At 50.4% G+C, this 142,811-nt stretch overlaps 1 protein-coding gene and 1 pseudogene across 4 annotated transcripts; one reads left to right on the top strand and one right to left on the bottom strand.

Moving 5' to 3' along the window:
* Positions 1-46,667: 46,667 nt before the first annotated feature.
* On the bottom strand, positions 46,668-136,030 carry LOC128833725 (E3 ubiquitin-protein ligase TRIM11-like; annotated as a pseudogene).
* Positions 49,072-92,757, top strand: LOC128834986 (butyrophilin subfamily 3 member A2-like). 4 transcript variants are annotated; one of them, XM_054024241.1, is made up of 15 exons: positions 49,072-49,219; positions 55,305-55,421; positions 58,296-58,455; positions 62,274-62,371; positions 62,901-63,011; positions 68,413-68,760; positions 72,542-72,823; positions 73,739-73,855; positions 75,719-75,739; positions 76,383-76,403; positions 84,334-84,354; positions 85,089-85,109; positions 85,443-85,463; positions 85,569-85,595; positions 88,615-92,757. In XM_054024241.1, exons 5-15 carry the CDS (start codon positions 62,906-62,908, stop codon positions 89,118-89,120), a joined length of 1,491 nt encoding a protein of 496 aa, XP_053880216.1. In that variant the 5' UTR covers positions 49,072-49,219; positions 55,305-55,421; positions 58,296-58,455; positions 62,274-62,371; positions 62,901-62,905; the 3' UTR covers positions 89,121-92,757. The 4 variants fall into 4 exon arrangements, with proteins under 4 accessions (XP_053880216.1, XP_053880219.1, XP_053880215.1 ...); XM_054024244.1 differs by lacking the exon at positions 58,296-58,455 and adding an exon at positions 85,814-85,859 and having other exon boundaries at positions 88,615-88,701; XM_054024240.1 differs by lacking the exon at positions 58,296-58,455.
* Positions 136,031-142,811: the final 6,781 nt, after the last annotated feature.

Here is a 142,811-nt window from a genome sequence, read left to right as displayed (position 1 = left end):
TATATATATCTCCTCAATATATGTTCCATTCTATATGCATCCGAAGAAGTGGGCTGTAGTCCACGAAAGCTTATGCTCTAATAAATTTGTTAGTCTCTAAGGTGCCACAAGTACTCCTGTTCTTTTTGTGGATACAGACTAACAAGGCTGCTACTCTGAAACCTGTCATTAGATATTAAGCTTATGAGGTGAAATCCTGCCCTAGTGAAGCCAATAGGAGTTTTCTCATTGATTTCAATGGAGCCAGGATTTCACCCAGATCTCTGCCTCTTATCATTTCCAGCTCCACAAGCTGGTTCTATACAGATTCCACAGCAATTCAAAAAGGGGGGGGGGGGCGAGAAACCTTTTTTCTCTTCTTTTTTTCTTCACAGCAAAGTAAAGCAAATAAGCTAGAAAACACACACACACAAATCCTAGATGTGATTTTATAAGTCACACAATAAAAAATAGTGAAGAAACCAAAGTTAAAAAATAATAATATATGAAAAAAACCTACTTCCTTAGGTAAAAATGGTTAAATAATTTTCTAAACCATACAAAGAAAATGAAAAAGATTATCACAGGCCTTTCTTTAGCATAGTAATTTAATTTATTTTGAATGTTCACATATAAGAGCAGTTGTATTTTAGGAGACATAATCCCTACAGAAAATTTTTATTCAGCCTGTACCGAGTAAAGTAAGATTGTGTTTTGTCATTCTCTATACATTGGTAAATGTAAGCAATATTGACAAATAAAGAAAATGTACATTTTAAAATATTCAGAATATAATAATAATGAATGTGGATGCACTCTGATATCCAAACAGATTTTTATTAACTGTGGCGGTGAAGTTTTATATTACAGCATGATACATTTTAAATTAATGAGGAACATTTTTTACTTTATTGATGGGTTTTCTTCCAAATGAGCGTTTTATGAATTTTCCTTGTCTTCTGTAACATATTTCTCTGAGGCAGTACATACAGCAGCACCTACTGGTAGTGACAAGAAATGATAGCTATTGAATCATTAAACAAGAGGACTGCCTTCATGTCAATGTGCCAACTTCCTTTTAAAATGTCCTTTTTAAAACCCTGTTCTTTCTCACCTCCTCCCCACATATTACTATTTTTCTTGCGTACTGGGCACTTCACTGCAATCATTGCTGGCTCTCTTCATTCCCTCTCGTCATATCTTCCCAGAGGTGAAGCAGATATATGAGCATATCTTCTAAAGCCAACACCCCAACCCCATGGATTAGCCACCAGGAGGAAGTAGTAAAAAAAAAAAAAAGGATTAAGTATTCAAGTTTCTAAAACACTAAGTATTTTATTTCCAATAAGCCTTGAATTTATCATCTTAATCCTGGACATAAAAATTCTGAGAACTTGAATCAGTGCCCCAAACGTGAGTCTCTTTTATAGCAGTTTGAAGTTCAGCATATCATACTAGTTCAGAAGCCGGCCAGACTACGCAAATCTTTTCCTCTGGATTTTGCTTCAAAAGAGTCAATAAAGATTTTGGAAGAAAAGTCTCTTGAATGGCGCTTAAGTTCTATGAAATCACTTCTCACCATGGTTGCAACCAACAATGGCAGACTCTGCACAGCAATCCTTCAGACAGGAATTAAAGCTTTACAGAATAAACCCTTTAGCATGTTAAGCCATCTCACCAGTAAAATGTGTCTGTTTATTCAATCAAAAGCAGGCAATTCAACAAGCAATGCCATCTGACTTGGCAAAGGGCTGAAGCAGCAGCGCTGGTCTCTAATGTCAAAACTGCCAATCATTATGCCCTTCTCCAAAACTAAAGACATTTCTGTGTCCCTGCAGAACTGTTCCTAAACTAGAAACTATTCTAATGTTTTTAAACAGCAAACTGTTTCCCAAGCTACTTCTTAATAATGTAATAATAAGAAAAAAATATCTTTTAGCTCCATATCTATCTGAAACTGGAATCCCATCTAAAGAAACACAGTACCAGCATTAATAAGGTCACACCCAGCTGGATGAATTGTGATCTGAGCTGGACACCCTGCCCCGGAAGATTTGCATTCAAATTTGTTTATTGTCAGCTAAGTTGAAGCCCTTTCCTCTCTCTTGTGTTTCCCTCTCACTCCAGACAAACCTGACATGAGATCCTCATCCAAACTGAGTCACTGGGAACTACCAGAGGCTGCTGGTGTGCAGCCATTAGAGCCGCCAGATTCTTAAACTACAAAAGGAGACATGAAACACGTAACCTAAAAAGTCATGTAATTTATGACTGTATTTTAGGCTCTTCCTTTGCACTCTTCAAGAAAATGAGAGAGCCAGAAAGAATCTGCTGAAACTGCTTTTACAGCTCTTGAAAGATGACGAGTTTTCCAGGCTGAATGAATGGGGGGGATGAAATGTAAAAGTTTGATTTACATCACTTTAACTGTTTCCGGACTTTTCAAGCATCGGCACAACAAGAGAGAGATAGGTTTTAGGTTGCTGAGAGTGGCACTAACCTGCCATGTGTTAACTGACTGCCTCTCTGCCTTGGGGGTTTTCTAGGGGACCGCACCAAACTGCAGGGACTGAAAGTGCAATCCCAGGTCCAGGTCCAGTGTGGTGGGCAGAGGCTACAGTGTGTGTCAGCTCGATTTGTATTTGCCAAAAGCGACCACGCAAGTCGGGATGGAATAAATGCCACAAAGGGTCCAGTCTCTGTTCGGGTAGGTCTGCTGACTGCAGCAGAGTTTGGCTTGCAGAGAATCTGGTCGCAAATCGATAGGGTCGTTGGCAGTATCGCCCGTGAGCTGGTAGCATGGGGGCTGGAACTAGGGGTGCTCCCGCACCCCATGGCTTGAAGTGGCTTCCATCACATACAGGGTTGACAGTTTGGTTCGATGGCTCTCAGTACCCCCAGTATGCAAATTGTTCCAGCGTCCCTGTCTGCTAGGCACCCTCCAAGGAGCAGCCTTGGCATAGAAGAGATCCCAGTTTAAAGACAGGCAGCCGGGTCACACCACACCAAACAGCGGGCTGAGGGGAAGGGGGCTGCTCACTTCAGAGCCCGCCAGGCTGGGCTCCTGCGGCCCCCAACCCGCTCACTCCTTCACCCCCCTTGCAGGGGTGGCTGCCGGCCAGGTCCCTGGTGATGCTGCTGATGTGGCTCATGTACTGGTTGAGCTTCACCTGGTACCTGAGCGCCATGAGCTGCACCTCGCTCTGCAGCGCCGCAAGCTGAGCCAGCAGCGACTTCTCCCTCTGGCGCCACTTCAGGGCCTGTCGCTTCAGCTCCTGCTCCAGGCTGGCCCTCGGGCCTTGCAAGCTGCTGGTCTGGCTGCACAGCGCCCGCAGGCAGCAGCGCCCCCCGCCAGGTCCCGTGGCAGGAGCACCAAGCCGCAGCCCTGCTGGCAGATGCCGGCCGGGCAGTGCTCGCAGCTCTCCTGCATGTGCACGGCCACATCCTTCAGGCTGAGCCCCGCTGGGCAGCCCTCATGGCGGCACCGGGCCGGGCTGGAGTCGCACATCTCCACGTGGACGGCCAGCTGGTGGAGCCGCACGGTCCGGCCGCAGCCCCGCGGGCTGGAGTCGCACTTGATCTCCAGCTTCTGGATGAGGCTCCTGAGCGGCAGCACCTGGTGCCGCTCCTCGGCCGAGCTGGGCTGGCCCTGCAGGGGGCACAGGCGCCGCTGCACCGCCCAGGGCAGGAGGCAGCCGGCGCAGAAGACGGGCTCGCCCAGCGTGGACAGCGGCTCCTCCCAGGGGCGGCTCTAGGCACGAGCAAAGCAAGCACATGCTTGGGGCAGCCCATTTGCAGGGGCGGCAGGAATCCAGCATGGCAATTGAGAACCAACAGGGGCCCCTGGGAGCTGTAGTTCATTGGTTAGCTCCCTGCCTATAGAGCCAGCCCTGGAGCAGGGAAAGAACTACATTTCCCAGCATTCCCTTGGCCACTACCAACAGGAAAGAGGGGGAGGGAGTGAGGAAGCTGAGACCTCATGCTGTAGCCTGCTGTGAATGGAGAGCTGCGCTGTGAGTAGGGATTCCATATTTTAACATTCAAAAAATAGGACACTCCACAGGGAGGGAGGGTAGCCCCACCCTGCCCCCATCCACTCCCTCCGACTGCCCCGCACAGAAACCCCAACCCATCCATCCCCCCTGCTCCCTGTCCCCTGATCACCCCCTCCCGGGACCCCTGCCCCAACTGCCCCCCAGGACCCCACCCCCATCTAAGCCCCACTGGTCCTTGTACCCAACTTCCCCCTTCCTGAGACCCCCCCCAACTTCCCCTCTAGGACCCCACCCCCTACCTGTCCCCTGACAAACCCCTGGGACTTCCATGCCTATCCAACTGCTGCCTGTCCCCTAACCCCCCCTGCTCCCTGTCCCTTTACTGCCCCCCTCCCGGAACCCCCTACCCCTTCTCCAACCCCCCAACCCCCTTACTGTGCCACTGAGACCAGCGTGTCTGGCTTCATGTAGCGCCAGACACGCTGCTGCATACATGCTGCCGTGCTCCCGTGCGGAGCCACAGGCTCCCCCTCCCGCCCAGCACCTGCCTTCCAGATTTGAACACCTCAAAATTCAGGAGTGCTCAAGCTCAGTTTGGGCAGCTGTTACTTCATTTCTCCCAAATCAAATATACTGATCCACTGTAACTTGCTGTAGAAAAAGTAGGATAAAATTGAGCAAGAAATGCTTCTCAGTGGTTATTAGGACTGGAATTGCTATTTTCAACAGCCATTGCCTTTTGTTTGTTTGTTTAAAAGGAAGACAGTGATATTGCATTGGCAAATTCCCCATAGAAAGAAAGAGTGGAACAAAAGAATAATAAAGGCACCTCAACTTTTCCTCATTTATGTAGGACAGTCTTATAATATGCATCCAGATATCCTCCAATCACACAAGCTGAAAATTGTTCTACTTTACTGCAGTTCTGTAACTATGTGGGAACCAATCCTGTCTGTGTCTGTGCACATCTAAAATTCCTGCTGAATCACCTGCCTTGGGAGCGAGTTACCAGTGACCCAGGGCTGCGGCGGAAGGACGGTGCAGGCGGGGTGAGCCCAGGGCTGGGGCGGCAGGAGGTGTGTGTCTGTGTGTGTGGCAATGGTGCGGGGGTAGGGGGAACCCAGAGCTGGGGCAGCAGGGTGTGTGTGTGGGAGAGGCCAGGGCTGGGGCGGCAGGGGGATGCGGGTCAAGGGGTGAGAGCCCAGGGCTGGGGCGGGGGGGCAGCCAAAATTTTTTTTGCTTGGGGCGGCAAAAAACCTAGAGCCGACCCTGGCTCCTCCAGCACCTTGCTGCACAGTTTGCACTTGAGATCCGGCTCCACAGGCTCGGCAAAGCGATCCAGGGCAAAGCCCATGGCTGGCGGGGGGAGGGGGGGGCAGAGCGGGCTGGGAGCACAGCGGGGGGAGCAACTTTCCAGGGGTGGCTGCGGCTGCGTCTCCTGCCAGCCCGGCTGCTGATACAGGCAGCTCAGCTCGAACTTCGAAGGAAGGGGGGGGGAGATGAAGAGGGGCAGCGCAGAGTTGGTTTGGTTTGAAGTTTTCAGCTGCTCACCCTGTCCCCTGACCCTCCTGTAATAACTCTAATAGGAGTTACAGCCCAATACCGCCCACCACTACCGCCCTTTCGTTGCATCCTCCTAGAAGGGAAATGCAGCAGGACGAGGAGGGAAGAAGCTGAGATCTGCCAGCCTCAGACTCACGCCTGCAGAGTGAGGGGAAAGCAACCATGCTAGCTCCCTTCCCTGAGCAGGAAGGGAGCCAGGAAAAGAGGTGGAGGGAGATGCATGAAAAGGGCAGAAGGGAGCTGCTGGCATGCCAGGCAGATGATAAGCCCCCACACAAATTTGGAATTGTTTCACACCCAGAGATCTTCTCCTTGGCCCTCTGGGGTGCTTGGCTGCTGGGACATTCCTCCCACCCACCACCACCAGTAGTTTAAAGTATTTTTTATTATGTCTCTTAGAAAAGGGAGTGAAAAACAATCCCCAATGAAGCGGCAGAAAACCACTGGAATTACAGGTTATTTGGGTAGCTAGTGTAGGGAGCACAGAGTAAGGGAAGGGCTAGTTGCCCAGCTGGAGATGTGGCCTCCTGGAGGGCTTTCCCCTGCAGCTATAGTGGCTCAGAAATCATGGGAGGAGGACTCATTATGGTCCCAAACTTATGCACAGCTCTTGGGACTGTTGCCCTCAGTGTATGTTATTTAAGGCTGGATTGTGAAAATGTGAGCAAGGAAGACTGTCTGGTTGCTGAAGAGAGGAAGCATTTTAAACTCCCTGCACTGATTACTTTCTTTCTTGAGTTTTTACTCTGTGCCTCCTTTTTGGGGCTGTTCCCCACCTTTGCAACTGAAAGCAGTGTAGATTGGTTGGATGGTAACACCGTAAATGGCACCAGGCCAAAAAAAATGCCATCAGTGAAGTGGAGAACATTGTTTGTAGATCTCCCTTTAACAACAACACGTATAAAGAATGCTGCCATTTTAAGAACAACTAAATATGTGAAAATCTGGAAATTCATCATTAAGAATCAGTCACCATCTGACTTCTGTCCCTGCATCGCTGCACACACCCAGCAAAATATATTGAAGTCTGAAACCCATAACATGTTCACCACAAGACTTTACTATGGAAAGCATAGGACCAGATTCAGCCTCCCAGGAGGGAGCAGAGAAAGATCTGAGAGGTTTCCTCAGTTAAGTGGATCAGGGTCAGGGTCAGCTCTAAGTTTTTTGCCACCCCAAGGAAAAAAAATTTTGGCTGCCCCCCCATCCCAGCCCTGGGCTCCTTGCCGCACCCCCCTGCCGCCCCAGCCCTGGACTCATCTCCCCCACCCGCATCCCCCTGCCACCCCAGCCCTGGGCTCTCACCCCTTGACCTGCACCCCTGTGCCGCCCCAGCCCTGGGTTCTCCCACACACACACCCTGCTGCTCCAGCTCTGGTTACCCCCTACCCCCTCACCATTGCCACACACACACCTCCTCCCGTCCCAGCCCTGGGCTCACCCCCCCACACCTGCACCATCCTTCCGCCGCAGCCCTGGGTCACTGGTAACTCGCTCCCACGGCAGGTCATTCAGCAGGAATTTTAGATGTGCACAGAACACAGACAGGATTGGTTCCCACATGGTTACAGAACTGCAGTAAAGTGATCAGGGGACAGGGAGCAGGGCGGTTGGATGGGTTGGGATTTCTGTGGGGGGCAGTCGGAGGGAGTGGATGGGGGCAGGGTGGGGCTACGGGGCTACCCTCCCTCCCCATGGAGTGTCCTATTTTTTGAATGTTAAAATATGGAATCCCTACTCACAGCGCAGCTCTCCATTCATAACAGGCTACAGCATGAGGTCTCAGCTTCCTCATTCCCTCCCCCTCTTTCCTGTTGGTAGTGGCCAAGGGAATGCTGGGAAATGTAGTTCTTTCCCTGCTCCAGGGCTGGCTGTATAGGCAGGGAGCTAACCAACGAACTACAGCTCCCAGGGGGCCCTGTTGGTTCTCAGTTGCCATGCTGGATCCCTGCCGCCCCTGCAAATGGGCAGCCCCAAGCACATCCTTGCTTTTCTGGTGCCTAGAGCCGCCCCTGGACACAGAGCAGGGGGTTGTGGATGGCCAGCACTGCCGTCCGGAGGAAGAGTCTTCTCTGCCCTTCCGAGAAGAACTTTCCGAAGACCTAAAACCAACAGGATGGGAGGCATTAGCAGATTGCCCAGAGCCAGGCTCCAACTCCTGGGGCGAGAAAGCATCTCCATCTAGTGGCCCCTGGAGGCAGCCACTTCAGTGGACCCAGCCACACCCACTGCCTGAGCGGTCTCATGCCCTGGCAGAGTGTCCTTACCTCCTCCACCCTGGCTGTGTCCTTATAGCCCAGGAGCCTGCTGTCCTGGTGCCAGTCCCAGCACCACAGGTCTTCGGCCTCATGGATGCTCAGCCCTGCGAAAGAGAGACACACACACACACATTTGTCATTCTGGTTGCAGTGCTTGTGTCCTTCCAATCCCATTGGTGGCTGCACAGTGGGCAGAGTCCTCGCTGCGTGCCTGGCCCAACAGAATTGCAGGGGAGGGATTAGAACAGAGAAAGAGACAGACAGAGACTCATCCTCCAGCCGGGGTCAGTCTGAGAGAAATTGGCTGGGGTCCCAGTCTCACTCTTCTATCGGGTGCCATTTCCCAGCTAGGTTCCTTACCTCTCTGGTGCAGCAGCAGCTGGTAGAGCCCGTAAACCCCCTCCCTGGCCTGCCGGCTGATGTCCTTGGCTGGGTCACTGATCAACAGAGTCAGCTGTGCCACGTGGTGACCCATCCTGGGGAATTCTGCTCAGTTCTAATGGAAGGGAGAGGGAGAGGGGACTCCATCAGCATTTTCCTGCCAATTCCCGGTGCCCCGTGGGCCACGACTCTTTTTCCCCTCAGCGCCTCTGCAGGAGACGCTAGAGAATAGAAGCTAGAGCTAGACCCTTAACTTCCTCTGTCCCCCAGGGAGCCTGGAGAACAGAGATATGAATCATAGAATAATAGAATATCAGAGTTGGAAGGGACCTCAAGAGGTCATCTAGTCCAACCCCCTGCTCAAAGCAGGACCAATTCCCAGCTAAATCATCCCAGCCAGGGCTTTGTCAAGCCGGGCCTTAAAAACCTCCAAGGAAGGAGACTCCACCACCTCCCTAGGTAACGCATTCCAGTGTTTCACCACCCTCCTAGTGAAATAGTTTTTCCTGATATCCAACCTGGACCTCCCCCACTGCAACTTGAGACCATTGCTCCTTGTTTTGTCATCTGCCACCACTGAGAACGGCTGAGCTCTATCCTCTTTGGAACCCCCCTTCAGGTAGTTGAAGGCTGCTATCAAATCCCCCCTCATTCTTCTCTTCTGGAGACTAAACAATCCCAGTTCCCTCAGCCTCTCCTCATAAGTCATGTGCTCCAGACCCCTAATCATTTTTGTTGCCCTCCGCTGGACTCTTTCCAATTTTTCCACATCCTTCTTGTAATGTGGGGCCCAAAACTGGACACAGTATTCCAGATGAGGCCTCACCAATGTCGAATAAAGGGGAACGATCACGTTCCTCGATCTGCTGGCAATGCCCCTACTTATACAGCCCAAAATGCCGTTAGCCTTCTTGGCAACAAGAGCACACTGTTGACTCATATCCAGCTTCTCGTCCACTGAGACCCCTAGGTCCTTTTCTGCAGAACTGCTACCTAGCCATTCGGTCCCTAGTCTGTAGCAGTGCATGGGATTCTTCCGTCCTAAGTGCAGGACTCTGCACTTGTCCTTGTTGAACCTCATCAGGTTTTTTTTGGCCCAATCCTCTAATTTGTCTAGGTCCCTCTGTATCCGATCCCTACCCTCTAGTGTATCTACCACGCCTCCTAGTTTAGTGTCATCTGCAAACTTGCTGAGAGTGCAGTCCACACCATCCTCCAGATCATTAATAGAGATATTAAACAAAACCGGCCCCAGGACCGACCCTTGGGGCACTCCACTTGAAACCGTCTGCCAACTAGACATGGAGCCATTGATCACTACCCGTTGAGCCCGACAATCTAGCCAGCTTTCTATCCACCTTACAGTCCATTCATCCAGCCCATACTTCTTTAACTTGGCGGCAAGAATACTGTGGGAGACCGTATCAAAAGCTTTGCTAAAGTCAAGGAATAACACATCCACTGCTTTCCCCTCATCCACAGAGCCAGTTATCTCATCATAGAAGGCAATTAGGTTAGTCAGGCACGACTTTCCCTTCGTGAATCCATGCTGACTGTTCCTGATCACTTTCCTCTCCTCTAAATGTTTCATAATTGATTCCTTGAGGACTTGCTCCATGATTTTTCCAGGGACTGAGGTGAGGCTGACTGGCCTGTAGTTCCCCGGATCCTCCTTCTTCCCTTTTTTAAAGATGGGCACTACATTAGCCTTTTTCCGGTCATCTGGGACCTCCCCCGATCGCCATGAGTTTTCAAAAATAATGGCTAATGGCTCTGCAATCTCACCCGTCAACTCCTTTAGCACCCTCGGATGCAGCGCATCCGGCCCCATGGACTTGTGCACGTCCAGTTTTTCTAAATAGTCCCGAACCACTTCTTTCTCCACAGAGGGCTGGTCACCTTCTCCCCATGGTGTACTGTCCAGTGCAGCAATCTGGGAGCTGACCTTGTGCGTGAAGACAGAGGCAAAAAAATCATTGAGTACATTAGCTTTTTCCACATCCTCGGTCACTAGGTTGCCTCCCTCATTCAGTAAGGGGCCCACACTTTCCTTGATTTTCTTCTTGTTGCTAACATACCTGAAGAAACCCTTCTTGTTACTCTTAACATCTCTTGCTAACTGCAACTCCAAGTGTGATTTGGCCTTCCTGATTTCACTCCTGCATGCCTGAGCAATATTTTTATTCTCCTCCCTGGTCATTTGTCCAATCTTCCACTTCTTGTAAGCTTCTTTTTTGCGTTTAAGATCAGTAAGGATTTCACTGTTTAGCCAAGCTGGTCGCCTGCCATATTTACTATTCTTTCTACACATCGGGATGGTTTGTTCCTGCAACCTCAATAAGGATTCTTTAAAATACAGCCAGCTCTCCTGGACTCCTTTGCCCTTCATGTTATTCTCCCAGGGGATCCTGCCCATCTGTTCCCTGAGGGAGTCAAAGTCTGCTTTTCTGAAGTCCAGGGTCCGTATTCTTTCTTCCTTGTGTCAGGATCCTCTCCTTTCGTCCTTGTGTCAGGATCCTGAACTCGACCATCTCATGGTCACTGCCTCCCAGGTTCCCATCCACTTTTGCTTCCCCTACTAGTTCTTCCCTGTTTGTGAGTAGCAGGTCAAGAAAAGCTCTGCCCCTAGTTGGTTCCTCCAGCACTTGCACCAGGAAATTGTCCCCTACACTTTCCAAAAATTTCCTGGATTGCCTGTGCACCGCTGTATTGCTCTCCCAGCAGATATCAGGGTGATTAAAGTCTCCCATGAGAACCAGGGCCTGCGATCTAACAACTTCTGCTAGTTGCCAGAAGAAAGCCTCGTCCACCTCATCCCCCTGGTCTGGTGGTCTATAGCAGACTCCAACCACGACATCACCCTTGTTGCTCACACTTCTCAACTTTATCCAGAGACTCTCAGGTTTTTCTGCAGTTTCATACCGGAGCTCTGAGCAGTCATACTCCTCTCTTACATATAACGCAACTCCCCCACCTTTTCTGCCCTGCCTGTCCTTCCTGAACAGTTTATATCCATCCATGACAGTACTCCAGTCATGTGAGTTATCCCACCAAGTCTCTGTTATTCCAATCACATCATAGTTCCCTGACTGTGCCAGGACTTCCAGTTCTCCCTGCTTGTTTCCCAGGCTTCTTGCATTTGTGTATAGGCACTTAAGATAACTCATCGATCGTCCCTCTTTCTCAGCATGAGACAGGAGTCCTCCCCTCTTGCGTGCTCCTGCTTGTGCTTCCTCCCAGGATCCCATTTCCCCACTTACCTCAGGGCTTTGGTCTCCTTCCCCCGGTGAACCTAGTTTAAAGCCCTCCTCACTAGGTTAGCCAGCCTGCTGGCGAAGATGCTCTTCCCTCTCTTCTTTAGGTGGAGCCCGTCTCTGCCTAGCACTCCTCCTTCTTGGAACACCATCCCATGGTCGAAGAATCCAAAGCCTTCTCTCCGACACCACCTGCGTAGCCATTCGTTGACTTCCACGATTTGACGGTCTCTACCCCGGCCTTTTCCTTGCACAGGGAGGATGGACGAGAACACCACTTGCGCCTCAAACTCCTTTATCCTTCTTCCCAGAGCCACGTAGTCTGCAGTGATCCGCTCAAGGTCATTCTTGGCAGTATCATTGGTGCCCACGTGGAGAAGCAGGAAGGGGTAGCGATCCGAGGGCTTGATGAGTCTCGGCAGTCTCTCTGTCACATCGTGTATCCTAGCTCCTGGCAAGCAGCAGACCTCTCGGTTTTCCCGGTCGGGGTGGCATATAGATGACTCAGTCCCCCTGAGGAGGGAGTCTCCGACCACCACCACCCACCTCCTCCTCTTGGGAGTGGTGGTCGTGGAACCCCCATCCCTAGGACAGTGCATCTTTTGCCTTCCAATCGGTGGAGTCTCCTTCTGCTCCCTTCCCTCAGATGGGTCATCTAGTCCACTCTCCGCATTAGTACCTGTAGAGAGAACATGGAAACAATTGCTCACCTGTATTTCCATTGCTGGTGCATGGACGCTCCTCTTTCTCCTTCTGGAGGTCACATGCTGCCAAACCTCCTCACAATCCTTCTGTCCCTGCTGCGCCTGCTCTGAATCTTCAAAACATTGCGGCCGTAGAAGCATCTCCTAACGTCTGTCCAGGAAATCTTCATTTTCCCTTATGCAACGCAGAGTCGATACTCGTTTCTCCAGCCCTCGAACCTTCTCTTCCAATATGGAAACCAGCTTGCACTTTGTACAGACAAAGTCGCTTCTGTCCTGTGGAAGAAAGACAAACATGGCACAACCTGTGCAGGTTACAACAGCTGATCACTCACCTTCCATATCACCGTCCTCTTAAGAACTTCCTCAACTGTTGCAGGAACTACTCGGAGAAACCTGCAGATGAAAGCCTCAGTGTGCTCTCCCTAGGCAAACTCCCGCTGTTAGCCTCTGCTGTTCGCCGCTCAGCTGGTTCGCTGCTGACTGCCCTTATTTACCAGTCAGGCCCACTCAAGGACCACCTGGAACAAAGCACTCCCAATTCACACTTTTCAAACAAACAATCAAGCAATCAAGCACACGGTCAAACTAACCAATTGTCCCAGCAGCAGACACTCAGATACTCACCAACACAGCCCCCCTAATGCAGCACTTAGCGTACCTCCTCTCGGACAGCTCCCAGGCAAACTCCCGCTGTTAGCCTCTGCTGTTCGCCGCTCCATGGCAGGACCCTCCATGAGGACTTGCTTCCCCAGCTGCTCCAGGATGACAGGAAGGCATGAACCTGGAGCATGGTCCCCTTAAAAGCCCAGTCACCACTTAACCAGGACAAGAAGAACTTGACTCCAGCCAAGCTCATTCTCTGCTCTGCCTCTGCCTCCCCAAGAAGAACACTCCTAACCCACAGCCCCTGCAGCAGCAGATCCTACAGCCAGTTAGAGCCAGTCCGCATCACCCCTCCTGGTGGTGGGAGGGAAACAAAAGAAAGGACGAAAGAAGGAAGAGATGAAGAGAAAGGAAGGAGGGATGGAGGAAAAGGTAAAATGAAAAGGACAAACACTAATGTCCCCAGTGATTGTATGGGACAAAATCCCAGGTGGGAAATAAAATTCTGCCACCTTAAACTAGTGTTTTCCATGCCTAGAATTCATCTGGCACCAGGTGGATGAGACTGAACAGGTTCCAAACCTCTCGGAGACTCTTACCTTCTAAACAGAGACATCTGTTTTCTAGTAAAATCAGTAAAAGGAAAGGAGAAAGCTGAAAAGAGGCTCCTCCTCGCACTCACGTACGTGAACCCTAATACTCTCTCAGTCCTCAAAGAGAGACCTCGAGAAGGAGACTTACTGAAGCAAAGCCACAGGGGTCTCTGAGGTTTCCCTGGCCCTGCTCCCGTATCCTGCCTGGCTGATGTCATCATCTCTTTGTGAGGTCACCACCTCCCCACCACCTTTGACCAATAGGCTGAAGTCCTGCAAAAGACCTTTGTGATGTCACTGCCACACACACCCCTCCCCTGAAGTGCAAATGTCCTGCTGCTGGCCAGACACTTTGAAGGTTTGAGCTACTCTCTGTGGATCACCCCACTCAATGCGCGTTCATTCTAGGAAGCAAGCCGGCTAGATAGTAAAACATAAGAGGCTGCTCCCAATGCTACACTCAGTTTTTCCAAAACTAGTAGACTTGATGGCCAGAAGAGACCTTTAGAGCATCTAATCTAACCCCCTGCATGATCACCGATTCAAACGCCCCGAGGAATCAGGGGGAATTAAGAGCACCTGGAACCAGCAGCATTTCCACACAGCACCTGCCCACCACTGAGGGATGGATTCACCTCCTGACCCCCAGAATGGAGTCTTGTTGTCCTTTCTAGTAACATCCAGTGCCAAACCCCCTCCTTGAAGGGTGAGCTCCTGCCACCTCTCCCTCAGTGCCCTTGACAGCTGATCCACCTCCATTCCGCAGCTCAAGTTCTCAGAACCCTCTCCTCCCACCCCCACCCAAGTTGGGCAGGAAGGGGCCTCTAGCAGGGGTGGGCAGGAGGGATTCTGGCAGCAGTGAAGTAGTTGCGGGGAGGTCGAGATCTTGCCCTAAATCATACCAGACACTAATGCTGAAGCCACAGGATGGCAGCCCTGGTTAATGGGGCTCAGGAGGTAAATCCATCCCTCAGTGGTAGGCAGGTGCTGTGTGGAAATGCTGCTGGTTCCAGGTGCTCTTAATTCCCCCTGATTTCTCGGGGCGTTTGAGTCTCTGACAGGTTCTCCTTCCCATGCAGCAGGAGGACGTCACAGCCAAAGTGATACACCAGCTCCGCATCATCCGGCACTTGCGCCAGGTGCCTGAGGCACTGCAGGGACTGTGCCTCTGAAGCCATCAGCAACTCCCGCTCCCTGCTGCAGGTACTGCTCTGGCTCACTGTAAATGGGGAGCTAGTGGAAGGGGAGATGGAGCCCCCTGGCGCTCACTAAAAGGGAAAGTGGTGGATTCTCCATCTCTTGATGTCATTGAATGAAGACTAGATGCCTTTCTGGAATGTGTGTGCCCAAAAAGTAACTATTGTACTATACAGGAAGCCCGTGATCATGCAGAGGGTTAGATTAGATGCTCTAAAGGTCTCTTCTGGCCATCAAGTCTACCAATTTTGGAAAAACTGAGTGTAGTATTGGGAGCGGCCTCTTATGTTTAGAAGGTAAGAGTCTCCGAGAGGTTTGGAACCTGTTCAGTCTGATCCACCTGCTGGCAGCTGAATTCTAGGCATGGAAAACACTAGTTTAAGGTGGCAGAATTTTATTCCCGACCTGGGATTTTGTCCCATACAATCACTGAGGACATTAGTGTTTGTCCTTTTCGTTTTACCTTTTCCTCCATCCCTCCTTCCTTTCTCTTCATCTTTTCCTTGTTTTGTCCTTTCTCCTGTTTCCCTCCCACCACCAGGAGGGGTGAGGCGGGCTGGCTCCAACTAGCTGTGGGATCTGCTGCTGCAGGGGCTGTGGGTTAGGAGTGTTCTTCTTGGGGAGGCAGAGGCAGAGCAGAGAATGAGCTTGGCTGGAGTCAAGTTCTTCTTGTCCTGGTTAAGTGGTGACTGGGCTTTTAAGGGGACCATGCTCCAGGTTCATGCCTTCCTGTCATCCTGGAGCAGCTGGGGAAGCAAGTCCTCATGGAGGGCCCTGCCCATATCCCTGTTCTCCAGGCTCCCTGGGGGACAGAGGAAATTAAGGGTCTAGCTCTAGCTTCTATCCTTTAGCATCTCCTGCAGAGCAGATGAGGGGAAAAAGAGAGTCCTGGCCCACAGGGCACTGGGAGCTGGCAGGAAAATGCTGATGGAGTCCCCTCTCCCTTCCATTAGAACTCAGCAGAATTCCCCAGGATGGGTCACCACGTTGCACAGCTGGCTCTGTTGATCAGTGACCCAGCCAAGGACATCAGCCGGCAGGCCAGGGAGGGGATTTACCGGCTCTACCAGCTGCTGCTGCACCAGAGGGGTAAGGAACCTAGCTGGGAAATGGCACCCGATAGAAGAGTGAGACTGGGACCCCAGCCAATTTCTCTCAGACTGACCCTGGCTGGAGGATGAGTCTGTGTCTGTCTCTTTCTCTGTTCTACACCCCTCCCCTGCAATTCTGTTGGGCCAGGCACGCAGCAAGGACTCTGCCCACTGTGCAGCCACCAATGGGATTGGAAGGACACAAGCACTGAAACCACAATGACAAATGTGTGTGTCTCTCTCTTTCCCAGGGCTGAGCATCCATGAGGCCGAAGACCTGTGGTGCTGGGACTGGCAACAGGACAGCAGGCTCCTGGGCTACAGGAACACAGCCAGGGTGGGAGAGGTAAGGACACTCTGCCAGGGCATGAGACAGCTCAGGGAGTGGGGGTGGCTGGGTCCGCTGCAGTGGCTGCCTCCAGGGGCCACTAGATGGAGATGCCGTTGTAGCCCCAGGAGTTGAAGCCTGGCTCTGGGCAATCTGCTAATGCCTCCCATGCTGTTGGTTTTAGGTCTTCGGAAAGTTCTTCTGGGAAGGGCAGAGAAGACTCTTCCTCCGGACGGCAGTGCTGGCCATCCACAACCCCCTGCTCTGTGTCCAGGGGCGGCTCTAGGCACCAGAAAAGCAAGGATGTGCTTGGGGCTGCCCATTTGCAGGGGCGGCAGGGATCCAGCATGGCAACTGAGAACCAACAGGGGCCCCTGGGAGCTGTAGTTCGTTGGTTAGCTCCCTGCCTATAGAGCCAGCCCTGGAGCAGGGAAAGAACTACATTTCCCAGCATTCCCTTGGCCACTACCAACAGGAAAAAGGGGGAGACAGGGAGGAAGCTGAGACCTCATGCTGTAGCCTGCTGTGAATGGAGAGCTGCGCTGTGAGTAGGGATTCCATATTTTAACATTCAAAAAATAGGACACTCCACGGGGAGGGAAGATAGCCCCACCCTGCCCCCATCCACTCCCTCTGACTGCCCCCACAGAAACCCCAACCCATCCAACCCCCTTGCTCCCTGTCCCCTGATCACCCCCTCCCGGGACCCCTGCCTCAACTGCCCCCCAGGACTCCACCCCCTATCTAAGCCCCACTAGTCCTTGTACCCAACTTCCCCTCTAGGACCCCCCTACCTGTCCCCTGACAAACCCCTGGGACTCCCATGCCTATCTAACCGCTGCCTGTCCCCTAACTGCCCCCCCAACCTCATCTAACCCCCCCTTCTCCCTGCCCCTGACTGCCCCCCCGAACCTCCGCCCCATCCAACCCCCCTGTACCCTGTCCCTTTACTGCCCCCACCCCGAAACCCCCTACCCCTTCTCCAACCCCCCAACCATGCCACTCAGACCATTGTGTCTGGCTTCGTGCAGTGCCAGACACGCTGCTGCATAGATGCTGCCGTGCTCCCCTGCGGAGCCACAGGCTCCCCCTCCCGCCCAGCACCTGCCTTCCAGATTTGAACACCTCAAAATTCAGGAGTGCTCAAGCTCAGTTTGGGCGGCTGTTACTTCATTTCTCCCAAATCAAATATACTGATCCACTGTAACTTGCTGTAGAAAAAGTAGGATAAAATTGAGCAAGAAATGCTTCTCAGTGGTTATTAGGACTGGAATTGCTATTTTCAACAGCCATTGCCTTTTGTTTGTTTGTTTGTTTAATATGAAGACAGTAATATTGCATTGGCAAATTCCCCATAGAAAGAAAGAGTGGAAGAAAAGAATAATAAAGGCACCTCAACTTTTCCTCATTTATGTAGGACAGTGTTATAATATGCATCCAGATATCCTCCAATCACACAAGCTGAAAATTGTTCCACTTTACTGCAGTTCTGTAACCATGTGGGAACCAATCCCATCTGTGTTCTGTGCACATCTAAAATTCCTGCTGAATGACCTGCCTTGGGAGCGAGTTACCAGTGACCCAGGGCTACGGCGGAAGGATGGTGCAGGTGCAGAGGGCGGGGTGAGCCCAGGGCTGGGGCGGCAGGAGGTGTGTGTGTGTGGAAATGGTGGGGGGGTAGGGAGAACCCAGAGCTGGGGCAGCAGGGGGATGCGGGTGGGGGAGGTAAGAGCCCAGGGCTGGGGCAGCAGGGGGGTGCGGCGAGGAGCCCAGGGCTGGCACAGGGAGCAGCCAAAAATTTTTTTGCTTGGGGCGGCAAAAAACCTACAGCTGACCCTGCCCAAGAAGGTACGGATCTATGTACACTAAAAAAAGTGGCATTTTTCAACCCATATAATGGTGATCTGATCGCCAATCTTACAGCTTCTTTCAATGGGGAGAAAATATTCCCCTTTTTCTGGGTCTGTTCCCACCTCACACTAACCAGCTGAGACACTTGGAGATCAGATGGGTGGGTGGGGGCGTGTAACTTGTTCCATTGGAGCCACAGCTCTGTCTCCAGCATTCGCTGTGGCACTGGGGCTCTACACTGGCCCCACAGCCACAGAAAGCAGGGAACAGCCCATGTCTCTGCTGCTTCTCTCTATCTCTGTGGGGCCTGCAGAGGCCCCAGGCCCAGGGAGTGAGCAATAATCATGCTGGCTGTGTGGGGCAGGGATGGTGCTAAGTAGTGGGAACTGGAGAGAGGAAATTGGGGAGAAGGTTGGGAATTATTCTTAACTCTGACCCGTGCTACAAACTATATGCTACAAACATACCAACAAGCTCTTTCAGTACAGATGCAGAACCACAACATTCTCAGCTCTGTCATTGGCAGAGCCTCCCCGTCAGAGTCACCAACGTGCTTAAGGTGGGGTCTGGTGATTCCTCACCATCTCACTCCCCTTTACTGCTGGGATCCAGTGATTGCTTATCATACTGCAGGGACTTGATCCCAATCCTAAAAGATGCTCTGTCTCGAAAAGATGTGAAGAGGGAACCAGATGACATTACCGCCTCCATGGCCATGTCCCGAGTTAATGCATGCTGTAGTCAAACCAGCAAAGTTGCCATTTGCACTGCAACCACTGAAGGACAGCAAAAAGAAGAACAGGAGTACTTGTGGCACCTTAGAGACTAACAAATTTATTAGAGCATAAGCTTTCATAGACTACAGCCCACTTCTTCGGATGCATGAAGGACAGCGTTTCTGCATGCTGACTTTATACTGTTATGCTGGAAGGTGTTAGTGACTGCCATCGATCACAGATGAGGGTAATGTCCATGGGTGTGCTAAATACACTTATTTTTTAATGGAAGGCGTAATTAACCCCCTTTGTGGAGTAAGATAGCTGGAAACCATAGGAGACTAGTAACTGCTGATAGTAAGGGGTTTAAACATAAATTTAAAGTTTATGGTGGTTTCAAGGATTCAAGGCAGGTACTCATGAGACAAAGGAGTTTTGGTTTCTAGCGCTACTTTTCGTAGAATCATAGTGGAAGGGACCTCGAGAGGTCATCTAGTCCAGTGCCCTGCACTCAAGGCAGGGCTAAGTATTATCTAGACTATCCCTGACAGGTGTTTGTCCAACCTGCTCTTAAAAATCCCCAGTGATGGAGATTCCACAACCTCCCTAGGCAATTTATTCCAGTTCTTAACCACTCTGACAGTTAGGAAGTTTTTCCTAATGTTCAACCTAAACCGCCCTTGCTGCAATTTAAGCCCATTGCTTCTTGTCCTATCCTCAGAGGTTAAGAAGAACAATTTTTCTCCCTCCTCCTTGTAACAACCTTTTATGTACTTGAAAACTGTTATCCATGTTCCCTCTCAGTCTTCTCTTCTCCAGACTAAACAAACCCAGTTTTTTCAATCTTCCCTCACAGGTCATGTTTTCTAGACCTTTGATCATTTTTGTTGCTCTTCTCTGGACTTTCTCCAATTTGTCCACATCTTTCCTGAAATGTGGCACCCAGAACTGGACACAATACTCCAGTTGAGGCCTAATCAGCACGGAGTAGAGCCGAAGAATTACTTCTCATGTCTTGCTTACTGCTAAGACATCCCAGAATGATGTTTGCTTTTTTGGGCACAGTGTTACACTGTTCACTCATATTTAGCTTGTGATCCACTATGACCCCCAGATCCCTTTCCACAGTACTCCTTCCTAGGCAGTCATTTCCCATTTTGTAGGGTTACCATATTTCAGCAAGCAAAAAAGAGGACGGGAGGAGCCACGCCCTAGCCACGCCCCTGCCCCTCCCACTCCCCGCCCCCCTCAGAACCTCCAACCCTCCCCCCGTTCCTTGTCCCCTGACTGCCCCCTCCTGTGACCCCTGCCACTGACTGCCCCCTCCTGTGACCCCTGCCCCTAACTGCCCCCCAGGACTCCACCCCCTACCTAAGTCTCCCTGCCTCTTGTCCCCTGACTGCCCCCTCCTGAGACCCTCCCCCCATCCTAACTGGCCCCCTAGAACCCTACCTGTACCCTGATTGCCCCAACCCTTATCCACACCCCCACCCCCAGACAGACCCCTGGGACTCCCACGCCCCATCCAACCACTCCCCACCCCCTGACAGCCCCCCCCCCAGAACTCCCGACCCATCTAAACCCCTCTGCTCCCTGTCCCCTGACTGCTCCGATCCCTCTCCCCACTCCTGCCCCCTGACAGCCCCCCCCAGAACTCCCAACCCCCCCCCCGCGCTCCTTGTCCCCTGACTGCCCCCTCCTGGGACCCCTGCTCCTAACTGCCCTCCAGAACCCCACCCCCTACCTAAGCCTCCCTGTTCCTTGTCCCCTAACTGCCCCCTCCTAAGACCCCCAACCCTAACTGCCCCCCAGGACCCTACCCCCTACCTGTACCCTGAGTGCCCAAAACCTTCTTCACCCTCCCCAAAAAGCCCCCCCTGAACTCCCGACCCCCCCCCGTCTCTTGACTGCCCCCTCCAAAATCTCCTTGTCCCTTCTCCTGCACCCTGGCCCCCTTACCCTGCCGCTCATAACATGGTGTTGGTCTCTGTGCGGAGCCGGACATGTGGCTGCACTCCCCAGCGCAACACACAACCCGGTCCCTGCCGCCGCACAGTGCTGCCGGAGCGGGGCGCTGGGCAGCAGGGGAGGAGGAGCTGCCGAGGCCCGATGCAAAGGGCCCGGCAGGCCGGCCGACTCAGAATGCGGGGGGGGGGGGGGGGGGGGGGGGGGCGGGGAAGAGGAGCTCTACAGCTGCTCCGGAGTCCAGCCCGGCAAGCTGCGGGGGAAGGGCTCTGGCTGCCAGAGCCCCATGCGAGCGGCTGACTTTCCTGTAGCCCTCCCAGCTCTGCATGGGGGGGAAATCCCGGACATTTTTAGTGATTTACAAATTCCCCCCCGGACGCTATTTTTAACACAAAAAGGAGGACGTGTCCGGGTAGATCCGGACGAATGGTAACCCTACCATTTTGTATGTGTGCAACTGATGGTTCCTTCCTAAGTGGAGCACTTTGCATTTGTCCTTATTGAATTTCATCCTATTTACTTCAGACCATTTCTCTTTTTGATGTCATGTTTTACAATACTATGAAATAGCAGATGCAGACTGTTCTGAAAGAGAGCTACACATGAAGAAAACTGATTGTATGTTTTGTACATGCATTCAAAATCTTAAAGAAAGTTGTCCTAATAGATGGCTAGCATTTAGGCCGATTTGTATGTTGCTGGCTCTGACACTTGAGATTCTTTAAAAAAGAGCACTCACAGAAATTCTTATGCATTCTGTCATTTGCTTCTTTGGTGTGCTCACTGCTACCTTAGAATGAAGTGCCAGAATCAGTCTTGTGAATAATATATCCCCAACACAACGCCAACCCAACTGCAATACGGCTTTATAATTACAACCAACCCAAGTGAGGTTTTGATAGAAAAATAATAGTCCTATCCCTCGTTCACGTTCCCAAGCACTAAGATAACAAATGATTTATATTAGCGCACTAGATGCATATTAATTTCATAGGCCGTGTCAAGGAATTTTCCTGATTCTCGTGGCAAAGATGCAAGCAGATCGTTAAACAGCACGGAATACAAGCATTGCCATTGGGATGAAAGCTCTGAATAATAGTAGCAGCTTAGCCCTCCAACGAGTTTATATTTCCCGGAAAAATTCCTGCAGCTGCTCAGAGATATGGTCGTTCTGCACTTTGTGGTTTAGAGAAATTCAATGGAAGATGGCTGCCAAGAGACATACACTGTCTCGCAGCGTGCAAGCAGGCAGCGAAGTACACTGCTATGCAGAATTTGTCTGGGGGAGAGCGCCCAGCAAATTGGGCAATAGAAAGGGGACTTAGAAGCAGATTAGCAAGGTCTTGCTCAGACAGTGCGCAAAAATGTGTCATTGATTTGCTATCTAGCTGGCTTTGAACCCCTGCTAAAGTGAATGAGAATTGTATGCCCTTGAGTTGCTATATCCCCATAAAACCAATGAGACAGCTAATCCACCTTTACTTCTGTATTACTTATTTAAAAAGACCAGCCATGGGCTAAAAATGTAAGAGACTGCTTTCTTGTAAAAGCAGCTATGTAAATGGGGATACCAGGCCAAGACCCTTATTTCAGTGATCCATTACTCTGGTCTGTTTCAGAGATTTGGGCTTAATTCTCCACTGTGCCCAAGTGGAAAGCTCCCCCAAGGACCTTAAGCCAGCTGAGAACTGGGTATATCAGAGCCTAGCTTTGCCTCCTCCCCTTCCTTCACATGCTCGTGTCTTCTCCTTGCCTCTGAGAAGGCTTTGCTTTCCCTTATGCCTTTGTAAGGTGGTTTTGGTTCATGGTTATATTCTGTTAGGAATGTTGCTGCAATTCAAAATGGAGATTAGCAATTCAAGATGGTGCATATGTTAGGGAGGGTTTGAACTCCATCTTGGTGCCCTTCTTCATGGCATTTTCCTGCCAAAACTCTGTTTCCAGGCAGAACTTGAGGGACTGAGAACTGGCTGGAACCGGTTGGGGGCAGGGCCTGTCAGTGTGGGCCTGTCAGAGTGCGCCTCAGAAAGGCGCACCTCAGAGAGCGTATAAGGGACTGTTAGTGGTGACGCAGGGGCTGTGCAGCATCGAGGCAGCCACGTCCAGGTTCTTTGCATGGCATCAGATCAAGACTTCGGCTACTAATATCTGTCAAGGACTCTGATACTTATGTTGTCTGCCCAGAACTGGGCCCGAGATGGCAAACAGGGTTCGTCGCCCGGTGTGCTTGGCACCAATAAAGACACCGAGGGGAGAAAGCAAGCCAAGTTTATTTCAGAGCTCTGAAATGGCACTAGGAGACCAGCATGTCTTAAATCCAGTGCAACAAATACAAACAAATTTTACCTTTTATACTTCAAACTGTTTGCATACATCTCTTTGTCTGGCTGTTCCCCCTTACCCCTCCCTTCCAGACAACTGTTACAATAAGCTCTACATAAGCTTGTGAGAAAACTTTCTCAGTCTTTGCGACCTTGAGTTAGACGCCTGCAAACTAACTACCCCGCTTCTTATCTCTATTATTTCTGCTAGTGTGAATGAAACTGCAGCCATCTGCTAAAAAGCTGACATTACATTTCTGCTTCAGCCTACTTCAGAGCATGTAAGCAGTTAGCATAGAAGTAGGTGAGAGTTCCCAAGATGGAGTCACTGTGGTTCACAGACCCAGAGCAAAAGAGCTTCATCGGCACTTTTGGCCTTCCACTCTCCCGAGTTACCTGGTAGTTATGCCTAGTGGACCCCAACACTTACCTGACTCCTGTAATCCACCAAAGGATCCAGTGAAGGCTGTGCTGTCCGCTCAGATCTGTTGCTCTCCGGCTTGGGCAGTACAGAGCCAGATCCTCCGATGTTCCAGAGATCCTGAGACGGACCAGCCATTGCCGGTGTCCTCCTGCAGCTAGAAGAGAGACAGTAATTATTTTGGGGCATTTATTAGTTTAGCCAAGGGACAGTTTCAGGGCCTGGGCTTTATGCCCCCTTGCTGGAATCTATTTGTGGGTATTTGTAATGTTCCCCATAGTGACTCTTCCCCCAGTTGTATCTATCACTTAATAAATCTGCTTTCTGTTTAAGGTTATATTCTTTCTATCCTTTATTTCAATGCAACATGTGTGGGAGACACACAGATGTCTAATTCTCCCAGTTGATAGATGCTGGTAGGAGTCGAATCTGCGGTATATGTCACCTCCTTATTATTCCACACAGAGATTTGGGGTAACACCATGCAGTGGGTTCCAGCACAGTAGATGGCTGATGCAGAAGGAAGCAGAACCATCACTGCCACTGGGGAGATTCCTTTGGCTGTTTCAGGTTCACTCTGTGCGGCATAAGCAGAGAGCTGTCCCTTTGGGTCTGTAATACAAGGGACGGATAATGGTGAGATCATCTTCGACCAGGTTTACTTCTTCTATCACCACTGACTTGCTACTTTCCGTTTGGTTTTGAGAGCAGAGCAGATCGATTGCATCTCTCCACCAGACACCAGCTTCCCCTTACCAGCCCCACTTTTGGTAATTACAGTGCAATCTCGCTAATCCACACTTCACTCACTGCCATTGAAAAAAAACAATTTTCTCCCCGCTTTTAGCAGACATCTCACTGTTGCATGCTCTCATCTCACTGCTTTAAAGCATTTTACTATTCACACTACAAAACACTTACTACCATACTAGGAACTATGATTATACAGTAACTCCTCATTTAACGTTGTAGTTATGTTCCTGAAAAATGTCACTTTAAGTGAAACCATGTTAAGTGAAACCAATTTCCCCATAAGAATTAATGTAAATGCGGGGGTTAGATTCCAGGGAATTTTTTTTTTTTGCCAGACAAAAGGCATTATATACATTTTAAACAATTTTAAACAAGCAATTTAATACTACGCTGGGGGGGAGGAGTGTGCACGTGCTGTGTGTTTACAAACATACTGTACGTACAGTACAGTACTATAGTTGGGAGGTGCCCCTGCCTTACCCCACACAGGCTGAAGGTGCTGTAGGGTAGGAGAAGCAGGTTGCGCAGCAGCGGCAGCTAGGGTGACCAGATAGCAAATGTGAAAAATCGGGATGGGGGTGGGGGGTAATAGGAGCCTATATAGGAAAAAGCTTCAAATATCAGGACTGTCCCTATAAAATCTGGACATCTGGTCACCCTAGCGGCAGCTTCCCCTACTCTGCAAGCATCAGGGGCGGGGGGGGGAGGGGGTTTCAACCCTCAGCCCGCCCACTCACCCCTTCCCATAAGCCCCCATCCTTGACCTGCCTCTTCTCCCCACCAGCTCCTCCCCCTTTACTTTCCATGCTGCGTCCTCGCTCCTCCCTGCTCCCTCCCCTCCCTTCTAAACGCTGCAAGCCAGCTGATTGCAGCAGGCAGGAGGCAGGAGAGGGAGGGGGAGCCTGCACACCGAGTCCTCACTCCTCCCTCCTGCCTGGGGCAATCAGCTGGCTTGTGGTGTTTAGGGGGCAGGAGGGGGGGGAGGAGCGAGGACTGAGCGCGCAGGCTTCCCCTCCCTCCCCTGCCTCCTGCCCGCGGCAATCAGCTGGTTTGCGCCGTTCGGGAGGCAGGAGAGGGAGGGGGAGCCTGTGCGCCGAGTCCTCGCTCCTCCCCGCTCCTCCCCGCTCCCTCCTGCCCCCGAAACGCTGCAAGCCAGCTGATTGTCGCGGGCAGGAGGAGGGGGAAGGCGCTGATCTGCGGGGTCTGCCGGTGAGTGGGAGGCGCTGTGGGGAGGGGGGGCGTAGGGAGACTGCCAGCTGTGTAGAAAGCAGGCAGCCAAACAAGGTAAGAGTAGAGCAATGCACAACTTTAAATGAGCATGTTCCCTAATTGATCAGCAACATAACAACAAAACAACGTTAACCAGGACGACTTAAAGTAAGGAGTTCCTGTATCATGTTTTTCAATACAACCTATTTCCTAGTCTAGACAGGGTGGGTCAATGTCATATCCCCAATTCCATTCTTCCCTCAGGTGGGCTTTAAACAGGGGAAATTGCACTATTGTATAGTGAGCAGGACTGTGGGTGTTTTCCAGCAATGTGTCTTTTCACCCTCTCTCATAGCCTTGAGACAGAAGCAGTTGATGACCCTAGGCTCCTCAGAGAGCCACAAAGCCCTCTCCTGTTTTTGCTGGGAGTGTGAATTGTATCTAATGCTGGAAGAGCTGTACGGCATGGTTAGCTGATGGCCTCCTTTCACACTATGCCCTTAGCAGCACACTCCGAGGTGACCCCTCATTAGATTGGTTTGCTGTAGGACTACAGCATATGTGCCCTATTCCCAGAGTAGCATTTTGGTGGTCTTGCTATGTAACAAGAGTGCTACTTCCAGCTCACATTGGAAATACAGAAAATAGCATTGATGGCAATGTTTTCACTGCATAGAGTTTCCCACGAAAGGATAAGGACAAAGTGTTGTTAGCTGCTCTCTCCAACCAGCTGCAAAGTACACAACAGGTGTGCAGCGATCCTGAGTGTCACTTTACTGCACCCATCCCTGCAGTGGCTGAATGTTACATGGATACTTCAATAGTATTTCTTTACAATACATGGATACCTCACAGGGGCTTATAAATTACAAGCTCTGAAAATACTGTATACAAAGTGGGATATTAGAAGGTGTGCTGTATGGTATACAGTGGTGGATTGGAAGATATGGCATATTTGTGTACAGTGGGATATTGGAAGGTTTGCTATACTGTATTGTATACAGTGAGGTATTGAAAGGTATGGCATATTGTTGCACTTTGAATGCTAGGGGTATAACTAATCTGTTGTGATTCCACTGATTCCAGTGAAATTACACCAGGGGTAAAATTGGCCTAGTAAATTGAATTCTTTGTCTGTACTGCTGCAAAAATATCTTCTGGCTTACACTGTTCCAGAAATCCTCAGCAAACAGTTATTGTTTGTTCCCTGCACTTTAGTGTAACAAAAACTAAAATGAAAAGAGAAATTTAAGGCTTAAGCCATAAAGCAAGCAGGTCAAATGTATCATTGAAGTGACTGAGCAACGCAATCCAGGTCCTATTGGAACTGAGCACATGCTGTCCTAACCTTTCCAAAGCACATTTCGAATGTGTCTCTTGAGAAGGTAAAATACAAAGGTATATTTTAAAAATATATACCGGGTGTCATTTAATTACACCAAATAGTACCTGGCCGATAGTCAGCAATTGAGCAATCTATCATTGATGAGTGTTATGAAAAAACAATGCAAAAACCCTAATAAATAATCCTCATAATAAATAACATGGCACTTTAGCCATATAGCAGTTTATTCATAGGAGTGCAACAGGCAGCAGAAGCAGCGTTGGTAACAGACACTGAGTGGGACAGATCACTGAATGACTCCGTTTAGCAAATTAGCGAGTAAGTGAACCAACAGAATAATCATAATAAACAAGCATGACCAGTGCCTGACAAAATGTACTTTATTCATTTATTTGGCGTCATTTTAATTATAGTAACTCCTCACTTTAAGTCGTCCCGGATAACGTTGTTTCGTTGCTGATCAATTAGAGAACATACTCATTTAAAGTTGTGCATTGCTCCACTCTTATGCTGTTCGGCTGCCTGCTTTCTCCACAGCTGGCAGCCTCCCTATGCGCCCCCCCTCCCCACAGTGCCTCCCGCTCGCCGGCAGGCCCCGTGCATCAGCGCCTTCCCTCTCCTCCCCACCATCCTGCCTGGGGCAATCAGCTGGCTTGCGGTGTTTAGGGGGCAAGAGGGAGGAGGGAGGACTGGGCGCGCAGGCTCCCCGTCCCTCCCCTGCCTCCTGAACGCTGCAAGCCAGCTAATTGCTGCGGGCAGGAGGCGGGGGGGGGGGGAGGGAGGGGAAGCCTGCGTGCCCAGTCCTCACTCCTCCCCCCTACCTCCTGCCCCCTAAACACTGCAAGCCAGCTGATTGCCCCAGGCAGGAAGGTGGGGAGGAGGGGGAAGGCGCTGATCCGCGGCGGGAGGCACTGTGGGGATGGGGGGGGCATAGAGAGGCTGCCAGCTGTGGAGAAAGCAGGCAGCCAAACAACATAAGAGTAGAGCATTGCACAACTTTACATGCCCCACCTCTGATGTTTTACTGTCTAGCCGGCTTGCTTCCTAGAATGAACATGCATTGAGTGGGGTGATCCACAGAGAGTAGCTCAAATCTTCAAAGTATCTGGTCAGCGGCAGGACAATAGCACTTCAGGGGAGGGGGGTGTGTGGCAGTGACATCACAAAGGCCTTTTGCAGGACCTCAGCCTATTGGTCAAAGGTGTTGGGGAGGTGGTGACCTCATAGAGAGATGCTGACATAAGCCAGGCAGGATAGGGGCGCAGGGTCAGGGAAACCTCAGAGACCCCTGTGGCTTTGCTTTAGCAAATCTCCTTCTCAAGGTCTCTCTTTGAAGACTGAGCGAGTATTAGGGTTCACGTGCGTGCGTGCGAGGAGGAGCCTCTTTCGAGTTTTCTCCTTTCCTTTTACTGATTTTACTAGAAAACAGACGTCCCTGTTGAGAAGGTAAGAGCCTCCGAGAGGTTTTGGAACCTGTTCAGTCTGATCCATCTGGTGCCAGCTGCCTCTTTTCCCCACAGCACATAACTACTGGATGGTGTCCAGGGTGTCGCAGGAGAGAGCCAAGGCCATTAGGAGCAGCCTGACCCTGCTCAGATTCACCATCACCCTCCCTGAGTTTGACATAAGTGACCTCTGACCCCAGCTTCCTGACTCCAGGCGTAGGCGGGCTGGCTCCAACTGGCTGTAGGATCTGATGCTAAAGGGGCTGTGGGTTAGGAGTGTTCCTCTTGGGGAGGCAGAGGCAGAGCAGAGAATGAGCTTGGCTGGAGTCAAGTTCTTCTTGTCCTGGTTAAGTGGTGACTGGGCTTTTAAGGGGACCATGCTCCAGGTTCATGCCTTCCAGGCATCCTGGAGCAGCTGGGGAAGCAAGTCCTCATGGAGGGCCCTGCCCATATCCCTGTTCTCCAGGCTCCCTGGGGTACAGAGGAAATTAAGAGTCTAGCTCTAGCTTCTATCCTTTAGCATTTCCTGCAGAGCAGATGAGGGGAAAGAGAGTCCTGGCCCACGGGGCACTGGGAGCTGGCAGGAAAATGCTGATGGAGTCCCCTCTCCCTCTCCCTTCCATTAGAACTCAGCAGAATTCCCCAGGATGGGTCACCACGTGGCACTGCTGGCTCTGTTGATCAGTGACCCAGCCAAGGACATCAGCCGGCAGGCCAGGGAGGGGGTTTACCGGCTCTACCAGCTGCTGCTGCACCAGAGGGGTAAGGAACCCAGCTGGGAAATGGCACCCAATAGAAGAGTGAGACTGGGACCCCAGCCAATTTCTCTCAGACTGACCCCGGCTAGAGGATGTGTCTCTGTCTGTCTCTTTCTCTGTTCTACACCCCTCCCCTGCAATTCTGTTGGGCCAGGCATGCAGCGAGGACTCTGCCCACTGTGCAGCCACCAATGGGATTGGAAGGACACAAGCACTGCAACCAGAATGACAAATGTGTGTGTGTGTCTCTCTTTCCCAGGGCCGAGCATCCATGAGGCTGACGACCTGTGGTGCTGGGACTGGCACCAAGACAGCAGGCTCCTGGGCTACAGGAACACAGCCAGAGTGGGGGAGGTAAGGACACTCTGCCAGGGCATGAGACAGCTCAGGGAGTGGGGGTGGCTGGGTCCCCTGCAGTGGCTGCCTCCTGGGGCCACTGGATGGAGATGCCGTTCTAGCCCCAGGAGTTGGAGCCTGGCTCTGGGCAATCTCCTTAGGTCTCACATCCTGTTGGTTTTAGGTCTTGGAAAGCCCTTCTCGGAAGGGCAAAGAAGATTCTTCCTTCCTACGGCAGTGCTGACCATCCACAACCCCCTGCTACATGTCAGCCAGGCTGGGCTGCTCCTGGCCTACTCCCTCCTGGGGGAAGCCCAGCAGCTGACGGGGGACAAGGTAAGCAGCTGTGTTAGACTCAGGAGATTGGGGCGGGACCATGCCTCATTCCCATCCTATCGCCATTTGCTGGCCTGGCAGCAAGGAACCTGGTGGGAATGAGAACGAGAGCATGTGATACTAGGAAAGGAGTTGAATTCACCTCCATGAGCAGGAGGAAACCAGCTTGTCCCCGGAGCAGCTCCAACACAGTTCTTTAGCAAGGCTAATTAATGACCAGCATTACCTCATCATGGACTTCTGTTCCTAGGGAACTGTGCTTTCACTCTCGGGAAGAGCAGACGAGTCCCCTAAGAGCCATCTGTGAGCCTCTCCTGTCCCAGAGGGCCTCACCCAGTTGCCAGTGGCCTAGTGTCCATGTCACCCGAGCCACCAGCTAGAGGGAATGGGAGGATTCAGTCAGCAGGGGCTGCTGATCTGCCCCATTCATCAGGGCTGCCATCCTGTGGCTTCAGCATTAGTGTCTGGGATGACTTGGGGTACGATCTCGACCTCCCCACAACCCACTTCACTGCTGCCAGAATCCCCCCCCTGTAAAATCAGCATGGAAAATAACTTTACAGGGTAATCAAATGTAAAGAGTCCAGAGGAATCCCCTCTAGCCTTAGGTTCAAAGTTACAGCAAACAGAGAGAAACACGCTAGCAAAAAGGTACATTTACAAGTTGAGAAAACAAAGATAAAAACTAACACGCCTTGCCTGGCTGTTTACTTACAAGTTGGAAATAAATAAATGCCCATTCACCAGGGCTGCCATCCTGTGGCTTCAGCATTAGTGTCTGGGATGACTTGGGGTAAGATCTTGACCTCCCAACAACCCACTTCAGTGCTGCCAGAATCGCGCTTGACCCCCTTGCTAGAGGCCCCTCCCTGCCCAACCTGGGTGGGGGTGGGAGAAGAGGGTTCTGAGAACTTGAGCTGTGGTTTGGGGATGGAACAGCTGTCAAGGGCACTGACGGGGAGGTGGCAGGAGCTCACCCTACAAGGAGGAGGGTTGGCACTGGAGGTTACTAGAAAGGACAACAAAACTCCATTCTGGGGGTCAGGAGGTGAATCCATACCTCAGAGGTGGGCAGGTGCTGGGTGGAAATGCTTCTGGTTCCAGGTGCCCTTAATTCCCCCCAATTCCTCGGGGCGTTTGAGTCTCTGACAGGTTCTCGTTCCCTTGCAGCAGGAGGACATCACGGCCAAAGTGATGCACCAGCTCCGCGTCATCCGGCACTTGGGCCAGGTGCCTGAGACACTGCAGGGGCTGTGCCTCTGAAGCCATCAGCAACTCCCGCTCCCTGCTGCAGGTACTGCTCTGGCTCATTGTAAATGGGGAGCTAGTGGAAGGGGATATGGAGCCCCCTGGCACTCACTAAAAGGGAAAGTGGTGGATTCTCCATCTCTTGATGTCATTGAATGAAGACTAGATGCCTTTCTGGAATGTGTTTTCCCAAAAAGTAACTGTTGTGCTATACAGGAAGCCCGTGATATGCAGGGGGTTAGATTTGATGCTCTAAAGGTCTCTTCTGGCCATAAAGTCTACTAATTTCGGAAAAACTGAGTGTAGCATTGGGAGCAGCCTCTGATGTTTTACTGTCTAGGTGGCTTGCTTCCTAGAGTGAACACTATTTGAGTGGGGTGATCCACAAGGAGTAGCTCAAACCTTCAAAGTGTCTGGCCAGCAGCAGGACATTAACACTTCAGGGGATGGGTGTGTGTGGCAGTGACATCACAAAGGCCTTTTGCAGGACCTCCGCCTATTGGTCAAAGGTGGTGGGGAGGTGGTGACCTCACAGAGAGATGCTGACATCAGGCAGGCAGGACAGGGGCGCAGGGCCAGGGAAACCTTGGAGACCCCTGTGGCTTTGCTTCAGCAATTCTCCTTCTCGAGGTCTCTCTTTGAGAAAGTATTAGGGTTCACGTAGGTGAGTGCAAGGAGGAATCTCTTTCGAGTTTTCTCCTTTCCTTTTACTTATTTTACTAGAAAACAGACGTCACTGTTGAGAAGGTAAGAGCTTCGGAGAGGTTTTGAACCGGTTCAGTCTGATCCACGTGGTGCCAGCTGAATTCTAGGCATGGAAAACACTAGTTCAAGGTGGCAGAATTTTATAGCCCACCTGGGATTTTGTCCCGGGGAATCACTGGGGACATTAGGGTTTGTCCTTTTCGTTTTACCTTTTCCTCCATCCCTCCTTCCTTTCGCTTCATCTCTTACTTCTTTTGTCCTTTCTCCTGTTCCCCTCCCACCACCAGGAGGTGTGAGTGTGTGTGAGTGTGTGTGTTGCGTGTTGCGGGGGGTGCTCTGCATCTCCCATTGTGGGAGGTCCACCCAAGAAAATGGGGCTGAAATAGTCCTCGGACAGTGATCCCTACCGGTGACCTGGGCCTTCCTTTGGGCTCTCTGGTGAGAACTCTCAGCCTCCCATCCCTCAGTCTCTACCCTGATTGGCTGAGCAGGGGGTTATTGACAGGGAGGAGACTCAGGTCCTTTTTGTTCTCTTTTAAGAACAAGTAAATAAGTCATAACCAGTCATCTGTTTGACGAATTTTGCTGCTTCTCTGCATTAATTGTCTCTGTGCAGTTCATGAACTGTTGTTGGTCTGGAGCTCCTTTGAGAGCACTTTATTCAGGTTATTCAATGTATGAAATTCAAGATCCGATGGTCCTATTCCCAATCTGCCACTGACTGGCTGTGTGACCTAAAACAAGTCAATTCTCCTTTCGCAGCCTTAGCTTCTTCCCCTTTCAAGTAGGGATAACAATCCGCTTCTATCTACCTCAGCGTAGGTGGAGGATGGGGATCCATTGGAGAGTGTCACTAGGGGCACTGCATAATATGAGGTGTCCTATCCTGTTTATTCAGATCAGATTATGACAGAATAGAATAGCTGAAATATTTTATTTTGTTTTGTATTTTATTATTTTGAAATTGTTAAGTGCAGCAGGCTCCAGGAAGGTGTGTAAAGTGGTGGGATGTCAGGAGCTGGGAGGCGCTGTCACCCCCGCACTAGGGCAATGTTCTGCACCCCCTGCTGCTGGCTGAATTTCTCTGTCCCTTGGCAATAAGACAGACGCTTGTTTTCACAGCCAGTCGATCGCCCGGTGTCATCACCCTGCCTGCTGGCTGGGCAGGGTAACTCCTCAGGTCACCACACTCTGCAGCCTGCCTTGGGCTTGGAGAGTGAGGAGGAGGGCGAGGGACAGCTGGTGACCCTGAACATCCACCATCCATCGCTCCATCACCCAGAGCAAGTGAGTGGCATTAGGGTTCCTCTGTGACGTCCCCTGTCTGTCTGGGGAGAGGCAGAAAGAGGGGGAGAGAATCTCTCCCAAAGGAGATTGGATTTGCAATCCATGGAAGCAGATCATGTAATGAACTCCTGCCAGTGTGTGTAGATTGCACTCAATGCACCCCTGTGCGGGGAGAAGGAGCTGCTCTGTCTAGGGCAGGGATGAGGAGGGACCAAAAAGGCTGATTAGTGAGAGGCTGCCTTGACCCCAGCTTCACACCTGCTCCCCGCTCGGTTCCAGGCTGTCCAGGCTCCTGAGGAGGTTTAGGAAGAAGGCTCTGCAGGTGGCCACAGAGCCTGAGGGAAGCAGCTGCCATCTTCCCCAGGAGCAGAGCGGCCTCTCCGTCCCTGCTGGCGGGGAAGGAGCTCCCGGCCGAGCGAGGAGGTGGAAGTGCCCAGCCTTCTGGCAGAGGAAACCCGCTCCCGGCGCAGGCGCTGAGGTGAGAGAGCCACCAGCCAGGCCGAAATGGAGCTGGCCCAGGATGCAGCTGGGCAGGCAGGACCCAGCCCAGAAGGGGAGCTGAGCAGGGTGGCTCTGGGGCTTGTTGTGTGGGAAGCACCGGCCCCAAGAGCCCAGCCCTGATTCTCAGCAGGAGGCATCGTCCTGCCTGGTCCCTGAGGACCTTCCTGCCGTGGGGAGGCTGGAGGTGGAGGATCCCTGTCGCAGCACCAGCAGCTCAACCCGCTCCCCAGGGGACAGCAACAGCAGCTGGGACTCAGGCAGCAGTGAGGCCGATGGGCGCTGCTGCTTTGTTCCAGGTGAGGAGCCAGGCTGGGCTCAGGGAGGGGTGAGGAGGGGGCTGTGAACACCCTGGGCCATGCACTCGACCAGTACTATGGGGGCGGGTCCGCAGGCATGGTGTCTGGCCTTAGCTACGTGAACCCCACTGACACTAGATGCTGCAATCCTGTGGCTTAGCATTAGTGTCTGGGATGACTTGGGGCAAGATCTCAACCTCCCCACAATCCACTTCACTGCTGCCAGAATCCCTCCTGCCCCCCTTGCAAGAGCCCCTTCCCTGTCCAACCTGGGTGGGGGTGGGAGGAGAGGGTTCTGAGAAGTTGAGCTGTGGTTTGGAGGTGGATCAGCTGTCCAGGTTACCGAGGGGGGAGATGGCAGGAGCTCACTCTACAAGGAGGCGGTGTTACCAGATGTGCCCATTTCTTTGGGGTATGCTCATTTATTCAGGTTACTCTTCTGTAGGGTTACCATATTTTAATTTTTAAAAAGGAGGACACTCCATGGGGCCCCGGCCCCGCCCCAACTCCACCCCTTCCCTGCCCCCAGCCCTGCCCCAACTCTGCCCCATCCCCTGAACGCTTCGCCCCCTGCTCCTCCCCCACCCTGCTTCCCGCGAATCAAATGTTCGCGGGAAGCCTGAAACAGGGAGGCAGCAGGTAAGCTGGGGCGGGGTGCGGTGCGGCGCAGTCTGGCCCCCCTGGCCGAGCGGCTCCCTTTGGCGGCCGGCCCGCCCAGGCCAAGAGGCTCTGGCCCCAGCGTCTCCCGCCTGGCTTGGGCCCCGGCCAAGTGCCCGCACCCCCAGCCAAGCACCACGCCAGCCCCCGGCCAAGTGCCCGCTCCCTCAGCCCAGCACCGTGCCGGCCCCGTGCCCCCAGCCCCGGCTGAGCATTGCACCGACCCCGGTCCCGGCCCCGGCCCCAGCCCACGGCCGAGCACCGCGCCGGCCCCCGGCCAAGTGCCCGCGCTCCCGGCCAGGCACCCGGCCCAGCACCACTCCGGTCCCGCCCTGGCCAAGTGCCCGCGCCCCCAGCCCGGCCCTCGGCCAAATGCCCGCGCCCCCAGCCCAGCACCGCGCCGGCCCCGTGCCCCCGACCCCAGCCCCTGCCGAGCACCACGCCGACCCCGGTCCCGGTCCCTGCCCCCGGCCAAGTGCTCACGCCCCCGGCCTGGCCCAGCACCATGCTGGGACCCGCGCCCCTGGCCTCAGCCCCTGCCGAGCACCGCACCGGCCCCTGGTCCCGCATCACCGAGCCCTACCTTCCTATTTTCCCGGACATGTCCGGCTTTTGGGGATTTCCCCCCGGACGGGGATTTGAGGCCCAAAAAGCCGGACATGTCTGGGAAAATCCGGACGTATGGTAACCCTATCTTCTGGGGAAGGGGGTTCTGTAATTCTATCAATGTACTACTTGTGTCACTTGTGTTTTCATATGGAGCTCTACTTCTCCCTTCTGCAAGTCCCCTCCCAGTGGAGCTATCCTGCAGGACCTAGGCTCCCTAGGGCTGGGTTACTGCAGCCCCAGAACCGGATGAACACCCACACATACATTAACAGAGCAAGTCTGAGCGGACACGGTCAATCAGCACTGTCAAGCTGACCCCTTATATGTCTCTGGACTCACTGGGCTGGATGAAGCAGCACTTTCAAGCTACCTCTCCTTATATGCCCCTGGGCTCCATGGACTGGGTCAAGCAGCACTTTCAAGCTGTTACCCTTATGCGTCCCAGATTCAGCACGTCCCTGTCCCCACTCCCCCAACACAATTGTTCTGGCAGTAACCTACTTGATGAGCAAACCCCACAGTATTTTGGGCGCTGCAGGGATCTTTAGCTTAGGTAAAAGAAGCGTTGCTGTACAGTGAATGGGGGAAGCTAAAAACATAAGAGTCAAGTTCAGCAAGAGAGAGAGAAGCAACCAAGTTAACCATAAAAGTTATTTATTGAATAATAGTGATAACTACACAAGGAGAGCTAAACCAACAGAACATACATTATTAAAGGTTAATACCTAAGGTAGAAAGGAAAACACAGAGAGAGGAAGAGGGGGGATCTCACCCACTCCATGAGGCTTGAACTGGTCGGGGTTCCCAGGTGATGGTGGTCGCAGAGGGTCCTGAATGTAGGAGACAGGCAGAGCCGCCAGCACGATCAGTCAGGAGAAGATGGAGTTCCAGTGGAACTGATGCATAGTTTGGATCTAAGCATCAGAACTCTGACTAGAGGGTGAGTAGGGATTTTTGTAGAGAAATTGCAGTTGTTCAAGGGAGAACACTAGATTTGTTTATAGGTAAACTGATGACTCAAGGGTTTTCTTTAGACTAGACAATAGGAGCTGATGACTCTTGGATATGGGTGGTGTTTTCTTCCAGGGAGCTCACAATGCAACTAGGCTACTTCCGTATTTGGATATCAATTAAGGATTCATTACTAGAATTGGTCTGATAATTGCTGAGCCGGGTGTGTGCAGGCATAGGTTCATTAGCATCTGGAGCAGAGATTCCCATGATGCAATGCTTCCCTGCTTTTTCTGGTCCGAGAGTTCAGTGTGGTTCTCTGTTCTCCATTCTGTATGTAAATTGAGATGTCTTCCTGTCTCATTTTTCATGCAGATGAGGCTAGGGGAGTTGTCTCTGCTCTCCATTCTGTATGCTAATGGAGATGTCTTAATCTTGTCACCCTTGTCAGGAGGGGTCTAGGTGTGTCTCCCAATGTTCTTCACTGCTCTCTGCAAGTTTTTTCCTCTGATGGGTTTTAGTTTAAGCAGAGGTGGGGGGTGGGGGAGTGTCTTTCATGAGTCAGGCTGGAGACTGCACCCTGGTTCCCCAAGAACACAGAGGTGTCTGGTATCAGGGGGTTGGCACTGGAGGTTACTAGAAAGGACAACAAAACTCCATTCTGGGGGTCAGGAGGTGAATCCATCCCTCAGTGGTGGGCAGGTTCTGGATGGAAATACTGCTGGTTCCAGGTGCCCTTAATTCGCCCTCATTCCTCGGGGCGTTTGAGTCTCTGACAGGTTCTCATTCCCTTGCAGTAGGAGGACGTCACGGCCAAAGTGATGCACCAGCTCCGCATCATCCTGCCTGAGGCACTGCGGGGGCTGTGCCTCTGAGGCCACCAGCAACTCCCGTTCCCTGCTGCAGGTACTGCTCTGGCTCACTGTAAATGGGGAGCTAGTGGAAGGGGAAATGGAGCCCCCTGGCACTCACTAAAAGGGAAAGTGGTGGATTCTCCATCTCTTGATGTCATTTAATGAAGACTAGATGCCTTTCTGGAATGTGTATGCCCAAAAAGTAATTATTGTTTTACATAGGAAGCCTGTGATATGCAGGGGGTTAGATTAGATGCTCTAAAGGTCTCTTCTGGCCATAAAGTCTACTAATTTTGTTAAAACTGAGTGTAGCATTGGGAGCAGCCTCTGATGTTTTACTGTCTAGCCGGCTTGCTTCCTAGAATGAACACGCATTGAGTGGGGTGATCCACAGAGAGTAGCTCAAACCTTCAAAGTGTCAGGCCAGCAGCAGGACTTTAGCACTTCAGGGGATGGGTGGGTGTGGCAGTGACATCACAAAGGCCTTTTGTAGGACCTCAGCCTATTGGTCAAAGGTGTTAGGGAGGTGGTGACCTCACAGAGCGATGCTGACATCAGGCAGGCAGGACAGGGGCACAGGGCCAGGGAAACCTCAGCGATCCCTGTGGCTTAGCTTCAGCAATTCTCCTTCTCGAGGTCTCTCTTTGAGAGAGTATTAGGGTTCACGTAGGTGAGTGCGAGGAGGAACCTCTTTCGAGTTAAAAAGAACAGGAGTACTTGTGGCACCTTAGAGACTAACAAATTTATTAGAGCATAAGCTTTCGTGGACTACAGCCCACTTCTTCGGATGCATACAGAGTGGAATAAATATTGAGGAGATATATATACACACATACAGAGAGCATGAACAGGTGGGAGTTGTCTTACCAACTCTGAGAGGCCAATTAAGTAAGAGAAAAACACTTTTGAAGTGATAATCAAGATAGCCCAGTACAGACAGTTTGATAAGTGTGAGAATACTTAAAAGGGGAGATAGATTCAATGTTTGTAATGGCTCAGCCATTCCCAGTCCTTATTCAATCCTGAGTTGATTGTGTCTAGTTTGCATATCAATTCCAGCTCAGCAGTCTCTCGTTGGAGTCTGTTTTTGAAGTTTTTCTGTTGTAATATAGCCACCCGCAGGTCTGTCATTGAATGACCAGACAGGTTAAAGTGTTCTCCCACTGGTTTTTGAGTATTATGATTCTTGGTGTCAGATTTGTGTACATTAATTCTTTTGCGGAGAGACTGTCCGGTTTGGCCAATGTACATGGCAGAGGGGCATTGCTGGCACATGATGGCATATATCACATTGGTAGATGTGCAGGTGAACGAGCCCCTGATGGTATGGCTGATGTGATTAGGTCCTATGATGATGTCACTTGAATAGATATGTGGACAGAGTTGGCATCGGGCTTTGTTACAAGGATAGGTTCCTGGGTTAGTGGTTTTGTTCAGTGATGCGTGCTTGCTGGTGAGTATTTGCTTTAGGTTGGGGGGTTGTCTGTAAGCGAGGACAGGTCTGTCTCCCAAGATCTGTGAGAGTAAAGGATCATCTTTCAGGATAGGTTGTAGATCTCTGATGATGCGCTGGAGAGGTTTTAGTTGGGGGCTGAAGGTGACAGCTAGTGGTGTTCTGTTATTTTCTTTGTTGGGCCTGTCTTGTAGGAGGTGACTTCTGGGTACTCGTCTGGCTCTGTCAATCTGTTTTTTCACTTCAGCAGGTGGGTATTGTAGTTTTAAGAATGCTTGATAGAGATCTTGTAGGTGCTTGTCTCTATCTGAGGGATTGGAGCAAATGTGGTTATATCTTAGAGCTTGGCTGTAGAGAATGGATCGTGTGGTGTGTCCTGGATGGAAGCTGGAGGCATGTAGGTAAGTGTAGCGGTCAGTAGGTTTCCGGTATAGGGTGGTATTTATGTGACCATCGCTTATTAGCACAGTAGTGTCCAGGAAATGGACCGCTTGTGTGGATTGATCTAGGCTGAGGTTGATGGTGGGATGGAAATTATTGAAATCATGGTGAAATTCCTCAAGGGCTTCTTTTCCATGGGTCCAGATGATGAAGATGTCATCAATGTAGCGCAAGTAGAGTAGGGGCGTTAGGGGACGAAAGTTTTTTCCTTTCCTTTTACTGATTTTACTAGAAAACAGACATCACTGTTGAGAAGGTAAGAGCTTCGGAGAGGTTTGTAACCTGTTCAGTCTGATCCACCTGGTGCCAGCTGAATTCTAGGCATGGAAAACACTAGTTCAAGGTGGCAGAATTTTATAGCCCACCTGGGATTTTGTCCCATGGAATCACTGGGGACATTAGGGTTTGTCCTTTTCGTTTTACCTTTTCCTCCATCCCTCCTTCCTTTCGCTTCATCTCTTACTTCTTTTGTCCTTTCTCCTGTTCCCCTCCCACCACCAAGAGGTGTGAATGTGTGTGTTGCATGTTGCGGGGGGGTGCTCTGCATCTCCCATTGTGGGAGGTCCACCCAAGAAAGTGGGGCTGAAATAGTCCTCGGACAGTGATCCCTACTGGTGACCTGGGCCTTCCTTTGGGCTCTCTGGTGAGAACTCTCAGCCTCCCTCCCCTCAGTCTCTACCCTGATTGGCTGAGCAGGGGGTTATTGACAGGGAGGAGACTCAGGTCCTTTTTGTTCTCTTTTAAGAACAAGTAAATAAGTCATAACCAGTCATCTGTTTGACGAATTTTGCTGCTTCTCTGCATTAATTGTCTCTGCGCAGTTCATGAACTGTTGTTGGTCTGGAGCTCATTTGAGAGCACTTTATTCAGGCTCTGGCTTTGGCAGGGATGGGGTGGGACCAAAAAGGCTGGTTAGTGAGAGGCTGCCTTAACCCCAGACTCAGGCCTGCTCCCCGCTCGGTTCCAGGCTGTCCAGACTCCTGAGGAGGTTCAGGAAGAAGGCTCTGCAGGTGGCCACAGAGCCTGAGGGAAGCAGCTGCCATCTTCCCCAGGAGCAGAGCGGCCTCTCCATTCCTGCTGGCGGGGAAGGAGCTCCTGGCCGAGCGAGGAGGTGGAAGTGCCCAGCCTTCTGGCAGAGGAAACCCGCTCCCGGCGCAGGCGCTGAGGTGAGAGAGCCACCAGCCAGGTCGAAATGGAGCTGGCCCAGGATGCGGCTGGGCAGGCAGGACCCAGCCCAGAAGGGGAGCCAGCAGGGTGGCTCTGGGGCTTGTTGTGTGGGAAGCACCGGCCCAAGAGCCCAGCCCTGATTCTCAGCAGGAGGCATTGCCCTGCCTAGTCCCTGAAGACCTTCCAGCCTCCCCATGGCAGGAGGTGGAGAATCCCTGTCACAGCACCAGCAGCTCGGCCCGCTCCCCATGGGACAGCAGCAGCGCCTGGGACTCAGGCAGTAGTGAGGCTGATGGGCGCTACTGCTTTGTTCCAGGTGAGGAGCCAGGCTGGGCTCAGGGAGGGGTGAGGAGGGGGCTGTGAACACCCTGGCCACTCACTCGACCAGTGCTATGGGGGTGGGTCCCCAGGCAAGGTGTCTGGCCTTAGCTACGTGAACCCCACTGACACTAGATGCTGCCACTTTGTGGTTGATGTTCCAGTTGGGTGGCGGGAGGGGAAGGCATCCCAGGGAGTCCAGGAGAGTGTGGGGGACCTCTTTCCTATGGGCTCCTGACGGAGTTGGCGGCTGAAGGCATCACTGAGAGGGGGGAGTGTGGGGCACAATCTGCCCTGGGTCCCGGAGGTGGGAAGGGGTCACATTGCCCCACCATGCCCATGTCCTTCCACCGAGTGGCAGCAGGCGTCACCTTCTCCACTTCTCTCCCTGGTGCAGGGATCCCCAGGGACTCAGAGGACAAGAAGGAAGAATGGGTCGACGTGGCCACAGAGGAGGCTGCTCTCAAAAACATCTGAGAGAGAACCTCTTTTGAGTTTTCTCCTTTCTTTTACTGGTTTTACCAGAAAACATATGTCCCTGTTTAGAAGGTAATGGCCTCCGATAGGTTTGGAACCTATCCTTTTTGTTTTATCTTTCCTCCATCCCTCCTTCCTTTCTCTTCATCTCTTACTTCTTTTGTCCTTTCTCCTGTTCCCCTCCCACCACCAGGATGTGTGTGTGTGTGTGTGTGTGTGTGTGTTTTGCTGGGGGTACTCTTCATCTCCCATTGTGGGAGGTCCATCCAAAAATGTGGGGTTGAAATAATGCTTGGACCCCACTGACACTAGATGCTGCGATCCTGTGGCTTAGCATTAGTGTCTGGGATGACTTGGGACAAGATCTGAACCTCCCCACAACCCACTTCACTGCTGCCAGAATCCCTCCTGCCCCCCCTGCTAGAGCCGCCTCCCTGCCCAACCTGGGTGGGGGTGGGAGGAGAGGGTTCTGAAGACTCAAGCTGTGGTTTGGAGGTGGATCAGCTGTCAAGGGCACTGAGGCGGAGGTGGCAGGAGCTCACCATACAAGGAGAGGGGTTGCCACTGGAGGTTACTAGAAAGGAGAACAATCTCCTTCTGGGGTTCAGGAGCTGAATCCATCCCTCAGTGGTGGGCAGGTGCTGTGTGGAAATGCTGCTGGTTCCAGATGCCCTTAATTCCCCCTGATTCCTCAGGGCGTTTGAGTCTCTGACAGGGCGTTTGAGTCTCGTTCCCTTGCAGCAGGAGGACGTCACGGCCAAAGTGATGCACCAGCTCTGCATCATCCGGCACTTGCGCCAGGTGCCTGAGGCACTGCAGAGGCTGTGCCTCTGAGTTCACCAGCAACTCCCGCTCCCTGCTGCAGGTACTGCTCTGGCTCACTGTAAATGTCTGTACTGGGCTAGCTTGATTATCACTTCAAAAGTTTTTTTTCTCTTACTTAATTGGCCTCTCAGAGTTGGTAAGACAACTCCCACCTGTTCATGCTCTCTGTATGTGTGTATATATATGTCCTCAATATATGTTCCATTCTATATGCATCCGAAGAAGTGGGCTGTAGTCCACGAAAGCTTATGCTCTAATAAATTTGTTAGTCGCTAAGGTGCCACAAGTACTCCTGTTCTTCTTTTTGTAAATGGGGAGCTAGTGGAAGGGGAAATGGAGCCCCCTGGCACTCACTAAAAGGGAAATTGGTGGATTCTCCATCACATAATTTCATTGATGTTGTTTTATGAAGACTAGATGCGTTTCTAGAATGTGTTTGCCCAAAAAGTAACTATTGTTCTACATAGGAAGCCTGTGATATGCAGTGGGTTAGATTAGATGCTCTAAAGGTCTCTTCTGGCCATAAAGTCTACTAATTTCGGAAAACCTGTGTAGCATTGGGAGCAGCCTCTGATGTTTTACTATCTAGCCGGCTTGCTTCCTAGAATGAACACTCATTGAGTAGGGTGATCCACACGGAGTAGCTCAAATCTCCAAAATGTCTGGCCAGCGGCAGGACATTAGCACTTCAGGGGATGGGTGGTTGTGGCAGTGACATCACAAAGGCCTTTTGCAGGACCTGAGACTATTGGTGAAAGGTGGTGGGGTGGTGGTGACCTCACAGAGAGATGCTAACATCAGCCAGGCAGGATAGGGGGGCAGGGCCAGGGAAACCTCAGAGATCCCTGTGGCTTTGCTTCAGCAAGTCTCCTTCTCGAGGTCTTTCTTTGAGGACTGAGAGAGTATTAGGGTTCACGTACGTGAGCGCGAGAAGGAACCTCTTTCGACTTTTCTCCTTTCCTTTTACTGATTTTACTAGAAAACAGATGTCCCTATTGATAAGGTAAGAACTTCCGAGAGGTTTGGAACCTGTTCAGTCTGATCCATCCGGTGCCAGCTGAATTCTAGGCATGGAAAACACTAGTTTAAGGTGGCAGAATTCTATTCACCACCTGGGATTTTGTCCCTTATCACTGGGGACATTACAGTTTGTCCTTTTTGTTTTATGTTTTCCATTATCCCTCCTTCCTTTCTCTTCATCTCTTCCTTCTTTTGTCCTTTCTCCTGTTTCCCTCCCACCATCAGGAGGGGTGAGGCGGGCTGGCTCCAACTAGCTGTAGGATCTGCTGCTGCAGGCGTTTTGGGTTAGGGGTGTTCCTCTTGGGGAGGCAGAGGCAGAGCAGAGAATGAGCTTGGGTAGAGTCAAGTTCTTCTTGTCCTGGTTAAGTGGTGACTGGGCTTTTAAGGGGACCATGCTGACCCTCCACACACACACCCTGTCAGGTGCTGCAGGGAGGTGAAGGAGGAATCGGTTGGCACAGAGATGAAGCAGACTGAAGTAGGGACAAACACAAGGGTGGAGCATTCCTTGGTGGGTTCCTGTGCGCTGCCCTGAAGGGAGTATAGAGCATGCGCCTGGGGAAGGCCAAAACTCACATCCAGGTAGATCATCAACCTACTTCTCTGTCCCCAGGGCCAGGAAGGCCTCTGGTTTTTGCTCTCTTCGGTAGCTGGAGCTGCTCTGATTTGGGGGTGGGGGTGGGGGGCAGAGGTGGGAAGAGGCCATAGGATTTAATCAAGTGTCAGGGGGAGACTCCCTCTCTGCGGGAGATTATGTTGCCCCTCTGTGGGGAATCCCTTCCTTGCAGATGCTGGACTCTGCCAGGAAGCCCAGCTCCCATCCCTAGCAGCTTGGCTGTTCCCTACCTGCTGTGCACCAGGCCCTCTGCAGAGAGCTGCTCTGGGCAAGGACTGCAGAGCCAGCTGTCATCCTGGTAAGTGTAGCCCCAGGTTCCATAACCCTGACCCATGGTCTCCCTCCACTGACAGGCTTGAAGAATGAATGCCCAGAGACATGGATGCCGTGCTGAAGAGCTTGTTGACAGCAACCCCCACCACAGACAATCTGCAGCACATCTTGGAGGTGAGCATAATGGTCGGGGGAGCAGGAATTTTACCTTAGCCCTGGGGAGGCCTGGAAATGAGAGACTGGATGATTCACGTTTCCATTGTGTCCTGCTACCTGAGAGCCATCCGTGGTCAGGGCAGTGAGTGCAGGGCAATGTTGGGGCCCTTCCACCTTCAGGAATAGAGGGAAGGCGCTGGTGCTTGACAACAGGGCTCTGCCTGGTTCTGTTGAGCACTAACTCCAAGGCCCCAGGCAGGCTTGTGGAGTGAGAGCATCAGACCCCTGTGAGGTCCAGGAGAAGGCCCTCCGAGAAGAGCACTGGCTCCTTCCTAGGAAGCTGCTGAGATTCTCAAAGAGGGATTCATCCCTTCTCCCATTAGTAGCAGTATATGTTGCGGGCCTCCTTGCGTCCGTCCCCCCTGTCCTTCCTATGTCCAATCTCATCTCCCCAGCTATTTCTCCTCTCATTTTACTCACCTTTTCCATACTGGAATCTGGCGTGGAGATTAACTGTGCATCTCCCAACCATCTCCCCAAACTTCCTAGTTTAAAGCTCTTTTGATAAGATGAGCCAGCCTCCCTCCCAGAAGTCTATTTCCTTCCCTACTCAGGTGAAGCCCATCCCGCGAGAACAGGTGTCTGTCCCCGAAAGCCTCCCAGTGGCCATACATCCCAAAGCCCTCCTTATAGCACCACTCTCTTAGCCAACTATTTATTCTCACTATCCTATCAGGGTTCATGGAAGCAGCCACACTCCAACCCTCCACCTGGAAGCCTGCTGAAAATTGCTTACCTAGGACCCATGAAGTTCAGCCCCAGTTTGAGGCTCCACTCCTGAGGTCCTATTGGAGGAGTCCCAGAGAAGCTAATTGGCCCTCTGGCCCTGCTTAAGGCAGCAGCAGGAAAAGGAAGCTGACTGAACACCAGGGCTGTTCCCTGTTCTGGACCGTGTGCTGCCTGTTTCTGCCGCCGCTCCCCTGGCTTGATTTCCTGCCATCTGATTTGTGGTTGTGATTGCAAGTTTCTCTTGTGCTTCTGATCTTCCAGAATCCTGACCCAGCTGACTCTCAAGTCCTGTCATGTGAGTGTGGACTCTGGCTCTGACCAGTAGGTCTGGCTGCCCTTGACCCAGCCGTGACATTGTACAATTTCTCCAATGCTCTTTTTTTTTAAGTCCAGCAAGATACACCAGTACCTTGGCTCCCAAAGTCCTGGTTGCCTGCTATTCCAGGACTGAGGGGTAGTGCTTGTATTGCCCCCACCCCCACCCCAGCTGCTTTTCCTATGGGAATCTCCCTAGAGAAGAGGAGAAATCTCCTCTTTTCTTAGGATCAGTCCCAACAGTAATTCCACCCACCCTGGCCTCAGCTCAGCTACTTTGTTGACCTGGGATCAGGGACCACTTTTGAAGCCCTTAGCGTGTGGGTGGAGGTGGGAGCAAAGGCTGAAGCTCCAGCAGTTTCCACCAAAGAACACCACCGTTCTACGGTCTGACTAGGGCTCACCATCCATCTTGGAGCTAAACACCAGATGGGAGCTGAGAGATTGTCTTTGGTGGACCATGTTCTTGTGTGTGATGGAGCTGTGTGCCAGAGAGGGCCAGGAGTAGATGCACCACGCATGGCCAGGACTGGGCTAAATGGTCTGTAATGGTAGGTGAGTCAAACCATAGCCACATATAGATATCTTGGGCATCAATGGGGACTGAATCTTGGCCTTTCGCTGGCAAGAGCACAACTCACTCCAATTTAAGTCATTACGGTAGTGACCCCTACCAGCCCCTCTGAGGGGGTCAGTATTATCTCTGTTAGCTGGCGCACAGGGATGGAAAGCAACTGGCTGCAAGGTCAGGAGAAAGCCCTCTGAGAAGAGCACTGGCTCCTTCCTAGGAAGCTGCTGAGATTCTCAAGGAGGGATTCATCCCTTCTCTCCCATGGACACAGAGGATTGTAAGGAGCAGGGCGTTGTCCTTTACCCAACAGAGACCTGTCCTAGCTCTCACCCACAAACCTGGGAGAGAGCTGGGAACTTCACCGGATTCTACCCATGCATTTGCCCTGGTACACTTTCTTCTCCCCACCTGCCTTGGCTATTAGGCTATGGCTCTATGCACATGAAACAAACAGGAACTTCTTCTCTATCTCTAAGCCAAACTGGTTTATCAAGTCTGACCCCTCAACATATTTCAGGGGGCGTATTTCCAGTAGATGTATAGCTAACTCATTATACCCCACTCAGACCTGGTCACGTGGATTCGGCGGCGTTTCTGCGGGCGATCTGACGGTCCCGTGCCTTCGACGTACCTGCCACTGAATTGCCACTGAAGACTGCCTGCGCTTGCTGCGCTGGTGCCTGGAGCCGCCCCTGCAGGGCAGGCAGCCCTATGAAGTGGTGCACCAGCTGGCATACTCCCACTGCATGTGCTCTAACCCAACCAATATCCGCCGTCCTCCAGAGCTCTCTGCCCTGGCTTCTAATCAGAAAGGCCCTGACTGGTTCCCCGCTACAAGAGAGGGGACCAGCCCCTTCACCAGAGCCTAACAGGTCCTTCTTTATTTGATAGAGTTACAGGGAAGGGTTGAGGGTTGTTCCTGGGCGGCTAGCGGGGCTGTTTTGGAGCTTTGATTTATTGCCTTCTTTTAATGTTTTATCTAATCCAGAGTATCTGCAGAGACATTTCCCTCCGTGCTTTACATACAATTTTATTGTAAACCCTCAGTTGAAGAGTGTCATGTTCACGGTCATATTCAGGGAAGGGCAGAGACTGGTGGCTGAGGAAGGTCTCCCAACTTCAGAACGGCCAGGTCTGCTTTTCAAGTGAACGTATCAGTATTTACGACTGCGTTGCCCCCTAGGCACGTGTAATAAATGAAGGCAGGGGTATCTCCCTTTTATGGACACCCAGCCAGCCACTTAGCTATAAAATCCCTGTTTGTAGCTGTTCTCTACTTGCTTTATCTGTAAAGGGTTAAAAAGTCCCTAGGTTAAGGGAAGAGAGTGAGCACCTGACCAAAAGAGCCCATGGGAAGGCTAGAACTTTTTAAAATTGGGAAAAAATTTTCCCTTTGTCTGTCTGTGTTTCTTCTCCCGGAAAGCAGGGACAGGGCTGGAACTAGGCTGTAAAAGCTTGTGCCAGGAATGAAAATCATCAGATCATACCTAGAAACTGCTCTTTTGAAACCCCAGATAGTAGGGGCCTCTGTTCCTAGCTACAAGCAATGCCAGGTTCATCAGAGGCACTGGAGCTGCCGGCAGCTCCCCAACCCCCCAAAATGCTCTCCCCCCTCAGTCCTGCATGGCCCCGATGCACTAACCTGCTGGCCCTGTTTCTTCAGATGGGAGGGGAATGGTACAAGGGCTGGATGGGGCTAAATACAGGCTGGTGTACGGAGTGCTGGCCGCAGGTTACTCTGGATCTGGGGGAGCCGGCCTCAGCTTGTCTCTGGGACCCTACACTGCAAAGTAAAGAAAGATCTTCTTTGTGGCGAAGGAGGCCATGAAATTAAAGATGGGACCTTCATTCTCAGCATTGTAAAATGCCACCAGCGCTACCCTAACTCTGGGGTGGCTTACACATATGAACCCGAAACCTAACTCCAAGTGGCCTACCCATAGGTACCCTAACCCTAGGGCAGGGAGTCCTACCCACAAGAAACCTAACTATAGGGTGGGGAGTCCTACCCATATAAACCCTAACCCTGGGGTGGAGAGCCCTTTCAACAGGAACCCAAATTCTAGGCGGGGAGCCCAACTCATACCAACCCTAACCATATGGAGGGGAGCTCAACCCATAGGAACTCTACCCCTAACTCCAAGTAGCCTACTCATAGGAACCGTAATCCTAACTCCAAGTGACCTATCCATAGATACCCTAACCCTAAACTGGGGAACCGTACCCATAGGAACTCTAACCCAAGGATGGGGATCCCTACAGAAAAGAACCCTAAAACTAGGGTGGGGAGCCATACCCATTGGGGGTATGGCTCCCTGACCTAGGGTTAGGGTTCCTAGGGATAGGCCACTTGGAGTTTGGGTTAGGGTTCCTATGGGTATGGCTTCCCACACTAGGGTTAGGGTTTCTCTGGCTAGGGCTCCCCTCCCTAGTGTTAGGGTTCTTGTGTTTCAGACTCTCTGACCTAGGGTTAGGGTTCCTATGGCTAGGGCTCCCTGCCCTAGTTTTAGTATTCCTATGGGTATGGCTCCCTGACCTAGCATTAGGGTTCCTGTAGGTAGGCCAGTTGGAGTTATGATTAGGGTTGCTAAGTGTAAGGCACCCCACCCTGTTATGCTTATAAGAAGCACACGGGATCTGTTTCAGGGGAAAAGGCAATACGCCGCGTTTATTAAAGATACAACAATTAGCATATGTATTTAATCAAAACACACACACACACCCGCCAGGTGATGTTATAGTTACCAGTCCAGAGTCTGGATCAGTCTAGTGGCCAGCTAGGTTGGTCACGGGTAGGTAGGAGCCAGGTTCTGTTCGTCACGACATGATGCCCCAGGGAAGTCTTTGCAGGACAAACCGAAAGTTTCTTGGCAAGACACCCTATTTATACAGTGATTTTCCTTCATTGGGACCAGTGAGTTTTGTACCGTCATGCTGTAATCCAGGGGTCTCAAACACGCGAGCGTGGGCTGGGTATTTTCTGCGGCCTGCAAGCTCCTTGTGGCCGGAGGGAAATGTCTCTCCAGATACTCTGGATTAGATAAAACATTAAAAGAACGCAATAAATCAAAGCTCCAAAACAGCCGCCCAGGAACAACCCTCAACCCTCCCCTGTAACTCTATCAAATAAAGAAGGACCTGTTAGGCTCTGGTGAAGGGGCTGGTCCCTTCTCTTGTACTGGGGAACCAGACAGGGCCTTTCTGATTAGAAGCCAGGGCAGAGAGCTCTGGAGGACAGCGGATATTGGTTGGGTTAGAGCACATGAAGTGGGAGTATGCCAGCTGCTGCACCACTTCATAGGGCTGCCTGCCCTGCAGGGGCGGCTCCAGGCACCAGCGCAGCAAGCGCGTGCCTCGGGCGGCAAGCCGCGGGGGGCGCCCTGCCGGTCACTGTGAGGGTGGCAGACAGGCAGTCTTCAGTGGCAATTCGACAGGAGGTACGTCGAAGGTGCGGGCCCGGCAGATAGCCAGCAGAAACGCCGCCGAATCCGCGTGACTAGGGGACTGCCCGCAGTCGTGCCGCCAAAGGTCGCCTGACTGCCGTGTTTGGGGCGGCAAAAAACATAGAGCCGTCCCTGCTGCCCTACCTGCCCTGCTCTAGTCCTGCTGGCACAGGGTGGGGGGGACTTTATCTAGGCCATGCAAGCAGGGAGGGAAAGCCTCTCTGAGCTCGCACGACCCACCTGTGTGAAGGCCAGGCAGAGTATGGCTCTTGTTATTTATTCCCCATTGTGGAAGGAGAATGTGGCCTGTGTCTCAGAGAGTTTGTTTTATTTTGTACCAGAAAACTTGTGAATTACCTGGAACCGCAGAGAGGCCTTTCCTGCCTTGGCCCAGGTCTACTGCTGAGGTCTGATTTGTTCTGCACCCCTCTGGCACACTCCTTCAGTCAGAAAAGTGTAGTGCTCCTGGGGGCAGAAAGCCTTGGTGTGTGTGTACGACAGAAATACAATTGATTTGACAGTGACAGTGACTCTGAGCGAGCAGGGAAAAGCCTTAAACACTAAAACTGTCACTGCCCTAGGACTGTGTGTGTGTTTCTTTAAGTCTTTTCTCTCTGTTTATCATAAATGAGATTCCTGTAATTTACCAGCAATGGTTTCACTTTCAGTTGGAAGCTGCTGGGTGCAGGGAGAATGTTTCAGTTCCTATAAAATTGCTGTACTTTATGCAATAGTTGTCTGAACAGACTGGAGTCAGACGTGTCCGGGGGCAATGCAGCTGTAGCTGGGAGCCCTTCCTCCGCCACCAGCCTCTGCCCTTCCCTGTAGGATCCAGCAGGCCGGTGAGTGTCAGCCCTCAATTGCTCTGGGTGATGGCTCTGTTATTCTTCCTGGGAGCTGTTCCTATGGGCGGGAGTCCATCCAGGGCTCTCAGTTTCCTACTTTAAATATTGCTGCAGAAATGTCTAAAATGCTCAGAGATCTTTGCGGCCCTTTCCCATTACCCTGTAACACAGACTGAAATAGTGTCTGTTTATTCGCTCTTCTGCATGATTTCCTGGAATTAGATTTACATTCCAGCCCTTCTGCTCTGGTGACTTTCCTGCAAGCTCTCGGCAGAGGAATGTGTGCTCTCTCCTTCTCCTTCTCCGTTCACTGTCTGTATTTGCCATCAGCTCACTCCACTGAAGTTCTGCTCTAAGAGACTAGAAGAAGGGAAATGCCGTAGGGAGGGGTCAGTTCCAGCACGCTGGGCCATGAGGACCTTTCTATGCCAGGGAGAGGGGGGAGTTACCCAGACACAGGGCTGATGATGGTACTTCTGCTGCTGTCCTAAGGGTTCTCGCAGGAGAGTGGCCAGCTTTAGCACCTACTAGAGCAGGGGTGGGCAAACTACAGCCTGTGGGCCAGATCCGGCCCCTCAGGGCTTTGGATCCGGCCTGTGCAGGAGATGTACTGAGCATGTTCAGGTGAACTGAGCATGCTCAGTACACCGTAAGTAGCACATTTCTAGCAGAGCAGTATCCTTCGTGTAGGAATGTGCTACCAGTAGCACTTATTGAGATGTATAGATGTTAAGAAACTGCTATTGTATTAAACTGCTTCCTGATGTAGCAAATGCCTACAGATAGCAGTTTCTTGCACTATAGTGTATGTGAAATTGCTACATGTAGAAATGTGCTATTTGTAGCAGTTAGTGATATGTATAGATTGTAAGAAACGGCTTTTGTAAAAAGATGCTACTTTATTTGTACATGCTTGAAAACTGTTGTTATATTTCAGTCTTTCCTCATATGTTTTCGTTAGCCTTTGTCTTCACTGTTAAAACTTAACCTGTCTTGTGTTGTTTTCTTTAGTTTTATTAGCAGTGAGAAAAAGGCCTATGTCTGCTAATGGGGGACACCGGAAATATTAGACACACCTGGATTATTCTTCAGTGGTTGATAATATCAGATCCTTCTTGTTCTCAGTACGCTGAGATGAGCTGAAGTGTCTGTCTTCCCATCATCCAGATTGCTGGGTCAATCATTTCTCACTGTTCCGTCTTTGTAACTCAGGTGTTTCCGGTTGTTCTTGTAGGCTGTCATTGTCCACCTTTTCTTTCTTCCCCCCAGTTTCTGGAAGGCTCTTTTGCTGTGACCTGGGTTAAACAGCACCCACTGTATAGAGGTATCTGATCTTGGTCAAGTAGTCCCCATTGTATAGCACTATTGTTCAGAGGCACAGTTCCTGGGATAATCTTTATGTGATTGTGCATTCCTTCAATAAGCCACTAACATTGTCTGGCTTCATCCAACAGAGCACATTTTAAATACAGAGACATGGTCAATATTTCTAGCCTCAGATACAAATGCTACATGCATACAGGTTGAATAAACACAGTCAATAGGTCTTAAACTTTGCAATGATACCCCACGTCAGCCATCTTGCATAAAGTATATATTAGCTATGTCATATCCATATCATAATCATATTTTCATAAAGAATGTATAGTATAATGTCACACACCACATGTATGCAAATACTAAAGGAGCGTGCACCTTTGGGTGCAAACACTCATGACAACAGTGCAGAGCAATGCAAGCTCCACGATTCTGTGTGAGATGGCAGACAGTGAGGAGGGCCAGGCAGGTTAGTGGGTTTAGAAAAAAAGGTGTAAACATTATGTATACGTTTATGTATGGGATACATATAAAATTAGTGGATGGTTAACAATGCATTATAAGAAGTTTGATCCCATGGCTACAACCACCCGTCTGACTTGTTTGGTACCCAGCATACACTGCCAAACCAAAGCTTCCCAAAATACAATGGGTGGACAGTGGGATATCTATTCATGGTGCACCTCACTCTGAATCTAAACAAGTGCTTCTGGTGAGTCCCCTGACTGCTGAGGCAAGGAGTCCAGGAGGCACGCACACAAGTGACATAGTAACCGTAGTGACTCTATGGTGACATAACCTGAGTTAACCCACACTTAAACTGTAGATATGGCTTTAGGTATATTAAATGTTTGGGGGTATGAGGATAGACTAAGATTCATTCAGGTGTTTAGGCTCAAGGCCTTACTGCACCTACAGGATCAGGAACAAAGAGGCACAAAAAAGATATAATTTATTTATTAAAATTTCTTGACTCGAGGGTGTATAACTGATGATTTTAGAATTCTTGTGGTTGTAAAGGTATCTTGGGGTTGTAGATGTGTGTTCATTATATTTTGAAAGGAAAAACTATGAATGGGTTGAACAAAGAATTAGATCAGTCCCTCAGGATAAGTAGATTGGCTATTAGCCAAGATAATTAGGGATGCAGGCCCATGCACTGCATGTTCCTAAAATGTTCTTTAACTGCCAGATGCTGGGAGTGGACAATGGGATGGTTCAATGAGTCATTGCCTGGTCTGATCATTCTCTTAGAAGCACCTGGCATTGGCCACTGTCACATGACCGGATACTAGATTAGGCAGACTATTGGTCTGACCACCAATATTTACACCATTGGTGGATTGACTCAAAACAAAATTTTGACAATAGGCCAGAAATTCAGTCAGAGTGGATGTCAGATGATCCAACAGAATAAACATCTGCTCTAAAAATGAGAAGAAAAAATTAGAATTAAAAATTCAGGGAATCCCAGCAGCAGATAAGACAACTTGGGAAACTGCTCAGAGACTCTATGCATTTAGATAGAGTGATAAGAGATTCTTTATTTCTGAGGGGATATATGTAAAATGTTTCACTGAATTAAGTCTCAGGGAATATCTACACTGGCAAATTAAAGCGCTCTAATTTGCTGGCTCAGGGGTGTGAAAAATCACTCCCCCCCCATCCCCCCGAGCGCAGCAAGTTTGAGCGCTTTAAAGCCCTAGTGTGGACAGGCTCGGCTCCCAGTGCTGGAAGCTAATCCCCTCGTCGAGGTGGATTACCAGGAGCACTGGCACCCACGACAGCGCTTTGAAAGTTGTAGTGTAGACATAGCCTCAGTAGGTTAAATCAGACAAAGAGGAGATGCATTGACTAGCCATTGGGATGCCTGTGCCTTTAAAAACCCAGCCCTGTGCCTGTGCCTTTAAGGACCCAGCCCTGGGAAGCTGATGCTGAGAGGTGCTGTCAGTGAGAGGGGAAATAAAAAAGCCCCTCTGCCTCCCCGACTGTGCTGGGTTTTGCCCTCTGCCAGCGCCTCACTACCAGCGTAACTCCTGCTCCTCCCCCCCAGCCCTGATATTGCCCTTTAGCCCCTCTCCTAATCCTGCCTCCAGCTGCTTGACCCCCCCGACCAGTCAATTTCCGCACCCTGCTCAGACCCTGGTCACCCCCCTGCTCCGATTTGCCCCTTTGCCCCTTTTTAACCCCTGTAAAAAGCAGCCAGCAAATTGTTATGGCTAATAAGGTCAGGGTGAAGGGCAGTGGCTTCAGCAGATGTTACTGAGCATGCTCAGTTCATGTGACCATATAAAAAAGCCAATTTGCTCAAATAAAAAAGCCTCCCCCCCCTCCCCCAACAAACTATTTTGCAAAGCACTGGTGTCTCAGTGCCACTGGGGTAACTGTTACCCCCTGTGCCCCTGCCTGTGCTGGGTTTTGCCCTCTGTCACCCTCTGCCAGCACCTCACTCCTGGGCTTAACTCCACCTCCTCCCCCCCCATTCCCGATTTTCCCTTTAGCCCCTCTCCTACTGCTGCCTCCAGCTGCTTGACCCCCTCAGACCCTGGCCACCCCCTCCTCCGATTCACCCCCTTTGCCACTTTTTAACCCCTGTCAAAAGCAGTCAGCAGAATCCTACGGGTATAAGGGCAGGGTGAAGGGCAGTGGCTTCAGCAGATGTACTGAGCATGCACAGATGAACTGAGCATTCCCAGTACACAGTAAGTAGCACATTTCTAGCAGAGCACTATCCTTCACTACACCGGCACCACATCCCTGCGGCCCCCGGGTGGGAGGGCAGAGGGCTCTGTGCGTTGCCTCCAGGCACCGCCCACCGCAGCTCCCATTGGCCAGGAACGGGGAACCGTGGCCAATGGGAGCTTTGGGGGAGGTACCTGGAGGCGCGGCGAGGGCAGCACACGCGGATCCCTCCGCCCCCCCCTTCCCTCGGGGCCGCAGCACCACTGGGAGCGGCGCAGGGCTGGGGACAGGGCAGGGAGCCTGCCCCGGCCCGTGCCGCTGCCACCCTGGAGCCCAAAACCCTCCTGTACCATGCCCCCCTGCCTGCACCTCATACCCCTCCTGCACTCCAACTCCCTGCCCTGAGCCCCCTCATACACCCTGCATCCCAACTCCCTCCCCTGAGTCCCCACTGCACCCTGCACCCCTGCTGCACCCCAACCCCCTGCCTTGAGCCCCCTCATACAGCCCACACCCCTCCTCTGCCCAATCCCTTGCCCTGAGCCCCTTCCTGCACACCGCACCCCCTCCCACACCCCGCACTCCCTTATGCACCCCAACCCCCTGCCCCAGCCCTGCATACAATTTCCCCACTCAGATGTGGCCCTCAGCCCAAAAAGTTTGCCCACCTCTGTGCTAGAGCCCCATCAGCAAGCGTCACTGGGGGTAGGGGCTGAGCCAGTGCATTACCTGGCAGCCCTGGACATACCCACTTCCTTGAGCTGCACTGACCCTCAATGGCTGCCTTAGCGTAGGGGAGATTAGAGGTCCTCAGTGCTGGGCTGTAGTGAGCTCTAACTGTGTTGGAATTGCCAGCTATCACTTTAAAGGTGGTGGGGTTGGGCGGAGAGGTGAGGAATTCCCTGCTCCCGCTGGCAGGCTAGAGGGCTCTGTAGCTGAGTGTATGACTGTGCCTAGCAGTCAGTTTGCAGACAGACAGCTTAAAGTAAGGTGGGGAGAATTGTGCCACTCTGTTTTAGGGAGCAGATGGCTTTGTCTCTCTTCTTAGTGTTAGTTCTTGTGTGTTCTGAATTCCTAGAAGAAAAGTCATGTTGTTATTTAACTTCTCTGTGTGTGTGCTGTGAACACAAGTGCCACTGTAACCTGGATTCCCGGTAAACCCTTTGCCAGGGGATCGGCTGGCAGAAATCAGCGTGGGCCCTGGAGGAGAGCTGGAGACATAGGCAGCAGCCTCTCCAGAGATAAGTCTGCAACTAAGTTTTTGTTTAAAGCCAACTTTTGCATCTTCTCTAAATTCCAAAGATAAGTCAGCTCTGCCTGAAGGCCGGGGTAAGATTGTGTTTGTGGGGAAATCTGGAGTTATTTGGACAAGGCATTGTAGAGCTGGGGCACCTGACAAATGAACTGATTTCAATACCCATAAGTCTTCAAATGGTTTTTTCCTCACATCATAGGGAAAAAAGTAGTCCCCTCCTATGACTCCCCTGATCCCCAAGGGAAGGACAACCCATTATTCCTCCAGTGGTAGGGGCTCAGTGACTCAAGCTAGGACCAAGGGGCTTTGAGCTCTTTGCATGCGGTGTCTCTGTCTGGACCCCTGCTTGCTGCAACAGGAGGTGATCTGAAGGGTCTGTCCATGTAACCCGAGCCCTGAGCTCTCTGCCAGGGCCTCGCTGGCTCCTTTGGCTCCTCTTCCTCCCAAGGAGCCACTGAGATGGGTTTCTGCCATTGCCCCCCCCCCCACGCACTTTTGAGACCCTGAACATGACCCTGTTTACAATAAAATGTTATGTAAAGCACGGAGGGAAATGTCACTCCAGATACACTGGATTAGGTAAAACATTAAAACAAGTTTATTAACTACAATGAAATAGATTTTAAGTGAGTACAAGTAATGAGGCATAAAAGTCAGAAATGGTTACAAGAAAAATAAAGACAGAAAGCTTACTAATGTCTAATTTAACAAACTATATTAGATTCAAGCCAAGTTTTTCACCTATGCTTTCAGCAGTCTTACAGACCAAACTCTTTAAGTCAGGACCCCTCACCTATAGTCCAACAGTTGCTTTCTCTGTCTTTTCAGGTGTAGAAAATGTGATGGGCAGGGAGAGAGAGAGAGAGGAGGGACCCTAGGGGTGTCTACCCCTCCTTTTTTATAATCCTGTCCGCCATTTGAGACGCATTTCCAGCTGGGAGCAAGGTGAGTCTTTGTGGATGGAAACTCCATGCTTTTTCTTTGCCAGGATATAGATTTTTGTCCCTCCCCGTTTCCTGCCAAAGAACAGCCACTTAGCAGGTACTGGTCCATCAGCCTTGTTTTCACCTGGCTGCGGCGTCAGCTTGCCATTTGTCTCTGAGGAACTAGTTTGGCCACTCCCCAGACTTACCTGGAAAACATACTTTTAGTTATGATTTTAGTTTATGTTGATAATTTCACATATAACACTCCTACGCGCATTTTGCCATGATATGATTGATCAGCAAATGATGAGTTTTTAAATGACACCTCAGAAGGCATGCCTTGTACAAACATTATTGCAGTGGTGTGTCGGGTGTGAACATGGGGGTGTTTTCTGTCAGTACCTTAGCATTAACTATTTCACCTCTGTCCATTTTAGCCGCTGGGATAGGGATAGGGATGTGTGGGAAGCCCTGGAGGTGAAGTGGTAGTGGCAGAAGGGAAGGAATGCTGAGGGAAGACAGGAGGAGACCCATAAAGTAAGGGAAGAGAGAGAGAGAAAGAAAAAGGAGGATGGGGAAGGAAGATGAACAAAGAACAGAGAGAATGGTGGTCACAGTGATGAGCATTTTCCCCACTGGGTGATGGTGAGCGCAATAACATGGCCTTGAAGAAGTAACACACAGTGATGACAATGAACAGTGAATTTACTCTATAAAGGCTGCATTCTGCTCTCAATCTCCCATTGGGGTTGGTGAGGGCTCCACTTTGGAATGAGGAGAGTGGTGAGCCCCAAATGGCCCAGAGATCATAATAAAAATGGAATTTGGCCCCCTGCACAGAATGAGTTTAACACCCCGAGGCTAGAGGGAGGAGTGCTGGGCTGGGAGCCAGGAGATCATGTGCTTTAGTCTCACCTCTAGTGTTAATGTTCCTCTGCACTTCACAGTCTTAGGGCTTGTCTTCACTACCAGGGTAAGTTGACCTGAGTTACACTACTCCAGCTACGTGAATAACCAGAGGGAGCAAAGCAAGAGGGGTGTGTGCTAAGCTCTGCCCCTCCCTTGGAGACAGACTGCAGGAATGTGCTTACGTCTGCTAGTGATTCCTGAACTGAGGGAGGATAAGTGCTTGTAGCGGGGTGGTCACCCGCTCCTGGCCTAAAAGGGTTAAAAACAGCCCTGGGAGAGGGCTGTGGCAGGGGAAAAGCTGGGCTGATTGGGGGAAGCAGCCTCATCTGGGGGCCATGCCCCCATCAGGGTCCAGCTGGCCCTATAAAGGCCAGTGAAGCCAGGCGCAGACATGGTCTCTCTCTGGCTGTAGAGGGAGATGAGCCTGGCTGCTAGATAAGGTAAGTGTGCTGGAGCAGGGCTGGGGGAAGGCCCAGGGAGCTGGGGAGCTCTGGCCTGGAAACTCCCAGGCTGTGGCCTAGTATAAGGCCAAATAGGTACTGGAGTTACAGGGGACAGCCCAAGGCTAGGCTGAGGCAGCGGGTCCAAACCCCTCCTTCCCTGTGATGAGTGGCTTATACTGCAGTCTGCCCCAGGGAGTGGGGGCTGTTTGGTGACTGACAGTAGCCTATGACTGAGGTGAGGTGGGGATAGGGGGTGGGGGCTCCCCAGAGAGGGGAGACCCAGTGAGACTGTGGGGTACTGCAGGGGCAGCACCCCGGTCTGAAAGGGGCACCAGGGTCCAAGAGGGACTCAGGACCAAGCGGGACACTGGCCTGCAGAGGGCGCTCCTGGGTCAAAGAGCTAATTCCCAGGATGACCGACAGGAGGCGCTGCAGGGGTGAGTCACCGCCCTGTTACAGTGCTCCTCTGCCCAACTTGGATGTGGGGCCCAATCTGGGCTCAGAGGCTCCCTAGCGCCACACAAAATAATCATTAGCTCAGGGACTAGGGAGACTCACCTGGGATATGGGAACCCCAGGTTTATATCTCTGCAGAAAAACCTGAGAGTCTCTGGATAAAGTTGAGCAGTGTGAGCAACAAGGGTGATGTCGTGGTTGGAGTCTGCTATAGACCACCAGACCAGGGGGATGAGGTGGACGAGGCTTTCTTCTGGCAACTAGCAGAAGTTGCTAGATCGCAGGCCCTGGTTCTCATGGGAGACTTTAATCACCCTGATATCTGCTGGGAGAGCAATACAGCGGTGCACAGGCAATCCAGAAAATTTTTGGAAAGTGTAGGGGACAATTTCCTGGTGCAAGTGCTGGAGGAACCAACTAGGGGCAGAGCTCTTCTTGACCTGCTACTCACAAACAGGGAAGAACTAGTAGGGGAAGCAAAAGTGGATGGGAACCTGGGAGGCAGTGACCATGAGATGGTCGAGTTCAGGATCCTGACACAAGGAAGAAAGGAGAGCAGCAGAATACGGACCCTGGACTTCAGAAAAGCAGACTTTGACTCCCTCAGGGAACAGATGGGCAGGATACCCTGGGAGAATAACATGAAGGGCAAAGGGGTCCAGGAGAGCTGGCTGTATTTTAAAGAATCCTTATTGAGGTTGCAGGAACAAACCATCCCGATGTGTAGAAAGAATAGTAAATATGGCAGGCGACCAGCTTGGCTAAACAGTGAAATCCTTGCTGATCTTAAACGCAAAAAAGAAGCTTACAAGAAGTGGAAGATTGGACAAATGACCAGGGAGGAGTATAAAAATATTGCTCAGGCATGCAGGAGTGAAATCAGGAAGGCCAAATCACATTTGGAGTTGCATCTAGCAAGAGATGTTAAGAGTAACAAGAAGGGTTTCTTCAGGTATGTTAGCAACAAGAAGAAAATCAAGGAAAGTGTGGGCCCCTTACTGAATGAGGGAGGCAACCTAGTGACAGAGGATGTGGAAAAAGCTAATGTACTCAATGATTTTTTTGCCTCTGTCTTCATGCACAAGGTCAGCTCCCAGATTGCTGCACTGGGCAGTACGGCATGGGGAGAAGGTGACCAGCCCTCTGTGGAGAAAGAAGTGGTTCGGGACTATTTAGAAAAACTGGACGTGCACAAGTCCATGGGGCCGGATGCGCTGCATCCGAGGGTGCTAAAGGAGTTGGCGGGTGAGATTGCAGAGCCATTAGCCATTATTTTTGAAAACTCATGGCGATCGGGGGAGGTCCCAGATGACTGGAAAAAGGCTAATGTAGTGCCCATCTTTAAAAAAGGGAAGAAGGAGGATCCGGGGAACTACAGGCCAGTCAGCCTCACCTCAGTCCCTGGAAAAATCATGGAGCAGCTCCTCAAGGAATCAATTATGAAACATTTAGAGGAGAGGAAAGTGATCAGGAACAGTCAGCATGGATTCACGAAGGGGAAGTCGTGCCTCACTAACCTAATTGCCTTCTATGATGAGATAACTGGCTCTGTGGATGAGGGGAAAGCAGTGGATGTGTTATTCCTTGACTTTAGCAAAGCTTTTGATATGGTCTCCCACAGTACTCTTGCCGCCAAGTTAAGGAAGTATGGGCTGGATGAATGGACTGTAAGGTGGATAGAAAGCTGGCTAGATCGTCGGGCTCAATGGGTAGTGATCAATGGCTCCATGTCTAGTTGGCAGCCGGTTTCAAGTGGAGTGCCCCAAGGGTCGGTCCTGGGGCCGGTTTTGTTTAATATCTTTATTAATGATCTGGAGGATGTGGACTGCACTCTCAGCAAGTTTGCAGATGACACTAAACTAGGAGGTGTGGTAGATACACTAGAGGGTAGGGATCGGATACAGAGGGACCTAGACAAATTAGAGGATTGGGCCGAAAAAAACCTGATGAGGTTCAACAAGGACAAGTGCAAAGTCCTGCACTTAGGACGGAAGAATCCCATGCACTGCTACAGACTAGGGACCGAATGGCTAGGTAGCAGTTCTGCAGAAAAGGACCTAGGGGTCACAGTGGACGAGAAGCTGGATATGAGTCATCAGTGTGCTCTTGTTGCCAAGAAGGCTAACGGCATTTTGGGCTGTATAAGTAGGGGCATTGCCAGCAGATCAAGGAACGTGATCGTTCCCCTTTATTCGACATTGGTGAGGCCTCATCTGGAATACTGTGTCCAGTTTGGGCCCCACATTACAAGAAGGATGTGGAAAAATTGGAAAGAGTCCAACGGAGGGCAACAAAAATGATTAGGGGTCTGGAGCACATGACTTATGAGGAGAGGCTGAGGGAACTGGGATTGTTTAGTCTCCAGAAGAGAAGAATGAGGGGGGATTTGATAGCAGCCTTCAACTACCTGAAGGGGGGTTCCAAAGAGGATGGAGCTCAGCTGTTCTCAGTGGTGGCAGATGACAGAACAAGGAGCAATGGTCTCAGGTTGCAGTGGGGGAGGTCCAGGTTGTATATCAGGAAAAACTATTTCACTAGGAGGGTGATGAAACACTGGAATGCATTACCTAGGGAGGTGGTGGAGTCTCCTTCCTTGGAGGTTTTTAAGGCCCGGCTTGACAAAGCCCTGGCTGGGATGATTTATCTGGGAATTGGTCCTGCTTTGAGCAGGGGGTTGGACTAGATGACCTCTTGAGGTCCCTTCCAACTCTGATATTCTATGATTCTATGATTCTATGATCTCCCTCTCTGCTGGAGGAGGAGCAGGGATTGAACATGGCGCTGATGTCTCCCAGTGGAGTGGTTTGTTTTGGGGGTTAGGCAGGGGCTAGGCATCTGGAAACCTAGAGGGAGGCAGCAGAGCACATGCATGGAGGCAGAGACTTAGGCACGTAGGGAATTTGTGTTGCAGAAACTTGGGCACTGAGCAACCAAGTAAGCTAAGGCACCTACAGGGTTCGGCAGCAGCCAAGCAGCAGTTTCATGGGTCTCAGCAATGCCTAAAAATGGGACTCAGGCACTGAAGTACCTTTGTGAATGTAACCCTTCTGCCCATCTAAGTTGGCAGCAACAAGGGCCGGGTTCTGTATCTAGGGGTTCCGCTTCAATAACACAGTGCAAAACCGGCTCGAGCCCCCACCCAGTGACCTGGGACAATTACATACCACCCCCTGGGTGCCTCTAAGAGGCAATACTTCCCCTCTCGCAAGCACGGAGTCTGAGTGTAACAGAAAATGTTTAATAACATGAGGTAAACGACATCAGCATTAAATTGGAAAAACACCACAACTAGAGTTCATAGACCAAACCATGAGCGAAGACCCACCCCAGCAAATTGGGCCGTGTCCTCTCCCGTTGGTTCTTGGAACCAGCGACCCAAGAATCACCAAAGTCTCTGTCCCTGATCAGTGCAGCCCCAGAGTTCAAAAGGGGGGGCGTGTGTGAGCAGGGTGTTAAGGAGCACCTTACGTGATCCGAGGCCAACCGGCTGCTTCTCCGTGGGGTTCCACCCAGCCTTCGCCACGAACTGCTCCACTCCACCCGCAGTCCCACTCCTGCCGTCCCACGAACTGCTCTGGCAGCTGCTCCGCTCCGCTCACCGACCTGTGAGCCGTGCCGCTCCGCGCCGCTCCCCAACCTGTGAGCCGTGCCGCACCGCGCTGCTCCGCTCACCGACCTGTGAGCCGCTCCGCTCCGCTAGCTGCTCTGCCAGCCGCTTAGCATTATAGCTTCAGGCTCCCCCACTAGTTAACACCACCTCAGTGATCTCAGCTCTTTTGTGATTTCAGCTCATAGTAGGGGAGCCCCAGTGCTAGTGCACCACTGGCCCAAAGTGAATTCAGTTCAGCAGTCTGTAACTAGACTTCTAATGGAATCAAAAGTTAGCTCTGATATTCAACAATGGAGAGAGGAGGTAGTGCAATTGGTGTTTCAACCCCTCAGAGAGGGCCCATACCATCAGGTACAAATACCTATCCCCATCCTCTCTCAATTCACTGGGTTTTGTAACCCATGCCCCTTGACAAGCACATGCTACTTAGGTAATGGTGAATGACTCACTCAGTCCTTCTGTCATACACAGTTCCACTGGCCTTGATTCACAGAATCAGGGTAACAAAACTTTATTCTTCCTGCCCCAATAACAGAGAAACTGGGGATCCCACACCAGCCAAAGTAACCACTTTGAGTTGCTGTTGTTTCATGCCAGGCGAGTGGGTGTGCCTATGCAAACAAGATCAGCCCCTGGAGTTCTTTTCCACACTCGCCATAATTCACCACCAGATGTCAGGGTAGAGCTCATCCTGACTCTGCTTACATGAATACCACCCCATGTCCCTATCCTAGGAGGCGAACAAGTACCGTTCTCCCCCTTCTAACAGAGGCGGTAACTGAGGACCGGAGACACTGCTCAAGCTCACTTCTAGCGGAGTTAGGAACAGAAAGTCAGTCTCTCCTGGGGCAGACTCAAGTCACTCCCACTTAGCCACTGCCTTTTGGAATGACTGTGCCAAATCTATGTGCTTAGCTATGCTGTCTGTGCAATGGAGCTACCCCTGCCCAGTCACGTGAACGAGGCAAGAGGCTGCAGGAAGAGCCAAGCATTGGGCAAGTCTCGTAAAGCAGAATGTTCAGAGGGTTAGGGTGCTGTGCCAGGGATCACATATGCGGGGCAGCCCCTGAACCTCTGCTGTAGAGGGTGCAGGGAGCAGAGGGGCCGGGGAGCCATAAGAAAATGGGTGGTTGTGTTTGTTTTTTATGCTATAAAGCAGCAAAAAAAAAAAATTTAAACTCTGGTGAACTCTCTTTTCCAGGGTGTTTTAATTCAGCAACCACTTGTCCAATTCACATCAAATTTGGTAGAAATAGTTTACTTCAGCCCCAGATCTAACGTTCCAATTTTGAGGCTGATAGGATCTTCCTGTAGTTTATAGAGAAAAGAGTAAATTCTGCTGCTGTTTAAAAAACATCATCATAAAGTGCACAAGGACAGACGATACTGAACTGATTCTCTTTTCCTAAATTATTTTTGCTTTGTACTGTAACTTGAATTCTTTCATTGTAAGGCACCTCCCGGACTAAGGGTCCATTTCACTGACTGTGAGAAGCTGGAAATGTCCCAGTGATCCTGTAACTGCTGGGAAGTTTCTCCTGGGCTCATGAGGTACGTGGCAGGAAGTTCTCATCCTTTAATTTGTTTTTAAAATGCTCCTTTTTCTACTTGAAAAGGTTCATTAATGACTTTAGATGATCTGTATTTATCCACGTGACCCAGACCCAGAAACTGCAATGCCTTTTCTCACACTGCATTATAAAAACAGATAGAAAATACATTAAGGGTTTTTTCTTCTTGGCGACTTTCACTTTGTAATTTTACAACCAGACTATTACTCTAGAAAAGTTAGTGTTTTTGTGATAATATTTTTCAATGAATTTTGCAAATGCTAGTATTAAGGCCTTTGTCCAGAATATTGGACTGTAATTTGAAATGGTGAACAGTGAAGCCGAGTTTTGCTATGTCTTGTAACATGTCTTTTGACAAAAACAGTAGCAAACACGCACATTTTGATGCAATTATTAACTAGCACATGTCCTAGGGTTCATATTGTGCTCAATTAATTTGTATCCCAAATTACAGCACGTTGCTCACTTGGAATGTGTTTTTTCTTTTCCTTTCTGGTGTGTGGATCAAGTTACAATGAAGATGAGGATTTCCTTCCGCTCGCACTGTGCCATGGGCAACCCCTCTCTGTCCAGTTACCTCATTTTCCTTTTTACGATCCATGTTCCTACATTGGAATCAGGTAGGAAGCCTCTTGTCACAGAGTGTCTTCTACTTTCTCTCAACAGTTTTAATACCATTGATCTTTTGTTATTTTGAAACAATTCATAATAAGAGCATTTTATGTAAATTTGAGAAAGAAAATCTTTTTTTGGGGGGGGGGGCGGGGGGCCAGGGGAAGATATTGATTTTTCTCCCTTTTTACTCCCCTTGGTCTCAGTGTAACCTGTACTCAGTGGACTTTTACATCATGTTGCACCTTAAACTTTCCTCCTGTCTCATCTTAAACTTCTGCCACTCTACCTATCACTATTGAATATTTTCATTAATGACTTGGATAATGAACTGGAGAGTATGCTGATAAAATTTGCAGATGACACCAAGCTGGGAGAGGTTGCTACAACTCTGGAAGATAGGATAAGAATTCCAAATGACCTGGACAAATTGGAGAATTGGTCTGAAATCAACAGGATGGATTTCAATAAAGACAAGTTCAAAGCACTTCACTAAGGAAGGAAAAATCAAATGCACAGCTACAAAATGGCGAATAAATGACTAGGTGGTAACACTGCTGAAAAGGATCCGGGGCTTACAGTGGATCACCGATTGAATATGAATAAGGCTACGAGTCAGTCATGGAGGTCATGGATTCCATGATTTTATGGGACCTCCGTGACTTCCTGAAAATTATGATTCAGCTCCGGGCGGCAGAGCTAAGGCTTCAGCCCTGGGAGGTGGAGCTCAGGCTCCAGCCCCATATAGTGGGGCTTGGGCTTCCATGATTTATTGTTTATTGCCCACAGCCTGCCCGTGACTTTTATTAAAAATACCCATACCAAAATCTTAGCCTTAAATATGAGTCAACAATGTGATGGAGACGCAAAAAAGGCTAACTAAGATTTTAAGTGATTATAAGTAGCAGGCATAGAAATCAAAATTGGTTACCTAAGTAATAAATATAGAAATGCAGTCTAAATTTTAACTTTAAAAGACTAAGTAAGATTTGAATCAAGTCATCTCTCACCCTAACATATGTTACAGGTAGCTTACATTCCTTAATACACAGATGGACACCCTTACAGCCTGGTACCAATCTCCGTAGTTCAAAATCTTTCTCTTCCAGACAATCTTCCAGGTGTTGAGATGGAGGTGGTGGGGAGAGAGGCCAAGAGATGATGTCACCGTCTCTCTTTTATGCTTGCTTCTAACTGCTAGAAAGATCCTTGCTGTGACGTGGGTTAGGCTGCCCCATGGCATACGTGCCTTCTCCAAGAAATCTCTGAGATAGAGGGCTGGGTGTTGATGAGCTATTAACACCTGTCTGGCCAGCGATGGCGGCTTCTTTGTCCCTAATGAAAGGCCAGCTCTGGACATCTCTCAACCTCACAACATATTTCAGTAACATGTATAGCAAAACTTCATAACTTCACATACAATGATGGTACATAAAATCCACAGCATATTAAGGTCCAAGAGATCCAGACTTTTAAAATGATACCTCACAAGACATGTTTTGTACAAAACCAACCCTAATCATGTGACAGTGGTGAATATGAGGGTTTCAGGGCACTAATTTGAGGTACAGAGTGTCACACTGATCCATCCCGTCTTCCATTCCTTGTGGGCTTTCTGCTTTCTCTTAATAGCCTATTGAGATGCTTGGTCTGTAACCCTTCCCTACACATTTTTCCCCTTGCTTGAGATTCAGGCTTCAGATAGTTTCTGCAACTTCGACTTAAAGTAATTCCAAGCCTCCTCCACATTCAGATCCTTGAATTCCTCAGTCCAGCCCAGTTCCCTAATTCCCTTACTTTTTAAAATTTGCTCTTTTGACATTTAGAACCCTAATTGCAGATCTATTTTTTTTCCCATTTAGTTTAAACTGAATAAGCTCATGATCATTTGAACCAAGGTTGTCTCCTACAACTAGCTGTTCTAAGAGGTCCTCACTACTCATGAATGCCAAATCTAAAATAGCATCAGCTCTTTTGGTTTGGTGGCTATTTGGTGAAGAAATCTGTCAGCTATCACATCCAGGAAAATCTGGGCCCTACTATTATTAGTAGCACTTGTCCTCCAATCGATATCTGGGAAGTTAGTCTCCCATAATCATAAAAAGGTCTCTATCCATATCCAAATCAGATGTGTGGGGGGAGGGGGTCTCTAGTATACCCCAAGCACTATCCAGGGGAGCCTCTGGTAGCTTTCTTCTCCAAAGTAATTTTGACCCAAACAGACTCTGTTTTATCCATTTCATCATTTCTGATTTCTTTACTTTCTAACTCCTCATTAATATACGATTCTGCTCCACCACCTTTGCCTTTATTTCTGTCTTTCCTGAACGGCACGTACCCTTCAGTTCCTGACTCATGACTACTATTCCATCTTGTTTCTGTTAACCCTATAATATCCGGTTTCACTTCCTGCACTGGTAGTTCTATTTCCTCTATTTTGTTACCCAGGCTCCTTGCATTGGTGTACAAACATCTTAACAGTTGCTGCTTGGCTTCACTCAGATTCCTCACCCGATTGAGTACAGTTATTCTACTTACAGTATTGCCTACCTGACTGTTAGCTTCATTGGTATTGGCACTCTCTTTCCTCTTACTGTCCATTCTCCGACATATTGCTCTTCCTTTCTCCATTGGTGTATTCTCTCTTGATTTTCCTGCTTGTCAATATTAGAATAAGGAATGGGGATTACATGAGCATCTCCCAACAGTCTGCCCCCAAGTTCCTAGTTTAAAGCTCTTTTAATCAGTTGTCCAATCCTCCAACCCAGAAGTCTATTTCCTTCCCTATTCAGGTGGAGTCCATCCCATGAGAACAGTCCTCTGTCCGTGAATGTATCCCAGTCATGAAATATCCCAAAGCCCTCCTTGTAGCACCACTGTCTGAGCCATCTGTTGATCATCATAATCTTGTCTTGCCTTCACTCTCCTTCTCTAGGGCCAGGCAGAATCCCACTGAAGATCACCTGAGCCTCCATTTCTTTAAGTGTCTTCCCCAGCTTGGCATAGTCTCCTTTGGTGCGTTTCAGTGAGAATCTAGCAGTATCATTTGTTCCCCATGTGAAGGACAATCAGTTAATTCTTTCCTGCTTCCATTAGAATCCTCTTCGGCCTCAGGTCCACATCCTGTATATTAACTCCTGGCAGAGAGCACACCCTTCTGTTCTCTGGATCAGCTCTGCTGACAGACCTGTCTGTTCTTCTTAGTAGAGAGTCCCCAATCACATAGACCTGCCTTTTCTTGGTATGGTGTGATTTTTCTGGCCTTCCTCTTGTTCCTTCTGATTGCAAGTCCTCTTGTCTTTTGTTCACACTTGCAATCTTTTGTGAGTCATCCTGTATCCTTCCCCTCTTCTTATAGGACTAGCCGTTCTTCTCTTCTTCCTTGACCTCCCACCTTCTGTGACTACCTGCTGTGCCCCTTCTTCATTTTCCAGCTCAGTAAACCTATTCCTGAGCTCTATTTCTCCTTCATTAGCCAGTCTTTTCCTCTGCCTGGTTCTCATAGTCACATGCTTTCAGTGGCCACATTCCTCACCCAGCAGTCTCCCCTCAGAGTTCATCAGTGCAGCTTGCATCTGCCAGTCTTGACTTTTCCCTTCAGCCTTCTCTTGTTTTCCCTCCACCATCTGCTTGAATCCCCGTCAAAACTAAACAACCATAGTTTCCACTTGCATCTCCAAGCCTCTGATCTTCTCTTCCATCGAGCCTAACAGGTGGCACTTCATACAAACCAAGCTCCTTTTGGGTACCCGCTCCAGGATAATTTACATCCTGCAGCTTCCACATCTGATTGTCTTCATTGTCTCACCCATTCCTTGTCTTGCTACCACTGCTGCCTCTGTATCTGTCACAGCCTTCCCGCCTAAGCTCCTGTCAAGGAGAAAATAACAAATCCCCAAACGGAATCCACCCCCACCCCCGAAATGAACACCACAGCAAAAATAGACCACCACACATTCCCTTCCCCAATCTCCCACTCAAACGCCCCTGTTTTCAACTCTGTTTCCTGGTTCCTATGCCACTAGATGGCTGCTTGGCTGCCTTTGTAGACCCCCTAATCAGGAAGCCCCACTGCCTAATCAAGGAAGCCCTGCCCCCTAATCTGAACTCTGTGTCTCTCACAAAACACTACACCCTACCAGCCTCTACAAACTAGGGGGGGGGGGAGAGAGAGAGAACCCCACACAGAACCACAAGAACTCACTCACTGCTCCCTATGGAATGGGGGCTTGCCTCCTTCCTTCTCCTCCCACTCAACCCCCCCTGTTTTCACCACTCCGACCCCCCCCCCCCAGCTCCTGTACCAGCCATTGGATTGTGTTATAGCTTTCTCTGCTAAATTGAAGAGCTCATTATCAAGTCATTCCTTAATCTTCTCATGGCTCTTCTCTGAACCAGCTGCAATTTATCAACATCCTTCTTGAATTGTGGGCACCAGGACTGGACACAGGATTCCAGCAGGGGTGTCTCCAGAGTGAAATACAGGGAAGTTCAGTGACCTGTGTTACACAGGAGATCAGACTAGATGATCACAATGGTCCCTTCTGGCCTCGGAATCTATGGATCAGACTAGATGGTCTCTTCTGGCCTTCGAATCTATGATGCAAAAGTTTGAATTGCACATTACACAAATGAGTTAAATATATGAAACCGAGTGATTTGAACTGAATGTGACTGACACATGCTGTAAATTCATTTCGTGTGATGTGTTACCAAGCAGAGAATGTCAAAAGTGGAAGGGGTAAAGAAGGATTTTGTACTAATTTTTATTTTTTCAAATACCTATATTTGAAAGGATACATAGCAAGTTACAAATATAATTTTTTTTTTTCAGTTTAGCTTATGTCACTGGGGAAGGGGCTTAAGGCAAACTGAAAAAGGTCACTATTATACCAGAATAAGAGTGTCCACATAGGAGTTATACCAGTATAATTACACCTGCATACCTAGTAAAACTTTCCCATGTAGACCAGGCCTTAAGCTCCACAGCATGTCACAGACACAGCCTCTCCTCTCAGGTGTTCTGTATCATCCTTCTCTCTAGAGGCCACCTGCCTCGGTTCCAGTTTTCCACAGGTTAATTGTTCTGGTTGCAGACATTAACCAGCTCACAAAATTGAGACCGAGATCACCCATTTTTTAATTCTCTCTGGATTGGTATTGACTAGGAAAAGTGGCTGAGTTTAGCGCAAGGTCAGCTAACACGTGCTAGCTAAGCCTGTCCTAACTTGACCTGTTTTCCAGTGCAGATTGTGACAGGGTTGGGCCAGATGGCTACAGGAGAGTGATTCTATTGGGATCCTAAAGGACCTCCCTCCAGCCTAAGGGGAGGATCCACAGTACTTACCTATGAAAGCAATCCAGCTCCCCTCTGGTCTAATCTTCTGTGTGTCTTTGTTCCTTTAACAGTGAATTTCAAGGTGATTGGACCTGATCATCCCATCATGGTCTCTGCAGGTGAAGATGCCCTGTTACCCTGTCACCTCTCCCCCATCATGAGTGCCCAGGAGATGGAGGTGCGCTGGCATCGATCCAAGTTCTCTGAACCTGTCCATCTGTATCAGAATGGAAAAGATCAGGCTGAGCTGCAAATACCAAATTATCAGGGCAGAACAGAGTTGCTGAAGGATGGTATTGTGGATGGAAGCGTTGTCCTGCGTATACGCAACATCACCCCCTCTGACCATGGGCAGTTTATCTGTTTCTTCCGATCACTCAGCTTTTATGCAGAAGCCACTCTGGAACTGAAGGTGACAGGTCAGTAACTTGGGCTGCTAATTTGAATTCCCAGCAGAATAATAATTTATTTTGAGGTGGAACTTGATGTGTCTCATTTTCATGCCAGTATCCAGAATTCACTTCAATCTGCCAGTTATTTCCCATCAGTTGTTCAGGATCCTATGCCCTGGGTATAAGCTGACAGATTTCAACGTGTGTCACTCCACACCCTGGGTGTTTTTTTCACAACTTTGTTGTGCAAGAACTGTGAGAAAGTTTATAAGTACCTAGACGGGAACAAATATTTGATAATGGCTCTTCAGTCTAGCAGAGAAAGGTGTAACACAAGCTAATGGCAGGAAGTTGCAGCTAGAGAAATTCAGATTGGGAATAAGGCATAATTTTTTAATAGTGAGAGTAATTAACCATTGCAGTCTGTGGACCACCAGTGGTCCGCGAGCTCCATTCAGGTGGAGCTAGTTCCCTCTAAGGTGTGTGCCTGGGCAGCCGCACATGAGAGAATGAAGGGCCACCCACCTAATTAGTGAAGCCGCGCAGGCGTGGCTCCACTAATTAGGTGCTTGGGCCCTGGAGAAGATGCACATGTAACGTAAGATGGTGGCCTTGGGGGAATTAGGGAGTATGGGGGAGGGGGAGTGGGGTGAGAAGAGTGGGGGTGGGGGAAATTGGGGATATGCAGTGATGCGGCAGCCAGAGAAAGAGGCGACTTTCCTCAGCTCCAGGGTTGCGGCTGCTAGGGGGGAAAGGCCCTCCTTCCCAGCCTCAGCTCTGTGGCCTTTTGGTGATTAAACAACTAATTTTAAAGAGACTATAAATACACGATACTGCTGCATCACCCTTGCTTCATTCTTTAAACTTGCCCCAATAAATAACTGAACTTCTCAAACAAACAGGCCTGAGGCATGAATAGAGAATTACAGCACTGATTGCTGTTAAACCTTCACCTGCCTGGGTCTGAGATTGTTGACATTTAACCTGCTGGCACTTAATTTTCACCACTGGCTCAGTCTGCTTCTGCATGTCATCTCTGTCGACAATTGTCATATGAGTCCTGCTCAGAAATGTGTGGGTGTGAGAGAGCGCGGGGGGGGGAGGCAATAGGCCACATGTGCTCCCCTTCCTTACTAAGGCTGTGGAGTAACTGCTCACCTGCTACTGCAACTTGGCACTTAAGGTTTCTAATCCTCAGCCCCTCATACATTCCATAGAGTCATAGATGTTAAGGCCAGAAGGCACTTTTATGATCATCTAATCTGACCCTTTGTATGACACAGGCCAGAGAATTTCTCTCAGTGATTCCTGCATGCAGCCCAGTAACTTATGGGTCAGCTTCAGCAATTATTTATTAATTATTTTATTTTTAAGGCAGAGACTTACAATCAGGGCCGGCTTTAGGCCAATTCAACCAATTCCCCTGAATCGGGCCCCGCCCCTAAGAGGGCCCCGCGCCCAAGCCCCGGTACGGTGTACCGGCAAGAACCGGTGTGCTGTACCCGGGTGGCCCGGCTTCCCCAGGGGGCAATTTAAAGGGCCTAGGGCTCCCAGCAGGGGCTGGAGCCCCAGGCCCTTTAAATTGCCACCAGAGCCCCACTGCTGGAGCCCTGGGGTAGGGCTGCGGGGCTCTGGAGGCTATTTAAAAAGGCCAGGGCTCCCGTTGCTTCTACCGCCCCGGCCCTTTAAATAGCCGCTGGAGCCCCGCCGCTTCCCCAGGGCTCCCGTGGCTATTGAAAGGGCCGGGGCGGTGGAAGCAGGGGAGCCCCGGGCCCTTTAAATAGCCCCCGAGCCCTGGGCTGCTGCTGCTATCCCGGTGGGGGAGGGAGGAAGAGGGGGCACTTACCGTACAGGGCGGGCTGTACCCGCACCCCCTGCCCTGTCTCCAGCCACGCACCCCCTGCCCTGCCCGCACCAGCCCCTGTCTCCAGCCAGCCCCGCACCCCCTGCCCTGCTCGCACCAGCCCCTGTCTCCAGCCAGCCCCGCACCCCCTGCCCTGCCTCCAGCCAGCCCCACACCCCCCGTCCTGCCTCCAGCCAGCCCCACACCCCCCGTCCTGCCTCCAGCCAGCCCCACACCCCCCGCCCTGCCTCCAGCCAGCCCCGCACCCCCCGCCCTGCCTCCAGCCAGCCCCACACCCCCTGTCCTGCTCGCCAGCCAGCCCATCTCCAGCCAGCCCCGCACCCCCTGCCCTGCCCGCAGCCAATCCGTGTCCAGGCAGCCCTGCACCCCCTGCCTGCAGCCAGCCCCTGACGCACCCCCTGTCCTGCCTGCACCAGCCCTACCCCGCCGTCCTGCCTGCACCAGCCCCGCACTCCCTGCCCTGCTGCTGCTGGCAGCCAGCCCCGCACCCCCTGCCCACAGCCAGCTCCTGCCGCACCTCCAGCCCTGTCTCCAGCCAACCCCTGCTGCACCCCTCTGTGGCCCTGCCCAAAGCCAGCCAGTCCCCCACACACCCCTTCCCGCACCAGCCCTGCACCCCCTGCTCTGCCTGTAGCCAGCCCCACACACACCCGTTCCTGCACCTCCTGCCCTGCCCGCCCCAGCCCCACACCCCCTGCCCTGTCTCCAGCCAACCCCTGCCGCAGCCCCCTGCCTGAAGCCAGCCAGTCCTGCACTCCTCTGTCTCCAGCCCTGCCAACCCATGCCGCACCCCCCTGTGGCCCTGCCTGAAGCCAGCCAGCCCACCCCACACACTCCTGTCTCCAGCCAGCCCCGCAGCCCTTGCCCTGCCTGCAGCCAGACCCTACCTCCAGTCAGCCCCTGCCCTGCCTCCAGCCAGCCCCATGTCCACTGGTGCCCTGCAGTTCCCAGGGCAGTAACCCTGCACACCTGCTTCAATGAGGGGGCAGGGAGCAGCTGGGACCCACACATGTGCACATCCTAGGGTGACCAGACAGCAAGTGTGAAAAATCGGGACAGGGGGTGGGGGTAATAGGAGCCTATATAAGAAAAAGACCCCAAAATCAGGACTGTCCCTATAAAATCGGGACATCTGGTCACCCTAGCACACCCCCAGGGAGTGGTGGGGACCCGCACATGTGAAACAGAGTGCATTGCTAGTTCAGGCCCATCTTTTTAAAATAGGACTTTAGGTAGGGTTAACATACATCCGTATTTTCCCGGACATGTCAGGCTTTTTGGTTCTTAAATTGCCATCCGGGAAAATATGGACGTATAGTAACCCTATTGGTACAAAAAATACATACTGTGGCACATCCCTTAAATCAGAACTTTTTATAGGAAACCGGTTGCTAAGAAATGAAAGGCTTTTTTTTTACATTTTTTTTTTTTAAGTCATCCCTGCCGGGGCCCTGCCGAAAATGTTCGAATTGAGCCCCACACTTCCTAAAGCCGGCCCTGCTTACAATTCCGATTGAAGGACTAGAAGAGATGGAGAATCCACCATGTCCCTTGTTCCAGTGATTAAGTAGGCACACTGAAAAATTTGCTCCATATTTTGTCTGGCTTGAAATTCCTGCCACTGGAATTGTTGTTTCCTGGAGCTCACAGCCAGTTTAGTTGGGCTGCTCGCTCTGTTCAATGATACGGCCTATCATTTTATCCTGGAGCTGAAATTTGCTGTTCACGTTGAGATAGGCTTCCAGCTTTAGGGCTCAGGCAATAATGAAACACTTCTCAAAGCCAGAGCCCGGCAGTGACGCAGCGAAAGGCTCTTGCCCTTCTGCAGGAGGGACAACAATCCACTTTTTCCTTCTCCTAAAGCCTTAAACACTCACCTTCCAGGCTGAAGAGATCCATAATGCTTGTGTAGGGTTCACACAGGTTCACTCCATTTTCCTCCAGGTCTGGGCTCTACTCCTCGCATCTCTATCGACAGCTACCAGAGCGGAGGGATCCACATGGTGTGTGAATCTGCTGGATGGTACCCAGAGCCCCAGGTGCAGTGGAGAGACTTCAGGGGGCAGAACTTACCATCCCTGACAGAAAAAATAACTCAACATGATAACGGCCTGTATGCAGCACAAATTTCCATTATTGTAACAGAAACTTCCAGTCAGGATCTGTCCTGCTCTGTCAGGAACCCCCACCTCAACCCAGGGAAAGAGTCTGTGGTCTACATCGCAGGTTGGTGTTCATCAAAGCCACACAGTTCAGCCATTCACCAAAAGGGGGGGGGAATGTTTAGGGCTAATTTAAATATTGGATTTACAACGTGCATGTGCATAATGCTGCACAGAGGCTATTCGTTAAACACCGTGTGTGGTGAATTTAGGGGAGGTTAGACTTCACGAACCGGCCTTCCAAACTGCAGAGGGAGTATAATGAAACGTGGCTAATTTTCGGGGGAGGGGTGTTTAAGTGTGTCTTATTATTGTTAACACCATTAACATGCCTGGAGTTGAATTGGCATTCGCAATGGAGAGGGACTCTTGCAAAATTTCTGTAGTGTAGAAAAGGCCCCTTTGTGCAGCCAGAATGGGCTCTCAGACTCGAGCTAGGAGGGAAATGGTGTCCTGTCCCTTGAAAATTTTTTGAAAATTTGAAAATCTCCTTTTCCCCATGGGGACAAAAGTTTTCAAAATACTTTTCATTTGACCCTTTTCAAAAGTTTTCATTAAAAACAAGAGAGGACAGAGAGACCCCCACCTCACAATAGTCCGCTGATCAGGCTCTCATCTGGGATTGGGGGTCAAATCCCTGCTCCAAATCAGGGAGAGCAGGAATTTGACCCTGGATATCCTCTGTGAGTGTCCTAGCCACTGAGCTAGTGGATATTCAGGGGTTTCACTCCTTCTCTGGTTTTCACCAGAAATCCCATCCTGGACCCAAGAACCCTTTCCTGTAAAAATATTTGGTTCTGATGAATTGACATTTTCTGACAAAAAAAAAAAAAAAAAAAACACAAAACAATTTAGTTGAAAAATTCCTGACCACCTCTACTTCCAACCAGTTGCACAATGCCATGATCACCACAAAAATCCTACTAGTGACACATCTGTTCTATCAATGTTTCCAAGTTAATGAGGCTTTGTCTTACAGATCCATTCTTCCTGAGAGCCTATCCTTGGATGGTGGCTGTGTACATACTCCTGGTTGTTGTGTGTTTGCTCACTTTCACAGCAAGCTATTTCTTCTGGAAGCAACACAAGGCAAAAGGTAAAGTTATAAGGGGACACTACAGTGTACTCAGAGATTTCCTTTAAACTATAAATTAGTTGAGAGTGGAGGTGGTTTCTCCATAGTTAAAGATGCAGCTACATTTTTATTTGAAACCACATTTTGCATCCTCTCTACATTTCTCAAGAAAAGTCAGATTACCCTAAACTGGGAGTTCAGGACAGGCCCTGGGGTGGAATTTGTGAGGGAAATCTGAAGTCTTCCATTACTTTTTTGCCCATATCTTGGGAAATAAATGAAGGGCCTAGGAGCCACATGAAACATATCACTAGATTCCCATAGCTAATGTCTAATGGATGAAACCAAATGCCAAAACCAATGTCCATAATTTACAATATGAAATGATGAGCTCTTCCCTTTGGAAATACGGAGTGCTAATAGAACAGGAGCACTTGTGGCACCTTAGAGACTAACAAATTTATTTGAGCATAAGCTTTCGTGGGCTACAGCCCACTTCTTCAGATACATAGAATGGAACATATAGTAAGATCTATATACATACAGAACATGAAAAGGTGGAAGTAGCCATATCAACTCTAAGAGGCTAATTCATTAAGATGAGCTATAATCAGCAGGAAAAAAAAAACCTTTTGTAGTGATAATCAAGATGGGCCATTGCAGACAGTTGACAAGAGGTCTGAGGATACTTAACAGAACACCTGTGCAGCACAGCGACAGAGACGCTCACCTGTCAAAATGCCTTAGCCTAAGAACGCTGCACTGGGCTTGGAAATGAGAGTTCTGAGCTCAAATATGCCACTGATTGGTTTTGTGCACTTCACAACCCTTAGCAGAGAGCACAGCCAGGGATTGCACAGCAGCAGGGTTAAAGCAGCCCAACTTTTACGTGGAGACAAGCCCTTGGTGACTTGCCCTAACTCACACAGACAGTCTGTGGTAGAGCCAGGAATTGAGCCCTGGTGCGCGTCCCAGGCGAGGGTTCTAACCCCTGCCTCTCAGGGCTCTGTCTATGAAGCTGGCCACACCCTTCCTTAGCTCATCAAGATCTAAGGCAGAGAACCAATGATTAGCTAGAGACCACTTTAAAAATAACACCTGCAATTATTATTTCCCTTCCTGCAGCCTGGCATTATTGACTGTCACCACCCAAACTCTGCTCTGAATATGGAGCTATTCATTTCTTCATGGGCTTTCCAGTGATGCTCATCACTGCAGTGTCTGAGCCTCACAAATTGCCTGGTAGCTCTGGTAGTGTCAGTCCCATTTCCTCTCCTGTAGCCCGTTTTTTCAAAGAATCTTTTATCCTGCACAGGGGTGAAGCAATGGTGCCCAATCCTATGGGGCTGCAGACGGTCCCTTCCTGACCTGCCAGACAACATGCCAGTCTCTCTCTGTCACGATCCCCTTTCCAGCAATTCTGTATTTTTCTGTACTACCAAGTTCCGTGTGGATAGCCATTCTCAGGGCCTGGCTCCCAGTCAGGCACAGGAGGCTGTTCTCCACAGGAGTATTGAAATGGGCTGTGACCGAAGCCTGGGTAGCTGAGGAGATTTGGTTGTTTTCATGCTGTTGGGCCTAGCTCAGTACCAGTCCAATCCAGCCAAGCTGATCTTTATTCCCAAGTCAGTTGAGGAGGCTGCACAAATATGTTACAGGGTTTGGGTTCCAATTGAACAGGAGAACTTTAACCACAGGCGGGAGAATCGCTACGACAGGCTAGTGCAGGCCCCTGTGATACACAATACAAGGGGGTCAATGGGAACGGTTCTAGTGGAAGCCTGTTGATATAGTTCATTACCAGCCAACCAGTGCTCTGTAGAACATGCAGCATTTGTACTGGACTCTCCCCGTTTCTAACAAGTCTTTCCTCTTCTCTCATAGCGACGTATGTTGCAGAGACAGGTAAGGCTCTTCTATGGGAACTGTGGGGGGTGGGGGGGCATCTCGAGCTTTGGATCAAGTTGCTGGTGCCTCCCAGGCAGCTGTTAGGGGATCTGATGAACGAATGCTCAACTTGGTGGTTATTACATGCAAAGCAGAGTGCTGCCCGCCTCCCTCCTATCCTGCAAGTCTCTGCAAAGCACCCCTGAGAGCCCCAAGGATGGCAGGAGTTTGCCCCACATGGACAGGCATAGGGTGTAGGCAAGTGTACGTTATAGTGACCCTTCACTCTGTCACTCACTGGGATGTCAATGAGGTGAAGGTGTTTTTCACTTCCTCCTAAGTTTATAACATAACCTTGATGTAGATGGTGGCTGGGGCAGTGGCTGGGAAAAGGTCAGTCTTAGAAGCAGAACTGTGAATTTCCAGCCTTTCTGACATCCTAAGCTTGTGTTTTGGTACATTTCCTCACTAGAACACTATTTTATGGTTTGTTTTAACCACAGCCTCAAGTTCTTAAAGTTAAGAGTGTTTTCCATTCAGGATAGTTATCTTTCTATTGCCTTTTATGGGGCTGAAGCAGGCCCTGAGCCCGAACACTTATGGAATTATTTATGTGATGTGCTATTGATAAACCTACATTACATTCTGTTCTTGTCTTTAGGGAAACACGTTGCTGACCGTGGTAAGTGTCATAACCCTCTCCCTGTTATAAACCTTGTTCCTTGTTCCACCAGGGGATGGAATTTCCCTGATCCACACACCGTCCTGACTTGACACTATGTATCCCCCAACTGCCTATGTCTCCCCTCTGCCCTTTAACTTTCAGATGGTCACCACCAGCTGCCTGACTCTGCCTCTACACTCTCGCTCATGAGTTGCATCCTGGCCCATGACTCTTATTTGAACTATCCACAATGACTCTAAGAGCTTTCTTGAGTGGTAACAGCTAATTTAGACCCCATCATTTTATATGTATAGTTGGGATTATGTTTTCCAATGTGCATTGCCTTGTATTTATCAACACTGAATTTCATCTGCCCTTTTGTTGCCCAGTCAAGCAGTTTGGTGAGATCCCTTTGTAGCTCTTCGCAGTCTGCTTTGGACTTAACTATCTTGAGTAATTTTCGCAAAAAGAAGAACAGGAGTACTTGTGGCACCTTAGAGACTAACAAATTTATTAGAGCATAAGCTTTTGTGGACTACAGCCCACTTTAATTTTGTATCATCTGCAGACTTTGTCTCCTCATTGTTTACCCCTTTTTCCAGATAATTTATGAATATGTTGAATAGTACTGGTCCCAGAACAGATCCCTCGGGACGCCATTATTTACCTCTCTCCATTCTGAAAAACTGACCATTTATTTCTACCCTTTGTTTCCTGTCTTTTAACCAGTTACCAATCCATGAAAAGACCTTCTCTCTTATCCCATGACTGCTTACTTTGCTTAAGAGCCTTTGGTGAGGGATCTTGTCAAAGGCTTTCTGAAAATCTAAATACAATTATCCACTGGATCCCCCTTGTCCACATGCTTGTTGACCCCATCAAAGAATTCTAGTAGATTAGTGAGGCATGATTTCCCTTTACAAAAACCATGTTGACTCTTCCCCAACAAATTATATTCGTCTTTGTGTCAGACAATTTTGTTATTTACTATAGTTTCAACCAGTTTGCCCTGTACTGAAGTGAGGCTTACTGGCCTGTAATTGCTGGGGTCACCTCTGGAGCCCTTTTCAAAAGTTGGCATCACATTAGCTATCCTTCAGTCATCTGGACACCAGTTCAACAGCCTGAACCCACCCCCGGAAACTCTGGCCAACCTTCAGAGGAAAGTCCTGGAATTCTTCTGGCAGGGGAAGCACTAGGTCTCTGCGGGCTCTTAAGTGCCTATACACAAATGCAAGAAGCCTGGGAATCAAGCAGGGAGAACCGGAAGTCCTGGCATAGTCAAACAATTATGTGATTGGAATAACAGAGACTTGGTAGGATAACTCACATGACTGGAGTACTGACATGGATGGATGTGACGGGGTCTGCTTACCCCGCACTAGCCCAGACAGGGTTAAGCTCATATTATGGACAGTGGAAGTCCCGCCTCCCTGGTGAGACTGGGCATGCTCCAAGTGCTCTAGCAGTATAAAGGGAGGGAGCCCAGCTCATTTTGGGCTGGAGGCTGCAGGGGAAAGACCTGCCTGGAAAGCTCCTGTGGAGGGCCAGCCACAGTCATTGACTGCACCAGGAATCAAAGCCTTTTGCAGCCTGCCCACACCCCGGTGACTAGAGGAGCTCCTGGAGACGACCGGTCCCGCTGAACACAGAGAACCCATCGCATGGGAAACACCAGCACAGTCTGTGGTAGGAAGTGACCCAGGGAGAGTGATGGAGTGGTACCTCCCGCCCGGGAAACCTCAGCGTGTTTCGGTAGGACCCCCCCCGCTGAGTCAATGGCAACCCGCTACACCACTGTTAGGGCCCTGGGTCGGGGTCCGGTGGAGTCAGGTGGGCCCGGGCCCCCTTACCGGGGTCGTCACACCTCTTAGTGGGTGCCCCAACTTTATAGACTCTGGCCGGTAGGCCACACTGCCCTGCACCGAAGGGCTGCTTTGTAGACAGTGACCGATAGGCCACACTGCCCTGACCTAGGGGCGTGGACCATCACAATGGATATAAACTGTTCAGGAAGGACAGTCAGGGCAGAAAAGGTGGGGGAATTGCATTGTATGTAAGAGAACAGTATGACTGCTCAGAGCTCCAGTATGAAACTGCAGAAAAACCTGAGAGTCTCTGGATTAAGTTTAGAAATGTGAGCAACAAAGGTAATGTCGTGGTAGGAGTCTGCTATAGACCACCAGACCAGTGGGATGAGGTGGACGAGGCTTTCTTCAGGCAACTAACAAGTTACTAGATCACAGGCCCTGGTTTTCATGGGGGACTTCAATCATCCTGATATATGCTGGGAGAGCAATACAGCGGTGCACAGACAATCCAGGAGTTTTTGGAAAATATAGGGGACAATTTCCTGGTGCAAGTGCTGGAAGAACCAACTGGGGCAGAGCTCTTCTTGACCTGCTGCTCACAAACAGGGAAGAATTAGTAGGGGAAGCAAAAGTGGATGGGAACCTGGGAGGCAGTGACCATGAGATGGTCGAGTTCAGGATCCTGACACAAGGAAGAAAGGAGAGCGGCAAAATACGGACCCTGGACTTCAGAAAAGCAGACTTTGACTCCCTCAGGGAACTAATGGGGAGGATCCCCTGGGAGAATAACATGAGGGGGAAAGGAGTCCAAGAGAGCTGGCTGTATTTTAAAGAATCCTTATTGAGGTTGCAGGAACAAACCATCCCAATGTGTAGAAAGAATAGTAAATATGGCAGGCGACCAGCTTGGCTAAACAGTGAAATCCTTGCTGATCTTAAACGCAAAAAAGAAGCTTACAAGAAGTGGAAGATTGGACAAATGACCAGGGAGGAGAATAAAAATATTGCTCAGGCATGCAGGAGTGAAATCAGGAAGGCCAAATCACACTTGGCGTTGCAGCTAGCAAGGTATGTTAAGAGTAACAAGAAGGGTTTCTACAGGTATGTTAGCAACAAGAAGAAGATCAGGGAAAGTGTGGGCCCCTTACTGAATGAGGGAGGCAAACTAGTGACAGAGGATGTGGAAAAAACTAATGTACTTGATGCTTTTTTTGCCTCTGTCTTCACAGACAAGGTCAACTCCCAGACTACTGCACTGGGCAGCACAGCATGGGGAGGAGGTGACCAGCCCTCTGTGGAGAAAGAAGTGGTTCAGGACTATTTAGAAAAGCTGGATGAGCAGAAGTCCATGGGGTCAGATGCACTGCATCCGAGGGTGCTAAAGGAGTTGGCAGATGTGATTGCAGAGCCATTTGCCATTACCTTTGAAAACTCATGGTGATCAGGGGAGGTCCCGGATGACTGGAAAAAGGCTAATGTAGTACCCATCTTTAAAAAGGGGAAGGAGGAGGATCCGGAAAACTACAGGATAGTCAGCCTCACCTCAGTCCCTGGAAAAATCATGGAGCAGCTCCTCAAAGAATCAATTTTGAAGCACTTAGAAGAGAGGAAAGTGATCAGGAACAGTCAGCATAGATTCACCAAGGGCAAGTCGTGCCCGACTAACCTAATTTCCTTCTATGAGGTGATAACTGGCTCTGTGGATGAGGGGAAAGCAGTGGATGTGTTATTCCTTGATTTTAGCAAAGCTTTTGATACAGTCTCCCACAGTATTCTTGCTGGCAAGTTAAAGAAGTATGGGCTGGATGAATGAACTATAAGGTGGATAGAAAGCTGGCTAGAGCGTCGGGCTCAACGGGTAGTAATCAATGGCTCCATGTCTAGTTGGCAGCCGGAGTACCCCAAGGATCGGTCCTGGGGCGAGTTTTGTTCAATATATTCATTAAGGATCTGGAGGATAGTGTGGGTTGGACCCTCAGCAAGTTTGCAGATGACACTAAACTGGGAAGAGTATTGTGTCCAGTTTTGGGCCCCAGACTACAAGAAGGATGTGGAAAAATTGGAAAGAGTCTAGCAGAGGGGACTGGATTAGGGGGCTGGAGCACATGATTTATGAGGAGAGTCTGAGGGAACTGGGATTATTTAGTCTGCAGAAGAGAAGAATGAGGGGAGATTTGATAGCTGCTTTCAACTACCTGAAAGGGGGTTCCAAAGAGGATGGATCTAGACTGTTCTCAGTGATAGCAGATGAAAAACAAGGAGTAATTGTCTCAAGTTGCAGTGCGGAAGGTTTAAGTGGGATATTAGGAAAAACTTTTTCACTAGGAGGTGGTGAAGCACTGGAATGGGTTACCTAGGGAGGTGGCGGAATCTCCTTCCTTAGATGTTTTTAAGGTCTGGCTTGACAAAGCCCTGGCTGGGATGATTTAGTTGGGGATTGGTCCTGCTTTGAGCAGGGAGTTGGACTAGATGACCTCCTGAGGTCCCTTAGAATCATAGAATCATAGAATATCAGGGTCGGAAGGGACCTCAAGAGGTCATCTAGTCCAACCCCCTGCTCAAAGCAGGACCAATTCCCAACTAAATCATCCCAGCCAGAGCTTTGTCAAGCCGGGCCTTAAAAACCTCCAAGGAAGGAGACTCCACCACCTCCCTAGGTAACGCATTCCAGTGCTTCACCACCCTCCTAGTGAAATAGTGTTTCCTAATATCCAACCTGGACCTCTCCCACTGCAACTTGAGACCATTGCTCCTTGTTCTGTCATCTGCCACCACTGAGAACAGCCGAGCTCCATCCTCTTTGGAACCCCCCTTCAGGTAGTTGAAGGCTGCTATCAAATCCCCCCTTATTCTTCTCTTCTGGAGACTAAACAATCCCAGTTCCCTCAGCCTCTCCTCATAAGTCATGTGCTCCAGACCCCTAATCATTTTTGTTGCCCTCTGCTGGACTCTTTCCAATTTTTCCACATCCTTCTTGTAGTGGGGGGCCCAAAACTGGACACAGTATTCAAGATGAGGCCTCACCAATGTCGAATAAAGGGGAACGATCACGTTCCTCGATCTGCTGGCAATGCCCCTACTTATACAGCCCAAAATGCCATTAGCCTTCTTGGCAACAAGAGCACACTGTTGATTCATATACAGCTTCTCGTCCACTGAGACCCCTAGGTCCTTTTCTGCAGAACTGCTACCTAGCCATTCGGTCCCTAGTCTGTAGCAGTGCATGGGATTCTTCCATCCTAAGTGCAGGACTCCGCACTTGTCCTTGTTGAACCTCATCAGGTTTTTTTCGGCCCAATCCTCTAATTTGTCTAGGTCCCTCTGTATCCGATCCCTACCCTCTAATGTATCTACCACGCCTCCTAGTTTAGTGTCATCTGCAAACTTGCTGAGAGTGCAGTCCACACCATCCTCCAGATCATTAATAAAAATATTAAACAAAACCGGCCCCAGGACCGACCCTTGGGGCACTCCGCTTGAAACTGGCTGCCAACTAGACATGGAGCCATTGATCACTACCCGTTGAGCCCGACCATCTAGCCAGCTTTCTATCCACCTTACAGTCCATTCATCCAGCCCATACTTCCTTAACTTGGCGGCAAGAATACTGTGGGAGACCGTATCAAAAGCTTTGCTAAAGTCAAGGAATAACACATCCACTGCTTTCCCCTCATCCACAGAGCCAGTTATCTCCTCATAGAAGGCAATTAGGTTAGTCAGGCACGACTTCCCCATGGTGAATCCATGCTGACTGTTCCTGATCACTTTCCTCTCCTCTAAGTGTTTCATAATTGATTCCTTGAGGAGCTGCTCCATGATTTTTCCAGGGACTGAGGTGAGGCTGACTGGCCTGTAGTTCCCCGGATCCTCCTTCTTCCCTTTTTTAAAGATGGGCACTACATTAGCCTTTTTCCAGCCATCTGGGACCTCCCCCGATCGCCATGAGTTTTCAAAAATAATGGCTAATGGCTCTGCAATCACATCCGCCAACTCCTTTAGCATCCTCGGATGCAGCGCATCCGGCCCCATGGACTTGTGCACGTCCAGTTTTTCTAAATAGTCCCGAACCACTTCTTTCTCCACAGAGGGCTGGTCACCTTCTTCCCCATATTGTGCTGCCCAGTGCAGCAGTCTGGGAGCTGACCTTGTTCGTGAAGACAGAGGCAAAAAAAGCATTGAGTACATGAGCTTTTTCCACATCCTCTGTCACTAGGTTGCCTCCCTCATTCAGTAAGGGGCCCACACTTTCCTTGACTTTCTTTTTGTTGTTAACATACCTGAAGAAACCCTTCTTGTTACTCTTAACATCTCTTGCTAGCTGCAACTCCAAGTGTGATTTGGCCTTCCTGATTTCACTCCTGCATGCCTGAGCAATATTTTTATACTCCTCCCTGGTCATTTGTCCAATCTTCCACTTATTGTAAGCTTCTTTTTTGCGTTTTTAAGATCAGCAAGCATTTCACTGTTTAGCCAAGCTGGTCGCCTGCCATATTTACTATTCTTTCTATACATCAGGATGGTTTGTTCCTGCAGCCGCAATAAGGATTCTTTAAAATACAGCCAGCTCTCCTGGACCCCTTTGCCCTTCATGTTATTCTCCCAGGGGATCCTGCCATCAGTTCTCTGAGGGAATCAAAGTCTGCTTTTCTGAAGTCCAGGGTCCGTATTCTGCTGCTCTCCTTTCTTCCTTGTGTCCAACCCTGATATTCTATGATTCTATCGTGAGCCTTTCTCTGGAAGAGGGAGGGCAGGGCATGGCATGCGTTCACAGCCCGGTCCACGCTTTCCATCTTGTGGCCCTGTAGAGTCTCCTTTATACTGAACATAGTCTGACATGGAGCACAGATTTCTCAGCCACCCCCAAGGACTCTGATATGACCAGTAGCTGTTTTATCTCCATCCAAGAGATCTCCCTCAAGATCTCTCGAGGCTGATGGTCTTTCACAAGGACCTCCTCAGGACCTGGAAGTTGGTCTCTGCAGCCAGGTCCATTGCAGTCACTGAGTGTGTAGGTCGCCTTGCTGAACCCCAGTTCATGGACATGTTGCTGATGCAGTTTTCAGACTCCCCTGATATTTTTTATTGAGGTGAGATGGAGGCCCTGGCACATGAATACCTACAGTTCATCAGGTTGCAATCCTTTTTCTGCCTCCTCCAGAACCTCTTGTTGAGGTTCTGGTTGCACTTTTCCCTGCACCTTTTTATTTATGCATTTCCTATCCATGGCCCCATGAAGTTGTAGGACCTCCTCCTCAACCTCCTGTTGGCCATATATCAATCAGGGAGAAGGGGTTGGATGGAAGAGTTCCCTGTGACCCAGACTGTGGGGCTCAATTTTGTGCACTTGTTCATTCACACCTGCAGGCAGAGTTCCTCTGCATGGTATCAACTAGCTCCCTGGACTGTTTTGAGGACCAGTGTGCACTTTCCAATGTTCTCTGCTCTGTCTTCCCTCTGGAACCCTGATTGTAAATCTATGACCCGCACTTCCATTCCTGTTTTTTCAGTTGTTGTTCCCCGGAATCAACTGATCCATATGGTGTTTTTTTCTGGTCCTGGAAGCCCTTTTGGTTTACATGGGGACTGAATAGGCCTGTGTATGGAATGAGACAGAGGTCCTGTGAAAATACTTCTATGTGATCATATAATTAAAGACTGTATGCATATGCAAAAGGGGCCCGAATTAAAGTTGTACAAAGATACTTAATTCTGGCATTTTCTAATTTTGAGTGCTTGAGCTGGCAACCTAAATTACATGTCAGACATAGTTTGTTCATATAATGTCATAGGTTTTTAGTTTTTAAAAAATCTGTAACTAAAATGTCTTCACCCCACATCATTAAATTTTGCATCCCAGCCCTTTAATGCTGTAGTATCTCCTGCTACCATTTGAGCTAAAGGACTACCTACATTAGAGGACAGCAGGTGTAAGCTGCTATTCCTCCCATGGAATAGCTATTTGACAAGTTCTTCACATCCTCTGTAATATATATCTACTATAGTTTGTTTTGAAAATATTAACCTTAACTTAAAGTTAACTAAGTGTTTTCAGTTTCAGTAGCTAGGTAAATGTGTATTAATTGAACAAGAGCTCTTGTAATTTGTTAGATATTAATTTCTTTTTATTTGTTTTTTAGAAAAGCTCCAGGTTGAGCTTGGTAAGTTCCTTTTATCTTTAGTATAAACTTCAAGAAATGTTGTCATACTCAGACTGTCTGTGTTCGGTAGAGTTCTCATCTTTATCTCATCTTCACCTCCAGTGAAACAGCTATTGGAGGAGTTCTACACTATCTATCTACTAGACTATACAGTTTGTTTTGATAATATTAACCTTAACTTAAAGTTAACTAAGGGGAAAGGTTTCAGAGTAGCAGCCGTGTTAGTCTGTATCCGCAAAAAGAACAGGAGTACTTGTGGCACCTTAGAGACTAACAAATTTATTAGAGCATAAGCTTTCGTGGACTACAGCCGAAGAAGTGGGCTGTAGTCCACGAAAGCTTATGCTCTAATAAATTTGTTAGTCTCTAAGGTGCCACAAGTACTCCTGTTCTTTTTAAGGGGGAAGGGATAGTTCAGTGGTCTGAGCATTGGCCTGCAAAACCCAGGATTGTGAGTTCAATCCTTGAGGGGGCCACTTAGGGATCTGGGGCAAAATCAGTACTTGGTCCTGCTAGTGAAGGCAGGGGGCTGGACTCGATGACCTTGCAAGGTCCCTTCCAGTTGTAGGAGATAGGATATCTCCATTAATTTTATTTTATTTAAGTTTTCAGTTTCAGTATCTAAGTAAAGGAATTCTTTATGAGCAAAACCATTATCAAAATGTGGATTTACTTGAACAAGAGTTCTTTTGTAATTTATTAGATATTAATTTCTTTTTTTGTTTGTTTTTTAGGAAAGCTGCAGGTTGAGCTTGGTAAGTTCCTTTTATCTTTAGTATAAACTTCAAGAAATGTTGTCATACTCAGACTGTCTGTGTTCGGTAGAGTTCTCATCTTTATCTCATCTTCACCTCCAGTGAAACAGCTGTTGGAGAAGTTCTACACATTCTATCTATCTATCTATCTACTCGACTATACAGTTTGTTTTGATAATATTAACCTTAACTTAAAGTTAACTAAGTTTTCAGTTTCAGTAGCTAAGTAAAGGAATTCTTTATGAGCAAAACCATTATCAAAATGTGGACTTACTTGAACAAGAGCTCTTTTGTAATTTATTAGATATTAATTTCTTTTTATTTGTTTTTTAGGAAAGCTCCAGGCTGATCTTAGTAAGTTCCTTTTATCTTTAGTATAATACTTCTTACAGAGTTTGTCCTACTCAGACTATCTGTGTTCAGGGGAGTTCTCATCTCTATGCTTGTGCTTGTTTTCAGAATGGAGAAAAACTCAAGTATATGGAGGTAAATAATGTTTTATTAATGTCAAAATCTGACCTGACCCCAATAGTTCTCTGCTTCCCCCTCTTTTACAATGAATGAGTCTCACGTGAAAAGTAAAGGATTAAAAATAGTAATTTCAGTGTGGATGGGAAGAGACAGATGGTTCCCTAGGTTTTTTATAGACTAGGGATGTGCCCCTTTAGTAAAGTGGTGAGTAACGAGAGGATATTTTTCCCTAGGCATTATGGGCCCAATTCTCCACTGAATTTGGCCATGTATTTTCAGGTTAGTCCTTGATTTATGCCTAATGTTGACCCTGTATTGACATTATGTATCATTAAGTTGCTGAATATTCTCTTCCTAGTAGCAAGATTTCTATAACTATAGTTATGGCCATGAATTTGGTAGGGCCTTGGAAAAACACATCACAGACCATGAAATCTAGTCTTCCCCTGTGAAATCTGTGGGGTTTTTTTGTGTGTGCGCTTTTACCCTACATGTACCATACATGGGGGAGACCAGTGTTTCTCAAATTGGGGGTCCTGAGTGAAAAGGGAGTTGCAGGGGGGTCACAAGGGTATTTTAGGGGGATTGCAGTATTGCCACCCAGACTTCTGCACTTCTGCCTTCAGAGCTGGGCGGCCAGAGAGTGGCAACTGCTAACTGAGGGTTCAGCTCTGCAGACAGCAGCGTAGAAGTAAGGGCGGCAATACTGCACGCCCCCCCCCCCCACCCCCAATAACTTTGCGACCCGCTCACAACTCCTTTTTCGTCAGGACCCCTACAATTACAACACTGTGAAATTTCAGATTTAAATAGCTGAGATCATGACATTTATTATTTTTAAAATCCTCTGACCATTAAATTGACCAAAATGAACCGTGAATTTGGTACGGCCCTAACTATAGTGTTTTAAATGCCAGTTTCCGTTCAGGGAAATATGAAGAAATTAAAACTGCTTTTCCCTCCCCTCCATATGGATGGGGAGCTGAATTCTGGTGGATATTGACAAGTTTCAGGAAATGTCGTCATCTCTTTTTATCAGATTATCATATTTTCAAAATTGCCTGGTAAGGTGAGGAGTAGCGGAACCTGGGGAATGGTGATGATGGGATTTGGAGCCCTTCAGCTGTAGACTTCTTGTCTAAACCCCACCATCTGAGGGCTGATTTAGGGGTCTCTGTGCCATGAGCTGCTGGCTTGGTGAGAGTTCAGGGTCTAATAGACAGGTGTACACATAGATCAAAATGATCACAGGTTTTGGGTGTACTCGGATACTAGACTTCGTCACCACCCTATTATCTGTTCTTTTCCTGCTTTGGGACCTGAATCACATGTGCTGACCTTTATACATGTGCAGAGTCCTGTTAACTTCACTGGGACTCCATGTAGATAGTCCACACTGACAGGCCTTTGCATAAAAACCAGATTGTTTTCATGAGAGGAGCTGTACAGAGAGCTGCAAACACAATCCTGCAACGCACAGAACCTTATGGAGGGGAGAGGCACATCTGCCGGAATGTGCATACATTCACATCAGACGTGCTGACAACAGCTGCACAGAGCAGTTAAAGTTGCACTGTGCTTGGAAGGATGTGCCAGCATCTGCACCCACTACCTGTTCATAAGGGTCTGCAACACCCAAAAGGAGGCATGTAAGGGGACACACATGCACACTGGATGCTTCTATTGCAGTGGTACTAAGCCCTTACACACAGTATGCAAATAGGTACTCAGCGCCCATTACCTTGGAGAATGGATATGTCTGCTAGGAGACATAGATAAGGCAGTGCTGTGTTGTTCCCTCCACAACCTCATTGGATGCTAAATTGTATTAAATGAGCCCCACCTACCCTCTAATGTATCATTTTCTGCCCCTGAGCAGAACTGAGCCCTGAGGTACTAAGTGTTTTGACTAAATCACTTAAGCATTTTGAAAACCCCTGGGATCTTAACTTCATTCTCTTGGCCTAGTAGATTTTGGAGTTTGCCTACATGGTAACTGGAACCAAAATCACTCAGTCAGTTCTATATCACACCGTTAGTTATTCTGATGCAAATCTGTGTGTGTATGCCCATGAAGAAGGCACAACCATAGCTGCAATGTTTTGTGAAGCTTCATGTGTGAAATTTATACAAATTATTTCTTGTGCTAATTTGCATATTTACAAATAATGTGCACCTGGTCAGTACAAGAAATGTCAGCAGAAGGCAGCTCTGGAATGGTGCCAGAACACTCCAGAGTGACATTCAAGCACTTTTTTTGAATGGGGTTTCAGTGCCAGAGAAGCCCCATTCTTCCCCTCAAGCCAGGCAGGGATGCCTTTACCTCTGCACAGGCCAAAGGGTCCTGGCAGGAGTGTAGTGATACCCCCACTCCTCTTTTGCTGCCCGTGAGCAAATGCCTGGACCAGTGTCAGCCGAGTACCAAAGGAGAAGATACAGCAAGGGAGGAGGGAGGCAGAGGCAGCTAAGTCACAGGACCTGTTCATCAGCCTTGTCCTGGCGCTGGCCAAGACAGCATCCATCACGTCAGGAGGTGGAAGCTGGACAGGGACGGTGCTCTGTAACTGTGAGGCCTATTTACACTCCCTTGTCTGATCACGCCTCTGGCCACTGGCCACTGAGTCCTGAGATGCCTGTGAGGTGTGTGTGTGGGGGCGGGGGTGCTGGCAGGGGTTCTCTGCTCTGTGTCCCCCTCCGGATCCCTCATTTTTTGCCTCACTCCTGCTCCTGGTTTCTCCTTTGTTGTCCCAGGTACTCAACTGTGGCCTGGGCTTAGTGGTTCCTCTCGGTTAGTTGAGTGGATGGGCCTTAGTCCTGGGTGGGCCTAGACCCGCCCATCCCAGACCTGCAAACAGCACAGCAGCAGCTCCAGGTACCTGGGCGGAGGGAGCTGCAATTAATCCTTACCCAGCCCTAGCAGTGTCCGCTCCTGGCAGCAAGACAGAAAATTAGGGGCTGTCCTGGCCAGAGCAGGGCTGCTAAGTCCTCCCCCAGAGCTGAGCTCTGCCTCTGATGCTTTGATTCTCTCTCTCAGAAGTGAAGATAACTCTGGATCCACGGACAGCTCATCCTGGGCTCAAGCTGTCTGAGGGCCAGAAGACTGTGACTTGGGAATCCAAACATCAGGATCTGCCTAACAATCCCGAGAGATTTGATGAAGTTTTCTGTGTGCTGGGTTCTGAGGGATTCACTTCAGGGAGAATTTACTGGGAAATGGAGAGGATGGGGGGAATCTGGGCCATAGGGGTCGCCAGAGAGTCTGTGAGGAGGAAGGGACAAATCAAATTTACCCCCGAGGAGGGGATCTGGGGGATAGAACAGTCCAGGGATCACTACTCAGATCTCGCCACCCCTGAGGTCCCCCTGCTACTGTGTGAGACACCCAAGAAGGTACGGATCTATGTACACTATGAAAAGGGGCAAGTGGCATTTTTCAATCCAGATAATGGTGATCTGATCGCCAATCTCACAGCTTCTTTCAATGGGGAGAAAATATTCCCCTTTTTCTGGGTCTGTTCCCACCTCACACTAACCAGCTGAGACACTTGGAGATCAGATGGGTGGGTGGGGGCGTGTAACTTGTTCCATTGGAGCCACAGCTCTGTCTCCAGCATTCGCTGTGGCACTGGGGCTCTCCACTGGCCCCACAGCCACAGAAAGCAGGGAACAGCCCATGTCTCTGCTGCTTCTCTCTATCTCTGTGGGGCCTGCAGAGGCCCCAGGCCCAGGGAGTGAGCAATAATCATGCTGGCTGTGTGGGGCAGGGATGGTGCTAAGTAGTGGGAACTGGAGAGAGGAAATTGCGGAGAAGGTGGGGAATTATTCTTAACTCTGACCCATGCTACAAACTACCAACAAGCTCTTTCAGTACAGATGCAGAACCACAACATTCTCAGCTCTGTCATTGGCAGAGCCTCCCCGTCAGAGTCACCAACGTGCTTAGGGTGGGGTCTGGTGATTCCTCACCATCTCCCTCCCCTTTACTGCTGGGATCCAGTGATTACTTATCATACTGCAGGGACTTGATCCCAGTCCTAAAAGATGCTCTGTCTCAAAAAGATGCAGAGAGGGAACCAGATGACATTACCGCCTCCATGGCCATGTCCCGAGTTAATGCATGCTGTAGTCAAACCAGCAAAGTTGCTATTTGCACTGCAACCACTGAAGGGCAGAGTTTCTGCATGCTGACTTTACACTGTTATGCTGGAAGGTGTTAGTGACTGCCATCGATCACAGATGAGGGTAATGTCCATGGGTGTGCTAAATACACTTATTTTTAAATGGAAGGAGTAATTAACCCCCTTTGAGGAGTGAGAAAGCTGGAAACCATAGGTGACTAGTAACTGCTGACAGTAAGGGGGCACAATTTAAAGTTTATGGTGGTATGTGTGACGGGTTGGATCACAGAATCCCCCTTTGGGCTGCCAACTGATGTGCCAAGACTACTTCTGCCCCTGCTTTCCTGCTCCATCAGCTTAGGACTTCAGTGCCCTGCCTGGTTTGAGCCAGACCTGCTAGCCTGCTGCAAACCCAGACCCAGGGTCTGAACCACGTCCCCTAACAGCTGTAAGCTTAACTGAAAGCAGCTTACAGAAGTGTTCTTGTCTTTAACACTCAGATGCCCAACTCCCAATGGGGTCTAAACCCAAATAAATCCGTTTTACCCTGTATAAAGTTTATACAGGGTAAATACATAAATTGTTCGCCCTCTATAACACTGATGCGGGGGGGGAAACAGCTGTTTGTCCACACCACCCCTAAGTATTAACACATACTCTGAGTTAATAAGTAAAAAGTGATTTTATTAAATACAGAAAGTAGGATTTAAGTGGTTCCAAGTAGTAACAGACAGAACAAAGTGAATTACCAAGTAAAATAAAATAGAACACACAAGTCTATGTCTAAGAAACTGAATACAAATAAAACCTCACCCAGTAAGCTTCCTTTTACAGACTAGTCTCCTTCTAGCCTGGGTCCAGCAATCACTCACACCCCCTGTAGTTACTGTCTTTTGTTCCAGTTCCTTTCGGGTATCCTTGGGGGTGGAGAGTCTTTCTCTTTAGCCACCTGAATACAAAATGGAGGGTTCTCCCACGGGCTTAAATAGACTTTCTCTTGTGGGTGGAGACCCCCTCCTCTCTCCTATGCAAAGTCCAGCTCCAAGATGGAGTTCTGGAGTCACCTGAGCAAGTCACATGTCCATGCATGACTCACAGTTTTTACAGGCAGAAGCCATTGCCCACATGGTATCTTGAATGTCTCCAGGAAGACTTCTTACGTGGATTGGAGCATTCCAAGATGCATTGTTCCTTAAGTGCTTCTTGATTGGACACTTAACTTTGCGAATTACTTTCTCCAGGAACTGACCAAATGCTCTACTGAGGTTATTTAGAAATCCAGCCAATACACGGCCAATATTCATAACTTTGAATACAAAAATGATACATGCATACAAATAGGATTAACAAATTCAGTAGATCATAACCTTTACATAGATATGTTACATGGCCAGTACATGACCAATATTCATAATTTTTAATATAAAAATGATACATGCATACAAATAGGATTAATAGATTCAGTAGATCATAACCTTTACATAGATATGTTACATCGCATATGTCGCACAGAACATATTCCAGTTATGTCATATATATTCATAAGCATATTTCCATAAAGCCTTATGGGGGGCACCGTCACAGTATGCAGCAGGGTTCAAGGCTGGTACTCATGAGACAAAGGAGTTTTGGTGTCTAGCGCTACTTTTCATAGAATCATAGAACTGGAAGGGACCTCGAGAGGTCATCTAATCCAGTCCCCTGCACTCAAGGCAAGACTAAGTATTATCTAGACTATCTCTGACAGGTATTTGTCCAACCTGCTCTTAAAAATCCCCAGTGATGGAGATTCCACAACCTCCCCAGGCAATTTATTCCAGTGCTTAACCACTCTGACAGTTAGGAAGTTTTTCCTAATGTCCAACCTAAACCTCCCTTGCTGCAGTTTAAGCCCATTGCTTCTTGTCCTATCCTCAGAGGTTAAGAAGAACAATTTTTCTCCCTCCTCCTTGTAACAACCTTTTATGTACTTGAAAACTGTTATGTCCCCTCTCAGTCTTCTTGTTTCCAGACTAAACAAACAATTTTTTCAGTCTTCCCTCATAGGTCATATTTTCTAGACCTTTAATCATTTTTGTTGCTCTTATCTGGACTTTCTCCAATTTGTCCACATCTTTCCTGAAATGTGGCACCCAGAACAGGACACAATACTCCAGTTGAGACCTAATCAGCGCAGAGTAGAGCGGAAGAATTACGTCTCGTGTCTTGCTTACAATACTCCTGTTAATACATCCCAGAATGATGTTTGCTTTTTTTGCAACACCGTTACACTGTTGACTCATATTTAGCTTGTGATCCACTATGACCCCCAGATCCCTTTCCGCAGTACTCCTTCCTAGGCAGTGATTTCCAATTTTGTATGTGTGCAACTGATTGTTACTTCCTAAGTGGAGCACTTTGCATTTGTCCTTATTGAATTTCATCCTATTTACTTCAGACCATTTCGCTTTTTGATGTCATGTTTTACAATACTATGTAAAAGCAGATGGTGACTGTTCTAAAAGAGAGCTACCCAGGAAAAAAACTTTGATTGTATGTTTCGTACATGCATTAAAAATCTTAAGAAAGTTGTCCTAATAGATGGCTAGCATTTAGGCCGATTTGTATGTTGCTGGCTCTGACACTTGAGATTCTTTAAAAAAGAGCACTCACAGAAATTCTTATGCATTCTGTCATTTGCTTCTTGGTGTGCTCACTGCTACCTTAGAATAAAGTGCCAGAATCAGTCTTGTGAATAATATATCCCCAACACAACGCCAACCCAACTGCAATACGGCTTTATAATTACAACCAAACCAAATGAGGTTTTGATAGAAAAATAATAGTCCTATCCCTCGTTCACGTTCCCAAGCACTAAGATAACAAATGATTTATATTAGCGCACTAGATGCATATTAATTTCATAGGCAGAGTCAAGGAATTTTCCTGATTCTAGTGGCAAAGATGCAAGCAGACCGTTAAACAGCGCACTACAAAACACTTACCATACTAGGAACTATTATTATAATTAAAATGACACTTGCCAAATAAATGAATAAAGTACATTTTGTCAGGCACTACTCATGCTTGTTTATTATGATTATTCTGTTGGTTCACTTACTCGCTAATTTGCTAAACGGAGTCATTCAGTGATCTGTCCCACTCAGTGTCTGTTACCAACGCTGCTTCTGCTGCCTGTTGCACTCCTATGAATAAACTTCTGTCTGGCTAACGTGCCATGTTATTTATTACGAGGATTATTTATTAAGGTTTTTTGCATAGTTTTTTCATAACACTCATCAATGATAGATTGCTCAATTGCTATTGACCAGGTACCATTTGGTGTAATTAAATGACACCCGGTATATATTTTTAAAATATACCTTTGTATTTTACCTTCTCAAGAGACACATTCAAAATGTGCTTTGGAAAGGTTAGGACAGCATGTGCTCAGTTCCAATAGGACCTGGATTGCGTTGCTCAGTCACTTCAATGATACATTTGACCTGCTTGCTTTATGGCTTAAGCCTTAAATTTCTCTTTTCATTTTAGTTTTTGTTACACTAAAGTGCAGGGAACAAACAATAACTGTTTGCTGAGGATTTCTGGAACAGTGTAAGCCATAAGAAAAGGAAAAAGAATGAAATCTACTAGGCCATCAGTGGAATTAGAACAGATTAGTTATACCCCTAGCTTTCAAAGTGCAACAATATGCCCTACCTTTCAATACCTCACTGAATACAGTATAGTATAGCAAACCTTCCAATATCCCACTGTACACAAATATGCCATATCTTCCAATCCACCACTGTATACCATACAGCACACCTTCTAATATCCCACTTTGTATACAGTATTTTCAGAGCTCATAATTTATAAGCCCCTGTGAGGTATCCACGTATTGTAAAGAAATAATATTGAAGTATCCATGTAACATTCAGCCACTGCAGGGATGGGTGCAGTAAAGTGACACTCAGGATCGCTGCACACCTGTTGTGTACTTTGCAGCTGGTTGGAGAGAGCAGCTAACAACACTTCGTCCTTATCCTTTCGTGGCAAACTCTATGCAGTGAAAACATTGCCATCAATGCTATTTTCTGTATTTCCAATGTGAGCTGGAAGTAGCGCTCTTGTTACATAGCAAGACCACCAAAATGCTACTCTGGGAATAGGGCACATATGCTGTAGTCCTACAGCAAACCAATCTAATGAGGGGTCACCTCGGAGTGTGCTGCTAAGGGCATAGTGTGAAAGGAGGCCATCAGCTAACCATGCCGTAAAGCTCTTCCAGCATTAGATACAATTCACACTCCCAGCAAAAACAGGAGAGGGGTTTGTGGCTCTCTGAGGAGCCTAGGGTCATCAACTGCTTCTGTCTCAAGGCTATGAGAGAGGGTGACTAATGAAAACCAAAAGACACATTGCTGGAAAACACCCACAGTCCTGCTTACTATACAATAGTGCAATTTCCCCTGTTTAAAGCCCACCTGAGGGAAGAATGGAATTGGGGATATGACATTGACCCACCCTGTCTAGACTACGAAATAGGTTGTATTGAAAAACATGATAGTTCAAGCATGTTAGCTAACACATTTTTACACCCTGCCTATTTTCCCAGTTTATACCTGCCCATTCAGAAGAGGGGAAGGAAACAAGGAAGGGGCACTTGCATGTTACAAAGTTCCAGTTCAAACCACTTGAGCATCCAACCAGAGTGCTCAAGGAGATACACCCCAGCCCAGAGAACTCAGTTGGCCTTGAGCTGCTCTTGTCAACCCCAATAGTAGGGACCTTAGCAAGGTGAAGTTCACTTGTCTGCAGACACGATAGCATGAACAGAAAATCCCTGGGAATTGTGGTCCTACCATAATTAATCCCAAGGGATTCATCACGTGAGGGAGGAAATCCAGAACATTTTAATTCTGACCTGGGATTCTGGGTGGGAGGGCAATGTAGTGAGTGGGCAAGCATTCACCCCTGGGCTACCACTACATACACAGACTCTACCCCACTCTTTTCCTACAAGCCAGAGAGGTGCTCGGGGCTTTTCTTTGTTTCAATCTTTTAAGAAAACAGTGAATTCAGTGCAGGCAAGAAGTGCCAGACTGACTGACCTAGAGGCCAAATAGTTTTCAGCACTGCAGAGCTTGGAAATTCTCACCTCCCTGCCCTGATGCTGCCTCCCACAGAAATCCCCCATCCCCCAGGGGTTTATTTCTCCCACAAACACCTTCCCCACCATCACTAGCCCCTGGCCCTTCTGCTCCTGCCACCTCCCCAGATTCCCATCCAGGCCACATGGTTCTTCTCTTTCCTTGCTGCGGCCATCCCCCCGCACCAGACTCCCAGCCCTGGCCTATGCTGCCTCCCTCCCCCTATGAACCCCATGATCATCCAGTGTCCCCAGCGGTCCCCCCTTTCTCCCTGCTCCCTCCCTTCCTCCCTCCCCTGAGCCCACCTATCCCCCATGGGTTTTGCTTCCCCCAAACATCCCCCCCATTGCTAGCCCCTGGCCCTGCTGCTCCCCCTGCCTTCCCAGTGACCATCCAGGCCACATGGCTCTTCTCTTTCCTTGCTGTGGCCACCCCTCACCAGACTCCCAGCCCTGGCCTATGCTGCCTCCATGTCCCCCCTCCATGATCCCCATAATGATCATCCAGTGTCCCCCGGCGCCCCCCCCTTTCTGCCCTCCCCTGAGCCCTCCCATTTTGCCCCATCACTGCAAGAAAGAAGCTCCACTTTTGGCTCACCAGGCAGGCAGTGGCAAACAGAGCAACTCTAGTGAGTGCCTCTCCTTGGTATGTACCTGAGCACAGCTGTAACTAGGTGGGCAGGACAGGGCGAGCTCCTCCCCTCCCGCTCTGGAATGTTTCCCCTCCAGGGTGTCTGGGGAGGGGCAGGGATGGATTAACCTTTTATGGGCCTGGCTCCAAACATATTTGTGGGCCCCCCTGGGGGCAATGGAACATGGAGTGGTGCGGGGGTGTCGGTCCCCAGAGCGAGGGTCCGGCCACGGGCAATGGGGCATGGCATGGAGAGGGCAGCCCCACTCTGCCCATCCCAGTGAGAGGGCACTGTTTACAAACTGGCAGTTGCCAAACGCACGGTGGCCTGCCTGGCCCTGTGCTTCCAACATGCCTCTTCCCCTCAAGGGCAGGCCCATGCCATGCCATGCCACACATCCACCCCACCCAACACCATAACACTCCCCCCCTCCTCCCGATTCCCTATGGCCAGAGCCCCACCCCCAGATTCGCTATGCCCAGCACCCCCCCAGACCCTACCACAAATGCCCAGCACCCTGCACACCACCCCTGCCCAACGGCCCCCTGCACACAGCCCCACCACAACTGCCCAGCACCCCACACAGAACCCCCACTCCCTAGTGCCCCAACACACACAGATCTTCCCCGCCCCCTCACAGCGCAGCACCCCCCCAGGCTCCCCAGAGACCCACTCCCCCATGACCTGCCTCCTGGCACTGCTGAGAGGCAACTGTGTCTGCCAGGCTGAGCCGGCTGCGCACCCAGGGTGGGGAATCGCTCCGGCCCCTTAGAAGTGGCACGATCAGCCAGGCCAGGGCCTGCCCCGGCCAGGCTCCCTCAGGTAAACCCAGATCCTAGCAGGGCTCCCATTCAGGGGCAGGGTGTTCTCAGGGGAGGTGCGAGTCTGAAACTGACCCAACAGCCCAGATCCCCTTCTCAGCAGGGCCGGCTTTAGGCCAATTCCACCAATTCCCCCGAATCGGGCCCCGCGCTTAAGAGGGCCCCGCGCCCAGTGGCAGGGTCGCCCAGAGTGGGGAGCAAGTGGCAGAGAATCCCTTCCCTGGCTAGAGGCACCTTTTTAATTTTTACTCACCCGGCGGCGCTCCAGGTCTTTGGCAGTGGGTCCTTCACTCGCTCCGGGTCTTTGGCGGCACTTTGGCGGCGGGTCCTTCAGTGCCGCCGAAGACCCGGAGTCAGTGAAGGACCCACCGCCAAAGACTAGGAGCGCGGCCCGGTGAGTACAAGCCCCACGTGGTTTTTTTAACGTGGTTTTTTTTTTTTTTTTAGTCATCCCTGTCGGGGCCCCGTTGAAACTGTCTGAATCGGGCCCCGCACTTCCTAAAGCCGGCCCTGCTTCTCAGGATTAAAGCTCAAACTGCTCTTCCTCAGCACGGACTGTCTGGCCATCCCCACAGCCCAGCCCTACCCCCCTGTGGACTCCACCACCCAGTAATGTCTCCCCAAGTTGAATCCCTCTGCACCCAGCACACATGGCTCAAGATCAAATCTGCTGGCCTTCCTGGCCAGGCGTTGGGGGCTGTCTCCCATTCTCACAACCTTCCCATCTGCAGACAGGATGAGCTTGGAGTTTGCTGTGTCCAGGTCCACATTGGATGCAGAGAGAGAGAATCAGAGTGTTAGAAACCCGGGCCCGGCATGATCCGGAATGGACCTGACTCAGAACAAAGATCTGCAAAGTGCCCACCAGGCCCACTCCACAGGCAGGGATGGGCTAGGGACAGGATTGGGTGGGTGAGGCCACTGGAGCTGGGCAATCTGCGTTTGCCACAGCCAGCCTTGTTTGGCTTCCAGAAGCGTTTGCCAAGCAGCCCGGGTACCTGTGTAGTTCCTGTTTGGTGTGTGAAACCACATGGAGAGTAGCTGGTGGGAAAATAGTAAAGACTTTTCATGGGAGATTTTGAAATGGCCTGTGTCCTGCAGGGTTCAAAACGGAATGATTCTACACATATTAAAAGATGTCATGACAAATGTTCAGTTTTTAAAAGGTTTCTTTTTCATTTTCTTCCCTTTTTACCACCGAAAAAGCAAAAAAAAAAAAAAAGAAAAAAGAAAAAGCCCAAGCTCACACTTTCTTCTAGTTACAATAAAACCTGGAAATTTTTGAAAACAATTCTTTTTTCATAAAAATGCCTGTGTTTGAAAAGAGGCTGGTTTCTGGGGGAAAACCCACCCAGCTCTCATTCTGAAGTTGGCACAGCTATCAGTGGGTTATTTGGAAGGAAACCGATGATGGTATTTGGTATTCAACCTTCCAAGCTGAGTGGTCTAGGGCATAGGATGCATGTGTTCCACTGAGACAGGCAGATCGCCAGATCATTACTTCTTATATTATTATTATTACATGTATTATGGTAGCACTTTGAGGTCCCAACCAAGATTTATAGATTCTGAGGCCATAAGGGGCCACCTTTTATTTAACATGTGTTTTTAAAGCCCACATGGGCCTGGTCTAGACAGTTTTTGTACTGATTTCTCTCCTTTGATTCAGAGGTGCAGTTTTCTACTGAAACAGCTAAATCTATACAACGCCTAGTGTGGATGCAGTTATACTATTATAAAGGTGCCCTGTCTAGCTTATTCCTTTCCGGGAATAAGGCCTGGTATCACTACTTTGGTTAAGGGTGTGATTTTTTTACCAATACAGTTACATGGTACAACCCCTAATTTGGACACAGTTATACTGGTATGAAGGTGCCTTATATTGGGACACCTTATCTGGCTTCCAGAACCAAGAAAAACACCTTTATATAGGTACAGGCATAGCCATCTGCACACTAGGAACAGTTATACCACCTTAACTATGTTGGCACAGCTAAAGCAATACAGTTGTCGTGCATAAACAAACACAAAACCTAAACAAAGACAGTGGTGTTTAGACATGTGCTAGTCAGTCTACAGGTGTTCGTTCCCTCTGGGCCTCGGCAGGCTGACAGGCTTAATTAGCAGTATGAGCAGTTAAATGAAAAACTCCTGCCAGGACACAGCTTTGTATGAAAGGCTACATGTGATGTGGGGGGAGGAGAGGAGGACTTCAACTCACCAAATTTTGGGGTATACATCCCTAAAAAAGAAACAGAAATAAATGTATTATGGTTAATAAGAACTTCTTTTTCCAGGAATGTACATCTAAATGATGGTATGAGGCCTGGTCTACACACAGTGCTTGTGTCAGTAGAACTGTGTCAGGAGTGTGATTGTTAACTGATAGAGTTACGCTGCTACAAGTATGGATGCAGTTACACTGGTATAAAGAGGCCTTATACTGGTATAGTTTATTCCTGGTCCCTACCGGAAGAAGGCATACCAGTATAAGCGTATTTATACCAGAATACTACACTAGAGGGGGTTGTGCTGCTTACTTGCAGGTTGGTTGGTTTTAATGACTGTTTTCTCCTAAAAGAGTGGTTTGATTTCCTAACAAAAAGCAATTGATCTAGTCATCAGTTTATAAACAGCTTCTAAATGGAACCTTAGTATAAAGCATGAGTGAAAAACTGTTCCAGCCCTGGTGAGAAGGTGTGTTTTACACCTGGTGAGCTGTTTGGAAAGCAATGTCCACGCTGGGGAGATGGCATTTACTGGAATTAACATTGAAGATTTCCATAGTGTCATCACAACTAATGTTATTTTTAAACAGCAACAGTAAATGCATTTTCAATAAAGGTCCTGTTTGAAGCACAATGTAAAAGCCTATAGAAGGGCTGTTTGGGGGGTCAGCTGGCCTCGTGGTTTGGGCCTCTGCTCCCATCTTTCTGTCAGTTCAGGGAATCCCAGCCCGCTGGATGAGATCCCAGCTGAACTGGCCTCCTTGGCAGGGTGGGTGCAAGGACGTTTTGGGCCCTAGGCGAGACTTCCAACTTGCGCCCTCTCACCCCCCTCCCCCCCCCCAAGCCCTGTGGCAGCTCTCCGCCTCCCCTCTGCTCTAAGGCGCCCCCGCCGTGGCAGCTGTCCCCCCTCCCCCGCGGCAGCTCCCCCCTCTCCGCCCTGAGGCGCCCCCCCCGCTGCAGCTCCCCCCGGCCCGGGGAGCCGTGCGGCAGCTCTCCGTCCCAGCTCACCTCTGCTCCGCCTCCTCCCTGAGCACGCCGTCGCCACTCCACTTCTCCCACCTCCCAGGCTTGTGGCCCCAATCAGCTGTTTGGTGCCGCAAGCCTGGGAGAGAGAGAAGCAGAGCAGGGCGGTGTGCTCAGGGGAGGAGGCGGAGCAGAGGTGAGCTGGGGTGGGGAGTTCCCCTGCGTGCCGCCCCCCCTATGTGCTGCAAACGGCCTTCCCCGCGCCCCCCTGCCCGAGCTCCCTCCACCTAAATGCTGACGATGACCGGGGCAGCCGAAGATCTGGCCGCCGCCGAAGGACCCGAAATGCCGCCCCCCAAATGCTAGTGCCCTAGGCGACTGCCTAGGTCACCTAATGGGTTGCACCGGCCCTGCTCCTTGGGGCCAGAAGTCGTAACTCTTGGGTGGGGAGGGGACCTGGGCCCTCCCTCTCCACTAGGTCCCAGCCCAGGACCTGAGAGTGCAGCAGCATGAGACAGCCTAGGTTTGGCCAGCCCCTTGCTCAGCTTCTCCTGGGCCCCTTCCTCCCACCCTGCCTCTCAGTTTGGGGTGTGCTTGGAGTTGACAAAGTCTTTGCTTCAAAACTCCAGTGCAGGGCAGATGACTGCACCCTCTTGTACCCCTTTGCCCGTGGTTCTCCCTCCCTCTTAGGGGTGTCTCTGGGAGACTCCCAGCTGGATGTTCTCGGGAGAAGTGCCTCTGCTGCTGCTGCAGAGCCATGCTCCTCCAGGTAATGGCCTCTCTCTTTGCCTCCTCGCCTGGGGTTGCTGAAGCTCCCATTGTGCTGGGCATCTCCCCAGAAGCATGCTCAGCGGTGCCTGGGCTGCCCGGGCCACTACTGCTGCAGCCCATCCCCGCTTCAGAGCTTGGGCAGGGTTTGTAAACCCCATCAGAAGGCCACAGCCAGGCAGCTGACACCCCCAGAGGTCAGGAAAGATGAGCTGCTTGGACTGTGGGCGCTTGTCATGGGGGGGCTGGAAGTTTGGGATCTGGTGCCAAGTCCCCGTTCAAACTAGGGTGCAAAGTTCATTCAGCTACCAGGTGAAAACTGCTCAGTTCCTCATTCTGGCCAGACTTCCCAACAGGACTGGAGGCTGCACACAGCAAGGGGTTGATCTCTCCAACGCCGACCCCATACAGCACTTACGCAGGGCCGGCGCTTCCACTAGGCGACCCTAGGCGGTTGCCTCGGGCGGCAGGATGCGGGGGGCAGCATTTCGCCGCCCTCGGCGGAATTTTGGCGGCGATTCCTCTGGGCAGGAAGAAAAGCGGCTGCAGAAACGCCGCTGGGAACCAGGGCCGCCCAGAGGGGTTTCTTCCGCTCCGGGTCTTCGGCGGAAATTTGGTAGCGGGTCCTTCACTTGCTCCGCGACCCGCCGCCGAAGTGCCTCGAAGACCCGGAGCGGAAGGACCCCCACTGCCGAGAACGCAGTTTCAGAGGAGGAGCTGCCGCCGATTACTGAGGAGGAGCGGTGCCGCCTAGGGTGGCAAAAACCCTGGCGCTGCTCCTGCACTTGCACACAGGCTTTGGGTTCAGTATTTAAATTCACTGTAAATACACACTGCTGAGATGCTTTGCAGGAGCGCAGAATGAGCAATCAGTGTATTGTAGGACTGAGTTCCAGGCAAGCCCCTGGAGCAGGTCATTTGCATACAAATGTAGTGCACATGCAAATCAGGTAATTATATGTGCAAATGAATCTAATGATCCATTTACATGTACAGTTACCTGGTCTGTATTTGTGCAACAAGGAAACTGCATATACAAATTAAGAGCATTAGTGCACACCTAACATATGAAAATCTAGCCTTTAAAGTTTATCCTCACTTTACCTTTCTGCTGTGTCTCTGATTCAGTCTATTTCTCTAGCCTTCTCCTCCCACCTACCTGTTCCTATCTCACCATCCGTCTACCACTGTGTTATTTCTGGAAGAAAATCTCTCCCGAGTGACACTTTTTATACTAATGTGGACCTCATTCCCACAGGATGTCACTGAGGCCAAGAACTTTACAAGATTCGAAGAAGGATTAGACATTTCAATGGCTAACAAGACTATCCCATTATAATAGTTAATACTAACATGGTTTAAAGGGGATATAAAATCTTGGGCATCATGGTGCAAGCCAATCTCTCCTGATTGGAGGTTAGGATGACATCTTCGGGGGGGGGGGGGGGGGATTAATCCACATCTACCACTGTGGGGTTCTTGCATCTTGTCTCTGGTGCTGGCCGCTGTCAGAGAAAGGACACAGGGCTAGATGGACCTTGGCCCTGATTCAGGCTGGGGAGTCCTATGCTGAATCACACTCTTCACATTTTCTCCATTAGTGGTTTTTACCTTGTATTTTGAACAGACAAACCACCAGGGCAAGGCATATTTATCCCTCATCCAAGGAGGGACTCGCAGGGAAAAGGAACCTGAAACACACAACCCAGGACTCACATTAGTTGGGAATCAAGGATTATATTCCAGATAAGTTTATCCCTGGCAGGGTTCGTGTGAGCCAAGAGGAAATCTGCTATGAAGAGGCATGAGGTGGGATTTTGCGAAGCACCTCAGTAATGCAGGAACACAGATGCCATTGGAAGTCAGAAACCCATTGTTCTGATCTTAAAACATATGAATCCGTGAACCTTTCTGGAGGGAAAGATTGAATAGGGCTTGTCAAAAATATTTTCTCCACTCACTTTTATCTTAGAGATAAATCAGGGATATTGAACCCAGAGTTCCCAGGTTTTGCTGGATGACTTCCTGGGGGGCAGGGTACTCAATCTTTAACCAATTGACTTCCAGCATCTATGCTGTAGCCGCAGTGACCTTGACCATGCTGGAGTCTGCAATGACCAGGGTCAGCTCTAGGTTTTTTGCTGCCCCGAGCAAAAAACTTTTTGGCTGCCCCCCGTCCCAGCCCTGGGCTCCTTTCCGCACCCCCTTGCCGCCCCAGCCCTGGGCTCTCCCACACACACACCCTGCTGCCCCAGCTCTGGGTTCCCCTTACCCCCTCACCATTGCCACACACACACACACAAACAAACCTCCTGCCGCCCCAGCCCTGGGCACCCCCCCCACACACACTTGCACCATCCTTCCGCCGCAGACCTGGGTCACTGGTAACTCGCTCCCACGGCAGGTCATTCAGCAGGAATTTTAGATGTGCACAGAACACAGACAGGATTGGTTCTCATATGGTTACAGAACTGCAGTAAAGTGGATCAATTTTCAGCTTGTGTGATTGGAGGATATCTGGATGCATATTATAACACTGTCCTACATAAATGAGAAAAAGTTGAGGTGCCTTTATTATTCTTTTGTTCCACTCTTTCTTTCTATGGGGAATTTGCCAATGCAATATCACTGTCTTCCTTTTAAACAAACAAACAAAAGGCAATGGCTGTTGAAAATAGCAATTCCAGTCCTAATAACCACTGAGAAGCATTTCTTGCTCAATTTTATCCTACTTTTTCTACAGCAAGTTACAGTGGATCAGTATATTTGATTTGGGAGAAATGAAGTAACAGCTGCCCAAACTGAGCTTGAGCACTCCTGAATTTTGAGGTGTTCAAATCTGGAAGGCAGGTGCTGGGCGGGGGGGAGGGGGGGAGCCTGTGGCTCCGCAGGGGAGCACGGCAGCATGTATGCAGCAGCGTGTCTGGCGCTGCACGAAGCCAGACACGCTGGTCTGAGTGGCACGGTAAGGGGGTTGGGGGGTTGGAGAAGGGGTAGGAGGTTCTGGGGTGGGGGCAGTAAAGGGACTGGGAGCAGGGGGGGGGTTGATGGGGCGGAGGTTTGGGGGGACAGTCAGGGGCAGGGAGAAAGGGGGGTTAGATGGGTCAGGGGGTTGGGGGGGCAGTTAGGGGACAGGCAACAGTTGGATAGGCATGGGAGTCCCAGGGGTTTGTCAGGGGACAGGTAGGGGGTGGGGTCCTAGAGGGGAAGTTGGGGGGGGTCTCAGGAGGGGGGAAGTTGGGTACAAGGACCAGTGGGGCTTAGATAGGGGGTGGGGTCCTGCGGGGCAGTTGGGGCTGGGGTCCCGGGAGGGGGTGATCAGGGGACAGGGAGTTGGATGGGTTGGGGTTTCTGTGGGGGGCAGTCGGAGGGAGCGGATGGGGGCAGGGTGGGGCTACACTCCCTCCCCATGGAGTGTCCTATTTTTTGAATGTTAAAATATGGAATCCCTACTCACAGCGCAGCTCTCCATTCACAGCAGGCTACAGCATGAGGTCTCAGCTTCCTCACTCCCTCCCCCTCTTTCCTGTTGGTAGTGGCCAAGGGAATGCTGGGAAATGTAGTTCTTTCCCTGCTCCAGGGCTGGCTCTATAGGCAGGGAGCTAACCAACAAACTACAGCTCCCAGGGGCCCCTGTTGGTTCTCAATTGCCATGCTGGATCCCTGCTGCCCCTGCAAATGGGCTGCCCCAAGCAGGTGCTTGCTTTGCTGGTGCCTAGAGTCGCCCCTGCTTGCACCAGGGGCCTGAGGCACTGCAGGGGTTGTGCCTCTGAGGCCACCAGCAACTCCCGCTCCCTGCTGCAGGTACTGCTCTGGCTCCCTGTAAATGGGGAGCTAGTGGAACGGGAAATGGAGCCCCCTGGCACTCACTAAAAGTGAAATGGGTGGATTCTCCATCACTTAATTTCATTGATGTCATTTTATGAAGACTAGATGCCTTTCTAGAATGTGTTTGCCCAAAAAGTAACTATTGTTCTACATAGGAAGCCCATGACCATGCAGGGGGTTAGATTAGATGCTCTAAAGGTCTCTTCTGGCCATAAAGTCTACTAGTTTGGGAAACACTGAGTGTAGCATTGGGAGCAGCCTCTGATGTTTTCCTGTCTAGCCGGCTTGCTTCCTAGAATGAACACTCATTGAGTGGGGTGATCCACAGGGACTAGTTCAAACCTCCAAAATGTCTGGCCAGCGGCAGGACATTAGCACTTCAGGGGATGGGTGGTTGTGGCAGTGACATCACAAAGGCCTTTTGCAGGACCTCAGGCTATTGGTCAAAGCTGTTGGGGTGGTGGTGACCTCACAGAGAGATGCTGATATGACCCAGGCAGGACCGGGGCGCAGGGCCAGGGAAACCTGGGAGACCCCTGTGGCTTTGCTTCAGCAAGCCTCCTTCTCGAGGTCTCCCCTCCCACCACCAGGAGGTAGGGGTGTGTGTGTGTGTGTGTGTGTGTGTGTTGCTGGGGGTGCTCTTCATCTCTCTTTGTGGGAGGTCCATCCAAAAATGTGGGGTTCAAATAGTGCTTGGACCCCACTTACAGTAGATTCTGCCACTGTGGTTGTTGATGCTCCAGTTGGGTGGAGGGTGGGGAAGGCACCTCCTAGGGAGTCCAGGATAGTGTGTGGGGGTCTCTTTGCTATGGGCTCCTGAAGGAGTTGGGGGCTGAAGGCATCACTGAGAGGGGGGAGTGTGGGGCCCAAGCTGCCCTAGGTCCCGGAGGTGGGAAGGGGGCACATTGCCCCACCTTGTCCCCGTCTTTCCCCTGAGTGGCGTCACCCTGTCCCCTTCTCTCCCTGGTGCAGGGACCCCCAGGGACTCAGAGGACACGGAGGAGGAATAGGTAGACTTGGCCACAGAGGAGGCTGCTCTCAAAAACATCCGAGAGCAGCTCCAGGGCCGAGAAAAGGTACAAAGGTTCCCCAGCTGTGCTGGAACCGAGATTGTCCTGTCCCTTCCCAGCACCCTGACCCCCTGCAGAGGGTCTTGTCTCTGATGATCCACCAGCTCTAATGGGGACCTTTCTCCATCATGATCTGGGACCCCCAAGATGGGGGTATTTTTCACCCACCAGCTGGGGTCTCCACTCCCACAGGCACTGTCCCAGTTCCTGACCCTGCTTGTGTAGGAGTTGTGGGTGATTTGGACAGTGGGCGGGTCCCCACTATCCCCCATTCAGGCCTGAGTCCTGCAGTGGCTCTGGGTGGGGCAGGGAGGTCCCTGGCTAACAGACACTCTCTCTCCCCTAACCCCACTCCTGGTGGGTGCAGGATGAAGCTCAGGGCCCTCCATCCACCCTGCGTGTCTCGGTGCAGAGCAGAGAGGGCAGGACACATTGGAGCCGCACTGCTGCAAGGCAGCTGCGGTGGAGAGGATTGTGGTGAGTGAGACATGGCGCCCAGCTGCTGGAGGGAGCACAGAGACATGGGAGGGGCAGGGGTCTCCCCGGGCCAATGGATGGGGGATGGCTGGTGCTGCAGGGGCAGCCGAGGGTGGGTCCTGTGGCAGAGGTGGTGGAAAGTTTCACTGTCTCCGGCTGGGCTGTTATTTTCTCTCCAGTAACATTGCAACGGCTTTGGGGAGAGGCTCACTCTCAGGATCCGATACAGGAGGGGCAGCAGGGTCCAGCGAACAGGCGCTATTCCTGCCCTGCCACTGTCTGTCTGGGAAACCTTGGCTTTGTCATTCCCTGGCTCGGTGCCTCAGTTTCCCTGCTGTTTCACGGCCATGTTGATGCCAGTCCCACCCCCACACTGCACAGTCTATTACGGGCTCCTCTCTCTTTCCAGCACCATGACACCTGCCCTTGAGCCAGAGCTAGAGACCCATCTCTTTTGAGTTGCCCTGCATGCCGTCTTCACCCTAGGCACCGAGAATGACACCACCCAAGTCCAGGTAGATCATGCTAAAGTCGTCGATTGAAGAGAAAGCTGTCATCCTGCCACGAATCCTTGCTAATTGCCTGCAGAGGGATGTGAATGAGAGAGGCTGCGATATGTGTTTGGGGGTCTCATCAGTGCTTCCCAGAGACCCCTCTTCCCATCCTCTGACACTGTATCCCACTTTCCCTAACTCTGACCCATGGCTCACATTGAACCTCCTGGTAGAGTCCCAAGACACCAACAGGCTCCACTACATCTTGGAGGTGAGCCCGATGAGAGAGGTGGGGGAAACTTTAACTTAAGTCTTAGATCCATTTTCCACTCTGTCCTCCTAGCTGGGTCCCCAGTGGCCCGTCCTCGGTCAGGGCAGTCAGTGCAATGCAGTGTCAGGCCCTTCCTAGTGAAGGACAGAGGAAGGAGCTGGGACTTCAAGCCAGAGCTCTGCCTGGTTCTGTTGAGCACTAACCACAGGGCCCCTGGCTGGCTTGGGGAGTGAGAGTCTGAACCCCTCCTGTGAGATCCAGAAGATGGTCCTCAGAGAAGAGTCACAGGCTCCTTCCTAGGGAAACAGAAGGACCCCAGAGAATCAGCCCTTCTCTCCGACGGGCCCTGAGATTCCTGGGGGGATTGTGCTGACACTCAGTCCCTTCACCCAACCAAGGACTTGAGAGGCAGAGCAGAGAATGAGCTTGGTTTGAGTCAAGTTCTTCTTCTCTTGGTTAAGTGGTGACTGGGCTTTTAAGGGGACCATGCTCCAGATTCATGTCTTCCTGTCATCCTGGAGCAGCTGGGGAAGCAAGTCCTCATGGAGGGCCCTGCCCATATCCCTGTTCTCCAGGCTCCCTTGGGGGCAGAGGAAATTAAGGGTCTAGCTCTAGCTTCTATCCTCTAGCATCTCCTGCAGAGGGGCTGAGGGGGAAAAGAGAGTCCTGGCCCACGGGGGACTGGGAGCTGACAGGAAAATGCTGATGGAGTCCCCTCTCCCTCTCCCTTCCATTAGAACTGAGCAGAATTCCCCAGGATGGGTCACCACGTGGCACAGCTGGCTCTGTTGATCAGTGACCCAGCCAATTTCTCTCAGACTGACCCCGGCTGGAGGATGAGTCTCTGTCTGTCTCTTTCTCTGTTCTAATCCCTCCCCTGCAATTCTGTTGGGCCAGGCACGCAGCGAGGACTCTGCCCACTGTGCAGCCACCAATGGGATTGGAAGGACACAAGCACTGCAACCAGAATGACAAATGTGTGTGTGTGTCTCTCTTTCCCAGAGTTGAGCATCCATGAGGCCGAAGACCTGTGGTGCTGGGACTGGCACCAGGACAGCAGGCTCCTGGGCTACAGGAATACAGCCAGGGTGGGAGAAGTAAGGACACTCTGCCAGGACATGAGACAGCTCCGGGAGTGGGGGTGGCTGGGTCCCCTGCAGTGGCTGCCTCCAGGGTCCACTAGATTCATAGACTCATAGACTTTAAGGTCAGAAGGGACCATTATGATCATCTGGTCTGAACCCCTGCATGCTGCAGGCCACAAAGCCGTCCCTACCCCTTCCCTTGACTCTGCTGTTGAAGTCCCCAAATCCTGTGGCTTAGTGACTTCCATTGGCAGAGAACCCTCCTGCTAGCGATCCCTGCCCCATGCTGCGGAGGAAGGCGAAAAACCTCCAGGGCCTCTGCCAATCTACCCTGGAGGAAAATTCCTTCCCGACCCCAAATATGGCGATCAGTTAAACCCCGAGCATGTAGGCAAGAGTCTCCAGCCTGACCCTTGTTAGCCATTATACTATTTACCTGCCATGGCTCAGTATTCCTTGGTTAAAATCATGTTTTTCCATTAAACCATTCCCTCCATAAACTTATCTAACTTAATCTTAAAACCAGACAAGTCCTTCACCCCCACCGTTTCCCTCGGAAGGCTGTTCCAATATTTCACCCCTCTGACGGTCAGAAACCTTCGTCTAATTTAAAGCCTAAACTTCCCCATGGCCAGTTTATATCCATTTGTTCTCGTGTCCACATTAGTACTAAGCTGGAATAATTCCTCTCCGTCCCTTGTATTTATCCCTCTGATATATTTAAAGAGAGCAATCATATCCCCCCTCAGCCTTCGTTTTGTCAGACTAAAGAACCCGAGCTCCTCTAGTCTCCTTTCATATGACAGGTTTTCCATTCCTCTGATCATCCTAGTGGCCCTTCTCTGTACCCGTTCCAGTTTGAGTTCATCTTTTTTAAACATGGGAGACCAGAACTGCACACAGTACTCCAAATGAGGTCTCACCAGCGCCTTATACAACGGAAGCAGCACCTCCTTATCCCTACTAGATATACCTCGCCTAATGCATCCCAAGACCGCATTGGCTTTTTTCATTGCCGTTCTAGCCCCAGGAGTTGGAGCCTGTCCCTGGGCAATCTGCTAATGCCTCACATCTTTTTGGTTTTAGGTCTTCGGAAAGTTCTTCTTGGAAGGGCAGAGAAGACTCTTCCTCCGGACGTCAGTGCTGGCCATCCACAACCCCCTGCTGCGAGTCAGCCAGGCTGGGCTGGTCCTGGCCTACTCCCTCCTGGGGGAAGCCCAAGAGCTGATGGTGGACAAGGTAAGCTGCTGCATTAGACTCAGGAGATTGGGGCGGGGCCCAGGCCTCATTCCCATTCTATTGCCATTTGCTGGCCTGGCAGGGAGAAGCCTGGTGGGGAATGAGAGCGAGAGCAGGTGCTACTGGGAAGGGAGATGAATTCACCTCCATGAGCAGGAGGGAACCAGCTTGTGGGAGCAGCTCCAACACAGCTCTTTAGCAAGGCTAATTAATGACAAGCGTTACCTCATCACGGACTTATGTTCTTAGCGCACGGTGCTTTTGCTCTTGGGAAGAGCAGAGGAGTCCCCTAAGTGCCCTCTGCAAGCCTTTCCTGTTCCAGAGGGCCTCACCCAGTTGCCAGTGGCCTAGTGTCCGTGTCACCCGAGCCACCACCTAGAGACAATGGGAGGATTCAGTCAGCAGGGGCTGCTGATCTGCCCCATTCACCAGGCCTGGCATCCTGAGGCTTCAGCATTAGTGTCTGGGATGACTTGGGGCAAGATCTCGATCTCCCCGCAACCCACTTCACTTCTGCCAGAATCCCTCCTGCCCACACCTGCTAGAGGCCCCTCCCTGTCCAACCTGGGTGGGGGTGGGAGGAGAGGGTTCTGAGAACTTGAGCTGTGGTTGGGAGGTGGATCAGCTGTCAAGGTCACTGAGGGGGAGGTGGCAGGAGCTCACCCTTCAAGAAGAGGGTTTGGCATTGGAGGTTACTAGAAAGGACAACAAGACTCCATTCTGGGGGTCAGGAGGTGAATCCATTCCTCAGTGGTGGGCAGGTGCTGTGTGGAAATGCTGCTGGTTCCACGTGCTCTTAATTCCACCTGATTCCTCGGGGCATTTGAGTCTCTGACAGGTTCTCGTTCCCTTGCAGCAGGAGGACGTCACGGCCAAAGTGATGCACCAGCTCCGCATTATCTGGCACTTGCGCCAGGTGCCTGAGGCACTGCAGGGGTTGTGCCACTGAGGCCATCAGCAACTCCCGCTCCCTGCTGCAGGTACTGCTCTGGCTCACTGTAAATGGGGAGCTAGTGGAAGGGGAAATGGAGCCCCCTGGCACTCACTAAAAGGGAAAGTGGTGGATTCTCCATCTCTTGATGTCATTGAATGAAGACTAGATGCCTTTCTGGAATGTGTGTGCCCAAAAAGTAACTATTGTACTATACAGGAAGCCCGTGATCATGCAAAGTGTTAGATTAGATGCTCTAAAGGTCTCTTCTTGCCATAAAGTCTCCTAGTTTTGGAAAAACTGAGTGTAGCATTGGGAGCAGCCTCTGATGTTTCACTGTCTAACCGGCTTGCTTCCTAGAATGAACACGCATTGAGTGAGGTGATCCACAGAGAGTAGCTCAAACCTTCAAAGTGTCTGGCCAGCAGCAGGACATTAGCACTTCAGGGGAGGGGTGTGTATGGCAGTGACATCACAAAGGCCTTTTGCAGGACCTCAGCCTATTGGTCAAAGGTGGTGGGGAGGTGGTGACCTCACAGAGAAATGCTGACATCAGCCAGGCAGGATACGGGCGCAGGGCCAGGGAAACCTCAGAGACTGTGGCTTTGCTTCAGCAAGTCTCCTTCTAGAGGTCTTTCTTTGAGGACTGGGAGAGTATTAGGGTTCACGTACGTGAGTGCGAGGAGGAGCCTCTTTTGAGTTTTCTCCTTTCCTTTTACTGATTTTACTAGAAAACAGATGTTCCTGTTGAGAAGGTAAGAGCCTCTGAGAGGTTTGGAACCTGTTCAGTCTGATCCATCTGGTGCCAGCTGAATTCTAGGCATGGAAAACACTAGTTTAAGGTGGCAGAATTTTATTCCCCACCTGGTATTTTGTCCCATACAATCACTGGGGACATTAGGGTTTGTCCTTTTTGTTTTACCTTTTCCTCCATCCCTCCTTCCTTTCTCTTCATCTCTTCCTTCTTTTGTCCTTTCTCCTGTTCCCCTCCCACCACCAGGAGGGGTGAGGCGGCCTGGCTCCAACTGGCTGTAGGATCTGCTGCTGCAGGGGCTGTGGGTTAGGAGTGTTCCTCTTGGGGAGGCAGACGCAGAGCAGAGAACGAGCTTGGCTGGAGTCAAGTTCTTCTTGTCCTGGTTAAGTGGTGACTGGGCTTTTAGGGGACCATGCTGACCCTCCACACACACACGTTGTCAGGTGCTGTAGGGAGGTGAAGGAGGAAACGGTTGGCACAGAGATGAGGCAGACTGAAGTGGGGACAAACGCGTGGATGGAGCAGTCCATAGTGGGTTCCTGTGCACTGCCGTGAAGGGAATATAGCGCATAGGCATGGGGAAGGCCAAAATTCATATCGAGGTAGATCATCAACCTACTCCTCTGTCCCAAGGGCAAGGAAGGCCTCTGGTTTTTGCTTTCTTCGATAGCTGAAGCTGCTCTGATTTGGGGGTGGGGTGGGCAGAGGTGGGAACAGGCCACAGGATTTAATCAAGTGTCAGGGGGAGACTCCCCCTCTGCGGGAGATTGTTGCCCCTCTGTGGGGAATCCCTTCCTTGCAGATGCTGGACTCTGCCAGGAAGCCCAGCTCCCATTCCTAGCAGCTTGGCTGTTCCCTACCTCCTGTGCACCAAGCCCTCTGCAGAGAGCTGCTCTGGGCAAGGACTGCAGAGCCAGCTGTCATCCTGGCAGGTGTACCCCAGGTTCCATAATCCTGACCCATGGACTCCCTCCGCTGACACGCTCTGAAGAAGGCCTGCCCAGAGACATGGATGCCATGCTGAAGAGCTTGCTGACAGCAACCCCCAGCACAGACAATCTGCAGCACATCTTGGAGGTGAGCATAATGGTCAGGGGGAGCAGGAATTTTACCTTAGCCCTGGGGAGACCTGGAAATGAGAGACTGGATGATCCACATTTCCATTGTGTCCTGCTATCTGAGAGCCATCTGTGGTCAGAGCAGTGAGTGCAGGGCAGTGTTGGGGCCCTTCCACCTTCAGGGATAGAGGAAAGGCGCTAGTGCTTGACAACAGGGCTCTGCCTGGTTCTGTTGAGCACAAACTCCAAGGCCCCAGGCAGGCTTGTGGAGTGAGAGCATCAGACCCCTGTAAGGTCCAGGAGAAGACCCTCTGAGAAGAGCACTGGCTCCTTCCTGTGGAAGCTGCAGAGATTCTCAAGGAGGGATTCATCCCTTCTCTCCCATGGACACAGAGGATTGTAAGGAGCAGGGCGTTGTCCTTTATCCAACAGAGACCTGTCCTAGCTCTCACCCACAAACCTGGGAGAGAGCTGGGCACTTGACCTGATCCTACCCCTGCACTTGCCCTGGTACACTTTCTTCTCCCCTCTTGCCTTGGCTATTAGGCTATGGCTCTATGAACATGAAACAAACAGGAACTTCTTCTCTATCTCTAAGCCAAACTGGTTTATCAAGTCTGACCCCTCAACATATTTCAGGGGGCGTATTTCCAGTACATGTATATATCTCATTATACTCCACTCAGACCTGGTCACGTGGATTCGGCGGCGTTTCTGCGGGCGATCTGACGGTCCCGTGCCTTCGACGTATCTGCCGCTGAATTGCCACTGAAGACTGCCTGCGCTTGCTGTGCTGGTGCCTGGAGCCGCCCCTGCAGGGCAGGCAGCCCTATGAAGTGGTGCAGCAGCTGGCATACTCCCACTGCATGTGCTCTAACCCAACCAATATCCGCCGTCCTCCAGAGCTCGCTGCCCTGGCTTCTAATCAGAAAGGCCCTGACTGGTTCCCCGATACAAGAGAGGGGACCAGCCCCTTCACCAGAGCCTAACAGGTCCTTCTTTATTTGATAGAGTTACAGGGTAAGGTTGAGGGTTGTTCCTGGGCGGCTAGTGGGGCTGTTTTGGAGCTTTGATTTATTGCCTTCTTTTAATGTTTTATCTTATCCAGAGTATCTGGAGAGACATTTCCCTCCGTGCTTTACATACAATTTTATTGTAAACCCTCAGTTGAAGAGTGTCATGTTCACGGTTATATTCAGGGAAGGGCAGAGGCTGGTGGCTGAGGAAGGTCTCCCAACTTCAGAACGGCCAGGTCTGCTTTTCAAGTGAACGTATCAGTATTTACGACTGCGTTGCACCCTAGGCACGTGTGATAAATGAAGGCAGGGGTATCTCCCTTTTATGGACACTCAGCCATCCAGTTAGCTATAAAATCCCTGTTTGTAGCTGTTCTCTACTTGCTTTATCTGTAAAGGGTTAAAAAGTCCCTAGGTTAAAGGAAGAGAGTGAGCACCTGACCAAAAGAGCCCATGGGAAGGCTAGAACTTTTTAAAATTGGGAAAAAACTTTCCCTTTGTCTGTGTTTGTTCTCCCGGAAAGCAGGGCAGGGCTGGAACTAGGCTGTAAAAGCTTGTGCCAGGTATGAAAAGCATCAGATCATACCTAGAAACTACTCTTTTGAAACCCCAGATATGTAAGTAGATCAGGAAATGTCTAGGAAGACGCTATTAGGTTTATCTCTTTTGTTTCTTTATGGCTTGTGACTCCTCTGTGCTAACCCCAGGTGCTTTTGTTTTGCTTGCAACCCTTAAGCTGGACCTCAAGAAGCTATCTTGATGCTTAATCCTTGTAATTGTTTATTTAAAACCTAGCAAAAAGCGTAAGTTTCAGATGTATTTTTCTTTCTTTTTGTTTTTAATAAAATTTACCTTTTTTTAAGACCACTACTGGATGTTTGTGTCCCTAAGAGGTTTGTGGGTATGTTGTTTAATTAGCTGGTGGCAACAGCTGATTTCCTTTGTTGTTTCATGTGGGGTGAAAGGGCCTGAGGGTACCCCACAGGAAGGAATTCCCAAGTTTGCCTTTCTGGGCTCTCAGAAGGGTTTTTTTTTTTTTTTTTTTTTTTTGCATTTGGGTGGTGGCAGCATCTACCTATCCAAGTTCAGAGAGAAGCTGTAAACCTTGGGAGTTTAATACAAGCCTGGAGTGGCCAGTATTAATTTTTAGAATCCTCGCGGGCCCCCACCTTCTGCACTTGAAGTGCCAGAGTGGGGAATCAGCCTTGAGATGGTGGCAGAGCGGTGGGATCATTTTGAACCAGAAGCACAGACCTCAGGATTTTAAAAGGACACGTTTTTTCTTTTGGCAGCCTGCAAAGCCAGGGAAGTTTCGTTTCGTTTCTTTTCTGTCTGAGGGGGAACAGGCACAAAAAGGGTTCAGCCTGCAAAGCCAGGGAGTCCAACATGCCTTTTTTTTTCTAGCTTCGTGGCAACAAAATAGCCAGGCTAGAGTAGGGCAGCCCTGTGCATGAGGTTGAGGTTGGGCACCAAAACTCTAGAGCAACCAATCTTCCCAAAGCAACACGCCACGGAGAAGACAGACCCAGACCAAGCCCAGACATCCAGCTCCATGATGGAAATTCAGGGAGGGGATGAGGGAATGGAGAATCCCAACTGAGATCCTGGTGCCAGGATGGAGGGATGCAATGAGGGGGGGAGGGGCAATGGCAGAAACCCATCCCAAGGTGGTTCCTTGGGAGGAAGAGGAGCCAAAGGGGTCGGCAGAGAGCCCAGGGCTGGGAATACATGAACGGACCCCTCAGATCGCCTTCTGTTGCAGCAAGCAGGCGTCACTGCACAGATCTGCCCTGATGTCACCTCACCTGCTGCCATGGATCCATACGATTGGTGCTACACTCTGGCTTTGGAACAGTCTCTTAGGAAGCCCTTTGATGTGCCAGACCCCCTAGAGGTCTCACTCTTCCTGCAGGGTAAGACACACGGCTTCACTGCCTCCTGTGACTTCAGGACCTTCAGGGCCTTCAGGACTCCTGCTTCACACCAGGAGCAGTGTTCAGCGAATCCAGCTGCGATAGACTCCTGATGGAGACTTGTGTACACTTCAGGGATTAAGGCACCTCACCAAGCATTTGCAGTGACATTCAGAGCATTGACTAATTAACCAGGGTGACGGCCTGTCCCAAATTGGGCGGGACAGTCCCGAAATGCAGAGTTCAAGTCCCTGTCCCGGGCTGAATGACTCCAGGACAGCAGCTCCCTCTGGGTCATTTGTTGCTAGGTTTCAATGCCCAGGCAATTGGGTTTGCCATCTTCAGTTCAGCAGGGGGTCAGGGTGCAGGGTGCGGCAGGGGGCTTAGGGCAGGGGGTTGGGCTGCAAGAGGGTGCAGGGTGTGGCAGGGGGCTCGGCAGGGGATATGGGAGTGGTGTGCAGCAGGGGGTCAGGGTGCGGCAGGGGGCTCAGGGCAGAGGGTTGGGGTTCAGGTGGGGTGCAGCAGGGGGCTCAGGGCAGTGGGTTTGGGTGCAGGAGGGGTGCGGGGTGTGGCAGGGGGTTCAGGGCAGGGGGGCGGGGTGCAGTGTGTGGCAGGAGGCTCAGGGTGTGGGGTGCAGGAGGGGTGCAGCAGGGGGCTCAGGGCAGGGGGCCGGGTGCAGGAGGGGTGTGGGGTGTGGCAGGGTCTCAGGGGAGAGGGTAGGGGTGCAGGAGGGGTCTGGAGTGCAGGAGGGGTGCAGGATGTGGCAGGGGGCTCAGGGCAGGGGGTTGGGGTGCAGGAGGGGTGCAGGGTTTGGCAGGGTCTCAGGGCAGAGGGTAGGGGTGCAGGAGGGGTCTGGAGTGCAGGAGGGGTGCAGGATGTGGCAGGGGGCTCAGGGCAGGGGGTTGGGGTGCATGAGGGGTGCAGGGTTTGGCAGGGGGTTGGGGTGCAGGAGGGGTGCAGGGTGAGGCAGGGACTCAGGGCAGGGGGGCGTGATGCAGGAGGGGTGTGGGGTGGGGTGTGGTAGGGACTCAGGGCAGGGGGTTGGGTGCAGGAAGGGTGCAGGGTGTGGCAGGGGGTTTAGGGCAGGGGATTAGGGTGCAAAAGGGCTTCAGTGGCCGGGCTCTGGTCCAGCGCACAGCGGGGGCAGGTCAGGCTCCCTGCTGCACTGCACTGCGGCGCTCCGGAAGCTTCCGGAACCTGGGGGAGGCGGGGCACAAGGGTCTGTGTGTTGCTGTTGCTTCAGGCACCGCCCCCATCAGCCCCATTGGCCCGGAATGGGGAACTGCGGCCAATGGGAGCTGCAGGGGGCGCTGCCTGAAGGAAGAGCAACACACAGACTCCTGTGCGCCCCCTTCCCCAAGTTCTGGACACTTCCCAGGGTGGCGCGGGGGCAGGGCGGGCGGGCAGGCAGGGAGCCTGGCCTTCCCCCAGTGCTTGTCGGGCCGGAGACGCACGAGGAGCTTGCAGGCCACAGAAAATACCCGGCCCACGGGCCGCGTGTTTGAAACCCCTGGATTACAGCATGACGGTGCAAAACTCTTTGGTCCCAATGAAGGAAAATCACTGTATAAACAGGGTGTCTTGCCATGAAACTTTGGGTTTGTCCTGCCAAGACTTCCCTGGGGCATCATGTTGTGACCAACAGAATCTGGCTCCTACCTACCCGTGACCAACCTAGCTGGCCACTAGACTGATCCAGACTCTGGACTGTTAACTATAACATCACCTGGCCGGGGGGTGCATGTGTGTGTGTGTGGTAATTAAATACATATACTAATTGTTGTGTCTTTAATAAATGCGGCGTATTGCCTTTTTCCCTGAAACAGATCCCGTGTGCTTCTTATAAGTATAACAGGGTGGGATGCCTTACCCTTAGCAACCCTAATCATAACTCCAACTGGCCTACCTACAGGAACCCTAATGCTAGGTCAGGGAGCCATACCCATAGGAATACTAAAACGAGGGCAGCGAGCCCTAGCCATGGGAACCCTAACCCTAGGTCAGAGAGTCCGAAACACAAGAACCCTAACACTAGGGAGGGGAGCCCTAGCCAGAGAAACCCTAACCCTAGCCTGGAGAGCCCAAACCGTAGGAACCCTAACACTATAGTGGGGACCCCTACTCACAGGAACCCTAATCCTAGTGTGGGAAGCCATATCCATAGGAACCCTAACCCAAACTCCAAGTTGCCTATCCATAGGAACCCTAACCCTAGGTCAGGGAGCCATACCCCCAATGGGTATGGCTCCCCACCCTAGTTTTAGGGTTCTTTTCTGTAGGGATCCCAGTCCTTGGGTTAGGGTTCCTATGGGTACGGTTCCCCAGTTTAGGGTTAGGGTATCTATGGATAGGTCACTTGGAGTTAGGATTACAGTTCCTATGAGTAGGCTACTTGGAGTTAGGGTTAGAGTTCCTATGGGTTGAGCTCCCCTCCGTATGATTAGGGTTAGTATGGGTTGGGCTCCCCGCCTAGGATTGAAAGGGCTCCCCGCATAGAATTGAAAGGGCTCTCCACCCCAGGGTTAGGGTTTATATGGGTAGGGCTCCCTGCCCTAGGGTTAGGGTACCTATGAGTAGGCCACTTGGAGTTAGGGTTCGGGTACATATGTGTAAGCCACCCCAGAGTTAGGGTAGCGCTGGTGGCATTTTACAATGCTGAGAATGAAGGTCCCATCTTTAATTTCATGGCCTCCTTCGCCACAAAGAAGATCTTTCTTTACTTTGCAGTGTGGGGTCCCAGAGACAAGCTGAGGCCGGCTCCCCCAGATCCAAAGTAACCTGCGGCCAGCACTCCGTACACTAGCATGTATTTAGCCCCATCAGGGGCGGCTCTAGGTTTTTTGACTCCTCAAGCAAAAAAAAATTTTGGCTGCCCCCCGCAGGGCCGACTTCAGGCACCAGCCCACCAAGCTTGTGCTTAGGGTGGCACCTGGAGGGGGGCGGCGCAGCGCGGTGCGGTGCTCCGGCTCCGGCTGCCGGGGAGAGCGGGGCAACGGCCGGGCTTACCGCTCACCCCCCGGCGTTCTGGCCGCCGGGGAGAGCAGAACCCTGGCCGGGCACTCCGCCCTCCTCCCAGGGCTCCAGCCGCCCTCCCCCCAAGTGCCCTCCCCCCGACCGCCGGGGATAGCGGAGCCCTGGCCGGGACTCGCCGCCGGGGAGAGCAGAGCTCGGCACTCCGCCCTCCTCCCAGGGCTCCGGCCGCCCTCCCCCCAAGCGCCCTCCCCCCAGCCGCCTGGGAGAGCGGAGCCCCAGCCGGGGCTTGCCCCCCTCCCCCCGGGGCTCCCGCCACCCTCCCCCCCCGCCCCGCGCCCTCCCCTTCCATGCTGGGGGGGGGGGGGGCGGCCGGAGGCTGTTTTGCCTGGGGCGGCAAAAAAGCCAGAGCCGGCCCTGGCCCCCAGTCCCAGCCCTGGGCTCCTCGCCACACCCCCCTCCCACCCCAGCCCTGGGCTCTCCCCCACCACCCGCACCCCCTGCCTCCCCAGCCCTAGGCTCTCACCCCCCTGACCCACACCCCCTGCCGCCCCAGCCCTGGGCTCTCACCTCCCCCACCCGCACCCCCTTGCTGCCCCAGCCCTCGGCTCTCCCACACACACACACCCTGCTGCCCCAGCTCTGGGTTCCTCCTATCCCCCCACCATTGCCCGCCCCCCCCACACACACACCTCCTGCTGCCCCAGCCCTGGGATCACCCACTCCACCTGCACCCTCCTTCCGCCGCAGACCTGGGTCACTGGTAACTCGCTCCCACGGCAGGTCATTCAGCAGGAATTTTAGATGTGCACAGAACACAGACAGGATTAGTTCCCACATGGTTACAGAACTGCAGTAAAGTGGATCAATTTTCAGCTTGTGTGATTGGAGGATATCTGGATGCATATTATAAGACTGTCCTACATAAATGAGGGAAAGTTGAGGTGCCTTTATTATTCTTTTGTTCCACTCTTTCTTTCTATGGGGAATTTGCCAGTGCAATATTACTGTCTTCCTTTTAAACAAACAAACAAAAGGCAATGGCTGTTAAAAATAGCAATTCCAGTCCTAATAACCACTGAGAAGCATTTCTTGCTCAATTTTATCCTACTTTTTCTACAGCAAGTTACAGTGGATCAGTATATTTGATTTGGGAGAAATGAAGTAACAGCTGCCCAAACTGAGCTTGAGCACTCCGGAATTTTGAGGTGTTCAAATCTGGAAGGCAGGTGCTGGGCGGGAGGCGGAGCCTGTGGCTCTGCAGGGGAGCACAGCAGCATGTATGCAGCAGCGTGTCTGGCGCTGCACGAAGTCAGACACGCTGGTCTGAGTGGCACGGTAAAGGGGTTGGAGATGGGGTAGGAGGTTCCGGGGGGGGCAGTAAAGGGACAGGGAGCAAGGGGGGTTGGATGGGGCGGAGGTTCGAGGGGGCAGTCAGGGGCAGGGAGAAGGGGGGGTTAGATGGGTCAGGGGTTTGGGGGGGCAGTTAGGGGACAGGCAGCAGTTGGATAGTCATGGGAGTCCCAGGGGGTTGTCAGGGGACAGGTAGGGGGTGGGGTCCTAGAGGGGAAGTTGGGGGGGGTCTCAGGAGGGGGAAGTTGGGTACAAGGACCAGTGGGGCTTAGATAGGGGGTGGAGTCCTGCGGGGCAGTTGGGGCAGGGGTCCCGGGACAGGGTGATCAGGGGACAGGGAGCAGGGGGGTTGGATGGGTTGGGGTTTCTGTAGGGGGCAGTCAGAGGGAGCGGATGGGGGCAGGGTGGGGCTACCCTCCCTCCCCTTGGAGTGTCCTATTTTTTGAATGTTAAAATATGGAATCCCTACTCACAGCGCAGCTCTCCATTCACAGCAGGCTACAGCATGAGGTCTCAGCTTCCTCACTCCCTCCCCCTCTTTCCTGTTGGTAGTGGCCAAGGGAATGCTGGGAAATGTAGTTCTTTCCCTGCTCCAGGGCTGGCTCTATAGGCAGGGAGCTATCCAACGAACTACAGCTCCCAGGGGCCCCTGTTGGTTCTCAGCTGCCATGCTGGATCCATGCCGCCCCTGCAAATGGGCTGCCCCAAGCACGTGCTTGCTTTGCTGGTGCCTAGAGCCGCCCCTGGCAATGACTCCAGTGCAGCTTCTGCATCAAGTTCTCACCTTTTCCTCCTGTCTCAAATGGTATTTCCCCTATGACTCAGCCATTGCTCTGTGAGGGTGTATAGCCACAATCAGTGATTCTGGTTGTGTGTGTGTGTGTGTAGTGATGCTTTTAGCTTGCTTACAGCTGCCCCAGCTGTTGCTGAAGTGAATTGGGTGCCTGTTTGTTGGGACAGTGGTTGTGTTCTCTGTTTTGATGGGCTACACTACACATTGTTATTGTTCCCACAATGCCAGGCTCCAGCTGTACTTACCTTTGTGTCCTGGGGACCTTCTGAGTCCTGAAATCAGCCCAGAGAGAGAGAGAGAGAGAGAGAAAGAGAGAAGTGAAAATTCCTGCAGGAGATTCATACTGAGCCACATTCAATGCAGCATTAAGGCCAGTTCTACCCTACAGATTTCTGCCACATGGCTGTGTCTGTAGGGGGCTGACAGAGTGTGATCTCAGACGGACACAGCTGTGCCAGGAAAAGTGCCTACTAGAGACACAATTATACCAACAACTCTGTGCTTTTACTGTTTTAGCTTGTTTCACTGGTGAGGGTGGGGATTTACAAAGTGCCTAAATGCCTTTTGAAAATGAGACCTAGGTGTCTAAATCCACTAGGCGTTGCTATGCTGAGCACAGCAGCACCTAAATACCTTTACAATCTGGGTCCACGTGACTTGTCCAAGGTCCCCCAAGGAACTGAACGCAGATCTCCCATACTAGCACCCTCCCCCTGGGCCATCCTTCCTCTGCAGGGCATGCTCTCAGCTCTCTCGAGCTGTTCAGAAATCCCCAGTGAGGGCTGGTATAATCTGCACACTACGCTGCGCCTCCTGGACGGTGCGGGAGCCATAGACTTAACACCACAGCAACTGCTTCACACGACATTCAGATTGCTGAGTTTTGTACCAGGAGGCCAGCAGCACAAAGAGAGCCACAAAACCTCCCAAACAACCTCAGAGAAGTTTTCTAGACACAAAAATGTCACAGCTGTGAAGTTGGATATCCAAAGCCCTTGCTAGGCTAGTCCATTGGCACGTTCCCCTTTCCAGGGCTAACTAGGTCCTCTTGGGTCACCTTAAACTTGGTTCTTGCCTGTCTCATTAAGGGTGGGAGAGACAGATTCCACATTTCTCTGCAGCCTCCAACCCCCTCACACTCTCTATCAGCTTTCCCCTCTCACTTCTGGGAGGCGTGCCACAGCTGGGGGATGGAGGCAAAAGCTACATTAAGTGACTTGGCTACGGTCAGTGAGGATGTCTGTGCCTGAGCTGGGACTTAAAGCAGGGACTCCTAAGACCAGGCCTGTGCTCTGTCTGCAAGCCCATCCTGCCTGTTCCAAGGGGCAGAGAAAGAAATGTTTCCACGGCAGGTTGATTTAACAAATAAAACTTCTCAGAGGGTTAGAAAAGCAGACCTGGTGGACTCCCAGTGTTTGGCTAGGGGTGTGGTTGTAAGCAGGGTCTAATGAGCTCTCCGCTGACAGCTAGCTGGGGAGGGGAAAGGCTTCAGCACCAGATTGTATTTACATGAACACACCCACTCTGCCTCAGTATCCAGCAGACAGAGCTGTGTTGCCACGGTGATGAACTTTGGCTGGTGTTGGGTTACAAATCATTTTAGTACTAAATGCAGGGATAGTGCCATGTTGCTACCCTTATTGTACGAGTAAAGGGCAGCAGAGCTGTACTTAGCCTGTCCTGACTGAGGGGGTCACCCTCAAATGAACAGAACTCGCTAAGCCAGGGGCTCAAATGCCAGAGCCCAGTGAAGGGAAGTGGGGATGGGGCAAATGTCCCTGCCAGGAGGTGTGGGTGCTACCTGAGAGTCCTAGGCATGGTTTAACCTGCTCCCATCCCCTCTGTTCAAAGCTAGAGTTAATTAAAGTTCTATCAGAAGTCTTTTGTGTTGTTAAGTGATCCTTAGAACTGGAATCACTGTTGGGGGACAGCATTTCTGCCCAGCCTGCTTCAGCGGGGAGGGGATGTTCCCCACTGAGAGCTGAGTAGAACCTCAAGAGACTGACCTGCAGAGGTTACAGTAGAGAAGCAGGTGGCAGCAGCAGGTGAAAGTGTGCAGCAAGCAGCTGGGAGGGCAGCCAGGGGAATGGAGCTGATGGAGTGGCCAGTGGAGCAGCGGGTGGGGTGGCGATGCCCGAGCAAATGCATAGATGGCAGAGCAAGCAAGGTGCCTTCTTCCCTCCCCCGGGGTGGGAGGTGAACTCACACAGATGCATCTCTGAACCCTGGGGCCTCACTGACCACGGAAGGACAACCACTGTGGGTGCGGTGTGGTGAGGGAGCAGAGAGGGGCACAGTAAAGGAACTTCTGGTTGTTGAATTCAAGAACCTGAGGCAAAAGACACTGCCCAGCATACTCTGGGGTGGGGCTTTTGCTTATGGTTGAATTCTGCTTGCGGCGTTTCCCCTGATTAATGCTGGGTGACTTCTCTCCTTTCATTAAAAGTTTCTTTGCTACACTCGGACTCTGTGCTTGCGAGAGGGGAAGTATTGCCCCCTCTTGGAGGCACCCAGGGGTGGTGTGTAATTTTCCCAGGTTACTGGGTGGGGATCGAGCCAGTTCTGTGTTGTATAGTTGAAAAGGAACCCCTAGATATTGAACCTGGCCCTGGTTGCTGCCAACTCCACCTGGCAGAAGGGTTATATGGTGTTTTACCCAAAGAGTTATACTAATACAATGGTTTATAAAGAGACCATGTTGCCAAGTGGATAGAGCAGTAGACAGGGAGTCAGGGCAGCTTTGGTTCTAGTCCTGTCACTGGACTTTGGGTAAGTCATACCCTATCTATGCCTCTGTTTCCCCATCTGTAAAATGGCAGTAATGATACTGACCTCCTCTGTTAAGCACATTGAGATCTACTGTTGATAAGCTGTGATCCTGGGAGCTTATTCCCTTGGTGACAAATAACTGGGTGTTCCTCTGCACCCCCAGTTCCAGGCATCCATTGTCTTCACCTGTAAAAAGGGTACCCTGCTGCTTGTGTTTTCCTGTCTAGAACCTCCCACCCCGTGGGACTAACACTCAATCTAGTAAAAAAAATCTAGTGAAGGTGAAAAAGTCCCAAGGTCCTGTCAGTCTGAGCAAGGACAAAATTCCTTCCCATCCCCTAATCTGGTGATCAGTCTGAGCCTGAGCATGTGAGAAGGACCCACCAGCCAGGCATCTAGAGAGAGGATTCTCTGTATCACTTCAAAGCACTGGTCAACCCAATCTAGTGTCCCATCTCCAGCTGTTGCCCATCCCTGATACTTCAAAGGAAAGCAAAAAACAAACAAACAAAAAAATCCCAGAATACACCTGGCCAAGTGTGCACTGGAGAAAGCAATTCCTTCCTGATCCCTGCAGGCAAGTGGCTGAAAGCCTGAAGCATGAGAGTTGATTATAGTCAATATCTTTAGATAGAGAGAGAGAGAGAGAGAGAGAGAGAGAGAGAGACAATGAATGAGCTCCATCTCCTCACAAGGTCCCAGCTCTGTGGTGTTTCCCTGGAAGGCCTCCCCACCCTGCTTTTACACTGACCTAATGAATCATGCAGGGAGTGTCTTTCACCCACTAATTCCCTCAGCGCTGCCAGCAGACTGCTCCCTCGAGGAAAAGCTCGGGTCCTCCTGCCCAGCTTGTGGGAAATGAGCACCGAACACTGTGAAATCGCCTTCTCAGCCCTGCAAGGGACATGAATGTGTTTGTTTATCTCATGATTATGTCCTAAATTCCCAGCCCATACAGCGTCTAAAAGGGCCCTCAGGGTAAAAGAAGCCCCCCAGCCCCATTGATAATGCCTGGAGCCAGCCTGGCCTCCAGGGAGGGGTTCTCCAGCCCAGAGTTGTGGGGCAATCCCCTCCCTCAGGATGGGTCACACAGCCACAGCAGCAGCAGTACCAGGGTGATGGGGACAAAGGGGGGTTGGATCCAGAGCGTGAGACCGTCCTACAGTTGGGGGGCTCGGTCTGTAGCCTAGTCGCTGAACCTCTTCCCAGCATGATGGGGCGCGATGGGCAGACGGAGCCCGGATATACCTGCTGACAGCATTTCTGACACCCTAGAGGGGAACGAGAGACAGAGCAGAGTCAGTACCCTAGGACCAGCCCAACCCCTCCTGCTCCATATGGGTCTCTCTGATCTCCCAGCCCCAGCCCTGCCTGCTGGGGAACAGCTCATTCCCAGGCTTCCAAAGGTTTGGGTTCATGGTTAAACTGAACTGGAAGTCTCTTGGCTTTGTAATGACTGGGGTTTGGCTGGGGTTTCCAGCAGGCAAGAATCACAGAATATCAGGGTTGGAAGGGACCTCAGGAGGTCACCTAGTCCAACGCCCTGCTCAAAGCAGGACCAATCCCTAACTAAATCATCCCAGCCAGGGCTTTGTCAAGCCTGACCTTAAAAACATCTAAGGAAGGAGATTCCACCGCCTCCCTAGGTAACCCATTCCAGTGCTTCACCACCCTCCTAGTGAAATAGTGTTTCCTAATATCCAACCTGGACCTCTCCCACTGCAACTTGAGACCATTGCTCCTTGTTCTGTCATCTGCCACCACTGCGAACAGCCGAGCGCCATTCTCTTTGGAACCCCCCTTCAGATAGTTGAAGGCTGCTATCAAATCCCCCCTCATTCTTCTCTTCTGGAGACTAAACAATCCCAGTTCCCTCAGCCTCTCCTCATAAGTCATGTGCTCCAGACCCCTAATCATTTTTGTTGCCCTCTGCTGGACTCTTTCCAATTTTTCCACATCCTTCTTGTAGTGTGGGGCCCAAAACTGGACACGGTACTCCAGATGAGGCCTCACCAATGCTGAATAGTAGGGGAATGACCACATCCCTTGATCTGCTGGTAATACTCCTATTTATACAGCCCAAAATGCCATTAGCCTTCTTGGCAACAAGGGCACACTGTTGATTCATATACAGCTTCTTGTCCACTATAATCCCTAGGTCCTTTTCTGCAGAACTGCTGCCTAGCCACTCAGTCCCTAGTCTGTAGCAGTGCATGGGATTCTTCCATCCTAAGTGCAGGACTCTGCACTTGTCCTTGTTGAACCTCATCAGATTTCTTTTGGCCCAATCCTCTAATTTGTCTAGGTCCCTCTGTATCCTATCTCTACCTTCCAGCGTATCTACCACTCCTCCCAGTTTAGTGTCATCTGCAAACCTGCTGAGGGTGCAATCCATGCCATCCTCCAGATCATTAATGAAGATATTGAACAAAACTGGCCCCAGGACCGACCCTTGGGGCACTCCGCTTGATACCAGCTGCCTTCTAGACATGGAGCCATTGATCACTACCCATTGAGCCCAATGATCTAGCCAGCTTTCTATCCACTTTATAGTCCATGCATCCAACCCATATTTCTTTAATTTGCTGGCAAGAATACTGTGAGAGACAGTGTCAAAAGCTTTGCGAAAGTCAAGGAATAAAACGTCCACTGCTTTCCCCTCATCCACAGAGCCAGTTATCTCATCATAGAAGGCAATTAGGTTAGTCAGGCACGACTTGCCCTTGGTGAATCCATGCTGACTGTTCCTGATCACTTTCCTCTCCTCTAAGTGCTTCAAAATTGATTCCTTGAGGACCTGCTCCATGATTTTTCCAGGGACTGAGGTGAGGCTGACTGGCCTGTAGTTCCCTGGATCCTCCTTCTTCCCTTTTTTAAAGATGGGCACTACATTAGCCTTTTTCCAGGCATCCAGGACCTCCCCCAATTGCCATGAGTTTTCAAAGATAATGGCCAATGGCTCTGCAATCACATCTGCCAACTTCTTTAGCGCCCTCGGATGCAGCGCATCCAGCCCCATGGACTTGTGCTCGTCCAGCTTTTCTAAATAGTCCTGAACCACTTCTTTCTCCACAGAGGGCTGGTCACCTTCTCCCCATACTGTGCTGCCCAGTGCAGTAGTCTGGGAGTTGACCTTGTTTGTGAAGACAGAGGCAAAAAAAGCATTGAGTACATTAGCTTTTTCCACATCCTCTATCACTAGGTTGCCTCCCTCATTCAGTAAGGGGCCCACACTTTCCTTGACCTTCTTCTTGGGTGGTGGGTAGCATAGGACGGGGAAGGCTGTGCCTCCCCAAACAGCCTGGCATGGCGCTGCCCATGCTCCACCTCCAGGCTCCCTCCTGCCTGCTTCCAGTTCCCTTCCCACTCTGTCTTCAGTGGCCAAGAGGCTGGGGGAAGCAGGCTGGGGATGGTGCTCACAAGGCCCTGGGGCTGGAGGTGCTGGGGCTGGTGGCGCTCCAGCCACATCACCTGCCCATCCGCCCTGCACTCAGGGACTGGAGCTGGGAGGGCGTGGGGGGGTTGGCAGCAGTGGGGGTGGGTGGGGGTGTTCTGGGCTCTGGTGGGGGAGGGGGAGTTGAAGGGGTGGAGCAGGGCCTCAGCCAGAGGGGGAGGGGCTGGGGGCTAGCTTCCCCCAACAGCTCGTTCACCCAGAGGGCCTATGAGAGTTAGGTGTCCAAGTCCCAAGTCAGTGGGCGCTGGAGGCTCCTTGGTCTCTTTGAAACGCCAGCCTTGGGTTTCAGTCACTGCTGAAATTACAGCCCAGCAAACCCAGAGGGAGAGCAGCCTAGTGGATGTGGGCACTGAGCTGGGAGTCAGGCGGGATGAAAAGTGAGCCGGTACGGGCCGGTACAGCGTACCGGTAAGAAGCCGCACCGGCCCTTACACAGCTCAAGTTAAAGTGCTTTAACGTCATTGCCCCTTTTGCCAATGGGGGTACGGGGGGGAAAGGGCAGCTGCCTCTGGGCCGGTGATTTAAAAGGGCGCAGGGTTTCCGGCTGCCGCCGCTGCTGCTACCGTGGCAGAGGCCAGAGCCCCAGGCCCTTTTAAATTGCTACCGGAGCCTTGGGCAGCGGGGACCAGGCAGCGCAGATGGGCTGGCTGTGGGAGGCTGACCCCCCCACCTCGCCCCGCACCTTCTACCCGAGGCCAGCCCTCATACCAGTAAGAATTTATTATTACTTTCACCCCTGGAATTAGGACATCTGGGTTCTGACACCCCCTCTGCCACTGACTGGGGACGAGTCCCTGTTTGCCTCAATTTCCCCTCCCACCCTGCATCTGCCTGCTCTCTTCAGAGTGTGAGTCCTTCAGGACCAGGCTGGTCTGTGCATTGCCTGGTACAATGGGGCTCTGATCCCAACTGAGGCCACCAGATGCCACTCTGATGCAAGTTAATGGAACAACAAACTGAATATCTCCCAGGGGCCAGATCCTCAGCGGAGCTGACACACCAAAACAAACAGCCGGTTTGTGGAGATGCTCAGCATTGACCCAACTGAGTTGTCATGGCTATGGGTTAGCTGTCCCGCTGACCCCAACCCCCTTCTCTGGGTGCTCTAAGGTAACCTCTACACTGTGAAAAAAGACCCGCAGCAGCAAGTCTCGGAGCCTGGGTCCACTCACTCAAGCTCGTGCTGCAGTGTAGATGTTTGGCCCAGGCTCTGAGACCGGGCAAGGGGGGAGGGCTTAGAACCCGGGCTCCAGCCCGAGTGGGAAAGTCTATTTTTAGCCCAGTAGCGCAAGCCTGAGTCAGTGGAGCCAGGCTCGGAGACTCCCTGGTGTAGGTCTGTTTTTGTAGTATAGATGTACCCTGAGTGACCCAGACAGCTGTAAGGCCTCCTGCCTTTACTTCCCTGGGTGGGATCATGCCGTTCTCCCAAGCTCAGACCAGATTTCGGGTTCCAGCACTCTGTGGCTCAACAGTGCTTACGCAGCAGGTCCAGCTGGGTTTGGTACCCGCAGCTCTGCCCTCGGAAGCTTGGCCAGTGGTGGCTACAGCCTTATTAACCAAAGTTCTGTCTACAATTATCAATAGCAACAAAGCAGAACATAAGGCGAAAAGTTCCAAAGGCAACAAAAGGCCTAGACATGTCTGTCTTCCCTAACAGCTCAGCCCCCTTGGCAGAGAGCCCAGGCATGGCTGACATGCTCGAGTCCCGCCTCTGGAGTCTGGGGTCGCCATGGCGAGTCTTCCTGAACTCCAGCCGGGAACCTAATGGTCTTCTGTTTTCTGAGGCTGGCTAAAGCCATTGGGGCAGCTCAGCAGGAACCGGAACATCATAGTCGTGGGTGAGTGAGGTGAGAGGGTGTTGTCCAGGCTATTGTCCCGCCCCTGTCTGCACATAGACACAGCCTCACTGAGTGAACTCGTTACATGCATTCACCAGCCATTGCAATAGCCCAGCCAGCTCCTGACACCAGTAAATCCACCTCCCCGGGAGCTGCCGGGGCTGAGCATGTGTAGCCCTGACCCTGGCCTTTTCTGGGAAAAGGGCAGCGTTATCCTTCTCCTGCTCTCTTGCCACAAGGTAGCAAACACCAGTCCAGAGGCCCTCATCCTGTGCCAATCCCTCCTGTAGGTACATGGCAAAATTCAAGAACTGCTCGTGTGATTCATTCCAAGCTAGGGGGATGAATTTTCCATGGCCCACGATGTACCCACTGGCTTGGGGCTGCCACCCCTTGTATGGGAGGAGGGGGCAAAAGTCTGGCTGATGGTGGAAGTTCAGCTGCTGCCTTCACTAGGCTCCCCATGGTTATTGCTGCCCCACTGCCCCTCATGGCAGGGCCATGCAATCTGCGCTCCAGCTATCCCCCCCCAGAGCTCACGCAATAGGACATCGCTCACCTGCCCAAGGTGGCGCTGCCAGGTTCCCACCCCTGGGAAAAGGAGCCTGGCTGAGGCATTGAGCCCTGTAACTTTCCCCTGGTGTTATCTGGACCGGTGATCTGCTAGGCTGATCACCACTCCAATCCCCAACTCTGGGAGCCAGCCTTACCCTGCTCTGCTGTGAAAACCCCCACTCCCAGGATGTTCACGCACAGCCTCTAGCATGTAAGCTGCTCCCAGCTACGCGAGTGAGCACTTTTGGCCAGCTGCTGCTTGGACTGTGCAACCGAATGACACTAAACAATATCTCTGGTCCCAGACACAACCCTAGGAACCTCCATCTTACAGTGCCCAGTTATGCCTGCTGGACACTGCAAGCTTATATGAGTTTGTCAATTTAACAAAGAAATTGATATGTACCAGGCTTGTTATCCCAAGGGGAGTCTCTGACACGCTTCAAACCAAATGCGCTGCTTCAGGTAGAATAAACAAATTTATTAACTACAAAAGATAGAGTTTAAGTGATTATAAGTCAAAGCACATGAAGTCAGATTTGGTCAAATGAAATAAAAGCAAAACACATTCTAAGCTGATCTTAACACTTTCAGTGCCCTGACAAACTTAGATGCTTTTCACCCCAGTCTGGCTGGTTGCCCTTCAGCCAGGCTCTCCCCTTTGATCAGTGCTTCAGTTGCTTAGTGGTGGTGTCTGTAGATGGAGGTGGAAGAGAGGGAGCATGGGAAACGTTTCTCCCTTTTATCATGTTCTTTCTTCCCTCTTGGCTTTGCCCCCGCCCTCTTCAGAGTCAGGTGAGCATTACCTCATCGTAGTCCCAAACTGACCAAGGGAAGGGGGATGACTCATTCAAGAGTCCAATAGATCCTTTATTGCCGCCTAGACCAGTGTCCTTTGTTCCTGTGAGGCTGGGCTGGGTTTGTCCCATACATGCCTTGATGAGGTGTGAACTGCGCGGGGATGTCCCGTCTGAGCCCCTGGGTGAGCCAATGCACCATCTGCTCGCTGCTTAATGCACTTAGTTCCTTTCACACCTCTGCACTATTCCAGCTATATTGCTTCATTCCACCCCTGCAACCGTGTTGTAACCACGTGGTAAGACACAGCCTGGCCCCCTGGGAATGCAGCCTCCCCAACAGCACTCTCCCTCCCCTCTGCCCACCCAACAAAAGGGATGGTGCCTTCAGATAGATGCCCCCGCAGCACTCCCTGCCCCACCCCTTGGGAGCTGCAGACATCCCATATAGGTCACCCGCATGGCAGAGCCCAGCACTGCCTCCAGCTCCACAGCCCACCTGGGCCCAGCAAGCTGGGTTCACTCCCCTGCTCTGCCCCAGGCCCCCGGTGTGGCCTTGGGCCAGTCATTCAGTCTCTCTGTTCCCCCAGTGTACAAAGGAGCTAGCAGCACTGTCCAGTGTGGCAGCTGGGGCGAGTGCATTACAGACGGCGGGGGACTCAAAGAGAGCCATAAGGGCCAGAGCAGGACCCAAGGGAGAACCAGCTGCTCTTTGTATTACAGAAGTGCCAAGAGGCCCTGCTGAGAGCAGGTGCTGCTGAGCCACAAGTATTTACATGTATTTACATGGTGCAAACAAAAAGAAAGTGACAGCCCTGCTTCCAGGCTAACCAGATGTGGGGGGAGGGAGACAGAGCCAAAGGGAAGAACCTCAGGTCAGAGCCAGGAATGGAACCCAGGTGTCCTGATGCCTAAGCCAGGGCCGGTGGAGCAGGCAGCCCCTCTGCACTGCTTCTTCCCACCTTTCAGCTCAAGGAGGGCTGCTGACCACACTGTGTTTTAGTGCAAAGCAATACACCGGTGCTGGTCACCAGGGTAACACTAGGGCCTAGGCCTGCAGGCTGGCTGCATGTAAAGCTCTTACTCATGTCCGTGGACAAAAATCTTGCAGTCTCAAGTCCTGATACTGCTCAGGTTACTGTTACCTTATCCCTGTGCTAACCTGTAGTGGGCACCTACCATCAGCTTCTCACTCTCCTTCTCCTCAGTGGATTGAAATCCCAGCAGCTCTTCTCTGTTTCCTCAAATGCTTCAGGTGGCTCTGGATTTGGTCCTGGAAAGGGAAAGGGGGAGCTTTGAGCTTGAGCTGGTGATGAATTAACAGGCAGGAACATTGTCAATGACCAGCCAGAGGTTTTGTTCAAACTCTCCCCCTTGCTTCAGGGACCCCAGTGAATGCAGGACTACTGGCCAGGGTGGCTGGGCAGGACTGGGCCCCCTGAACTACAGCTACGAGTCAGTATCCAAGATGGACATTAGCCATGTGTCTCAGGTAAAATCTGACACGTCATGACAGCGACTCTCCCCACCGAAACAGCCCTGTGACCCAGGGGAAGGCACACGGGTGGGAGCCAGATGTCCATGGGCTCTTCTGCTGATTGGCATAAATGTCATTACCTGGTGCTCCTCTCCCGCCCATACGGGAAGGCAAAGATCACTCTCCACATCATACAGACAAGGCTGGGCAAAGCTACTTCAGCCAGAATGGGGAGCAGCACCCATGTCCTCCAAGAGTGTCTACACCACACTTTGATGCTAGGGATCCTCGTACCCTGCTTCATGCCAGGTAGCTGTGCAACCCAACTGGCTAAGTGTCGCACTCTCAGTCACAGCTGGATCACTGAGAGGATAACAGCCTATTACTGCTGCACATTACTCCTTCATCTCTAGTGGAAAGCTCTGTGGAGACAGGTCTCACTGCCAGGTCCCTGGCACTGCATCCCCAGAATATCGACTCCCTACCTGGTAATCCTGGGCAGCCTCCTCCATGAGGGGCACAGTGTGTACATGGTGAGTCTGGGACTCCCAGCACACCAGGCAGATGGGTGTCTGATCCTCCTCACAGAACAACTTCAGAGCCTCCTGGTGTCTCTCACACACTTTGTCCCCCTCTGGCTCATGCGCCGCCTGTGAACTCAACCCTATCATTAACTCCACCAGCTTCCTCAGCTCCTTGTTGGGCCACACGTTCCCCTGGGGAAAGGTCTCTCTGTACTGGGGGCAGCAGAAGCTTGACTCCAACACCCCCCAGCACTGGCTGATGTAGCCCTGGCAGAAGTTGTGCCTGCAGTCTGTGGTCACCGGCTCTTTGAAATCCTCCAGACAGAGGGAGAAAGTCACTTCATCCTGGGGCTGTGCCCTCGAGGCCAGTTCCCCAGCAGCCACAGCTCCTTCCTGGCAGAGGAGAGAGCCTCAAGGTTGAGTTTCAGGTTCCTGATCTCACAAGCCTGTTTGAAGTGCACCAGCTGAGTATGTTCCTGGCACTCGCTTTGGCTTTTGTTTGTATGTAATCCTTCTGCCAGGTGGAGCCAGCAGCAACCGGGGCCGGGTTCAATATCTAGGGGTTCCTTTCCATCAATAACACAGAACCTGGCTCAAGCCCTCAACCAGTAACCTGGGAAAATTACACATCACCCCTGGGCGCCTCTGAGAGGCAATACCTCCCCTCTCACAAGCACAGAGTCTGAGTGTACAAAGAAACTTTTAATAAAAGGAGGGAAGTAACTCAGCGTTAATTTGGGAAAACATCACAAACAGGGTTCATAAACATAAACCATGAGCAAAAGACCCATCCCCAAATAAGTTGGGCAGTGTCCTTTTCCCCCCTCAGGTTCTTAAGTCCAGCAACCCAAAAGTTCCTTTACCGTGCCTGACCCTTCTCTGCACCCCACTCACAGTTGCTGTCCTTGGTCAGTGCAGACCAGAGCTCAGAGGTGCATCTGCAGAGTTCACCTCCCACCCTGGGTGGAGGTAAGGAGGCACCTTACTCGCTCTGCTGCTCAGACACTCGCTCGCTGCCTCTCTCTGCCAGCCACCCTGCTCACCGCCTCACCAGCCACTCGTTCGCCTGCTGACTGCCAGTCACCTACTGCTGCCACCTACCTCTCTGCTGTGACCTATGCACATCAGTCTCTTAGTAATTTTCAGCTCTTTGCAGCCTGGTCAGAAACAATGCCCCATCTCAAGTGATTTTTAGCTCTTAGCAGTCTGGGCAAAAACACAATCTCTCCCCCCCAATCCCAACCCCAACTGATTTCAGCTCTGATTGAGCATTTAGAATAACAAAAGAGGCTCCTAATGAACCCCATTTAACTTTCTTTGAACAGTGGGGAGGAACAGGTTAAACCAGTCTGGGGACGCCTAGGAAGAGTCCACACACCTCCCGGCTGGGATACCTGTCTCTCTCCCCTTACTTTCACAGGACTCTGGCATTTGAGCCCCTGGCTTAATGAGGTCCTTTCAGCTGAGGTTGACCCCCTCATTTGGGACAGGTTAAGCACAGTCCTGCTTCCCTGTATTCATACAATAATGCCAACAACATTGATAACAGCATTTCACTACCCCTGCATTCAGTACTAAAGTGATCTGTAACCCAACACCAGCCAAAGTTGATTATTTTGTATTTTGAGCAACACCTCTCTATCTGCTAGATATCTAAGCAGAGTAGATGTGTTCATGTAAATACAGTTTGCTCCAGAAGTCTCTCTCCCTCCCAGCTAGCTGTCAGGGGAGAATTCATTCAGTTTATTTAGACCCTGCTTACATCTACAGGAGATCCTTGTTAAACTCAGTGAGTCATTCTGCTGGGAAACAGCCTTTGGAAGCACAGAGAATACATCCACTGAATAATTCATGCTCACGCTTCCTCCCTGGGAAGTACCAATGTGCACTTTTCTGTATGGCTATCTGCAGTTAATGCCACTGCTGCAGAAAGGCAGAGCAGGGACTGTGATCAAAGGTGTGCCCATACAGCCAGGGCACTCATGCTGGTGCACTCAGAGCCGGGCTCTACATGTCAAACTGCTAATCAGGGGCAAACTCTGTGCACTCATTTATCCGGCTCCCATGTGCAAAAGAAAGTTTGAAAACTTGATTCATGTGCATCCCAAAGGCTCAAACACCAGGAGGCGGGGGGGTAGGGGGAAACAGCCAAAATGCATTATTTTTTAAAAAATCCTGATTCTGGGGGGCTGCACTCATTATTTTTAAACTCTTGTGGTTGGTGATACTGGAGTTAGCCACCCAAATCCTGTCCTGGGGTGTTTGCGGGGGAGAGCATGTGGGGCTTGGAGGGGGCGCTGAGCAGCATTTGGGGATACTCAAGCATGTGGGATTGGGGGGTGCTGAGCAGCCCCTGGAGTGTTTGGGGGGGGAAGTATGTGGGCTGTGCCCTATCTTGTACCTTATCAGCTACAACTAGAGCTGGCCCTGAACCTCGAAACCCTGGGTTTCAGCAGCCTACCAGGCGAACTGGTGGAGACCCAGGCAGGTTTCTGACGGAGCAGTGCTGGAAGTGTGATAAAGCCATTAGCGGTACTAAAGGATTGATTACTGATGGCTAGTAGTAAATGTAATAAGAAGCCTGGACGATTTGTCTTGTTCCTGGCTAAAGCTGCTGGGCCCAAACGCTGGTGTACAAGTCTGCGTGTGTATTTTGCTTTCAGTACATGCCTAAAACATTTATTTTCTGTATACCCGATTGAAGATTTGTTGATTATATACTTCAGGTTGGTCTTGGTGAATTAATAACTGTTTAAGAATAACAAAGTGCCCTGATTTGAGAAATATTGCCAGAGACAAAAGTTGACCTGAAAAGAACCTAGTGCTAAAAATGGTAAGCTTATGCTCCCTGGACTCAGTAAAAAGTGTTATCCTAATTAAATCCCAGCACAGCATTGGCTACACCACAGATCTAACTGGCAAACACTAGTTTATTAGATTTCATCTTGAAACTCCAGTTGGCACCTTAGCAAATTCACAGAACTGACCCTCATTCGCAGTTACCTACCATGCCGTCTGTTTCCAAGGCCCCGGGATGACTCTGCCATGCCAGGGCTCTCAAGGAAGGCATCCCATCTCCATGCCAGGAGACTGAAGCCCTGAGAACCCCAGTTTCAGCCAGGGCTTTTGGAATCTCCAGGCTCCCTGCTGCATGGCACACATTCTAGAAGTCTCAGCAGAGGCCAAGCATTCATTGGACATGGAGAGTGACTAACTTTTCTCACTCGGGCCTTGCTCACACTGCAGCGTTAACTGGAATGATTCACATTTGAGTGTCACCACCCAAGTTAGCTTACTTTAGGTGTGAGATCGAGACCATCTGTGACGTTATAGGATTAAAATATGACCATGCAGATCATTGTTGCTACCGCTGTTAAATAATTGCAACATATCTTGTACAAAGTATGTTGTGTGAGGTGTCAATGGAAAAGTTATGATTTGCTGCATATGATTATCCTATTTGTATGCATGCATCATTTTTGTATCTGAAGTTAAGAATATTGACTCTGTACCTGTATTTCAAATGTGTTTGCTCCTGTGATAATACCCACAAGGTACTTACATCCAGTCTAGACAGCATATTGTGAAGGGAATGTTTAAGTTCACAGCCTATCCCCACCTAATGGACTTTCCTGTAGAAGTTCTAGTTGGAATATGGGTAATGGCCCCTGGTATGACTCATCAAAGCATGCAAGGGCATGTGACTAGATCATGTGGTACTGAACTCCTTCTTGTGCCTGTACTTTTCCACTAATTGTGCTGGTGGCTTTGCTTGGAACAATGAGTTTCCCTCCACATGACAGAAGCGATAAAAGGCCCTCGAAACATCTTCATTTTGCCTCTTTCCTGCTCTGCTCTTTGGACTATACTAATTATACTAATGGGAGCATTCTAACCAAAGGACTGAGGCCCTTCCAATCTTTTGGAAGCAACCAGAGACTTGACTTAAGCCAGCCGTTTGTACCACCGCTGCTTCAAACCTGATACAAGAACTTGGCAAAGTGTGTATGTATTTGATATCTTTACCAGATCTTAACTCTCACCTCTTTCTCTTCTAAACAAACCTTTAGATAGTAGATACTAAAAGATTGGCAACAGTGTGATTATTGGGTAAGATCTGAGTTATATATTGACCAGGGTACGTCCCTGGTTCTTTGGGATCAGAAGAACCCTTTGGTTGATGAAATTGGTTTTAAATAACCACTCATCATTAAATCTAGTGTCTGGGTGTAGAAACAAGGACTGGAATAACTAAGGATGCTGCCTTTCTGAATTCCTGTTAGCCAACGTGGTGAGACAGAAGTTTACTTTTGTTGCTGGTTTGGTATATCTTATGGAAGATTAACCACCAGTTCTGGGGTGTGTCTACCCTATTTCTTAGCAGCTTGTCCTATATTTGCTATTCACAGTTGTGACCCACTCAGGCACAGTGACGCCATCCCTGACAAGTGTTTGTCTAACTAGTTCTTAAAAACCTCCAGTGTTGGGCATCCCAGTTCAGGGCGATTGCACCAGTATTCCCCTCTGTGGTCGAGCCAGGGCACCTGCACTCAGCCTTCCGAATCTCCTGGTTGTCACCTCTCGTGGGTGGAGACACACTTCTCTCTCCCCCTTTCTGAGAGGGTATTTCCAGGCTGCACAGCCCCCTGTTTGTATTGTGATATTTTCCAACAAGAGACTCTTCAGAGACTAATAATGGTCTGAGAACCCACAGTGATAAGTCGCCCCACACCTATTTCTAAGCAGGCATATTTTATTCTTAAGGTGAAAGCCATATAGAGAAAACGTATTAAAAAGAATGAAGGAACCCTACACACATGCTGATAAGCTTATGAGAGACCATCAAACCATCAATCGTCCTTCAAATGCCCACCCAGCAGGTTTCCTATGGTACCAAATTCATCACACCCTTTGCTCTGAACAAGGCTCTCACCTGTGTGCAGCCACTTGTGCCTTGTGAGATTAGAGCTGCTGCTGAATCACCACCCACACTCGGTGCAGAGGTAGGGCCTTTCACCTATGTGAGTTCACTGGTGTTTAATCAGGTCAGAGTTCACATTGAAGCTCTTCCCGCAGTCCCAGCACCAGTAGGGCTGCTCTCCTGTGTACAGGCGCCGGTGCATGATGAGGTTCGAGCTCTGTCTGAAGCACAAACCTCTTAGGACACAAAAAAACCAATCCTGTTCTTAAAAAAGGTAAATTTTATTAAGAACAAAAAGAAAAGAAAATACATCTGGAACTTTGGTTATTGCTAGATTTTAAAAGAGCAAATATAATAATTAAGCACCAAGAATGGTTTTATTGAGGTCCAGCTTAATGATTACAAGCAAAACAAAAGCATTTGGGGGTTAGCACAGAGGAGTCCTCAAGCCAATAAGTGGGGGGGGGGAATAAATAATTAAACCTAATTGCGTCTTCCTAGACATTCCCTGGTCTACTTACATATCTGGGGGTTTCAAATAAGTAGTCTCTAGGTATGATCTGATGGTTTTTCATACCTGGCTTAAAGCTTCCCACAACATAGTTCAGCCCTGTTCCTGCTCTGCGTCGCCTCTCTCCGGAGAACAGACAGATAGACAAAGGGAAAGTTTTTCCCAATTTTAAAAAGTTCTAGCCTTCCCATTGGCTCTTTTGGCCAGGTGCCCACTCCCTTCCTTTTACCTATGGACTTTTTAACCCTGTACAGCAAGTAGAGAACAGTAGATAAAGCAAGTAGAGAACAGCTACTAACAGGAATTTTATAGCTAACTGGCTGGGTGTCCATAAAAGAGAGCTACCCCAACCCTTCATTTATCACAGTGCCTGATTTTGGGGCAGCGCCCCATGTAGACACAGCCTAAGACACAATGCAATGAGTAAGTGTAACTAAGGCCTTGGCTACACTTGCAAGTTACAGCGCAATAAAGCCGCGTACAGCGCAGTATCTCACTCCCCGTCCACACTGGCAAGGCACATACAGTGCTATATCTCCACCTCCCCGAGAGGAATAAAGAGTATTGAGCTGCCCGCTGCTGCGCTGCAGTGCCAGTGTTGCCGCCCAATGCGCTCTGATTGGCCATCAGAAGTATTTGGCAGTATCCCACAATGCCTGTTCTAGCCACTCTGGTCATCAGTTCGAACTCTACTGCCCTGGCCTCAGGTGACCAACCGTCAGACCCGCCCTTTATATTCCCTGGGAATTTTAAAAATCCACTTCCTGTTTGCTCAGCCAAGCGTGGAGTGCTATCAGTGAATCTTTCCACGTGACCATGTCTCTACGCGCCAAGCGAGCCCCAGTATGGAGCAATGGGGAGTTGCTGGACCTCATCAGTGTTTGGGGGGAGGAAGCTGTCCAGTCCCAGCTGTGCTCCAGCCATAGGAATTACAACACCTTCGGGCAGATATCAAGGGCCATGATGGAAAGGGGCCATGACCGGGATGCACTGCAGTGCAGGATTAAAGTGAAGGAGCTGCGGAATGCCTATTGCAAAGCCCACGAGGCAAATGGCTGCTCAGGTGCTCCCCCGTGACCTGACGATTCTACAAAGAGCTGGATGCGATACTTGGGGGTGACCCCACCTCCACTCCGAGCACCACCATGGACACTTCAGAGCAGGGGGAAGAGGAGGAAAGCGGGAGTGAGGGTGCTGGGGCGGGGGAGAGACACCCTTACCCTTTCTGATTTCCAAGCAGTTGTGTTTCTTTTCAATAAATGCATTTTCTTTTCAATAAATGGATTTTTTGGCTTTGAAAACAGTCTTTATTATTGCATAAAGTAAAAGATACCTTAGCCCAGGAAAGAAACAGGCATTGCAAATCAGCTTAGCAAACACAGATTCCTACTAACATTGGAACCACTGCACTTCACTCCCGTGCTGGGCACCAGACATTACTGCTGGTTTTCAGCCTCAAATTGCTCCCTCAAGGCATTCCTAATCCTTGCAGCCCCGAGCTGGGCCCCTCTAATAGCCCTGCTCTCTGGCTGTGCAAATTCAGCCTCCAGGTGTTGAACCTCAACGGTCCATGCCTGACTGAATCTTTCACCCTTCCCTTCACAAATATTATAGAGGGTACAGCACGCAGCTATAACCATGGGGATGCTGTTTTCGGCCAAGTCCAGCTTCCATACAGAGATCGCCAGCAGCCCTTTAAACAGCCAAAAGCACACTCCGCAGTCATTGGGCACCGGCTCAGCCTGTAGTTATAATATAATAATACATGGAGATATACCTATCTCATAGAACTGGAAGGGACCCTGAAAGGTCATCAAGTCCAGCCCCCTGCCTTCACTAGCAGGACCAAGTACTGATTTTGCCCCAAATCCCTAAGTGGCCTCCTCAAGGATTGAACTCACAACCCTGGGTTTAGCAGGCCAATTCTCAAACCACTGAGCTATTGAACTGTTCTTTGCTGCTCTCAAGGCTCCCTGTGTAGGGTTTCATGAGCCACGGCATTAACAGGTAAGCGGGGTCTCCAAGGATCACAATGTGAATTTCGACTTCCCCTACTGTGATCCTCTGCTCTGGGGAAAAAGTCCTGGCCTGCAGCTTCCTGAACAGGCCAGTGTTTTGAAAGATGCATTCATTATGCACCTTTCCAGGCCAGCCTGCGTTAATGTCAATGAAATGCCCACGGTGATCCACAAGTGCCTGGAGAACCATAGAGAAATACCCCTTCCCATTAACGTACTCAGATCCTAGGTGGGGTGGTGCCAGAATAGGAATATGCGTCCCATCTATCGCCCCTCCACGTTAGGGAAACCCATTTGTGCAAAGCCATCCACAATGTCCTGCACATTACCCAGAGTCATGGTTCTTCTGAACAGGATGCGATTAATGGCCTTGCAAACTTGCATTAACACAATTCCAACGGTCGACTTTCCCGCTCCAAACTGGTTAGCGACCGATCGGTAGCTGTCTGGAGTTGCCAGCTTCCAGATTGCAATAGCCACCCGCTTCTCCACCAGCAGGGCAACTCTCAATCTCATGTCCTTGCGCCACAGGGTTGGGGCGAGCTCCTCACACAGTCCCATGAAAGTGGCTTTTCTCATCCGAAAGTTCTGCAGACACTGCTTATCATCCCAGACTTGCATGACGATGTGATACCACCACTCAGTGCTTGTTTCCCGAGCCCAAAAGCGGTGTTGCACGGTGCTGAGCATGTCCATGAATGCCACAAGCAATTTCGTGTTGTACGCGTTACGCGACTCGATATCATCGTCGGACTCCTTGATATCTTAAGGAATAGCTCGACTGCCAAACTGGCGAGACTCGTCAGCATTCTCCTTAGCATTTCGGGCTCCATTTCCCGCAGACCGAAACGGAACACAGACTGCGCTGCACAGAAACCGTTGAAAGATGGCGCCAAATGTGGACGGAAACACAGGGATTGCTGGGATGTGACGCGATGCATCACGGGGCATTGGGACAGGACTCAGAATGCCCCTGCAACCCTCACCCCCTTCCCACGGCACCAGAATGGGAAGAGCTGCTCTGGGGGATAGCTGTGGGATAGCTGCCCATAACGCACCGCTCCCAATGCCACTGCAAGTGCCGCAAATGTGGCCACAACAGTGTGCTGGTGGCTGTCAGTATGGACAGACTGCAGCGCTTTCCCTACTCAGCTGTACGAAGACAGGTTTAACTCACAGCGCTGTATAGCTGCAAGTGTAGCCATACCCTCAGGGTCATGGGCGGTGGGAGGGTAGCAGGAGTAAAAACAGAGATTTACATGGGATAACAAGAGAAGAGACCAGAGAATGATTAAAGAATTAGGAAATATGCCTCATAGTGACAGATTCAAGGAGCTTAAAAATGAGAAGGTTAAGGGGTGACTTGATCACAGTTTATAAATAACAAATATTTGATAAAGGGCTCTTCAGGCTAGCAGAGATAGGTTTAATACAATCCAGGGGCTGGAAGTTGAAGCTAGACAAATTCAGACTGGAAATAAGGTGTACATTTTTAATAGTGAGAGTAATTAACCATTGGAACAAGTTACCAAGAGTTGTGGTGGATTCTCCATCCCTGACAATTTTAAAATCAAGATTGGATGGTTTTCTAACAGGTCTGCTCTATAAATTATTTTATGGGAAGTTCTCTGGCCTGTGTTATATGAGATTAGATGAGATGATTATAATTGTCCCTTTAGGCCTTAGGGCTGTCAAGTGATTAAAAATTAATCTTGATTAATCACACAATTACTGTATTTTCTGGCGTATAAGACTACCTTGTAACCCAGGAAAATCTTCTCAAAAGTCGGGGGTCGTCTTATACGCCGGGTGTCGTCTTATAGGGCGGGTGCTGAAACTTCCAAGCCGGACTGGAGAATCTGCGGTCACCGCATATGGTGGGGGGAGCTCAAAAACGGCCGCGGCCGCATCCCCGCCGTATGCGGCGACCGTATGAAAGCAGCAAGGGCGGAGCAAGCTGCAGGCGTCCGGGACGCCCAGGGTATGGAAAAAAGAGAGAGAGCGGCGCTGTGCCCAGAAAAACACGCGGTAGCGCAAACACGCCTCTTTCACCCGTCTGGCCCGCCCTTGTATCCTATTACCTCCTTCTCTGCCTCTCAGATCTCACTCCTGAGGACTGCAGTGAAGCGGCACAGGCACGCATGTGCGAGATCTGAGAGGCAGAGAAGGAGGTAATAGGATACAAGGGCGGGCCAGACGGGTGAAAGAGGCGTGTTTGCGCTACCACTCTGATAGTCTTGGAGACAGGGAGGGCTGGGCAGGCAGGGAGAGCTGACCAATCCAAGCAGACTTTGTATACAACAACCAGCCAATCGCCGGTAAGGTACATCGCTGTTGTATACTGGGTACCACATACAGTACAGCACCAGTATCTGTACCTGTTCATACAGTATAGCACCAGTACATACAGTACAGTATACAAATTTCCAACAGTCAAAACCCCATCATGGCTCCACCAGCAAAAAGAAAGAAATATGAAGCCAGTTTCAAACTTAAAGTTGTAAACTTTGCCATGGAACATAATAACTGCGCTGCTGCAAGACAATATGGAGTAACAGAAAAGATGGTTCGGGACTGGAAAGCAAATGAAAAAGCATTAAAGAGTATGCCAAGGGGTAAGTGTGCATTAAGAAGAGGCACCCCACATTGGCCAGAACTCGAAAAACATGTAGCAGACATGGTGAATGAGCATCGCCAAAACGGTTATGTAGTGACACGAAATAAAATATGTTTGTTTGCACTTCAGTGGGCCAAATCTAACCCAGATCACAGCAACAGATTTAAGGCCACTGTATCCTGGTGTACTAGATTCATGGGAAGGCATAATATGGTACTGAGGCAAAAGACGAAAATTGCCCAAAAATTACCTGCAGATCTTGATAGCAAAGTAAATAGTTTCCATCGATACGTAATACAACAGCGCACTAAACATGGCTATGCGTTAAGTAGTATTGGAAATATGGATGAAACTCCAAATTATTTTGATATGGTTGGAAATAAAACTGTCCATCAAAAAGGTGAAAAAACAATTTTAATTAAAACAACAGGACATGAGAAGTCCAGTTTTACAGTGGTACTAGGATGCACAGCTGATGGCACCAAACTGAGACCAATGATTATTTTTAAAAGAAAAACAATGCCGAAACTCAAGTTCCCTGTTGGTTGTTTTGTACATGTGAATGAAAAAGGCTGGATGGATGAAGAAGGGGTAAAGCTATGGCTTGATAATGTATGGAGCAGGCGACCAGGTGGACTTATTCAAAAATGTAGTCTACTGGTGTGGGATATGTTCAGGGCTCATTTAACTCCCAGCACCAAGCAAAGGCTTGCAAGACTAAACACAGATGTGGCAGTTATTCCTGCAGGATTGACATCGTTGGTACAGCCACTGGATGTGTGCCTAAACAAGCCATTTAAAGATCGCATTCGAGAACAGTGGAATGAATGGATGGTTAGCGGCGAAAAGTCATTCACAAAAGGAGGAAACATGCGTGCTCCACAGTTGGATGTTTTGTGCAAGTTTGTCATAAAAGCCTGGAATGATATTGATGCAGAAACAGTAATCAAGTCTTTCAAGAAGTGTGGCATATCAAATTCATTAGATGGTATGGAGGACGACTACTTGTGGCAAGATGAAGAGGAAGCTGAAGCTGAGACCACACCATCTGATACGGAATTCGATCCATACGATGACTGCCTTACAAATGTATCACAAGATGTCATTCATGTACTTATGATATCCGATGACGAACAGGAGGATTTTGAAGGCTTTTAAAGGGAAACTGTCATGCCAGCAAAACCTGTAAAAATACCATAGCTTGCAGTTATGATGGGCATTGCTAACTCGCCAGGGACTTGCCCGGCACTTGCTCTCTCTCTATTGTTTGTTATCTTCCTCCTATCATCATCAGTTCCAGTTTGGTTGACAGCTTAGAAAACAAACAGCATGGCAGCTCCCATGGGTTTATTGTCTTATCCTTCCTTTCAGCTTTAGAGTGAATTAGGAAAAGTTTAATCCACTTGCACTGTTTTATGTTTACATGTTTGATGACAAACAGCCTTATGTTTATAAGTGACAGTTTTCCTGCTAAGTACCTGCATGTCATAAGTATTTGAATTAAAATTACCATATTGAAATCAAATCTGATGTTTTTTTAATTTTTATTTGGTGTGCGTTGGAAGAGGGGTAGTCTTATACGGCGAGTATATCCCAAACTCTATATTTTAACTGGAAAATTTGGGGGTCGTCTTATACGCCCAGTCGTCTTATACACCGGAAAATACGGTAATTGCACTATTCAACAATAATAGAATATCATTTATTTAAATATTTTTGGATGTTTTTTACATTTTCAAATATAACATGGAATACAAAAAGTGTACAGTGCTCACTTTATATTAATTTTTGATCATTTTTACAGTGCAAATATTTGTAAACAAAAGATCGTATTTTT

Source organism: Malaclemys terrapin, chromosome 3 (genome assembly GCF_027887155.1).
Source record: "Malaclemys terrapin pileata isolate rMalTer1 chromosome 3, rMalTer1.hap1, whole genome shotgun sequence".
Classification (NCBI taxonomy): domain Eukaryota; kingdom Metazoa; phylum Chordata; order Testudines; family Emydidae; genus Malaclemys; species Malaclemys terrapin.
This window is presented reverse-complemented; position numbering and strand designations above follow the sequence as displayed.

Coding starts and splice junctions, on each gene's coding strand:
- LOC128834986 (XM_054024243.1), top strand. CDS start 62,906: ATGAAGATGAGGATTTCCTTCCGCTCGCACTGTGCCATGGGCAACCCC. Junction 73,856..75,718: donor GAAGCAACACAAGGCAAAAG/GTAAAGTTATAA, acceptor CTTCTCTCATAG/CGACGTATGTTGCAGAGACA. Junction 85,464..85,568: donor AAAGCTCCAGGCTGATCTTA/GTAAGTTCCTTT, acceptor GCTTGTTTTCAG/AATGGAGAAAAACTCAAGTA.